Source organism: Pollachius pollachius (assembly GCF_949987615.1).
Source record: "Pollachius pollachius genome assembly, contig: scaffold_60, whole genome shotgun sequence".
Lineage (NCBI taxonomy): Eukaryota > Metazoa > Chordata > Actinopteri > Gadiformes > Gadidae > Pollachius > Pollachius pollachius.
In genome coordinates, this window is record NW_027641286.1 from 25,001 (window position 1) to 162,000 (window position 137,000).

General features: G+C 47.2%; 5 protein-coding genes across 8 annotated transcripts; 3 read left to right on the forward strand and 2 right to left on the reverse strand.

Annotated features, from left to right (window-relative positions):
- Positions 1 to 367: 367 nt before the first annotated feature.
- LOC307091679 (regulator of G-protein signaling 5-like) lies at positions 368 to 1,882 on the reverse strand (the record flags this gene model as incomplete). The annotated part of the gene is made up of 5 exons (XM_079759328.1): positions 1,749 to 1,882; positions 1,427 to 1,519; positions 1,244 to 1,305; positions 958 to 1,121; positions 368 to 544 (listed from the first exon to the last, which is right to left on the reverse strand). Exons 1-5 carry the CDS (start codon positions 1,790 to 1,792, stop codon positions 368 to 370), a joined length of 540 nt encoding a protein of 179 aa, XP_079615454.1. The 5' UTR covers positions 1,793 to 1,882.
- A 19,087-nt stretch (positions 1,883 to 20,969) lies between these two features.
- LOC307091681 (DIS3-like exonuclease 2) lies at positions 20,970 to 44,859 on the forward strand. 2 transcript variants are annotated; one of them, XM_079759332.1, is made up of 22 exons: positions 20,970 to 21,035; positions 21,542 to 22,310; positions 22,626 to 22,750; positions 22,973 to 23,026; positions 23,206 to 23,307; positions 23,882 to 24,077; positions 25,559 to 25,629; positions 30,015 to 30,244; positions 31,863 to 32,036; positions 32,155 to 32,234; positions 32,536 to 32,648; positions 33,148 to 33,255; positions 33,851 to 34,084; positions 35,006 to 35,085; positions 35,545 to 35,728; positions 36,907 to 36,993; positions 37,854 to 38,001; positions 38,409 to 38,539; positions 38,764 to 38,868; positions 39,923 to 40,027; positions 42,951 to 43,067; positions 43,935 to 44,859. In XM_079759332.1, the coding sequence occupies exons 2-21, from the start codon at positions 21,563 to 21,565 to the stop codon at positions 43,050 to 43,052; spliced, it is 3,177 nt and encodes a 1,058-aa protein (XP_079615458.1). In that variant the 5' UTR covers positions 20,970 to 21,035; positions 21,542 to 21,562; the 3' UTR covers positions 43,053 to 43,067; positions 43,935 to 44,859. The 2 variants fall into 2 exon arrangements, with proteins under 2 accessions (XP_079615458.1, XP_079615457.1); XM_079759331.1 differs by having other exon boundaries at positions 42,951 to 44,859.
- Positions 44,860 to 47,092: 2,233 nt separating this feature from the next.
- On the forward strand, positions 47,093 to 78,806 carry LOC307091678 (unconventional myosin-VIIb-like; the record flags this gene model as incomplete). Its single annotated transcript, XM_079759327.1, has 49 exons — positions 47,093 to 47,104; positions 47,412 to 47,513; positions 49,338 to 49,493; positions 49,855 to 49,923; positions 50,330 to 50,445; positions 50,926 to 51,047; positions 52,396 to 52,538; positions 52,864 to 52,977; positions 53,271 to 53,424; positions 53,905 to 53,981; positions 54,563 to 54,682; positions 54,795 to 54,937; positions 55,411 to 55,621; positions 55,921 to 56,056; positions 56,145 to 56,314; positions 56,686 to 56,823; positions 57,305 to 57,463; positions 58,672 to 58,764; positions 59,137 to 59,231; positions 59,604 to 59,688; positions 59,985 to 60,086; positions 60,415 to 60,474; positions 60,945 to 61,175; positions 61,533 to 61,838; positions 62,162 to 62,329; positions 62,439 to 62,507; positions 62,624 to 62,745; positions 63,246 to 63,372; positions 63,753 to 63,872; positions 64,173 to 64,346; positions 65,202 to 65,429; positions 66,878 to 67,045; positions 68,438 to 68,543; positions 68,710 to 68,836; positions 69,234 to 69,400; positions 71,057 to 71,238; positions 71,557 to 71,672; positions 72,018 to 72,189; positions 73,167 to 73,309; positions 74,253 to 74,408; positions 75,216 to 75,321; positions 75,521 to 75,634; positions 75,879 to 75,966; positions 76,409 to 76,509; positions 76,967 to 77,152; positions 77,554 to 77,670; positions 77,780 to 77,863; positions 78,437 to 78,553; positions 78,695 to 78,806. 49 exons carry the CDS (start codon positions 47,093 to 47,095, stop codon positions 78,785 to 78,787), a joined length of 6,465 nt encoding a protein of 2,154 aa, XP_079615453.1. The 3' UTR covers positions 78,788 to 78,806.
- A 2,417-nt stretch (positions 78,807 to 81,223) lies between these two features.
- On the forward strand, positions 81,224 to 98,384 carry LOC307091677 (serine/threonine-protein kinase tousled-like 1-B). 2 transcript variants are annotated; one of them, XM_079759325.1, is made up of 22 exons: positions 81,224 to 81,651; positions 83,906 to 84,027; positions 85,230 to 85,298; positions 85,713 to 85,751; positions 85,874 to 85,949; positions 86,070 to 86,113; positions 86,467 to 86,556; positions 86,757 to 86,843; positions 87,147 to 87,239; positions 87,564 to 87,674; positions 89,052 to 89,188; positions 90,061 to 90,252; positions 90,998 to 91,064; positions 92,121 to 92,218; positions 92,725 to 92,806; positions 93,003 to 93,094; positions 93,268 to 93,357; positions 94,641 to 94,810; positions 95,436 to 95,571; positions 95,988 to 96,099; positions 97,013 to 97,120; positions 98,129 to 98,384. In XM_079759325.1, exons 1-22 carry the CDS (start codon positions 81,528 to 81,530, stop codon positions 98,282 to 98,284), a joined length of 2,295 nt encoding a protein of 764 aa, XP_079615451.1. In that variant the 5' UTR covers positions 81,224 to 81,527; the 3' UTR covers positions 98,285 to 98,384. The 2 variants fall into 2 exon arrangements, with proteins under 2 accessions (XP_079615451.1, XP_079615452.1); XM_079759326.1 differs by lacking the exon at positions 85,713 to 85,751.
- Positions 98,385 to 100,954: 2,570 nt separating this feature from the next.
- On the reverse strand, positions 100,955 to 107,112 carry LOC307091680 (Golgi reassembly-stacking protein 2-like). 2 transcript variants are annotated; one of them, XM_079759329.1, is made up of 10 exons: positions 106,960 to 107,112; positions 106,295 to 106,375; positions 106,004 to 106,207; positions 105,815 to 105,901; positions 104,829 to 104,959; positions 104,414 to 104,546; positions 103,652 to 103,775; positions 102,836 to 102,958; positions 102,647 to 102,757; positions 100,955 to 102,191 (listed from the first exon to the last, which is right to left on the reverse strand). In XM_079759329.1, exons 1-10 carry the CDS (start codon positions 107,020 to 107,022, stop codon positions 101,962 to 101,964), a joined length of 1,287 nt encoding a protein of 428 aa, XP_079615455.1. In that variant the 5' UTR covers positions 107,023 to 107,112; the 3' UTR covers positions 100,955 to 101,961. The 2 variants fall into 2 exon arrangements, with proteins under 2 accessions (XP_079615455.1, XP_079615456.1); XM_079759330.1 differs by lacking the exon at positions 102,836 to 102,958.
- Between the last annotated feature and the right edge of the window lie 29,888 nt (positions 107,113 to 137,000).

The following is a 137,000-nucleotide window of genomic DNA, read 5'->3' on the forward strand; positions in this document are numbered from 1 at the left end:
ATTCAACTCATATTGAATGAGTTCACTGTATACTTTAATAAATAAATTCAGTTCAGTTGTAAATCGTCCAAAAGTAAACTGGGCCAACGCTTCACTTCGACTGAAATGGCATTGGTACACAGTCCTTCATACACGCGCGGCTCATATCGAATGAGTTCACTGTATACCTAAATAAATAAACAGTTCAGTAGTAACGTTGTTCTAGAACTGGGGTTCCTCCAGAGTTGTAAGAGTCACATGGCATGTGTCATGAGTGGGGCGAGGGTAGACCCTCAGAGTGTGCGTCTCAGGCCGACGGCCGGACGGTCGGCCCCCAGCCAGCTCTCGTAGGGCTTCAGTTTGTTTGGTTGTATTAGTGGTGGCCTCTTTAGCGGCTCTTGGCGGTCCCGAGCAGCTCCAGGTAGGCGGGGCTCTTGAGGAAACGGGGGTAGGAGTCCTTCTGCATCAGGCCCTGGATCTTGGCCTGGGCCAGGTCGAAGGTCGCGGCCCCCGCCTGCTCCAGGCCCTCCCGGGTCAGCGCCTTGGTCGCGTGGTCCAGGTTCACCTGCCAGGGGAAAGACAGACATTGTTGTTATTACAACGGGTTCGGCATGACGCTTTAGGGGAGAAATAGACAGATGAGAGGATGTGTATCACAGCCTCACGTTGGATGTTACGTTGACATTGAGTCGTTTGGCAGATGCCGTTTATCCGAGCTAACTGTCGAGTTAGGTTGCAAGACCAAGTTTATGAAACCAAACAACTTGAGTGGAGAGTAGCTATAGGCTTCTTTAAAACTCTTTACAACTCTAAAAATAATCCCCAAAAAAATGTAACCCACACACAAAAAGTCATGATGTGATAATTCAATATTTGCATTATGTACTTATGTCCACACAAGAATTTTATCCAATTTTATCATCCGGTCACCTGATGGTCACTGACTCACTCACTCATTCACGCCCTTGTGCTGTTTACCTCTCTGGGTGCGTCGGGGCTGATGAACTCCTGGTAGATTTTCTGGGCCTTAGCTGGGAGCTGGGAGGTCTTGGTGGCTCGGTAGTCCTCACAGGCCAGGTAGAAAGCTATGTTCTCCTCACTGAACTCTGAGTGCAGGAAGGCTCTGAACAAACACAGTCCATCTGGAGCGAGAGAGAGGAGGGGTGAGAATAGAGGATTAGGATTTTGGCAGCTTTGAGAGATTAAAGTGAAAAGTTTGAAACACTGCGTCTAAACTCTGCCTGTCAGGGAGAGATGTACTTACTTGGGCTGGACAGAAGGTCCTCGAAGCACCGGCTCCAATCCAAGGGCTCGTTCCTGTTCAGCCTGCGACAGGTGAACAAAGCAAGGTAAGAAACATGGACGGAGACAGATGGCTAACCTGTATCAGACGTGGTGGTGGTGGAGTAGCAGCTCAGTGTTTTCCTCCTTGTCTTTTTATTCGTACCTTTGCGTGTCGGCTTTGTTCGAGTGTCCCATGATGCCGCTGTGATCCTGCCTGAGCCTCAGGCTGCTGAACAGAGCTCTCAGTTGCTTCCCCCTGGAGGAGCGAAAGGTAAAGAAAGAGAATCTGTTTAGAATTGGCTGAACCCAGAAGTCCTTTGGGTGCATTCCCACATCAACTTCCCCTTGAAACCACAATAAAAATCTGTGTTTCACTACAGCATGGTTTCATTACTGCTTATGCAGAACGAGAGAGAGAGAACTTACTGATAACAACTAACGCAAAAACTCACACACTGAAAACTAGCAGAAAAAACAAAACATACCTTTCAAGACAGGTGAGGGGCAGTGAATCTAGTCCTCTGCACATGATCAGGGGAGCAATGTTATCCAGTGTGCTGGTGGTATCTCCACAGAGCCGGCAGAGGAGAGGAGAGGAGAGGAGGAGAGGAGATGTTGCCAGCTGTGGTTGTGCTGGAGCTCTGCTTGCTGGGTGTGATGAACAGCCTTTTATAAGGCCGTCTCCTCCGTGACATCACGCATCTCGGCCAATGGGGCGAGGGAATGCGTTAGGATAAGAACACTGAGAGCTCTTTAACCCTAGGCTGCCTCCTTTGGATGTAGCGTGTGTGTGTGTGTGTGTGAGACACCGAGTGAATGTGTTCAACAAGGTGTTCTTCTGTGCGTGGGAATATATAATATGAATAGTTATAAATCGAGATATAGTTGAATATTATTTGCATCAAGTTTTGTGTGTGTATGTATGTGAGTGTGGTCGTTTGTGTGTGTGATATTGTATGTAAGCCTGTATGTGTGTGTGTTTGTGTTTTTTTGCTTGCGCAATATGGGTTTGTCGGTAATTGGGTATATGTGTTTGTGTGTGTGGGAGTGAGTGAGTGTGTGTGTATTTAAGGTTTTGTGTGAGTGTGTGCGTGTTTCACTGTCATATTATTAAATGTTATGGTTGCATTAAACCCCTAAGTCGCCCAGACAATCAGTCACACTTCCAGTAAGCAGTCGCCAACCAATAAGCTGATGGTGTGTTTGTGCGCTGGCGTGTGCGTATGTGTGTCTCTGTGCGTGTGCGTACAGTGCGTGCATGAGCCTGAGTGTGTGTGCATGTGTGGGTGTGGGTGTGTGTGGGTGTGGGTGTGTGTGCGCATGCGTGTGTGTCCGCTGTGTGATGTGTGATTTTTCCCGTTAGACAGAGACACTCCTGGGCCCGGGTTACCACACCGCGTGTGTGTGTGTTTGTGTGTGTTCGGGAAGAGGTCCTACTGGGAATGATGGGAGACTGCCGCTTCCAGAGAAAGTCTCGACAATAGTGGGGGGATCAGGGAGGGGCGGTCACTTCCAAGTGAAATAGCAGTTAGAAAGTAGTTCCACTTCCTATTGTCTGTGTTGGTCCCTGAGGGGGCCCAGCGACAGACCCCCGGACAGGGGGGTCGTCAGCGGGACTACGCTTCCCCAGACAGGAAGACCACGTGACTTTCTGTCTGGAGGGTTGGACAATGGGGTTTCCAACTGGTGGGTGTTGGAGAGGTTTCTGAGTGAAACCAGTTGCTTCGTATTGGTGAAGAACAGGCAAGCCTACTTATAAGCCAACAGATATGTTTCGGATCTGTGCTAATTGCCTTTTACTTCTGTGGTAGCATTGCTCTCTATAAACTTCGGACCTTTAACATACACTTGACCTTTTGAAATATCACAATTTCTTTATTTAAATTTGAATATCTACTATTATTTAAAATTAAAACAGAATTATTTCCCTGTTTTATAAGGTAAAGATGTCAAGCAGCCTAACAGCTGGAAGGGTTGTCACCACAATTCATCCAATATTCACGAATCTTTTTAATACCCATCAAGCTTCTGGGTACATTACTATGGATGTATAGATAGTGACTGGGTACATCTACTATCTACTATCTGTTATCTATATTGTTTTTTCGAACCAATGCTAACCGCTTGAGTCTCATTCAAATTAAGTTTACCTCGCCAAATAAACCCTACCATAATCATTACCATAATCATTACCATAATCATTACCATAATCACCGTGGCCTTTGGGTAGCCTCCAGCTTGTTCACATTAATACTGATAAGCTAAGAAGACCAAATTGTTGTCCATGTTACACAACCTTCTCTTTCAAGGTAATGGTCCATATTTAACAGCCTTATCAGCTGAATGGGAACGCATTACCAATTGTGATGTGTGTTGTGTGTTGTACCTGCTAAACATTGCTGTTGTAATCATCATCATTTAGCCATCATGCTTATGGTCTTTACAAAAGGCTTGGGTGTGTGGATGCCAGTTTGCAACATAGGCAAACTAGGTCAGTTATACAAGAAATGGTCATTCAGTGGTCAAATTTAATCAATAGATAGTTATATACCCTTCCTCATTGCTTATAAAACACGCCTGGACACTGATATTTGTCTCTTATGTAATTTTGGGATGAGATTGAAGCACTGCTTTTTACTCTAAATGACCGCTGTTTGGCATCGGGCCAATGCTAGGTCAATGTAGCACAACTGCTGAATGCTAAGATCCAATAATGTCTTAAGTTCAGTCTAAAACAGGCAGAGCAAAAGTGTTTTCATTGGCTTATCTTAGCTTTTTTGACATTACATATATATATATATATATTGTTTAATTATTGTGATTTTAATTTAATATTTATTTATTTGTATTTATTTGATTGTTTATTTATAAATTAGCATAGACAGCATTCTATTCTCTTTCATTTTTTAAAACTCAAATTCAATTCTATTAAATATCGCTGCTAATAATAGAAATCATTCATCTGAACAATGACAGATATTAGCTCAACCAACAGTTACAGAGAAGTCCCTGAGTCCCATGCTCAGCGATGATAAAAAGATGAGGGGCCTCACTTCAGAGCACTTCACTTGCCGGAAAGCCGTCCAGTCTCCTGGGAACAGCAGAGACCTCCGACAGATTCCCAAAGCCCTTGACTCATACATGGCAGGCCTCCAGGAAAGACTTCCTCCCTCTCCCCTCCTATCGCTGCATCCCATCTACCCCTAGCTCCTCGCTTTAAATGGAGTCCCATAATCCCACTGAAAGCATCCAGTCCATCATAGCCATGATCCATGGCTTTTCTGATCACCTTCTGTGCATTGTTAGGACGAGGAACAATAATTCTTCTACAGATAAAGAGGAAACACGAAGAAGAAGATGTCTTTATGAATCCCCATGGAAAACTCCGGTCTGCATTTGACCCTTCCTACACCAGGAGCAGGGGGCGGCCACACAGTAGGACCGGAAATCCCGCTCCAGATGTCAGCGCCCTAGTGCCCGGCGCTCCCTGAATCCGTCCTTCTTTTGCATGTTCTTTGGGGTTGGAGAGTTTGCAAGTCTAAGAAGACCAGGTACCTGTTGTCCTGCATATTTGACCGGCTATGTACCATTCTGGCAGAGCAAAGAGGGAACGCGCGGTACAAGCTTTAACGACAACGGCCTGCAGACGTCCGTCCCTCCACCAGCGAAACACATGCCTGGTACGCACTCTCAGGTTCCCAGCATGCCCCTGGGAACCATTCACAGCCCCCCAAGGAGCCCTAACGACCCTATCAATGTTAACCACGTCTGGTAAATCCAATCCTGTTTCTGATCCGGGCAGGTGCTCACGGTGATATCCACAAAGTCAGGTGTCAGGAGATAAGATACCTCAAGGGAATGAACCTGAAGCCATCTCATTTCTTCATAATGTTCCGGTGCTCCTACAGATGCATAGGCAGTACGACAGCTGCTGGTTTTTAATGTAGTCAGACCATCTTTAAATTCATGGTTTGTGTTTCAGTGGCCGTAGATTCTCTATATTTTCATATATATACTTTAATCATAATTAAAGTAGAAAAGCAAAAGAAAATGATGACATATTTGATGATTTAATGTATCCATAAACCCATTCACCTCTCGAGTCTGGCCCCTGATGGGAACACAGGAGGCTAATTTACATGGTTGGAGACCCTAGGTGTCTTCCTAGAATAATATTATGCAGTATTAATTAGGGACAGCCAACGAATAACAATTTGAGCTTCTCTTTTTCAGAGAAGACTCAGTGGGAGGGTTAATGAGAATGCCCTCGCTAACATTCCCAACAGATAGTGCTGCGGATGGGCTAGCACTGAGCTGCTGATTGGGTACATTGTCTGTGACCTATCCTGACTAAAGAACATTTAAAGGAATTGATTAGAGAGCCCAGTTGCTGGAGTTGCTGGCGTTGGCGGTGGTGGTGGCGAAAGTATACACATTCTTTACTCAAGTAGAAGTAGAGATACTTATGTAAAAACACTTTATTTAAGTGAAAGTGGAAAGAATAGCAGGCTTTGAAATTAAAAAGTATCCCTCTGACATTTCTACGGGCAGTTTCTGTGGAAAGCTAAATCTAAAAAGACAAACTCTCAGGTCATATTAATATTATAGTCTCCATCTCGGCTCCATCTGATTTGTTGATTTTAGGTCTTTCGTGCCTGATATGCACTGATGCACTCAATAGGGGATTGTCCTTTCTAAATGTGTAACGTGAGCGTTTGGCTGAACCCAAGTGCACAGACTGGCGATGAGCGTGGAACAGTGTCAATCGTTTATTCGGATTCAGGATCGGCAGGCAGAATAGTCAGACAGGCGGGGATCAGGAGCAGGCAGGATAGTCAGACAGGCGGGGATCAGAGAGCAGGCAGGATCGGTGGTAGGTCAGGATTTGAATTGCAGGAAAGCACTGTGAAACACAAGAGACAATCTGGCAGGGAATGTTTGGGAGGAAAGGACTGATATAGGGGAAGCACAGGTGAAGGTGGTTGGGTTAATTGGGAGTGATCAGGGTGGCAGGCAGGTGAATGAGAAATCAGGGGCGGATCATGACAGTACCCCCCCCCGGCAAGGGACGGCTCCAGACGTCCTAAATCAAACAGGGAGGGTGGAGGGGGCCCGGAGGAGGGTTAGAATTCCTCCGAGGCCTCAGAGATTGCGTCCTCCGACGAGGAGGAGGACGCGACATCGGAGTCCCTTCTCCCTGGCAGGTCAGAGGAACCACTCGCCGGTGGAACTGTAGCGGGCGGGCGGGAGGGCGGGGCAGGTTGGTCAGGCCGGGATCGGTGGAAGAGATAAGGCGGGGATCCATGATGAAGCGAGCTGGGATCCAGGAGCGCTCCTCCGGACCGTACCCCTCCCAGTCCACCAGATACTGGACCCCATGTCCACGACGGCGGGAGCAGAGGAGACGCCGGACGGTGAACACCGGACCCCCGTCGACGAGCTGAGGGGGAGGAGGGGGCGGAACGGGGGGAGCCAGAGGGCTCTCCTGGACAGGTTTGACCTTGGAGACATGGAAGGTGGGATGGATCCTCATGGAACGAGGGAGCTGAAGGCGTACCGCCACAGGGTTTATGACGCGGATTATGGGGAATGGTCCAATGAACTTGGGAGCCAGCTTGCGATTCTCCACCTTGAGAGGTAGGTCACGGGTGGAGAGCCAGACCTTCTGGCCAAGTCGGTAGGCAGGAGCCGGCGTGCGGTTCTTGTTGGCAGCAGAAGCGTGGCAATCTGCAGCCTTGGAGAGAGCAGTGCGCGCCCGGGTCCAGGTGCGTCGACAACGACGGATCAGGGCTTGGGCCGAGGGGCAGGAAGACTCCTTCTCCAGGTCGGGGAATAGGGGTGGAAGGTACCCGTAGGCACACTGCAAAGGAGAGAGACCGGTGGATGAACAGGTGAGGGTGTTATGCGCATATTCTACCCATACCAGTTGGTCAGACCAGGAGGGCGGGTTGCGGTTCACCAGGCATCGAAGGGTGGTCTCCAGATCCTGATTAACCCTCTCGGCCTGTCCATTTGACTGGGGATGGAAGCCAGAAGATAGACTGACGGTAGCCCCGACTAGGCTGCAGAACTCCCTCCAGAAGGCAGAGGTGAACTGGGGCCCCCGGTCAGAGACGACATCGGTGGGTAACCCATGGAGGCGGAGGACGTGGTGGAGGAGCAGGTCCGCAGTCTCTCTGGCAGAGGGGAGTTTAGTAAGGGGGATGAAATGGGCCAGCTTACTAAACCGATCCACAAGGGTGAGGACGACAGTGTGGCCCTTGGACGCGGGAAGACCGGTCACGAAGTCAAGAGAGATGTGCGACCAGGGACGATGGGGAATGGGCAGGAGATGCAGGAAGCCGGCAGGGGGGCGGTGAGAGGTCTTACTCTGGTTACACACGGGGCATGCGTTGATGAAGCCCCGGACATCCTCCTCCAGTGACGACCACCAGAAGCGCCGTCGCAGGAAGTCCTGGGTCCGCTGGATGCCGGGATGGCAAGTGAGTCGGGAAGCGGGACCCCACTGGAGCACGTCGGAGCGGAGGGAGGCTGAAACAAACAGGCGGTCAGGGGGACAGGAACTGGGGGCTGGCAGATTAAGGGAGGCGGCCCTTACCTTCTCCTCAATCTCCCAGGTGACAACAGCGACAAGGCAGGAGGCTGGGACAATGGTGGAGGATTCAGCCGTCTCATCAGGGAACTCGGGGAACTGTCGAGAAAGGGCATCTGGTTTAGTGTTCCGAGAGCCAGGGCGATAGGACAGGGTGAAGTTAAACCGGTCGAAAAACAATGACCAGCGGGCCTGTCTGGAGTTTAGTCTCTTGGCGGTTCGGATATACTCCAGCGGCCGTATTCACAAAGGATCTTAGGGCTAAAAGTAGGTCCTAACTGGCGAATTTAGGAGTAACTCCTAAAAATAATGGGCGGGTCACTCTTAAATTTAGGACTCCTAACTTTTTTCACTAAGAGCAATTCACAAAGTATTTTAGGCCTAAAAGTAGCACCTAAGTCTAGGAGAGCTTAAAAGTCCTCAAGAGGACTCCTAACTCACTAAGACCTATTCACAAAGAATCGTAAAATGGCTGCGAGACGAAATGTTTTGGAGACAATGGAAGACTGTGAGTTAATGAAGAGATATATGCTAAATCGTGAGAGTATTAAACTTGTTGTGGAGTTAGTGCGGGATGCAATAACATCCCCGACTAACAGGAATAATCCGATTAGTTCCGAAATAAAATGTTTGGCAACACTACGTTATTTAGCAACAGGGAAAATGCAACTTTGCAATGCAGACGACTTCGGAATATCGCAACCATCAGTCAGCCGTGCCATAAACCAAACTATCAATGCGCTCTCTAGACCACATATCATCCAACAGTTTATCCGGTTACCTTTGGACAGTCAACAATTACACAGGATCAAAGCCAACTTCATGGCAATTGCAGGTATGCCCGGTGTGGTCGGTGCTATTGACGGGACGCATATAAAAATAATTGCGCCATCAAAAGATGAGGACGTGTTTGTCAATAGGAAGAAAGTGCATTCCATCAACACACAGGTTGTTTTTGATGCAAATTTTAACATACTGGATGTTGTTGCAAAGTGGCCTGGAGTTACCCATGATTCGCGCATTTTAATGGAGAGCGGTCTGAGGCAGCTTTTTGAGAGGCACCATGTACCAGTTGGGTGTCACTTGCTGGGTGACAGTGGCTATCCCTGCAAGACGTGGCTCTTGACACCCTACCTCAATCCACAACTGGGAGCACAGTTAAAGTATAACATGTAAGTGATTACGCAGATTACGCTTAGTCCTATGTGTAAAACACATCGTATTGGCTCTTTGACGCCTTTTATTTGTTGAATCCATATTTATTATTGTTAACTGTTTTCCTCCATGTATGTTAGAGCACACAAACATACACGAAATGTTGTGGAGAGAGGAATTGGGCCGATGAAACGTCGGTTTCATGTCCTCCACGGCGAAATACGCCTCACCCCAGAGAGGGCAAGCACATTCATCACTGTATGTGCCATTCTACACAACCTCTGCAAGCGGAGGAACATTCCACAGCCAGATGATGATGATGATGACGATGAAGAGGACGATGACCACGATGATGATGATGATGGCGATCAACATGACAATGAATTTGGCCGTGTGGAACTGAGTGGACTGGCATTTAGGGATCACTTTGTGAATACACATTTTAGGTAAACACCTTGGCACAAATCAGTCAACACACATTTGTGTAGTTCATAACATTTATTTTCTTTCAATTTTTCTATCTTAAGACTGTAATATTCTGTCTTCATTTTTATTAGCCACTCTTTCGCTTTGAGGACCTTTCTTTGCCTTTTAAAACCCTCATTTCCATCCTCAATTTCTTCTCCAAAAGTGAACTGGCACCAGCAGCAGGAGGGAGAGGAGAGGCAGTGGGTGCACCAAGAGGGAGAGTTGGAAGAGGAAGAGCAGGGAGAGGAAGAGCTGTGAGAGGAGGTGCAGCTGGAAGAGGAAGAGCTGGCAGAGGAGGTGCAGCTGGAAGAGGAAGAGCTGTGAGAGGAGGTGCAGCTGGAAGAGGAAGAGCTGGCAGAGGAAGGGCTAGGAGGGGGAGAAGAGGAAGAGCTGTGTGATGTGATGCTGCAGCTGCAGCTGGACTTTGATCTTCATTTCTCCTGTGGGGAATATATATATATATATATAATTTGTAACACAATTTTGGGAAGTGGGTTGACCAGTTGCACATTGTAATTCTTCTGTAAATATTAAACAGAAAGGTTTTTCATGTAGCCTATTGCAATCATTGCATGCATACCCCTCAATCTCCTTTAGCAACTCGACTGCAGGATCAGCTGCACCCTCAAGGCCAGTTATGCTTGTGTCCGAGCCTAGGACGCCGTACACCACCGATGCGGCCGGGGACAACGGCTTTGGTGCAGATCCTCCTCCAACAAATTAAATTTCAGTTTCATTCATGTTTCATATCACTGTAGCCTTTGTTAATTGTAAATTTAAGACATGCAAATGCATTTCCCAAATGAATGCAAGCAATGTTAATAATGGACTTACCTGTAGCTGCGACAGCTCTTTTATAGTCGGCAATCTCCAACCTACACTGTGACTGCAGGGCATACCAACGTTTTTCGCAATCGTCGGTAGAGCGACACACAGCAGGGAAGGAAGCATTTAGGTTCACGCATATTTCTAAGTAGTAACAATTGGTCCTGGGACCAATTGGCCTTTCGCTTGCGTTTCACGTTTTCATCATCCATCATGATAAGGGGACTTGAACAGCGGTATGGGCTGTTATCTAAAGTGTTTAAGTGCTGAAATATGCTCATTGGATAATAGTTTGCAGGGTGTTTTTTTTTTTTTATTGCCTCCTTGATTTAATGCAATTTACGTATTTTTATTGTTTGCTCTCTCTCTCGAACGTGCAGGCTACAACGTCATTATCGTGGTCTGCACAAACTTGTCAACATGCGTGTATTCTGCTAACTGCACTGTCCATAACTACTTAATAGGAATTCATTTCTAGCCTAGGCTATTTCCTTGTTTTTCGGTGATTTAGTGGGCTCGTCTGAACAACCAATCACCGCACTGACCCCTTCTAAACTCGTGCACGAGAATCGACGTAATCCATAGCAACGGCGCGTCACTCTTAGTTCCCTCTTAGTGTATCATCCTTAGTAAGAGTAGGTCTCAGCGGCTTTGTGAATAACTTTTAAGAAAAAACTCCTGCGTAAAATATTTTAGCGCGAGTTAGGAGCACTCCTAGCGGCAAGATAAAATGCTTTGTGAATACGGCCCCAGGTTTCGGTGATCAGTCCAAACCAGGAACGGAACCCTGGTTCCCTCTAGCCAGTGCCGCCACTCCTCCAGGGCCCGCTTCACCGCCAGAAGCTCCCTGTTTCCAATATCATAATTTCTCTCCGGGGGGGTTAGGCGACGACAGAAAAAAGCACACGGGTGGACCTTCTGGTCGGAGGATGAACGCTGGGAGAGGATCCCCCCTACTCCCACACCAGATGCGTCCACCTCCACAATGAACTGGCGTTCGGGTTCGGGGATCTGGAGGATGGGGGAGGTGGTGAAGCGGGTCTTGAGGGCTTCGAAGGACTCTTGAGCAGCGTCAAACCAACGGAAAGGAACCTTGGGTGAGGTGAGGGCCGAGAGGGGGGAGGCGATGGAGCTGAACCCTCGGATGAAACGCCGATAAAAGTTGGCGAACCCCAGGAAACGCTTCAGCTGCTTGCGTGTCTCCGGGGTAGCCCAGGATGTCACAGCAGAGACCTTGGCTGGATCCATCTGAAGGCTGTCCTTAGCAATAATATATCCTAGGAAGGTGACAGAGGGAGCATGGAACTCGCACTTCTCCGCTTTGACGAACAAGGAGTTGTCCAGGAGGCGACGGAGAACTGAGCGGACTTGGGTGACGTGTTCCACGAGATTGCGGGAGAAAATCAGGATATCATCCAGATAAACAAAGACAAACTTGTCAATCATGTCCCGCAGCAGGTCGTTGACTAGCGCTTGAAAGACTGCTGGGGCATTGGTCAAGCCGAAGGGCATGACGAGGTACTCGTAATGCTCCGTTGGGGTGTTGAAGGCCGTCTTCCACTCGTCTCCCTCTCTGATACGGACCAGGTGGTAGGCGTTCCTCAGGTCGAGTTTGGTGAAGACCGTTGCCCCCTGGAGCAGCTCGAAGGCGGAGGAGAGTAGTGGAAGGGGGTAGCGGTTCTTCACTGTGATGTTGTTCAGACCTCGATAATCGATACAGGGTCTCAGGGACTTGTCCTTCTTGCCCACGAAGAAGAACCCGGCCCCAAAGTGACGAGGAGGGTAGGATGATCCAAGCGGCTAGGGAACTCTGGATATAGTCCACCATGGCCCCCCGCTCAGGGATAGAGAGGGAGTACAAGCGTCCCTTGGGGGGTGAAGTGCCCGGAAGTAGGTCGATGGCACAGTCATAGGGACGGTGAGGGGCAAGGAGTTTGCCCTGGCCTTATTGAAGACCTCTCTGAGGTCATGGTGAATGGCAGGGACCCCGGAGACGTCCGAGGCTGGAGCACGAGCGAGAGCAACAGGGTACGGTGAAGAGATCCTGAGACAGGATTGCTGACAGGTGACTCCCCATTCTCGGATGGAGCAGGTGGACCAGTCGATGTTGGGGTTGTGTGAGTGACCCAAGATGACCGGCTGGTTGGGTGTGGGCAGGAGCATGAACTGAATGGTCTCCCTGTGGCCTCCAGGCAGGAGCATGTACACAGGCTTTGTCCGGGAAGTTACCCTCCCCAGCACGTGTCCATCCAGGGCTCTGGCGGAGATCGGCACTGGCTGTCTCTCTGGATGGAGTCCCAGCCGAAGAGCGAGGGACTGATCCATGATGCTCTCGTCTGGCCCTGAGTCGACAAGTGCGGTTATGGGGTGGGAACCGGAGGGCAACAGGAGCTCACTGGAGAGAGTGGGTCTTGTGGAAGAGGCAGAGTCTGAGATGGAGCTCACCAGTATCCCTCTGGTTACTGGTGAGCTCTGGCTTTTACCGGGCAATGATCGGCGATGTGTCCAGGCTGACCACAGTACAGGCAGCGGTTCAGCCTCCGTCTTCTCTCTTTCTCCTCCGGGGAAAGATGGGTGCGACCCAGCTGCATTGGCTCCGGATTCCCCATTCTCAGGGAAGCGGTTGGGGTCTGCGGCAGGAAGGCGGGGGTTGCCGGGAACCATGGACAAACAGGGCTGCGTGGCGGAACCTCAGAACACCTCTCCCTCCTGCGAGCCTGGATTCGGAGGTCGAGGCGGGTAGCAAGCTCGATCAGAGCTTCCAGTGATGATGGCGGGTCGTAGGCAACCAGCTCATCCTTGATGTACCCAGCCAGCCCTTGTAGGAAGACATCGCGGAGAGTGACCGGGTTCCAATCACACCTGGGGGCCCTGGTGCGGAAGTCGATGGCGTAGTCCAAAACTGAACGACGTCCCTGGGACAGGGCTAACAACTCCCGCCCGGCTTCGGCTCCCAGAGAACCGGTTCCGAAGACTCTCCTGAGCTCTTCGGCAAAGGAGTGGAAGGAGCGGCAGGCGGAGGTGCCTCTCTGCCATTCAGCGGTGCCCCAAAGACGCGCCCGTCCGGAGAGATGATTTACGGCGTAAGCCACCCGGGCTTCTTCGGAGGCGAAAGTGAGTGGCTGAAGAGAGAAGAGAATTGTGCAATTGCACAGGAAGGCGTTGCAGGTGGTAGGATCACCATCGTAGCATTCGGGAACTCCTACACTAGGCTCACGGAGTAGAGGAGCCGGAGTCTCGGTCGCAACTGGAGCAGGAGGTGAAGCTGTGGCGCCGGTCTGGACGTTCGCCAATTCCTGGCGGATTCGCATCAGGTCTTGCTGTCCCTGAGTCGTGACGTCCATCGCCTGCTGTAGCGCGCTCTCCATCCGGGAGATGCGGTCGTCCATCTGGACTGGGTCCATTGTTGGCCAGATTGTTCTGTAACGTGAGCGTTTGGCTGAACCCAAGTGCACAGACTGGCGATGAGCGTGGAACAGTGTCAATCGTTTATTCGGATTCAGGATCGGCAGGAAGAATAGTCAGACAGGCGGGTATCAGGAGCAGGCAGGATAGTCAGACAGGCGGGGATCAGGAACCGGCAGAAGAGTCAGACAGGCAGGGCTCAGAGAGCAGGCAGGATAGTCAAACAGGCGAGGATCAGGAACCGGCAGAAGAGTCAGGCAGGCAGGGATCAGAGAGCAGGCAGGATCGGTGGTAGGTCAGGATTTGAATCGCGGGAAAGCACTGTGAAACACAAGAGACAATCTGGCAGAGAATGTTTGGGAGGAAAGGACTGATATAGGGGAAGCACAGGTGAAGGTGGTTGGATTAATTGGGAGTGATCAGGGTGGCAGGCAGGTGAATGAGAAAACCAGGGGCGGATCATGACAAAATGTTATTGACCTAATCAGTTAGGTTGAAATTGGTCTTGATGTTGGGAAAGCGCGTAATGATAATTCCCCTCAAAGGCATTTGCCTGTACTTGCCATGTAGAAAGTATTTGTACTTCATTACTTCCCACCCCTACTGCTAATATATCGGCTGATATTCGGTCACGTGGTCACCTAGGAAAAAGACTCACAGGGCGAGCAGGAACAAAGACTTAGTTTCGGTAAACGAGTCCAGAGTGATTAATAAGGAAGGTAAAGGTGATTTGTAGCTGGATTGATGTCACTACCAGTATGATATTGATGATCAGCAGAAATACATACATAACATACATAACAGTGCTTTGCTTGTAATAATAACGTGAAACCTGTCTTATAAAGTAAGGGGTAAGGGAAGCATAGTTGCAAGGGTGTTGTACTCCAACCAAAATTGTTGCTGCGTTTGATTCCCATGTCCATGGCCTAGCTGTGAACATCATTGACCCAAATGCCCCTCTCCTCAATAACCTACATTAATTTGTATACGTTTTAGCAAAGTATATATTTTTTTATAAAAGGTCTCAGAGACATCCTGTATCTAAAAACTGACAACTGACTGCCTAAACGAGCGAATCACAATTATTGAGTCGTGGAGTATTTGGATTAAGTTCATCGGTACATTGATATTACCGGCAGATAATGATTGGGTAAAAACAATCTATGTGGAAACGGATGCAGAAATGTCAAAGTTGTGGTCGTAAACATATTCAGAGCTAGAAATGGGGTCAGGGGCCAAATCTGGTTGGGAACCAATGCATTACAATAATAATATTATTACGGCTGTGTGAACCACAGGGAAAATAGGACTCAATAGCACAACTCAGAGGCAAATGTCTCGATAGCAAGAATAGTCTTTGCTAGAAGATATAAGGCTAAGTACACGGTTCACATTTAAAAAACAAAATTTCCCATTTAAAATAAAATACAAGACACAAAACACGTGGAAGGTGGGATGAGCCCTCGTGGAACTGGGGGGCCTGAGATGCACAGCGGCTGGACCGAGGACCTTAGAGATAAGGAAGGGCCCAACACACCGGGGAGCCGGCCTGCTGCACCCCCCTGGGGGGGTCCCAGGGGGGGGCAGCCCCTCTGGGGGGGGGCTGGGGGGTCCCAGTGGACCCCAGACCCTCTGGGGGGGGGCCGGTTGGGGGGTCCCAGTGGACCCCAGACCCTCTGGGGGGAGCCGGTTGGGGGGTCCCAGTGGACCCCAGACCCTCTGGGGGGGGGCTGGTTGGGGGGTCCCAGTGGACCCCAGACCCTCTGGGGGGGGGCTGGGGGGTCCCAGTGGACCCCAGCCCCTCTGGGGGGGGGGCTGGGGGGTCCCAGTGGACCCCAGACCCTCTGGGGGGGGGCTGGTTGGGGGGTCCCAGTGGACCCCAGACCCTGCAGCGGGGCCGCTAGTTGGGAGCTGTGGTTCGCTGGCGGTCAGCGATCTTGTTTTTTCCGGACCGAGCTCCAGGTGCGGCAACAACGACGAATGAATGCCTGGGCAGAGGGGACGCTGACCTCCAGATCAGCCAATAGCAGGGGCTGGTAACGGTCAACACACTGAAAGGGGGAGGGACCAGAAGCAGAGCAAGGCGAGGGGTACGTATTTTTCGTATTCTACCCAAATGAGCTGTTTGCTCCAGGTGGCCGGGTTCTGGGATCAAGACAGCGCAGACCGGTCTCCAGCTTCTGGTTAGGCCGCTCTGACCGGCCGTTGAACTGGGGGTGATGCCAGAGGAGAGACTGGCCGTTGGACTGTGAATGATGCCAGAGGAGAGACTGGCCGTTGAACTGGGGGTGATGCCAGAGGAGAGACTGGCCGTTGAACTGGGGGTGATGCCAGAGGAGAGACTGGCAGTTGGACTGGGGGTGATGCCAGAGGAGAGACTGGCAGTTGGACTGGGGGTGATGCCAGAGGAGAGACTGGCCGTTGAACTGGGGGTGATGCCAGAGGAGAGACTGGCCGTTGAACTGGGGGTGATGCCAGAGGAGAGACTGGCAGTTGGACTGGGGGTGATGCCAGAGGAGAGACTGGCCGTTGAAGTGGAGGTGATGCCAGAGGAGAGACTGGCCGTTGAAGTGGAGGTGATGCCAGAGGAGAGATTGGCCGTTGAAGTGGAGGTGATGCCAGAGGAGAGACTGGCAGTTGGACTGGGGGTGATGCCAGAGGAGAGACTGGCCGTTGAACTGGGGGTGATGCCAGAGGAGAGACTTGCAGTTGGACTGGGGGTGATGCCAGAGGAGAGACTGGCCGTTGAAGTGGAGGTGATGCCAGAGGAGAGACTGGCCGTTGGACTGGGGGTGATGCCAGAGGAGAGACCGGCCATGGCGCAGAGAAGCAAACGAAAGCCCCAATGGATAACCTGTGCAGATGAGAAGCAGGAACCAACAACCGGTTTGGGGCAAAGCCCTCCGGTACTAAAACATTAACAGCTGCCTGTCCGACCCCTTCCTCAATGCCCTAAGGGACAGCCCCCACCATGCAGGAAGGGGCCTGGATGTTGTTGTGAGGCCTTGGAGCTTGGTTCAAAACTCTCTGAGTATGTCATTCCCCGGACCCTGAAACATAGCTGGAGAATGGGAGTGAGGTCGGGGTGATTGGATGGAACCCCGGAGAGGACCAGGAGAGGGTTAGGGTTAGGGTTAGAACCAGCAGAGCACCAGGAAAGGGGTTAGGGTTAGGGTTAGAACCAGCAGAGCACCAGGAGAGGGTTAGGGTTAGTACCAGCAGAAGAACAGGAGAGAGTTAGGGTTAGGGTTAGTACCAACAGAAGACCAGGAGAGGGTTAGGGTTAGGGTTAGGGTTAGTACCAGCAGAAGACCAGGAGAGGGTTAGGGTTGGGTTAGGGTTAGAACCAGCAGAGGACCAGGAGAGGGTTAGGGTTAGGGTTAGGACCAGCAGAGGACCAGGAGAGGGTTAGGGTTAGGACCAGCAGAGGACCAGGAGAGGGTAAGGGTTAGGGTTAGAACCAGCACAGGACCAGGAGAGGGTTAGGGTTGGGGTTAAGGTTAGAACCAGCAGAGGAGCAGGAGAGGGCGAGATGGGAAGAGGGCAAGGTGTGACCATTATGGGGTGGTTATTGGGGACAGCCAGGGAGTAGCAATATGAGCTTCTTCTTTTCAAAGAACACATTGGGGGGGTTAAGGAGAATGCCCTCGCTGGCCTCTCCACAAATATGGCTGCGGCATGGCTGGCAACGTAGCCGCACGGCGCTGCTAATTGGGAACATTGTCAGAAACCTATCCGTAGACGCTGACTAAAGGGTTTAAAGGAATTGATTATAAATTATAAATTAGTTGCTGCTAATATATCGGCTGATATTCTGTCATGTGGGGATAATCCCCAAGGTGAGCAGAAAGAAGACTAAGCAAAGTGTTGGTTTACGGCATCCATGGATTTTACTGGAGGAGTCCAGAGTGATTTATTAGGAACGCAAACTGTAACTGCTGCTGAAGAGATGTCCCTACCAGTGTCATATCGATGAAAAAGCTCCAGGCTTGACACACATCAACTGAAATACATACATAACATTGCTTGTAATAATAACGTTCAGCTTGTACTTTATTACGTAAGGGATAGGTATAGAGGCACGGGCGTCGTACCCCCACACTAATGAGCAAAATGCAGCCATCTACGCTCTTCGTAATGAGCTGTAATTTAACTCACTGGAGGTCCCTGTGGATAAAAGTGATATGAGCAAGACACTTAACCCTAACTGCTCCTGACGAGCTGGCTGTCGCCTTGCATGGTCAACTCTGCCGTCGGTGTGTCAATGTGTTTATTAACCCATGGATAAAAGCATCTGCTAAATGCCCTAATTGTAATTGTAATAATAAATAAATAATAAGACAGATGATTGAATTAAAATGACCAAACTATACAAAATATACACAACTATTTAATCAATTATAACACATAATATTATAACGAATCACAACTACATCCTCGAAGGCCTCATAGCGGGAAAAAACACATACATAGTCAGAAGGCAATGCCAACAGATCACAACCAGCTGGATCCGATATAAAGACATGTCAGAAGAATACTTTGGTAAAAGAGTGAGCATACAGATATTTGGTGGTTTTATGCAAAACTTCTTAAAGTCTTACATTCTTGCTCGTAGCAGCAGAGCCAGAGAGGAACGCCTGCGGAAAACATCAATCCAGCTTGAGCAACATATACAGGCATTGTTGAACCGTCATTTAAACATTTGTTCTGGACCACAAAAAAAGATCCCCCTCGCCAGCCCTGGAATTACTCAGAGGCAGGTTGTGAGGTTCTGAATCAAAACTGCTCAGATGTGTTCGTCATTGGTTGGGAAACACCTTCCACGGGGAGCATAGGCGGCCATGCCGAACAGAAAGGGAGAAACTCTCTCTCGCTGCAAACCATGGATGTATAGCAGGTAGGGCTGGCCATGGGAGTGACTAACCGCCACAGGTTCATCTCTGTACGCTGGGTGTTTTTCTGGCCACGTAACCATGGCACCGTGAAACGTCCGTCAAACGAAATGATGGTAAACCACGACTCTCAGTTTCATTCAAGTCTGAATGCTTTTCATTTTGAACCGTGTCCTCATGTTGCTGAACAGGTGCTCACGTGTTAAGTCGGCTCAGGTCCATTCGGTTTGTCTCACCCTGAATCACAGTTAAAGTCTCAAATGGCTTCACAGGTCTACATTACATGTTAACCACCTAACTCTAAGCCCTCTAAAGGGCCCTACCCTACCCTACATCCAAGGGAGGAATCATGATAACATATACAATAGAGGGATCCTCCCTCTTTTCAGTGCAGTAGGTGTTGAATGAAGTGGTATGGGTTACATCAATCAGAGCAGAAACGAAGGTCATAGGCCCAAAGGTTAGAATATCATTACCATCACTGTACGATAAAGTGTAGCAGAATCATCCTCTCAATCGGGTTTGAAGCACACTTGTGTTGACAGCCTTAAATCTGGCGTGCAAACACACACACATACACACACGCGCGCACAAACATATCGGACTCGCACACGAGTGCACACACACACCACTGCAGACGTGCGCGCAGACACATATCCACTTGCCTGCCAGGAAGGGCAGCTGGTCGTATTCTACTTTACAGTAAACGATGAGTCTTTGTCATCTTTCTGACACCCGTTATGTTTAAAAAATGTATAAATCTTTCCACTGTACATCGATAAAGACTTTTTGAAAAAGACTTTGGTTGGAAACCCCCGCCCTCTCCCTCCCACTACCCACTACCCCCCAGGGACTGGAACCACAAGCCACAGCGATGTCCGGGAATGTGCTGTCGTCCTCCCGCTGGAATTTAAAGACCAGTACTTTGGAACCGATATCCTTTACTATATGATGTGATGCATACATGATACCGGCCAGTTGGAAGATAGGGGTTAGAATACATCCGGTTGGCAACAAAATATCAACGATGGATATTGGTGATCTGGAGCTTCTAGAGCTTCATTCATTGTGAAAAGGCCCAGACAGCATCAGTAGTCCCTTGATATAGTATTTCTATGGTTGAACAATCTAATTGATGAATCAGTTCCTTCTGGCTTGGTGAATACGTGCTGAGGAGAACACAGGGATTCTAACACTAAGAAGAAGAAGACATACTAAGACAGAAGCCTCGCCCCCTCTTCTTTTCCTCTCTCTTTCTCTTCCTCTCTTCCACTTGTCTCTCTCCCTCTCCTCAGAAGCTCTGCTTGTCTCTTCCACTGTGTGTGTCTCAATTCCTTGCTCCCGAGTTTTCTCTCCACATTCACCCTCCCTCTCTTTCTCTCTCCCCACTCTGATTAACCCTGTCTCTCTCTCTGTCTAGATCGATAGATATAAAAAATGTAATTGCCGGTGCTGGAGGGAAGCCCAGGGGCGTAGCCACATGAGGTCCAGGGGGTGCCACAACCCCCCCTGGTCAGAGGTTGGCCCCCCCGCTGGCCCCCCGAGTATGAAAAAAATATATATATCCTGAACGGAAACGGTCTAAAATGAAATATATGGACTATTAGTTTGATATAACTTTGACCTATTGTTCTTATTAAAAGTGTCATATTTTGACGTTATGAATAAATATTGCACTTAAAATACCCCCCGTCGACAATCAAGCGCACCCCAAATATAAGACTGGCCCGAGCTGTCCACCACAGTAATATATCCTGGCTACGACCCATTATGTGGTAAAACTGATCATCGAATCGATACAGCGGTGTGATGGGTTCATAATCTTGTGACGTCAGCGCCATAATGAAAATACTCTGTACACACTATTCAGTGGTCTGCCATTCTAAAGGACAATGAACAGCATACGTTAAGGCTGCGGAGAGGAAGCTGTGCGTGGGCCGGAACAGACTCGCGCACATGCCAATCAGTGCTTCAAGGTCCATAGGGTGCAGAAGCTGCACGGTAAAGCCGACCGGAACCTGCACAAAGGTTCCTGCCGCTCAGATTTTTGTCCTCATTTGGTCTATTTTTGACGTTTCCGCTTGTGTTGAAATGTATCGAAATAAAGCAACACAGAAAGGAAAATATCGCTGATATAATAATAAAGAAACATTTAAATAAATCAACTGAGAGATTTTTTTCGTCGTTTAAAAAAATCACTCATAGAGTGGGAGTTACATATCGTATTAAAAACGTCACATTAGTAAAAACATACACGCATGTGTTTATTTTATCATGTAAATCCAAACGGTTCCACTCTCTGCCAGCAGATGGCAGTAATGCAACACTGTCGTTGTTGTTCGACGCTTCAAAGCAAGCAAGAAGAACATTTTCGCCAGCAGTTACCAGTGCACATTTGACCATTTAAATCTGCATCCAGTTCTTCCCAGTGAAAGGTAATAAACAAATCACGTGTATGAACAATATCTCACCTTGAGCCAGATTCGTCTATATTTCTATACTTTTAAAATGAAAAAGATGTTGTGTTTTCGTCCCGCAGCATCTTGTGTCTAATTTTAACCCGTCACCGAACTGGTGGTTCTAAATAACCAGTGCATTTAGTAAAACCACCATAAGTACTGACAGATTTGGACCTTTTGTTTACAATGCGGGATGTGTGACAATGTTTACGAAGCTACTAAAACCATGACACGGAGACTAGGTCATCTACCGCCAGGGTTTATTTCATGGCCTAGCACTTTGAAGCCGCAGTTTGTTTTTAACAAGTGCGCAGCCAACCTTTTGTGTAGCCTATTTGAAATATTGAGATGAATCATTGGGTTCATTATATTTTCACCTTGTTATAACTAGGATGGAACTCTGTTTAATTGTGTATGTGTCTTATGTCATTCATCTTATTGTTATCCTGTTATGTGACTTGGTTACAATGGTATTTTTTCAGATATAATCCAAGGACTGCCCCATGGATTCTCCCCTCCAATCCAAGAGGGTTGACCGGCGACGCAAGCCCTCGAAGCGCAGCCCTAATCAGTCGAGCACCCCCCCTCAGAAAGACGCCTACGCGCGCCTCCTGGGTCAACACCAGAGCAGCAAGTTCAGGACCTATCTGGAGCAGTACGTTCAGGAGTCCCCCACGCAGGCGGACGACAACGGCCCCGCCCCGCCCTTCACGCAGACCCACAGCGAGCGCGTGGACATTCCACACGCACCCAAAGGCCGCACCCAGGCCGCCGCCGTCGACTTCTCGGACTCCAGCGACTTCTCCCCCTGCTCCGCTAAGGGCAGGTGTGAGGACAGCGCGCTGTCTCTGTACATGGAGAAGCTGAACGGGCGAGGCGTTGGCGGCGGGGCACTGCCGCCGCAGGACGTGGACAGGAAGCAGGGGGTGGGCGAGCGGCGCGGGCGGCGGCGGGACACGGCCACCAGCCACGACGGGGACGTGGACTCAGCTGAGGAGTCCTCCCACAAACCCTCGGACGCCAAGCCGCAGCAGCAGCAGAGGCAGCCAAAGAGAAACAAAGGCCCCCACAGAGACTCTCCCCACCAGCTGGACGCCCACTCCCCCCTCCTCCAGCCCAACGCGGTCGCTCAGGATCAGGAGAAGAGGAAGAGGCAGCAGCAGAAGAATTTGGTGGAGGACAACCGGGGCGCTGCGGTCTCGAGCCCCAAGACCCCTCTGGGTAAAGCCAAACACGTGCAGAAACCTCAAGGTAAACTCAAGGCTAGATATCCACCTGATTCTGGATCCAGTCAGCCCATAAACACAACTCATCATGCGTTTAGGGTTACATTTGAGTTGTTTTATCGAAGGCGACGCACAGTGAGATGTTTTTTTATTAGGGGTTACATGAATGATGCTGGCAGGTTCACAGCAGAAATGGCGAATACAACCCAGTATTTATTAATTAAATTATTTAGGATGGTAATTAAATCCCCTTAGCCGCTAGACTAACCTGATTTATGTCTTGTTTGTCTTCTGTCTGGACAGCAATGGTAGTTTTTGTTTTACTCTTCCTCCACTCCAGGGAACTCCCCCAGCGATAAGAACATGAAGAACCGAGGAGGCAGGGGCTTCAAGAAGCAGGTGTTTGAGGCCTACATGAGCCACGAGGTCGTCTCCCAAGGGCTGAAGAGAGGAGAGCTGCTCCAGGTAAGGTTGGAAGAACACCGTCCTGGCTGTGGCTTTGTTGGAAAACCAGCATCCGTCCAGCATGGGTTGAGTAAACTAAACGTGTGTGGTAGGTTTTGCTGTAATCTGTACATTCCAGTTAAACTTTGAGACTACACAGCTGTTGCATGGGTTTGTCATGTATTGGTCTAAAAAGATGTACTAAGTGTACAAAGGTAATATTTTATATTCTTTGCCCCCCAGGGCCCACTGAGAATCAACCCGAAGAATTACAATGATGCCTTCATCCCCTCTCCCGTGAGTTCCTGCCTTCTAATTACCTTCTCATTTACTAATGAGTAAATTACTATTAGATTGTTCATTTCTTACACCTAGAGATATTGATAACTATTATAAATGTCTCACATTACACAACAAAACGTTTTGTTTCATGTCAAAAACGACCTAAGCTGAAAATAATAACTTGCGTTCTACAGGACGGATTGAGAGACATATTCCTGGACGGCATCGTGTCCCGGAACCGGGCCCTGAACGGAGACGTGGTGGTGGTGCAGCTCCTCCCCCGAGAGCAGTGGAAGGTACGGCCCTGGGGGCCCCAGCAGAGAACAGGCCCTGGGGGGCCACAAAGTACAGGCCCTGGGGGGCCACAGAATACAGACCCTGGGGGCCCCAGCAGAGAACAGGGCCTGGGGGGCCACAGAGAACAGGCCCTGGGGCCCCAGCAGAGAACAGGCCCTGGGGGGCCCCAGCTGTGGGGTTACGGGGTCCCAGCAGACATGTTTATGGTATAGTTACGTATAGTAGGTATTAATCTGTCGTTGAAGCGTCAGTTCATGGCATGACTTGGTTTCATATGCTTTGGATGTGGTGTTAATTGCAACACATTTTTTTAATAGTTCATAGTTTTGTACCTTGAGCAGAAGTGAAGTAATCTCAAACGTTGATGTGATTTCCGTGCTGCGCTACAAAGAGGGACGGGGAACAATGTTGAGCAGATTCTGTGAACTCAGACACACATCCTTCAGCAGCGGGGGGGGGATCTCGTAGGTAGACTGTGGACATTGGGCATCAAACCCCGACCCTTTTGGGCTGGAACACCCTAACTCCTACACTACCCCCCTCACCCCACGCCCCGTTCCGGTCCGCCTGCAGGTGGTGAAGTCGGACACGGACTGTGAGGTGAGCAGTGAGTCAGAGCCCCAGGCGGGAAAGGCCCTGCAGCGCAGGAAGTCACCACAGCAGAAGAGGGTCGCTCCCCCCCCCGGGTCCGACGTGGTCGTGGAGGACCAGTACAGCGACGGGGACGACCTGCCCGCCAGGGTGGAGGCGCTCGGCCTCGGGGCCACAGGTACAGGCGGGGGGGCAGCTTCAGGTACCGGTTGAATCCTCCGCCATTTTGGATCTATGACACAAAAGGAGGCAGCCCATTGGTAAATGTATTGGTTGTTGTTGTTCAGTATGGGGTCAGAACAGTCTCATTAATAATGAATGCACAGAAGGATTCACAAATGCATTTTGTGATTTATATATAAATGACTCTTCTCACAAATACATTTCAATGCACACACAAATGGATATTGGTATGTATAAATGTAAAATAAACCCATAATCAAAAATAAGTTTCACAAACACATTTCTGATCCACACACAAATGTGTCTTATTTTAAATAAATGTAATATTAATCCATAAATATATTAATTACATTTTTTTTTTTGCAATTTTCATAAAAAATGTATTTTGATGTTACATTTATATACAAACTGTTAAACTTGAATTAACAAGACGCTTTTCAATTGTAAACTTGTTTGCATTTGTGTGTGAACTGGTCTGTATTTATATGTGGATTTTTGAGACTCTCCTGACGTGGCTGGATTCACAAATGCATTTTTTCAACAAGGAACTCTCTGTAGCCAATCAGATGCCTCCCTTGTTTTCAGCCAATCACATGACTGCAGTCCCGACCTCTGAAGAATAAGTCCAGCCTCCGAGCCTCCCGGTTCCCTCGGTCAAATGTCTATGGGAAATAACGAGGCTTTTGAATGATCGTACATAATAATCTCTATGTGGCGAAGAAGTCAAAGCTGCGTCACGTTTTGAACTTCACACTTTTTCCATCTAGTTCCGACTGGGTTTGGGATTGTCGGTGCCGTTAAAGTAGTAAACGGCACCGACAATCTAAAGACCCAGTCACTGTAGTCATGTGATTGGCTACAGAGAGTTCCTTGTTGAAAAAAATGCATTTGTGAATCCAGCCACGTCAGGAGAGTCTCAAAAATCCACATATAAATACAGATCAGTTCACACACAAATGCAAACAAGTTTACAAATGAAAAGCGTCTTGTTAATTCAAGTTTAACAGTTTGTATATAAATGTAACAACATCCAAACACATTTTGAGAAAATTGCAAATATCTTTTAAATTAATATATTTATGGATTTATATTACATTTATTTAAAACAAGACACATTTGTGTGTGGATCAGAAATGTGTTTGTGAAACTTATTTTTGTTTATGGATTTATTTTACATTTATACATACCGATATCCATTTGTGTGCGCATTGAAATGTATTTGTGAGAAGAGTCATTTATATATAAATCACAAAATGCATTTGTGAATCCTTCTCTGTGCAATCATTATTAATGAGACTGTTCTGACCACATATTCAGTGCCCACTCAGTCTGGGTTGCAATTGGCTGACATTGTTCTTTCTTTTTGTCCGCTTTTCTGTTCTTTGGTTCCCGTTCGCTATCGATGGGTTCCCGTTCCCTATCGTGTTATTTAGTTTGATCCCCTCGTTCTGGTTTGTGTTCTTCTTCTCCTCCCAGAGAATGGCAAGCGGGCCAGAGCACTGGAGGACCTGAGCTCTGACGGGGAAGTCCTCCAACGGACGGCCAAAGTAGGCATAACTATAGATGGATCTTTCTGTTGGTAATTCCCATGATGCATTGGGAGCCATAAAGTTGTTATGTTCTAGATCCAGGATGGTCAAGCGCGGCTATATAGTAACATAGGTTCCAGGTTGGAGATGTTATTGGGTTTGAAATAGTTGACGTTGAGGCAAAGTGTTTGAAGTTTAGGGAATCATAGGGATCTTTAAAAAACAATTGGTGGAACCGCCACCACCAGATCCCTCTTGCTGTATGCACTTTCCTTCGCCTTCGGTTGGCTTTCCTCTCCATCCAAATAGACAACCCCATTAGTGTTCATTAGCCTAACTAATACCCTAATTACTAACCCTAACCCTAACCCCATTACTGTTGATTAGCCTAACTAAAACCCTAATTACCTAACCCTAACCCCATTAGTGTTCATTAGCCTAACTAATGCCCTAATTACCTAACCCTAACCCCATTAGTGTTCATTAGCCTAACTAATACCCTAATTACCTAACCCTAACCCCATTAGTGTTCATTAGCCTAACTAATACCCTAACCCTAACCCCATTAGTGTTCATTAGCCTAACTAATACCCTAACCCTAACCCCATTAGTGTTCATTAGCCTAACTAATACCCTAACCCTAACCCCATTAGTGTTCATTAGCCTAACTAATACCCTAACCCTAACTGTGCGTTCTCACCAAAAGCGAATTGAGCTGCCAAATCACCGGAAGTCATTCACTTTCTATGTGCAAGAGCAACCAAAGTAACACAAGCGTCTAACGCTACCAGCGGCAAAGGGTGAGCGAGCGAAAAAAGTTGAAGACGGCTGAACTTTATGCAAATTACTATGACGCGTTTCAGCGGCAAAACACTGACAGCCAATCGGGATGTAGACGCTCTTTGCTTGCGTGGATCCCAGGGAACACCGAACACCGGCACTTTGGTTCCTAACTACTTTTTTGGTTCCTACTGACTGTACAAAATGCCGACTGAACAAAATTATCGCGGCTGTAACTGGGCAGCCGGTGTTGTGCGATCCGAGCCTTTTTCATTTCAGAGATCGCAACAAAAAGGCTCTGGCCTGGGCGGAGGTGTCGCGTGGTTGGTTGGTTGGTCTGGTGTGTGAGTTAATGAAACGTTTGAGATTATTGTAAAATATGCGCGATTTACCGAGATCCTAGCATACTAATCTTCCTTGCTCTGAATGGGACGATATCGTTTTCAAATATCGAAAATACATACGTTGTGCAAAGGAATAATAGGATAGAGAGAGGATAGACAGCTGACAAATGACCATTTAGCAGACGCTTTTATCCAAAGCGACTTACAATAAGTACATTTGTCATAAGAAGTGAAACACTATATCAGTGACAGCTGTGTTTTCTGTTTTGTGTTCAATAGTTAATGAGTGCAACATCCATAGTGATTTTGATACAAAGTGATGATAAGCGGGAGTATTTATAGAAAATAATTGCGATCTAGAACGTTCGTATTTAAGCGGGAATCATTTTCATTTGCTCTCCATACCACCAATCTAACCAACCAATCGCGTGTAGTCATGCTTTAAACAAAACACGTTTTCGAAATCGTCACATACACAAACTAATCGACAAGACGAGGGATGAGTGACAAGGGATATATCTCTTGTCTTTTATCCCTCTATTCCCGCTATACCCCACTATTCACGGAGCCTGAGGTGAATCATTTTTAATTAAATAGTCTAGATAGATAGATAGCCTAGTCAAGTCTTTATTAATACCAAACAACACAAATCGTCAGTAATTCATTTAGGTGATTCGGCTCACACTGGACAGTAGCCTACAAGACCACACAGAACAAGGGAGACAGGTCTGACTGGACATACACAAAATACATCACATTAAAACTAGACACGTATTGATAGATAGATAGATAGATAGATAGATAGATAGATAGATAGATAGATAGATATGTTCCATTATTTGCCTTGCGGAGCCAGCCAGTCCTGTGCACGTATGCAAATTAGCCTTGTGCGCCAATGTCAATTTGTTTGACGAATGAGTGCAGATCATGATTTGCACATGCAGATCAGTGAAACATTTTAACTAGCCTACTACAGCACGCAATGTTTTTTTGTTCTCGGTTGTAATTACATTTTAGGAGTTTTTTTATATATATATATATATATATATATTGGAGGGGAATCACTGTCCTTTAACTAATACCCTAACCCTAACCCCATTAGTGTTCATTAGCCTAGCTAATACCCTAACCCTAACCCCATTAGTGTTCATTAGCCTAACTAATACCCTAACCCCATTAGTGTTTATTAGCCTAACTAATACCCTAACCATAACCCCATTAGTGTTCATTAGCCTAGCTAATACCCTAACCCTAACCCCATTAGTGTTCATTAGCCTAACTAATGCCCTAACCCCATTAGTGTTTATTAGCCTAACTAATACCCTAACCCCATTAGTGTTCATTAGCCTAACTAATTCCCTAACCCTAACCCCATTAGTGTTCATTAGCCTAACTAATGCCCTAACCCCATTAGTGTTTATTAGCCTAACTAATACCCTAACCCCATTAGTGTTCATTAGCCTAACTAATTCCCTAACCCTAATCCCATTAGTGTTCATTAGCCTAACTAATACCCTAACCCTAACCCCATTAGTGTTCATTAGCCTAACTAATACCCTAACCCCATTAGTGTTTATTAGCCTAACTAATACCCTAACCCTAACCCCATTAGTGTTTAATAGCCTAACTAATACCCTAACCCTAACCTTATTAGTGTTCGTTAGCCTAACTAATACCCTAACCCCATTAGTGTTTATTAGCCTAACTAATACCCTAACCATAACCCCATTAGTGTTCATTAGCCTAGCTAATACCCTAACCCTAACCCCATTAGTGTTCATTAGCCTAACTAATGCCCTAACCCCATTAGTGTTTATTAGCCTAACTAATACCCTAACCCCATTAGTGTTCATTAGCCTAACTAATTCCCTAACCCTAATCCCATTAGTGTTCATTAGCCTAACTAATACCCTAACCCTAACCCCATTAGTGTTCATTAGCCTAACTAATACCCTAACCCCATTAGTGTTTATTAGCCTAACTAATACCCTAACCCTAACCCCATTAGTGTTTAATAGCCTAACTAATACCCTAACCCTAACCTTATTAGTGTTCGTTAGCCTAACTAATACCCTAACCCCATTAGTGTTCATTAGCCTAACTAATACCCTAACCCTAACCCCATTAGTGTTCGTTAGCCTAACTTATACCCTAACCCTAACCCCATTAGTGTTCGTTAGCCTAACTAATACCCTAACCCTAACCCCATTAGTGTTCGTTAGCCTAACTAATACCCTAACCCTAACCCCATTAGTGTTCGTTAGCCTAACTAATACCCTAACCCTAACCCCATTAGTGTTCGTTAGCCTAACTAATACCCTAACCCTAACCCCATTAGTGTTTAATAGCCTAACTAATACCCTAACCCTAACCTTATTAGTGTTCGTTAGCCTAACTAATACCCTAACCCCATTAGTGTTCATTAGCCTAACTAATACCCTAACCCTAACCCCATTAGTGTTCGTTAGCCTAACTAATACCCTAACCCTAACCCCATTAGTGTTCGTTAGCCTAACTAATACCCTAACCCTAACCCCATTAGTGTTCATTAGCCTAACTAATACCCTAACCCCATTAGTGTTTATTAGCCTAACTAATACCCTAACCCTAACCCCATTAGTGTTTAATAGCCTAACTAATACCCTAACCCTAACCTTATTAGTGTTCGTTAGCCTAACTAATACCCTAACCCCATTAGTGTTCATTAGCCTAACTAATACCCTAACCCTAACCCCATTAGTGTTCGTTAGCCTAACTTATACCCTAACCCTAACCCCATTAGTGTTCGTTAGCCTAACTAATACCCTAACCCCATTAGTGTTCGTTAGCCTAACTAATACCCTAACCCTAACCCCATTAGTGTTCGTTAGCCTAACTAATACCCTAACCCTAACCCCATTAGTGTTCGTTAGCCTAACTAATACCCTAACCCTAACCCCATTAGTGTTTAATAGCCTAACTAATACCCTAACCCTAACCTTATTAGTGTTCGTTAGCCTAACTAATACCCTAACCCCATTAGTGTTCATTAGCCTAACTAATACCCTAACCCTAACCCCATTAGTGTTCGTTAGCCTAACTAATACCCTAACCCTAACCCCATTAGTGTTCGTTAGCCTAACTAATACCCTAACCCCATTAGTGTTCATTCCAATACACTGGGCCTTGTTCCCTTAGCGGCCAAGATGGAACCCCGATGGCCGCCCTGTGCTGGCCCAGAGGAGGTCCGCCCTCAGGGCGGTGCTCTGACCTCTGACCTCTGTCCTCCCGCGGCGGCAGGTGGTGTACATCGTGGAGCGGAAGCACTCCCGGGCCGTCACCGGGTTCCTCAAGTTCCTGCCAGACCTGCCCTTCGCCAAGTTCTCCCCGGTGGACCACCGCGTGCCGCGCATCAACGTCCCGCTGGCCGACTGCCCCCCTGACTTCAGCTCGCGGCCCGCCGACTACGACAACATCCTGTTCATCTGCCGCATCACCAGCTGGGCCGAGGACAGCAGCTTCGCCGAAGGGTGGGTGGAGGAGGGGGGAGGGTGGAGGAGGAGGGGAGGGGGGGTGGAGGAGGAGGGGGTGGAGGAGGAGAGGAGGGTGGAGAGGGGGGTGGAGGAGGAGAGGAGGGTGGAGAGGGGGGTGGAGGAGGAGAGGGTGGAGGAGGGGAGGGTGGAGAGGGGGGGTGGAGGAGGAGGAGGGGGGGAGGGGGAGGGGAGGAGGAGAGGGTGGAGGAGGAGGAGGGGGTGGAGGAGGAGAGGGTGGAGGGGAGGGTGGAGGAGGGGGGGAGGGTGGAGGGGAGGAGGAGAGGGTGGAGGAGGAGGAGAGGGTGGAGGAGGAGGAGGGGGTGGAGGAGGAGAGGAGGGTGGAGGAGGAGGAGGAGGGGGTGGAGGAGGGGAGGAGGAGGGGAGGGGGGAGAGGGGGGTGGAGGAGGAGAGGGTGGAGGAGGAGGGGAGGAGGAGGGGAGGGGGGAGAGGGGGGTGGAGGAGGGGAGGGGGGAGAGGGGGGTGGAGGAGGAGGAGGGGGTGGAGGAGGAGAGGAGGGTGGAGAGGGAGGAGAGGAGGGTGGAGAGGGGGGTGGAGGAGGAGAGGGGGGGGAGGGTGGAGGAGGGGGGGAGAGGGGGGGGAGGGTGGAGGAGGGGGGGTGGAGGAGGGGGGGAGAGGGGGGGGAGGGTGGAGGAGGGGGGGTGGAGGAGGAGGGGAGGGTGGAGGAGGAGAGGGTGGAGGAGGAGGGGAGGGGGGGTGGAGGAGGAGAGGGTGGAGGAGGAGGAGGGGGTGGAGGAGGAGAGGAGGGTGGAGAGGGGGGTGGAGGAGGAGGGTTAACCCCGACCCTGACCTTGACCCTGACCTTGACCCTGACCCTGACCCTGACCCTTTCTGTTAAGGGGTTGGTTTTGTTACCTTAGTTATTGGTTTTATTTAGCATGGCTGTGTTTGAATGTGTTTGTGGGTTTGTGGCTTAGAGACCAAAAATAAACCCATTGCCATTGAGATGAAAGAGTTGGGTGCCAAGGCAATTTTCAACTGATGAATTTGGTAGATAACTAATTGATAATAATATAAATAAGTCTGGATATCAGCACCAAAACATACCAGGATCACATTTAGGCCTGGGTATCGTGGCCAATTTCCTAAATCGATTCGATTTCGGAAGGTTCTGAATCGATTAATCACGATTTGATTCAATATGCTCTTAAGGTTTTCTCAGGTTTTAAGTGCAAACTTGTTAATTGGACAGTTTAAAGTTGAGCTGTAAAAAAAAAAAAAAACTGTCTCAAGTCTCAAAAGTTCAATTTTGAAATTAGAAAGGAATTACAAGTGAAACTGTACTTGAACTACAACTTTCCGTCACTGCAATTTGCATTAAGGCATTGTTTATTAAAGTGCAATAATAATAATAATGGTAACAAAACAAAAAAAAATAAAAAATCTATCTCATGCCCTATGAATCGATATTGCACAATTTAAATGAAATTGATCCAAAATCGAGTAAATTGATTTTTTTACCCAGCCCTAATCAAATTGCATTTGGCAAGACAGGAAGAACCTTCTGCTTAATTTAGATCATCCAACAAGCTAGTGAAGGCTCTCTGTCTGTCTCTCTGTGTGTCTCTCTCTCCTTATCTGTCTCTCTCCCTCCCAGCTGTCTGGCTAAGAGCCTGGGCCAGGCCGGAGAGATCGAGCCCGAGACGGAGGGCATCCTGATAGAGTACGACGTGGACTTCTCCGAGTTCCCCGACGTGGTCCTGGACTGCCTGCCAAAGGCCCTGCCCTGGAGCATCCCCCCCGAGGAGCTGAGCCGGAGGAAGGACCTGCGGTGAGACCCCTCTGGAGGTCCACACTCCACGCTTCACTCAACCCGTCTATTAGCATGGACCCATACCAGGCCTCCCAGTAAAGGTCCCCTCTGGGTTCACTCTGTTGATGGTCTGTAGGGAGGAGTGCATCTTCACCATCGACCCCGCCACCGCCAGAGACCTGGACGACGCCCTGTCCTGCAAACAGCTGCCGGACGGTGAGCCGCTGGGCCGCTCGCCTGCTTCGGTTGGACGCTACTTTGCGTTCCCGCCATGGAACTTGGATGTTATTTGGCTGATCATGGATGGGGTTACTTGGATGTCACTTAGATGTTTTTTGGATGCTACTTGGGTGTTTCATGGATATGACCTGGCTCTGACTTTGCTGTGCCTTGGATGTTACCTGGCCATTATTTCCCGGTTAACTGACTGTTGCTATTATTTGGGCTTTTCTTTTATCTCAGTATCTGTGTTTTCTGCGTGAGTATTTTTGTTAAATGGTTAACTGTGCGACCGCAGGTAACTTCGAGGTGGGCGTGCACATCGCAGACGTCAGCTACTTCGTGGAGGAGGGGAACGCGCTGGACGCCGTCGCCAGCCAGAGAGCCACCAGCGTGTACATGGTCCAGAAGGTGAGTCTCCCTGTACCAGCGTGTGCATGGTCCAGAAGGTGAGTCTCCCTGTACCAGCGTGTACATGGTCCAGAAGGTGAGTCTCCTGTACCAGCGTGCACATGGTCCAGAAGGTTAGTCTCCTGTACCAGCGTGTGCATGGTCCAGAAGGTGAGTCTCCTGTACCAGCGTGCACATGGTCCAGAAGGTTAGTCTCCTGTACCAGCGTGTGCATGGTCCAGAAGGTGAGTCTCCTGTACCAGCGTGTGCATGGTCCAGAAGGTTAGTCTCCTGTACCAGCGTGTACATGGTCCAGAAGGTTCCTTTCGGTACAGGTTCGCCCCTGTACCGTCCCAATGAAACTTCACCGGTCATACCACCTGTACCTTAATAACCGGGGGGGTGAAACCATTAGGAGCCCGAGTGGCTCCAGGGAAGTGGTGCCTTGAGGCCTGCCTCAAGGCACCACTGCCCCCCCAGGGAGGAGTGGTTCACTGAGGGGGGGTGCTGTGTGCTCCAGGTGATCCCCATGCTGCCCCGGCTGCTGTGTGAGGAGCTGTGCAGTTTGAACCCGCTCACCGACCGCCTCACCTTCTCTGTGGTCTGGACCCTCAGCCCCCAGGGCAAGGTGAGAACCCCCTCACACCGCCATCCCATAATAAGCATTTATGTTCATGTTCTCGGTCTCTTGCTTCTATATTATAGTACAAAGAAGCAGTTGCTTTGCTTATGAAATGTCTGTGCTCTAAGGATTCTCACACCTGTTAGGGTTGTCTCCTCCCGGTCGGATGCACATTGACTCGTGAGTCACTGTAGAGGCTGGTCATGTGACGCCTTATCGTGAGTCACTGTAGAGGCTGGTCATGTGACGCCTTATCGTGAGTCACTGTAGAGGCTGGTCATGTGACGCCTTATCGTGAGTCACTGTAGAGGCTGGTCATGTGACGCCTTATCGTGAGTCACTGTAGAGGCTGGTCATGTGACGCCTTATCGTGAGTCACTGTAGAGGCTGGTCATGTGACGCCTTATCGTGAGTCACTGTAGAGGCTGGTCATGTGACGCCTTATCGTGAGTCACTGTAGAGGCTGGTCATGTGACGCCTTATCGTGAGTCACTGTAGAGGCTGGTCATGTGACGCCTTATCGTGAGTCACTGTAGAGGCTGGTCATGTGACGCCTTATCGTGAGTCACTGTAGAGGCTGCTCATGTGGCGTCCTCCCCAGATCCTCAGCGAATGGTTCGGCCGCTCGGTGATCCGCTCCTGCGTGAAGCTGAGCTACGACCACGCCCAGAGCATGATCGACGCCCCCGACAGGCTGTTCTCCCCCGGGGAGCTGCCCCCCACGGACCCCCACCACCCCCTGGACGAGGTCCACCAGGCCGTGCTGCGCCTGCACGCCCTCGCCCAGCAGCTCCGCCAGCAGCGCTTCGACGGCGGCGCCCTGCGGCTGGACCAGGTGGGCGGGGCTGGAGGGGAGGGGCTGGAGGGGAGGGGAGGGGCTGGAGGGGAGGGGAGGGGCTGGAGGGGAGGGGCTGGAGGGGAGGGGAGGGGCTGGAGGGGAGGGGCTGGAGGGGAGGGGCTGGAGGGGAGGGGAGGGGCTGGAGGGGAGGGGAGGGGCTGGAGGGGAGGGGCTGGAGGGGAGGGGCTGGAGGGGAGGGGCTGGAGGGGCGGGGCTGGAGGGGAGGGGCTGGAGGGGAGGGGCGGGGCTGGAGGGGAGGGGAGGGGCTGGAGGGGAGGGGCTGGAGGGGAGGGGCTGGAGGGGAGGGGAGGGGCTGGAGGGGAGGGGCTGGAGGGGCGGGGCTGGAGGGGAGGGGCTGGAGGGGAGGGGAGGGGCTGGAGGGGAGGGGAGGGGCTGGAGGGGAGGGGCTGGAGGGGAGGGGAGGGGCTGGAGGGGAGGGGAGGGGCTGGAGGGGAGGGGCTGGAGGGGCTGGAGGGGAGGGGCTGGAGGGGAGGGGCTGGAGGGGCGGGGCGGGGCTGGAGGGGCGGGGCCTCATAACGTCAGCTGCGGCTGAGTGGGTATTAGTTAGTTAGTTAATAAGCTAACATTACGTAAGGTAACATTGCTTGCTGCGTTTTTGTAAGAATGAAATCACGTAACGTGACTAAACGTCACGAGTAAAACTTTTATTCATTACTTTGTGAAGTGACCTGAACTGAGTCAGATAGTTTTAGATAGTTTTACCAGCCATGGTGGTGAAGACGACTAACTCACAATGTCCCCAAACTACTCTTTTGTTCTCATTTTGATTGAGAGACCCTAGCGGTGGATATTACACATTCAACCTTTTTAAATCCTTTTTGGTGCAGAGAAGTTATTTCAGCATGCAGTATGAATAGTCTCTGCCTCTGGTGAGTAATGCTCTGTTCCCAACCCCAGCTGAAGCTGTCCTTCACCCTGGACAAGGAGAGCATGATGCCCCAGGGCTGCTACGTCTACCAGTACCGAGACAGCAACAAGTGAGTCAGCATCTCCCCAGGCTCGTCCAATCACGTCTCTGGATTTAAAAAAACAAACAGATTTGATCTTTTCCTCAAAACAGGAACCACCGCTTTATCACGACCATGAGAGACCCTGCTGTGATAGACTAAAGGGTTAGGGTTAGGGTAAACCCTAACCCTAACCTAGTTAGGGTAAACCCTAACCCTAACCCTTTATCACGACCATGAGAGACCCTGCTGTGATCTGCTCCTCCTCCTGCTCCTCCTCCTCCTCCTCCTCCTCCTCCTCCTCCCTGCGCTACAGTACAGGCTCTGACCTCCTTCCTCTTCCTGCTCCTCCTCCTCCTCCTCCTCCTCCTCCCTGCGCTACAGTACAGGCTCTGTTCTCCTCCTCCTCCTCCTCCTCCTCCTCCTCCTCCTCCTCCTCCTCCTCCTCCACAGTACAGGCTCTGACCTCCTCCCTCCTCCCGTCTCCAGGCTGGTGGAGGAGTTCATGCTGCTGGCCAACATGGCGGTGGCCCACCAGGTGTACCGCTCCTTCCCCCAGGAGGCCCTGCTGCGCCGCCACCCCCCCCCCCAAACCAAGATGGTGGACGAGCTGCAGGAGTTCTGTGACCAGATGGGTGTGGCCGTGGACCTGTCCTCCGCCGGGGCACTGCACGTCAGTACTGAGCTTTATAGCGTAGCATCACAGGGTTAGCCCTACGCTAACTCTCATTACTGCACGTCAGTACTGAGCTTTATAGCGTAGCATCACAGGGTTAGCCCTACGCTAACTCTTATTACTGCACGTCAGTGCTGAGCTTTATAGGGTTAGGGTTAGGGTTAGCCCTACGCTAACTCTTATTACTGCACGTCAGTGCTGAGCTTTATAGGGTTAGGGTTAGGGTTAGCCCTACGCTAACTCTTATTACTGCACGTCAGTGCTGAGCTTTATAGCGTAGCATCACAGGGTTAGCCCTACGCTAACTCTTATTACTGCACGTCAGTGCTGAGCTTTATAGCGTAGCATCACAGGGTTAGCCCTACGCTAACTCTCATTACTGCACGTCAGTGCTGAGCTTTATGGCGTAGCATCACAGGGTTAGCCCTACGCTAACTCTCATTACTGCACGTCAGTGCTGAGCTTTATGGCGTAGCATCACAGGGTTAGCCCTACGCTAACTCGTATTACTGCACGTCAGTGCCGAGCTTTATAGCGTAGCATCACAGGGTTAGCCCTACGCTAACTCTTATTACTGCACGTCAGTGCTGAGCTTTATAGCGTAGCATCACAGGGTTAGCCCTACGCTAACTCTTATTACTGCACGTCAGTGCTGAGCTTTATAGCGTAGCATCACAGGGTTAGCCCTACGCTAACTCTTATTACTGCACGTCAGTACTGAGCTTTATAGCGTAGCATCACAGGGTTAGACCTACGCTAACTCTTATTACTGCACGTCAGTACTGAGCTTTATAGCGTAGCATCACAGGGTTAGCCCTACGCTAACTCTTATTACTGCATTAACTGATGCAAAGTAATGGTTACTAGACAGTAGTTGACTGTTAATTAACCATAGGTTCGTTGGAGTTAGAATTTTTTTTAATACTGCATTAAGTAATGTGTTAATCATGATTTTAATGTCCTGATGTCTTTGATCATAAGAGGATGTGCATCTGTGTAATCTTTTAAGATAAAGGTTTTTGGTTTCAATGAAAATCAGTTTTTATTACGGCAATTCCAAAGTAGAAGATGAATTATTCCCGAAACCCGCAATCAAAAGTTTGTCTTGGCCCAGAATGTTGAGGGACAATGATCCACGGTGTGCTTATGTTATTGTCTTAACTACCCCCCCACAGACCAGTCTGCAGAGCACCCTGGGGGACGATGAGTACGCAGGCGCCAGGAAGGAGGTGCTCACCAAGATGTGCTCCAAACCCATGCAGGTCAGAGGTCGACCACACCCACCCCCAGTCTACCCCCCAGTCTACCCCCCAGTCTAACCCCCAGTCTAACCCCCAGTCTAACCCCCAGTCTAACCCCAGTCTAACCCCAGTCTAACCCCCAGTCTACCCCCCAGTCTACCCCCCAGTCTAACCCCCAGTCTAACCCCCCAGTCTAACCCCCAGTCTAACCCCCAGTCTAACCCCCAGTCTAACCCCCCAGTCTAACCCCCAGTCTACCCCCCAGTCTACCCCCCAGTCTACCCCCCAGTCTACCCCCCAGTCTAACCCCCAGTCTAACCCCCAGTCTAACCCCCAGTCTAACCCCCCAGTCTAACCCCCCAGTCTAACCCCCAGTCTAACCCCCAGTCTAACCCCCAGTCTAACCCCCAGTCTAACCCCAGTCTACCCCCCAGTCTAACCCCCCAGTCTAACCCCCAGTCTACCCCCAGTCTAACCCCAGTCTACCCCCCAGTCTAACCCCCAGTCTAACCCCCAGTCTAACCCCCAGTCTAACCCCCAGTCTAACCCCAGTCTAACCCCAGTCTAACCCCCAGTCTAACCCCCCAGTCTAACCCCCAGTCTACCCCCAGTCTAACCCCAGTCTACCCCCCAGTCTAACCCCCAGTCTAACCCCCAGTCTAACCCCCCAGTCTAACCCCCAGTCTAACCCCCAGTCTAACCCCCAGTCTAACCCCCAGTCTAACCCCCAGTCTAACCCCCAGTCTAACCCCCAGTCTAACCCCCAGTCTAACCCCCAGTCTAACCCCAGTCTACCCCCAGTCTAACCCCAGTAGCCTCTCCTTGGAACTGTGACGTCTGTTTGTTATTTGAGCTGAGTGTCCCGGTGCCCCCCCCACCAGATGGCGCTGTACTTCTGCACGGGGGCCCTGAAGGACGAGGTTCTGTTCCAGCACTACGCCCTCAACGTGCCGCTCTACACGCACTTCACCTCCCCCATCCGCCGCTACCCCGACCTGGTGGTGCACCGGCTGCTGGCCGCCTCTCTAGGTACCCCCCACTGTGGTGTGTGTGTGTGTGTGTGCTGGTACTCAGTGTGTGTGTAGTGTGTGTGTGTGTGTGCTGGTACTCAGTGTGTGTGTAGTGTGTGTGTGTGCTGGTACTCAGTGTGTGTGTAGTGTGTAGTGTGTGTGTGTGCTGGTACTCAGTGTGTGTGTAGTGTGTGTGTGTGTGTGCTGGTACTCAGTGTGTGTGTAGTGTGTGTGTGTGTGTGTGCTGGTACTCAGTGTGTGTGTAGTGTGTGTGTGCTGGTACTCAGTGTGTGTGTAGTGTGTGTGTGTGTGTTTGCTGGTACTCTGTGCGTGTGTAGTGTGTGTGTGTGTGTGTGTGTGTGTGTGTGCTGGTACTCAGTGTGTGTGTAGTGTGTGTGTGTGCTGGTACTCAGTGTGTGTGTCCAGGCTGTGGCCCTGCCCTCACCCTGGGCGGGGAGGCGGTCCAGAAGCAGGCCTCTCACTGCAACGACAGGAAGACGGCCTCCAAGAGAGTCCAGGAGCTCAGCAGCGAGCTCTTCTTCGGGGTGTTCGTCAGGGTGAGGGAAACGTTGCCATGGTTATCACATGTGTCGTCATGGGGATTATAGCACTTTATTATATTCACTGAAGTTGGGATTAGGATAACAGTATTAGGGTTGTTGGGATCAGGATAATGGTGGCAGTTCTATGGAGGTCTCTTACTGAAGTTGTTCTCAATGAGCTGAATCGTGTGTGTGTGTGTGTGTGTGTGTGTGTGTGTGTGTGTGTGTGTGTGTTCTAGGAGTGTGGGCCCCTGGACTCGGAGGCCATGGTGTCGGGGGTTCTGGACGAGTCCTTTGACGTGCTGGTCCTCCGCTACGGCGTGCAGAAACGTATCTACTGCAAGGTGAGCTCCTGGTGACACCTCCTGGTGACACCTCCTGGTAACACCTCCTGGTCCCCCTAGTGACACCTCCTGGTGACACCTCCTGGTCCCCCTGGTGACACCTCCTGGTGACACCTCCTGGTGACACCTCCTGGTCCCCCTGGTGACACCTCCTGGTCCCCCTGGTGACACCTCCTGGTGACACCTCCTGGTCCCCCTGGTGACACCTCCTGGTCCCCCTGGTGACACCTCCTGGTGACACCTCCTGGTGACACCTCCTGGTGACACCTCCTGCTCCTCCTAGTAACACCTCCTGCTCCCCCTAATTGCTCCTCCTGGTAACACCTCCTGCGCCCCCTGGTAACACCTCCTAACCCTAACCCTAACCCTCCTCCTGGTCCCCCAGCTGCGCCCCCTGGTGGTAACATGGGGCAGTGTGTTCATCATTTCATGCCAGGCAGGAAGCTGTATTGTTGGTTCAAACCGTAATGTCGGCCCTCTCCCCATAGGCAAAGAACATTGGACAGAGTTCACTACTCGTGTCCCATTGGCTAGAATCATCTCCTCAATAATGTATATCAATTCATCTATCGGTCTGTCTGTCCCTGTGTCTATGTCTGTCCCTGTGTCTCTGTCGGTCTTTCCCTGTGTCTCTGTGTGTCCCTGTGTCTCTGTCGGTCTGTCCCTGTGTCTCTGTCTGTCCCTGTGTCTCTGTCGGTCTGTCCCTGTCGGTCTGTCACTGTGTCTCTGTCGGTCTGTCATTGTGTCTCGATCTGTCTGTCTCTGTCGGTCTGCCCCTGTGTCTCTGTCGGTCTGTCCCTGTGTCTCTGTCTGTCCCTGTGTCTCTGTCGGTCTGTCCCTGTGTCTCTGTCGGTCTGTCCCTGTGTCTCTGTCGGTCTGTCCCTGTGTCTCTGTCGGTCTGTCCCTGTGTCTCTGTCTGTCCCTGTGTCTCTGTCGGTCTGTCCCTGTGTCTCTGTCGGTCTGTCCCTGTGTCCCTGTGAGGTAATGCTATGTATGTGATGTTGGAGGTTTGGCTGTGCTCATTCTAGCGGTTGTGTGTCTGTCTGTGTTCCAGTCCACGGTGGGGCTGGAGTCCTTCCAGCACCACAGGGTGGGGAAGAGGGGAGAGATCACCCTGGTCTGGGCCTCGGAGGGCCCGGGACAACCTGCCGTACGACAGGTGAGGGGGACGCCTGGAGGGATGGGGGGTCCTTTCATACATGCAGTGTTTACCTGCACTGGACTGTCCCTCGGCCATCTACGGCAGCATTGCTCTGCCAAGTGTGAAAGGGTGGCAGACGGATATCTTGCGAAACGTGTCTGCATGTGTGAAAAGTGAAAATCACTAGCGGTGCCTGAAAGGTTATCCCAGTAAAATACGGGGATCTATGCCGGAAAGGCGCTCTAGAGGGCGTTAGAGAGTCTAATACAGAGAGGATGGATGGAGAGAGAGCTCTAGAGACGTTAGAGAGTCTAATACAGAGGATGGATGGAGAGAGAGCTCTAGAGACGTTAGAGAGTCTAATACAGAGGATGGATGGAGAGAGAGCTCTAGAGACGTTAGAGAGACTAATACAGAGGATGGATGGAGAGAGAGCTCTAGAGACGTTAGTCTAGTACAGAGGATGGATGGAGAGAGAGCTCTAGAGACGTTAGAGAGTCTAATACAGAGGATGGATGGAGAGAGAGCTCTAGAGCAGTGTTTCTCTAACTTTTTCAGACCAAGGACCACTCAACCCATAAAAAAACACTCAAGGACCACCTAACTCAAAATAGCCCCAAAACATTATGCCAACTTCAGTTCACAAATTACAACATAAAATGACAGTTTTACCAAAGATACAGGTACTTTATTTTTGTCACACAGCTTGTACAGTGACATTCTTTGTATTTAACCCATCCCTCAAGGAAGCAATATCTTACTTAATGAGAAGAATGGTGCTGCTTTTTTTTCTGGGCCATGAGTGAAGCAATGTCTTGCTCCAAACTGGACAGTTTAAGTCTCATATCATAGTCCACATTAATCCGGTTGCGCTGCTTTGTTTTCAGACCAACAAGGGATGAAAATCCAACTTCAGTCATAGGTGGTTGGAAATGGCATCAACAATTTCAGAGCGGAGTCAGCCAGCTCGGTCAATCCACACACACACACACACCAAAAGTGGGTCAATCGTTTCTCCCTGAAAGTTGTTCTCAGTGTCCCATCTGATGCAATGTCCACAAGGCTGTCAACCTCTTTTGGTGAAGGTTTGTAACTGACTTGCTCAATGTGCGTTTTGTCCCCAAATGGATTTCTGATCCACTCAAAGCTTGTGTCTAATTCTGGGAAATATATTCCCAGCTGCGAGCGGAGGTCTTGCAGATGTTGCTTGAAGGTTGCAACTGTGCTCCTATCCATGTCCTCTTCAGCAGTGAGGAGAAAATCAGCAAGTGTGGGAAAACTGTTGAATTCTCCGCGATCGAGACGGCCACGCCATAATTCCATTTTGCATAGGTGTGGCTTTAATTTTGTCTTGGACATTGAAGATGGTGACGGTCTTCCCTTGCAGCGCCACATTCAAAGTATTGAGAGCGCTGGAAACATCAGGCAAGTATGCCAACTTTGCGAGCCACTGCAAATCATGCATTCTGTCATGCAGTTCATCGCTGCTTTCCTGTCATTGCAGTTGCACCGTCGGTGCAAATGCCGACACATCTTGACCAGTCCAGATTATTCGTCATAATGAAATCATTGAGTGAGTGAAAAACTGCTTCACCTGTGGTGTGGGTCGACAGGGAACGGCAGAAAAGAAAGTCATCATGCACTTCACCGGCATAAATGTATCTCACAAAACACAGCAGATTTGCCTCGTTCCCAATGTCGGTGGATTCATCCAGCTCTAGTGAGAAGAACTGGCTTTGGCGCCAACGTGTCACCAACTGATCTTCCACGCTTTCAGCCATAGATTTGATGCGCCGCTGGACGGTGTCATTGGAAAGAGGAATCCTGTTAATTTCGTCGCTGGCTTTTCCCCCAAACAATATGTTTGGTCATCACCTTTGCAGCTGGTTTAACTAAATGTTCACCTATTGAATGAGGTTTTCCAGCTTTAGCGATCAAGAGGGATACCTTGTATGAAGCCTCAGTAGCCTTAGCATTTTCTCCGGGTGCAAAAAACTGTGCAGCCTCTTTCATCATATGCTGCGTGAGTTTGTCGCATTTCCGTTCAAAAAATCCAGTAGGTTTCCCCATGTACTCCTTGTGTTTGATTTCCATGTGTCGCTTCAACTTTGCAGGTTTTATTCCCTCGTTAGCTAACGTTTCATAGCACAACACACAGTGTGGTTTAGGATCCTCCTCGTCGCCAGTCCAAAAAAACCCAAACTGTATGTAGTCGCTGTGGTACCTCCGTTTCACCTTAGCGGTGGATTTTTCACTTTCATGAAGATCTGCTTGGCGACGTCGCGGGCGTTGGACCAACATCCTGGGACTCAACAACTTTTCCTGTCCAGTCAGAATTTTTATCTGCTTTTCTTTTGCATGACCCGGTCCTAATCCACTGATCCATTTGTAACTTGTTTGCACCATACATCCAGGCTTGACACCGCTTTGCACAGTCACATTCCCACAGTTACGGCAGCACGGTCACACTTCATTTGACGTAAACCGGTTGGGGTGTCGCAAACTGGTCCACTGCACGACTCAAGTCAGACAATGCCACAAAAAATTACATAAATGTCAGACAGTTTGAGAAACACTGAAATGAAAACACTGAAATTGTACATTTTAAAATTTATTATTTTTTCTTTTAATTTAATTTAATTAATTTTTTTTAAATTTTTCACCTGTCACCTCGCGGACCACTAGGGGTCGCTCACGGACCACCAGTGGTCCGGGGGCCACACTTTGAGAAAGTTTGCTCTAGAGGGCGTTAGAGAGTCTAATACAGAGGATGGATGGAGAGAGAGCTCTAGAGACGTTAGAGAGTCTAATACAGAGGATGGATGGAGAGAGAGAGTGCTTCCTGCTGGTTCGGCCTTCAGAATACTGTTGGTATTTCGGGGTGCTTCTGTCGACCAGTAACATCTCCTATCCAACCAATCTTCCCTGGTCCTCTTTGCAGGTGATCTCTGTGTTCTCCTTGGTGGAGGTGCAGCTCCGAGCGGACGAGGCTGCCCTTAAGTACAGTGCCTTGCTCAAGAGGCCCCTGGACAAGGAAGCCTAAAGAACAAACGACCAAGTAACCTCATCACTGACATCCCATGGACACATCTAGTGCAGCATACAAAGAAAATAATAGGAGTGCTTTTACCTTGCTCCGTTGAATTGCACATGTTTTTATGTTGTGATTTAGATGTTAGCAACAGTAGGATAGGAGGGATGAAAATGTGATGGTTTGATAAGGGAGATGTTTAGTTGCAGTTAAAGGTAAAGTAAACTACTGTTTAACTTGCTGGCAGTTAAATCAACCTATCTGCCTTCTTTCCAAATGGGCCTTAGTATCATTAATGTCTGATAAATGTTTTGCATGCAAGCTTCTATACACCGTATAAAGGCAACTCAAACATTTATTCAAACAAACCAGAAAAAGCGTTAATTAACACATTATCTTGGCCTGTTTTAACCAAAGTGACTTTTTTTGGTCATAATCCTTTTTAAAATCCTTGTTGGGTTTTTATGTGATCTGGTCTTATGTTTGAAGACCCTAACATTTGGGGATTTGGACTTGATTTTGATTAATGTTTAGACATTTAAATTTTAAACAGAAAACACAGCTGTCAGAGAAAGTTTGCATTTTGAGAATCATATTTTAAATCCCAGCTTTTTGGATATTTGTCCGTGCCAATTTAAAGTCTGTGTAATCGGGAAACCAAAAATCCTTTTAATTTGAAAGTTGATGTTTTGGATTTATTTGCTTGTCAAAGTTCAGATTTCTTTCTTGTACATTGAGGTCCAGGCTGTTCTCAATAAGCTTCTTATGTTTCTAAAAGGACTCGTACTCAACATGTTCAAGTTACCCCGCCACCTAATGTAAAAATGATTTCTTTAAATAATGAATGTATTGACTTTTTTTCACTCTACCTTATTTTTCGTGTGTCAAATGTAGTTCATCTGTTGGATCCTGCTGGGAGTCTGACGACGGCTAGAGAGACTTGCACGAGTATAAAGACATTTCTTTTAATTCTTTAAAAGTTAAGTGTCTATTGTGGAGGAAATGCCTTGGACAAATGTTAACTGTCATTTTAAGTTGTAAAGAGGCCTTGAGATTCATGGTATTTAATGTGTACCGGAGTTCCTTGTACTGCCTTTTTTCTAATTTATTTTGGGGAGGAGGGGGTTGCTCTTAGCTCAGTGTGTGGTAGCGCTACAGCTTAATATAATTAGCTGTTAATGTTCTGTCTGTGATGACGTATTCATCTACGCAACACGCTAAACTTAACCATCAGTTACGATTTAGGCTTTGTCTGATGCGCTTGAACGTAAAGTCAGGCCGTTCCAACCGCACAATATACTTCTACTGGTTCCGTTTTTTTGTTGTTCATCTCCTTAAATACGTTCGCCGTCAAAGATGAATGGCATTTTAACCGCTTTTTTTTATCTTTGTTTTTAAATTTGAACAAGGTTTGGGTTGATTCCCTTTCACATTTGTAGTATTGTTATGTTCATTGACTGTGGTAAAGACTGGATATTTTATATATTACAAACATAGTTACAGTTCATCGCACCTTTTTCCGTTATTTTAAAGTACAGTATTTTAAAATATTTTTTTAAGGCTAAAGAGAAATGTTTATGTGTATTGATAGATCTTCAAAGCTTCAAATATATTTTCATCTGTTTCATTTACATTTTTAGGTTTCCTTGGTTTTCAAATGTGTGAAATTGTTTCTCTTGAGTTATGCAAAAACAAACTGATTATTTACCCATCAGAATCATTTCACGCAGCGCCAGTCTTCATTAATTGTTCAATAAATCCATGGACACTAGCTGTCCTTTGCGGACAAGAACTCTGTCTCTTCACTTATGTATTATCTTATTTATGTATTTTATTTATTCATTGTTAAGACTGAAGCAATCCTTTTTTTTTCGACTGGCAATGTTAACTTAATTGATTCGTAATCCTGTGACGTACATGTTGACATCACAGTTTTAAAATTATTAATTGCTTCCTCTGCGTCTTCGGGAGGGTATATTTAAGATAATGGGCAAATGACGAATCTCATGTGTTCTTGATTATCATCCGGGTGTGTCTGTTTATGAAATGAAACCCTGATCCCCATGGCACCCGGTGTCTGTTTGTAGGTGCGTCTACTTCCTGGGATTTAATATTAAAGTCAACATTGACCCCGGTCCACCTTTTGGTATTTAAATTGGAAACTCCTTTACTTTTATTAATGCTGGTAGTACTCTTAATTATAAATCTTAATTATAACATAATCGGCATCAACCGTTTAGGTAAATGCATTATTTTAAGATCTTAATTTGTTGGTTGACTCATTTTTGACTAACGTTGGAGGTATCACTTGAATTTACCAGCGAGCATTCCTACATTAAGTAGAATTGTAGAATTTTAAGTTAAATAATAAAAGATCACCATAAATAAACAACGTATTGTGAATTGCACAGCAATCTCTTCAGGAACTCCCCCAGACTGCTGTAGGCTGCATCGCTCTTCAAGGAGTCCTGCCATCTCGAGCGACCCTGACGTCTTCCGCTGATCGATGGATATCCGCAGGTCAGGCTTCTGTGTAAACTAAACTCTGCTTCCACGTCCGCACAGGAGGGCGTCCACCCTCCAAATGAGGCGAACAATACTGTGGCTGGGCCCGGGTTTACGGCGGCCATAAATACATGCTGAATGATAATAAAAATAAATGCAGCAACCAGTTAATTTAGTTCATCTATATTATATATAGAATGACCAGATGAACTGGTTGCTGTATGTTTTACAGGCCGCCTGGTGAAAAGTCTGTCCTGGCATTATCGATGCACACGTGTATGTTTGAGTACACAACACCAGATAATACAAAGATGATAGGAAATAGTTTGATCACACTAATTGTTCACTCTGACCTACAGGTTTGCCCGTGCTCTGACTTGAGGCTCCAGTAGCAAAGCTTATTTAAGTTATGTTTTTCTTTCGCCTTAGGTTTCTAGTACCTTCCCCGCCCTAGACTCACCCTTATCCATCAGCATACCGCATAACACGCTTTGGAGTTTGTCCCAGAGAAGCCGGGAAGACTCACCCCTCAATTACTGGATCTTCATTTATAGACGCCTTTATGGTTTTATTACGGAGCCAGGCGTCGGTGTCACCAGGGTCACAGCCAAGGTCCAACAGCGCTCTCTTGCTTTCTACCTTATTATGTTTATACGGTTTGTGTACAGTACATGGTTCTCATATTTGTAAGAATATTTTGTATTTCAAGGATAAAATATGTCCAACGTTCATTGTTTGTAAGTGTTCTGTAGCAGTGATATATATACTGTGTATGTATATATATATATAGTGATTTTCACATTTCTATATGTTTATATGTGAATTCCTTTCTCAGGTGTTTTAAGTTGGAATCCAAGGCCTGCCCCTAAGCCAGCCCTTAACTCTAGTCTACCTGTAGTGGACCCAGAGGAAAAGGACCCCAACCAGGGGGTCCCCACTGGGCCAGGGGGTCCCCAATGGGCCAGGGGCTCGCCACCCCACCCCATGACCCGCTGGTTTACTGTAGAGTCAGAGGGTTCTTCTCTTTTCCAACTCCTGCCTCCCTCTTCGTGCAGCTTGAGAAAGTTCAAAGTCAAAGAGCCATAAATGATCAGAATCTGTGGGTGCTATCAGCTGTGCTGTGCCTTTGCCCTCTCACTCTCCTGCCAGACGGGAAGCAGACCACAGCTCGGCTCCTGGAGGTACCATCTGAGATTCATTTAAATTCAAAGGATTGTCAGGTAAAACCGTCTTCTATCATGGCGTGGTGATTATGTGCCAATAATCATTCTTGCATCGTTTCCCGACCATCGATTAATGGAAACTTGGGAAGTTAAACTTGATTATTTGAACATTAATTTTAGAGTCGACATTGGCAGGAGAAGCGTTTTATCTTCCTGGGTTCTTTTCATCGGTCTACATGTTTACATTCACTGCCAGGAGTGTATATTGTATATGTATATCGATGTGTTTCTGGAACGATGTCATTCACTCCCTGCACATCTCTGACAGACCGACTATGCCACCGAGCCAACCTCTGCTTTGTATGAAATAAGAAAAGCTGGGCGATGCTGAGAAAGGTAAGTCCTGACAACGTATGAGTGAATTGAACCGTTAAACACGACTACTGGGTGCTCTGTGATCAGTATTGGTGATCACAGATCAGGAAGCAGCATCGGTGTTGCTCAATATTTTCTCCTGCAGCGGTGTCCTTTAAAAAGTCAGTTATTCAGTTATGGAATAACCATAAGCCGCCAGGAAGGAAATTGTTGATCAGTGGTTTATCTTGAAGGCTTCATGACGCCAACAGGTTGACGTCATATTTATATTATATGTGATATTCAACATAATGTAACTGATGTTCATGCTTTGTGTGTCTTTCTGAAGGGGGAATGGGTGTGGGTGGACTCCAAAATAGGGGTACCCATTGGGGCCAGGGTGAAGAAGGCAGACTCTAATCAATGTCTGTTGGTGGACGATGAGGGGAAGGTAACTACACACACCATCTTAGTGTGTGTGTGTGTGTGTGTGTGTGTGTGTGTGTGTGTGTGTGTGTGTGTGTGTGTGTGTGTGTGTGTGTGTGTGTGTGTGTGTGTGTGTGTGTGTGTGTCAGAGATTGTGTGTGCCAGTGTGTCTATATGTGTGTGCCAGTTTGACTGTCTCTATGTGTGGTGGTTTGAGATACCAAAACAGCAAAATAACTCCTTGTAAATACAGTGTCTCTCTTGAATACTGCTTTGACCCAGTTCTCTGTGAAGAAGTAAATTTACATGTATATATTTCCAGTACATACTGCGTTACCTGCAGGTTGGTGGAAGCTTGGTCATACGGTTGAACAGTTTTCAGCTTGTTGGTTATTTGGTTAGCTTCTTGGTTATTTGGTTAGCTTGTTGGTTGGTTATTTGGTTAACTTGTTGGTTATTTGGTTAGCTTGTTGGTTATTTGGTTAGCTTGTTGGTTGTTTGGTTAGCTTGTTGGTTGGTTATTTGGTTAGCTTGTTGGTTGGTTATTTGGTTAGCTTGTTGGTTATTTGGTTAGCTTGTTGGTTGGTTATTTGGTTAGCTTGTTGGTTATTTGGTTAGCTTGTTGGTTGGTTATTTGGTTAGCTTGTTGGTTATTTGGTTAGCTTGTTGGTTTGTTATTTGGTTCGCTTGTTGGTTATTTGGTTAGCTTGTTGGTTATTTGGTTAGTTTGTTGGTTATTTGGTTAGCTTGTTGGTTGGTTGGTTGGTTGGTTGGTTGGTTAGTTTGTTGGTTCGTTATTTGGTTAGCTTGTTGGTTGCTTATCTTTATGGGGTCAGCCCTATGTTCACACATTTCTAAATCTTTTCTTATTTCTAATATTATTCACAAAATGAAACCCTATGGTCCAACATTTCGAGGACATTTTCAAAATTAGCACTTGTGTTCCTTATATTTCCCTTCAATTTATACCCTATCCCACAATCATTTTTGGAAGCACTTTATAGTAAATTAATGAGTAATCTTTTTCCACAATATTTGATGAAAAGCATAGCAGACAGCATTAGGGTTGGGGCTAACCCTAGCTCAATTCCGACAAGATGTTCGGGCCCAAGTGAGGCAGGATCCGACGGTGCCAGTGAAATGTGGGAACATAGGGCTGGGTTAGGGTTAGGGTTAGGGTTATTTCCCAGTGAAATGTGGGAGCATAGGGCTGGGTTAGGGTTGGGGTTAGGGTTGGGGTTAGGGTTGGGGTTAGGGGTTAGTGGTTAAGGCTAAGGGTTAGGGTTAGGGTTAGGGTTATTTCCCAGTGAAATGTGGGAGCATAGGGCTGGGTTAGGGTTGGGGTTAGGGGTTAGTGGTTAAGGCTAAGGGTTAGGGTTAGGGTTAGGGTTATTTCCCAGTGAAATGTGGGAGCATAGGGCTGGGTTAGGGTTGGGGTTAGGGGTTAGTGGTTAAGGCTAAGGGTTAGGGTTAGGGTTGGGGTTAGGGGTTAGTGGTTAAGGCTAAGGGTTAGGGTTAGGGTTGGGGTTAGGGGTTAGTGGTTAAGGCTAAGGGTTAGGGTTAGGGTTAGGGTTATTTCCCAGTGAAATGTGGGAGCATAGGGCTGGGTTAGGGTTGGGGTTAGGGGTTAGTGGTTAAGGCTAAGGGTTAGGGTTAGGGTTAGGGTTATTTCCCAGTGAAATGTGGGAGCATAGGGCTGGGTTAGGGTTGGGGTTAGGGGTTAGTGGTTAAGGCTAAGGGTTAGGGTTAGGGTTGGGGTTAGGGGTTAGTGGTTAAGGCTAAGGGTTAGGGTTAGGGTTGGGGTTAGGGGTTAGTGGTTAAGGCTAAGCGCGTGTGTCTGGTCGCCCAGGAGCACGTGCTGAAGGCCGATCAGCAGGCCTCCTCCGCCCGGCCAATGCACGACACTTCGGTGGAGGGCGTGGACGACATGATCCAGCTGGGAGACCTGTCGGAGGCCGGCCTGCTCAGGAACCTGCTGGTCCGACACAGGAAGGGCCTCATCTACGTAGGTCCTCACACACACACAGAGGGTGGTGGAGAAACCCACCATCCCTCGTTGGCCATGGTTCTTCTTATTCTGTTCGGTTTGAGTTTGTGTTTGAAATCATGAAATCGTCTTTAACTGTTCGAGCTATGAATATATCAAGCTATATATATATACAAATAAGCCATGTTGGATAATAACATCTGCTCTAAAGTCAATCTATGGCAAAAGAATGATAAAGTGACATAATGGATTCATAGGGAAGAGATGAGAAGGGGAACCACATGTTATTGTCTTGCCAAAGCTGGGCGAATGCCACCTTTGTGTTTCTATGTGGGCTGATCGTCACGGTGACATGTACATCTGCTCTGCACCACCACAGACGTACACAGGATCTGTTCTGGTGGCGGTGAACCCGTACAAAGACCTGCCCCTCTACACCGAAGAACAGGTGAGGCTTTAGGGACTAGAATATGAATATGGATCATCTTTATTTATACAGCGCCTTTCAAAACAAAGTGGGCGTTAAAAGCTGATTCACAATGAAATGTTTTTTGTCTATGTTTTCATGCTGAACCTAAAGTAACTAAGGATAAATAGCTTCCTTGTAGACCTTGTTTGTGAATGCCCATTCAGTTCCCATTCCCTTCTGACCAACCCTGGTGAAATGGGATCCTTTATCCCCTCTTCTTATGCTTCCTTCTGAAGGTTTCCTTTCTCCGGTTGAGGGTTTTCCATTCCTTACTCAATAGGATTCAGGGTGGCCTCAGACAGCCCTCTGAGACTGGGGGTGAGAGCCATCCCAGTGGGATAGCGTGGCCTGACACAGTGTGCGTGTGTTGTTGTCCCACCCCCAGGTGAAGCTGTACCACGGACAGAAGCTGGGCAAGCTTCCCCCTCACGTGTTCGCCATCGCCGACACCTGCTACTACAACCTGAAGCGCTACGACACCGACCAGTGCTGCATCATCAGGTCACACACACACACACACACACACACACACACACACACACACACACACACACACACACAAATAACCAACGTTATGGCAGGGCTCATACACACACACACACCTTTAACCCCAGTATAAGGGAAGGGTTTACGTACACACACCTACCCACGTACACACACTTAATGAGGGTGTCAGGGGATACACTTTATTACGGTTTTAATGGTTTTTCTTCTGGTTTCCTTGAAAGAACAACCAGAGTTACTTATTCACTGATAACTCACTTTCTTGTCTATATCTATTTCTTCAATCCTGTTTCTCTGTCTCTCTCTCTCTCACTCACTCACTCACTCACTCACTCACTCACTCACTCACTCACTCACTCACTCACTCACTCACTCACTCACTCACTCACTCACTCTGTCTGTCTGTCTCTCTGTCTGTGTCTCTCTGTCTGTCTGTCTGTCTGTTTGTGTCTCTCTCTCTCTCTGTCTCTCTCTCAGTGGTGAGTCTGGAGCGGGGAAGACAGAGAGCTCCAAACTGATCCTCCAGTACCTCGCCGCCATCAGCGGCCGGCGGTCCAACCTGGAGCAGCAGATCCTGGAGTCCAACCCCATCCTAGAGGGTATTAACACAGCAGAACCACCGCAGTACTGACAGACACACTGAACCCCATCCTAGAGGGTATTAACACAGCAGAACCACCGCAGTACTGACAGACACACTGAACCCCATCCTAGAGGGTATTAACACAGCAGAACCACCGCAGTACTGACAGACACACTGAACCCCATCCTAGAGGGTATTAACACAGCAGAACCACCGCAGTACTGAGAGACACACTGAACCCCATCCTAGAGGGTATTAACACAGCAGAACCACCGCAGTACTGTCAGCAACACGCTGCAGTACTGTCAGTACTGTCAGTACTGTCAGTACTGTCAGTACTGTCAGTACTGTCAGCAACACGCTGCAGTACTGTCAGTACTGTCAGTACTGTCAGCAACACGCTGCAGTACTGTCAGTACTGTCAGCAACACGCTGCAGTACTGTCAGTACTGTCAGTACTGTCAGCAACACGCTGCAGTACTGTCAGTACTGTCAGTACTGTCAGCAACACGCTGCAGTACTGTCAGTACTGTCAGTACTGTCAGCAACACGCTGCAGTACTGTCAGTACTGTCAGTACTGTCAGTACTGTCAGTACTGTCAGCAACACGCTGCAGTACTGTCAGTACTGTCAGCAACACGCTGCAGTACTGTCAGTACTGTCAGTACTGTCAGCAACACGCTGCAGTACTGTCAGTACTGTCAGTACTGTCAGTACTGTCAGTACTGTCAGCAACACGCTGCAGTACTGTCAGTACTGTCAGCAACACGCTGCAGTACTGTCAGTACTGTCAGTACTGTCAGCAACACGCTGCAGTACTGTCAGTACTGTCAGTACTGTCAGCAACACGCTGCAGTACTGTCAGTACTGTCAGTACTGTCAGTACTGTCAGCAACACGCTGCAGTACTGTCAGTACTGTCAGTACTGTCAGCAACACGCTGCAGTACTGTCAGTACTGTCAGTACTGTCAGCAACACGCTGCAGTACTGTCAGTACTGTCAGTACTGTCAGCAACACGCTGCAGTACTGACAGCACCGTCAGACACACTCAGTACATCACAGAGAGGCAGGAGGAGTGCATGCAAGGGGAGGGGTGATGCATGGAGTTTTAGGATAGAGTGAGTGAATCGTTTGGGAGTGAGTGAGTGAAGGAGGGAGGGATGAGTTTGAGTATGAGTGGGTGATTGAGTATGGGTGTGTTTTGTTAGTTAGGGAGTGAGTTAGCGTGTGAGTGAGTGAGGGCGGGATGGAGTGAAGAAGTGAATTTGTGCGTTAATGAGTAAGTAAGTATATTAAAGACTAAACGGGGCGTTACGTCATAGAGCTAGTGAGTTGGGATCCATGACGCCTCCCTCCCCCCCAGCCTTTGGGAACGCTAAAACCATCCGCAATGACAACTCCAGCCGCTTCGGGAAGTACCTGGAGATCTCCTTTAACCAGGACGGGGCCATCGAGGGGGCACGGGTGGAGCAGTACCTTCTGGAGAAGTGCCGTGTCTGTCACCAGGTGGGACCCCCCCCCCCTCAATACGCCAGCAAGATGGAGGATCCATAACACATACCATACCTTTACCAGTCACATCCGTTACATGTATTTAAACTCAAGACCTCCGGGTTAAACCCCCCATCAGAGCAAAACTAAACTCTAATATTTGGTCGATATTTACTTTTATTTTATTTTACTCTGCTTTTCAAAACCTTGTCTATTAAAAACACATTTTTCTTTGGTGCCGTCAAAGAAACGTCATAATGAGTGAAATTAAACATTCTTCCTGTTATTTAACTATATTGTTTTGGTAAACATGTGGGCTGAATGCTAATGACCCCTCCAGGCTGAGGCAGAGAGGAACTTCCACATCTTCTACTGTATGCTGGCCGGGCTGACGGCCGAGCAGAGGGAGAAGCTGGGTCTGAAAGATGCCAAAGCGTACAATTTCCTCACTCGGGTATGGAACTCTCCTTTGGATGTTTGATTGCTTGTGTCCTGTCAGGTGTTATTGTGTATTGAGATTTTGTGAATTATAACCGAATCTCATACATACTGAAAATACTTCCCTATAAATACTTAAACTGTAGCTCTTACTCATAGTCACAGGGCAAACAGTTGGTAAATGTACATTTGTTAGTGTACATCTTCGATGGTTAACCCTCTGACCTATGAACCGTCTCCCCGGTCCGCCAGGGTTAGGGTTAGCTAACCCTAACCCTAACCCTATGAACCGTCTCCCCGGTCCACCAGGGGGGCAGCATCGTGTGCGACGGTCGGGACGACGCCAAAGACTTCGGCCGCATCGGCGGCGCCCTGAAGGTCCTGACCTTCAGGGAGAGCCAGAGCTGGGAGATCTACAAGCTGCTGGCGGCCATCTTGCATCTGGGAAACATCAGCTTTGAAGGCAAGGCCTTCCTGATGGAGGTTCAGTTAGAGTTAGGGATGGGTTAGCTAACCCTAACACTAACCCTAAAACAGTATTAGGGTTGTTGGGTTAGGGTTAGGGTTAGGGTTAGCTAACCCTAACCCTAACCCATAACATCAGCTTTGAAGGCAAGGCTTTCCTGCTGGAGGTTCAGTTAGGGTTAGGGTTAGCTAACCCTAACCCTAACCCTTAACATCAGCTTTGAAGGCAAGGCCTTCCTTCTGGAGGTGCTTCTGGAACGGTTCAGCTCTGGAAGCGAAAGCAGGCCATTACTGTTTTAAAGTATCTCTGAAGAAACAAGAATCCTTTTTTTAACTATTTAGACTGAAATAGAGTATCACAAATTCAGTCCAGATAATTAATATGGACCTACCCAAGTTTATAAAATGTATATTTTAAACTACGTTTATTACATAAAAATGGTCTAGAAAATGTGATTTGATGTATCTGCCCCTACAGAAACGTCCCAGAACAACATGGACAGCAGTAATGTCTGCAGCTCAGAACACTTCTCCCTGGCCTCCAGCATGCTGGATGTAAGCTGTTATTACCCCTGCTCACCCTCGCTCCTTCACAGGCAGGAAGCACAGGGACGCACTAACGACAACTAAACTCTCTACATGGGAATAACTCAAATTTGAAAAGAATGACTATAAATAAAAACCTAGAAAATACAGTGTAAAGCACACTACACAGGGAGGGTTACAGAAGGATCACAGCAATCGCTGATGGCTGCCCTTAAGAAAAATACAGTAAGTGGTCCTTGATAATTGTCCAATCACAATTTCTGAATTGGCCTGCATCATGCACAATTTCATTTGTTGGCTTATTTAAGTGATTGTGTTTCTTTCAGTATCGTCTATTGTGGCCCATCTTATATAGAGGTTTATTTTAGGTTCATGTTATGCCCAATGTTTGACCTAGTCCCATCTGGGAGGAAGAGATGCATACACACAAAGCTCTGCCATCCGCCTCTGCATGCATCTATCCATGGTACTAATTGAGGACATAACATGGAGATGAGGAGCAATGTGGGGGTGTTAGGTGATGTTACACCGCCTACTCTCCACCTGAATACAGGTGTGCTGAACGTGGGTGCGTTTGTTTTACCCTCCAGGTGCCAGGGGACACGCTGGAGAAGAGCATGACCCAGCGCTCCTTCCTGACCAACAGAGAGACCGTGACCAAGCCCCTCAACAAAGAGCAGGCTGCAGACTGCAGGGACGCCCTGGTCAAGGTATCAAATGCACCCCTCAATCTCCGTCAATGGACAGTGATGGTGAAAACAGGTGGTGAGGTCCTGTGTGCACCTGACAGTGGGAACGTTGTGTGTGTGTGGAACGTTCCAGGCCGTCTACAACAAGATGTTCCTGTGGATCGTGGGGAAGATCAATGGCATTATCGGAAAGGTGGTGAGAGAGGACTCTGGCTCCTGCCATCGTTCCATTGGCCTGCTGGACATATTCGGCTTTGAGAACTTCGTAATCAACAGGTAAAGACAGTTTCTGACCGCAGCCCGCGGGCATCTATTTGACGATCTCATCAAAACTGTTGGTTTATGAGAGGGTGAGTTAATCCCCTGTTCTACCAGGAGCACCTCCGCATTAAAGTGTTGGTTTATGAGAGGGTGAGTTAACCCCCCATTCTACCAGAACCTCTGCATTAGGCTACATGAGAGCGAGTGAGAGGGGCGTGGTCAAACGTTGTCAAACCCCACGTCCCTCTAGCACGAGCTAGGGGGAAAACCGCCTCTCTGGAAAAAAGCGATCTCGCCGAAAAGTAGAAGACTTTTTGTGTTTACAGAGAATTTCCACCAACATTAATTACCACTTTTTATGAGCAACAGTAATAGATGTGAGTGTGCCTACCCTTTGACGTCAGCTGATGCTTTATTGCGGAGGGACAGTAATAGATATGAGTGTGCCTACCCTTTAACGTCAGCTGATGCTTTATTGCGGGGGATAGTTTCGAGCAGCTGTGCATCAACCTGGCCAATGAGAAGCTCCAGCAGTTCTTCGTGGTGAACATCTTCGAGCTGGAGCAGCAGGAGTACCTCCGGCAGGGCGTGGTGTGGGACAACATCAAGTTCAGCGACAACAAGGCCACCCTGGACCTCCTGGTGTCGAAGCCCTGCAACCTGCTGGCCATGATCGACGAGGAGAGCCAGTTCCCCAAGGTAGGGCCTGGGAACCTCGGAGACGGAGCGCTGGATACCGCACCTGGACCACTGTTTGGAGATGGTGGGACGGACTAGTGGAAGGATGGATGGTGGATGAATGAATGATTGGGTATATGGACGGATGAATTGGAAGTTTGATCTATGTATTGTTGGGAGGGTGGAGGATGGAGGGATGAATGGATGAATGGACAGATGGTAGGACAGATGATTGATGGGTGGATGAATGGATGGATTGATTGTTTTGTCTGAATTAACCAGCATGGATTGATCTCGTCGTGTTTCTCGTCGTGTTTCAGGGCACGGATAGCACTATGCTGTACAAGATGAACAAACAGCACAAGGAGAACAAAGGCTATGTCTCATCAAAGAATGAACACGACAGCAAATTTGGCATCCAACACTTTGCCGGAAAAGTTTTCTATGACTCTAATGGTATCCAACACATTACCAGTCTAAACGGATAGTTCAAAACATTGTTCAACATGATTGGTGTAGTTAAGGAGCTTTATTCTCTTTTCAGGATTCTTGGAGAAAAACCGAGATGCCATCAGCTCCAACATCATCATGATGATCAGCATATCCAAGAATAAGTTGCTTCATGACATATTTAAAAGTGAACTTCAAAACAAGGCCGTGAAGAAGTCTGCGAACAACAAGGTCACCATAATAACTCCCTCGCATTCCCTACGGGTATGTAAATTGTGTGGAAAACTTTGGGGATTTGATCAAAGGCAGTTCAGAGTGAACACAGATAGTGGTCTATGAGTAGCAGGTCAGAGTCAGGCATCTTAACTTGGACGTTGATTGAAGGGGATTGAACCCAGGACCTTCTGGCTCAAGTTAAGTTAAGTTTAAACTCTTTTGGTCACATGCATGAGAAAACCAGTACATTAACAAGCCTTTCATAAACATGAAATGTTCAAAGTCCAGACATCCTAAACCGTGCCCACAAGTAAAGAAATGAAGTATTTAAGATCAAAATAAAAGTAAAAATAATAAAAACGAGAGAGAGAGAGTGATAAAACAAGAAAAATGGATTTCCCCCCCACTCCGCCCTACAGGCCATGGGGGACAAGAAGCAGATGCCCACGCTGAGCGGTCAGTTCCGCAGGTCACTGGAGTCCCTGATGAAGGCCCTGGACGCCTGCCAGCCGTTCTTCATCCGCTGCTTCAAGCCCAACAGGGACAAGAACTCTGAGGTGAGGGCAGCACACACTGGGGGTTAGGGTTATCATGCATGTACGGTGTCCGCAACGTCTGAGGATTGAAGTTTCCCGATATAGGAAATAAATAATAATACTTGCTCAAGATTTTTTCAAAAGTACGTAAGTGTTTTTACAATAAAGTTACACATTTACACAAGTTCAGTCAGTTCATCAAAAAAATTATAGTTGGAGTTATTTAACATCTCAACAACATTTTCTCTTGAACAACTGCACTTGAACGCAACTCCATGAGTCTCTAAATCTAAAACTAAAATGTACAGTGCAGACCAAACTCTGTTTGGGCTCCCACCACCGCTGAGTTGACCGGTGACTCCCTGACTCCCCACCGGTGACTCCCTGACTCCCCACCGGTGACTCCCTGACTCCCCACCGGTGACTCCCTGACTCCCCTTCACCGCTGACTTGACCGGTGCCCCCCCATCACGTTGAGTTGACCGGTGCCTCTCTCCTCCAGGGCTTCGACAGAGAGCTGTGCATGGTGCAGCTGCGCTACTCTGGTATGATGGACACCGTGCGCATCAGGAAGTTGGGGTTCCCTATCCGCCACACCTTCAAAGACTTCATGTTCCGCTACAGAGTGCTGCTGAACACCGCTCTGTGTGACCCCAAAACGGTGAGTCAAGGCGCGCTGGTTAGTCAGGGCGCTGGTTAGTCAGGGCGCTGGTTAGTCAGGGCGCTCTGGTTAGTCAGGGCGCTGGTTAGTCAGGGCACTGGTTAGTCAGGGTTAGGGTTAGTCAGGGCGCTGGTTAGTCAGGGTGCTCTGGTTAGTCAGGGCACTGGTTAGTCAGGGCACTGGTTAGTCAGGGCGCTCTGGTTAGTCAGGGTTAGGGTTAGTCAGGGCGCTCTGGTTAGTCAGGGCGCTCTGGTTAGTCAGGGCGCTCTGGTTAGTCAGGGTTAGGGTTAGTCAGGGCGTGCTGGTTAGTCAGGGCGCTCTGGTTAGTCAGGGCGCGCTGGTTAGTCAGGGCGCTCTGGTTAGTCAGGGCGCTGGTTAGTCAGGGCGCTGGTTAGTCAGGGCGTGCTGGTTAGTCAGGGCGCTGGTTAGTCAGGGCGCTCTGGTTAGTCAGGGCGCTGGTTAGTCAGGGCGCTGGTTAGTCAGGGCGCACTGGTTAGTCAGTGTTAGGGTTAGTCAGGGCGCTCTGGTTAGTCAGGGTTAGGGTTAGTCAGGGCGCTCTGGTTAGTCAGGGTTAGGGTTAGTCAGGGCACTGGTTAGTCAGGGCGCTCTGGTTAGTCAGGGCACTGGTTAGTCAGGGCGCACTGGTTAGTCAGGGTTAGGGTTAGTCAGGGTTAGGGTTAGTCAGGGCGCTCTGGTTAGGCAGGGGGTTAGTCAGGGCGCTCTGGTTAGTCAGGGTTAGGGTTAGTCAGGGCACTGGTTAGTCAGGGCGCTCTGGTTAGTCAGGGCGCTCGGGTTAGTCAGGGCGCTCTGGTTAGTCAGGGCGCTCGGGTTAGTCAGGGCGCTCTGGTTAGTCAGGGCGCTCTGGTTAGTGAGGGCGCTCGGGTTAGTCAGGGCGCTCTGGTTAGTCAGGGCGCTCGGGTTAGTCAGGGCGCTCTGGTTAGTCAGGGCGCTCGGGTTAGTCAGGGCGCTCTGGTTAGTCAGGGCGCTCTGGTTAGTGAGGGCGCTCGGGTTAGTCAGGGCACTGGTGCAGAGAGGAATAGATTGTGTTGTTCAGGGGTTAGTATGTCATTGGATATAACGGTATCATCAGTGTTAAAATATGGTATTATTGACAGAGCTAGAGGCAGACAGACTCAAATACAAAGGGATGGACAGACAGTCAGTGTGGTCAGATAAACGTGGATTACATTCGTGTTCTGTCCCAGCAGGAATCAGACGGGGCCTGTTGCCAAGCCATCTGCACAGCTGTGATCCGTGGGAAGGATCAGTGGAAAGTGGGCAAGAGCAAGATCTTCCTGAAGGTACGGCAACCACACACAGCTCCTCCATCATAACGGCCTCTGGTCTCCTCAGATCATTGGTCTGATCTAAACACACAACCAAGGAACTGATGTTTATATTGTGTGCTACTATTGAGCTACTTATCAGAGGCTTCATCCAAAGCCACTTGCCTTCAAGTCAGATACAAGTCTTTAGGGAGAGAAGGTGCTGAAGGATGCCTATAGGTTAAGCTGGGGACATTGGGAAACCCAGAACCTTTAAAAAAATAATAATTAATGGGTGTCACAATAACATCTCAACATTCATCTTTCAATACACAACCTAATCTCTACTCATTCTAAAACTGTCGTTGTTTGACCTTCAAACCCATGTCCTCACATGTGTTGTTTCAGGACGCACATGACTCCATCCTGGAGCAAGCCCGGGAACTGGCCCTGGCCAAGGTGGTACTGATCATCCAGAGAGTCATGTTTGGATTGCACGACAGGTACTGTATACTGGAACACACACACACAGCGAGAGAGAGCGAACAATCATCATATAGATGGCAAATAACGATGGGGGATTTAGTCTGTGAGGGAGCCAGGGATCGAGTTAGTGGCTGAATGTTTGTGAGAGTTGGTGCGTGTGTCAGTTGGGGACATTGGAGCTCAAGTGCCAGTGAGTGAGTGAGGCAGTGATATAATGAGTCTGTCAGCTGGTGTGTGTATCGACTCAGACACACTGAACGCCGCTCATCAGGCCTACTATCATGTAGTCCAGGTCACGTCTGCCGCAGACGCCAGGATGGCGGCCTGGTCACGGCCATTACTCACAGTCTTGTTATTAATCACAAGGGTTGTCTCTCCTCGTCTCGTAGGAGGAGCTACCTGAAGAAGAAGGCGGCGGTGAGGGTCCTTCAGACCAACTGGAGGGCCTACAAGAAGCGTGAGCGAGGCCGAAAGGTAGGCCTCCATCCCCGTCCAGTAACGGCCCCATCACAGCTATGTCACAACACCAGCCCACTGCCGTTATGCTACGAGCACAGAACCATGTCGGACACACGCATGGCGTTATCACAGTGTGGCATCAGTCCCAATGCCGTTTATCATAGCAGTATCAAAGTTCAGAGGAGGTTTCCTTTCCAGCACTCCTTAGTATCGTTAAGATAAACGTCAGCATAGTTTAGCAGAGCCCCACACCCGCTCACTTAGCTGGGATTAGCTTCTGTGGCGAACTGATTTCCTGTGTTCCGGTTCAGCTCCGTCTCGGCTACGCGCGTCTCTCAGCTCGGGTACGCGGCCGCCGACTCCAGCTGCTCTACGAGAAGCAACGCAGCGCTGCCGTTGTCCTGCAGACACAGGTACTTTGATTATACTAAGAATGTACTGCGATTATACTGACATTATAGCAGAGTTATCCTAGTGCTATAGCTGTCTGTCTGTATTCAGGAGCCTTGTGTTGGGCTGTGTTTTATTACATCTTGTGTACTGGGTCTATGAACTGTGTTTAACTCTGAGCCCCATTTTCTGTGTCAATTAGTATCCTCTCTAAGGACAATAAAGGACTATCTATATCGCTATGTAAACAGTGGATTAAAAACAAGTAGATATGGTGTGAGAAACGTTTCCCTGTGTGGCCTACCTGTTAGATGAGGGGGTGATAACACCTGTCTACCTTTCCATCCCAAGGTTCGGGGCTACTTGGCCAGGAAGAGCTGGAAACAGCAGAAGGAAGACGCCTGCAATGCGGTAAGACGGCCCTCGTCTTCCTCACAGCTCACCAGGCTCAGAGGAAAGAGAATAATCCCTGTCATTAATAGTAATATTGATGTTCAATGTTTTGAATTGCAGTGGGCATAATTGACATCTTAACCCATTATTTTGCATGCTCATTCTCTCTCTCTCTCTGACTCTCTCTCTCTCCCACCCTCCCTCCCCCTCCCTCTCTCCCTCCCTCCCTCCCCCTCCCTCTCTCCCTCCCTCCCTCCCCCTCCCTCTCTCCCACCCTCCCTCCCCCTCCCTTTCTCCCTCCCTCCCCCTCCCTCTCTCCCTCCCTCCTCTCCCTCCCTCCCCCTCCCTCTCTCCCACCCTCCCTCCACCTCCTCCCTCCCTCTCTCCCTCCCTCTCCCTCCCTCTCTCCCTCCCTCCCTCCACCTCCTCCCTCCCTCTCCCCCTCCTTCCCTCCCTCCCCCTCCCTCCCCCTCTGTCTCCCTCTCTAGGCCCGGGAGCAGGAGCTTCTGGCCCGGGCGCTTGAGGAGCAGACTCTGGCGCTGGCAGCCATTGAGCTCCAGAAACTGGCTGATGCCGCTGCCGAATCACAGCGTGCCTCCCAGGAGCCTGAGCCAATCAGTGATGACGAGGACAGTGATGTGGGAGGCGACAACAAACCGGCTCCCCAGCTTGTGTCTGTGGCAGAGAGGGCGGCACCGAAGAACGTCAACAACAACCCGGTAACGAACGTCAACAACTACCCGGTAACGAAGTTAGAAAACATACGTTGGTTATTCACCTCTTTCACAGTAATGGGTTTAACATGTGGAAGAAGGTGACATCATGGGAAGAGAGTGAGGGATGGGGGAGATACGCGCTCATTAGGAAAATAAACTTTAAATTAAAAGTTCAGAAAGTAAAACCTCCTTTTGCCCCATCCTGCTTGCGGAGTTGTGCCTCAGATGCTTATTAGCCAATAAAAACGCTCCCCTCACACGTTTAAATCCTCTTCCTCTTGTTAACCCCTCCTTTAACCCGCCCATACATGGAGTTCCTGACCAACACGCCGGTTCTGTCCGTGTGTTTGGTTTCTGAAGGTGGTGGAGATCGGTTACAAACCGTTAACTTACATCATAGAGGAGAGCTCCTCCTCCTCAGACACGGAGGAAGACCTCCCAAAGACCGCCAAGACCCCGCCCTCTGCCGGCCCCGCCCCCCCGTCCCTCGAGAAGAAGAAGAAGAAGGAGGAGGAAGAGGAGGAGGAGGAACCCTTTAAGGAGGACAAGGAGCTCTCCTTCCAGAAGTTCTGCTCGCTGCACTTCCAGGGCGACGCGTCGCACACACACATCTCCCAGAGGCTGCGGCAGCCACTGCTGGCCCACCAGGACGAGAGGGACAGCCTGGTGAGCTTCAGAAGACTGTCCTTCCTTCTCTACCCTTTGTTGAGAGGGATTCCCTTAGCTCTGCCCTTTGTTTTAAGTTTGCAATGGCCCTTCATCTCAATGCTTTTAATTTGAAAAGACGACCTAACTTTCTAAATACAATAATAACATATTTTACAATACAGTCACTTTCTCAAAAGCAATCCACTGTGAGTGCAGAAACTCATCGGTTGTCTGAGGACGACATTGGGGATCGAACCCGGAACCCAGGGCCCCTCCAGCCTTCCATCCATGCCTCTCTGTGATGTGTGCGTCCTCACCGGCCCCCTGCTCTCTGTGTCCAGGCCTGTCTGACCGTGTGGTGGATCATCCTGCGCTTCATGGGAGACATCGCGGAGCCGCGCGCCCCGGACCCGTCCAACCCCCAGCCCCGCCGCACCTCCTCGGCCTACCACCCCTCCATGGTGCAGCGGCAAGGCCGCCGGCTCAGCAGCATGGTGGGACTAGACCAGGTACCGTGGAGAACATCCCCCTCTTCCTCCTCATCTTGAGGAGGGCCAAGCACATCCATTTAGTGCACGTTTGAGGCGTGTACTTTAACGTGTGCCTGTGGATCACTAGAAAATCCTGAGGAAGAACAAGAAGAAGTACGGAGGAGGAAACAGAAGGGCGTCCACCATTCCAGAGGAGGTAGAGATAGACCACGCTTCCTCTTGGTTTCACAATTAGAGTTCCTGCCAACCCTTATTGTGAGGGAGTTACTGGGTGAACTTGACACAATGAGAGATTTTAAATGGATATTTCAGCCAGAGGACGACAGAAACGAGGACGTCCTCATTGGGGAGGGGCCCACTCTGGACCGACCACTTACCCCCCTCGAGAAGCTGCACATCATCGTGGGCTACGGTCTGTCCCGACCAGGCATAAGGTAAACCACCACAGTCTTCATCAGTCTCCCACCCAGAGATCTGACACCAGGAAGAGGTTGCTCTGTATTTGACTGAAATATGAAATATGAATTCATAACCCTAACCCTTACATTCATCTTGAGCCGTTAGTCACTCATAAAGCAACGCAACAAATAAAATAGAGAACTGACATTCTTTAAGTGATCTTTCTTTTTCAGAGTTCATTTTCACAGCTTTATCTCGTTATTATGAAGACGATGAAGTAGCAACCCCATTGAGTGTTCAGGATGCTTTGTTCTCACTGTGTGTGTGTGCGTGTGCGTTTGTGTGTGTGTGTGTGTGTGTGTGTGTGTGTGTGTGTGTGTGTGTGTGGGTGTGGGAGGGGTTTCGTTGGCTCAATCTAGCATTGAGAGAAAAGGTACCTAATCATTCACATCACATGGGTCAGTGTGATTGATGTGTGTGTGTGTGTGTGTGTGTGTGTGTGTGCGTTTGTGCATGCGCTTGTCCGTGTTCCCAGGGATGAGATCTTCTGCCAGATCCTGAAGCAGCTGATGGGTAACGGGGACAAGGAGGTGTGTCTGCGAGGATGGATTCTGCTCTCCATGTGTCTCAGCAGCTTCCCGCCATCACAGATGCTCACCAAGGTCCGATAACCGTAGTCTGACCTACTTTCTCCCTGCTTGTGTTTCAATGCGTTCCTGTCCCAATACCTCAACCCTCTTGGACAGGAACGATAACTAGCTTTTTAAAGCAGTGAAATCTGTGTGTGTGTGTAGTGGATTATATAGCCTCGAGGTTCTGCTAATGCCACCAACACTGACACGCATTCTATTGTATCATTTATCTTCGGCCCTGTTCTATTCTATTCTATTCTGCTGCGTTCAATTATAATCTGTTCTATTCTATATTGTATGATATTCTATATTATTTTCTGCATGCTATTGCATGCTGTTCTATTCTATAATCCCCGTTCTATGTTCTACACTCGATGACCTGTATGCTTGTTCTACGTTGTGCCCCCCAGTATTTGGAGAACTTCCTGCGTCGAGGCCCTAAAGGTTACGGGGCGTACTGTGCTGAGCGCCTCCGACGCACCGTAGCCAATGGGGAGCGAGAAGAGGTCCCCTGTGAGATGGAACTGCAGGTACGCTGTGGCATGATGGGAAATCTGGAGGTTTCAAAGTGAAATCGAACAACACAGATCTGGATGAAATGTAATTTGTTAGTTATGATGCATAGCCTTTAGGTTTGTACTTGATAAATATATGATGTTAGATAGATCTTATCCACTATGGAGACAACTGAAGGGTATAATAACCAAGGTTTTTGTAAAAGAGTATTCATCAAGTGAGCACTATGCCTGCAGTGATCTGATCTGTGATCATAAAATCGATGTAATCTGTAGTAATCCCTGTAATCCCTGTGGTCTGTAATCCACGGCCAGGCCACCGAGTCCAAGAAGCCCATGGACGTGACGGTGTCTCTGTTGGACCGCCGCGAGTTCACCCTGCAGGTGGACTCGGCCTGCACCTCCGGGGAGGTTCTCCGGGAGGTCGCCCAGAAGATCAACCTCACAGACACCTACGGCTTCTCCCTGTACATCAGCATCATGGAGAAGGTGATCCTAGGGACCTCTCTGGGTCCTAGGGTTAGGGTTAGGACCAGAAGGTGGTCCTAGGGACCTCTCTGGGTCCTAGTTGGTCTTAAGGACCAGAAGGTGGTCCTAGGGACCTCTCTGGGTCCTAGGGACCTCTCTGGGTCCTAGTTGGTCTTAAGGACCAGAAGGTGGTCCTAGGGACCTCTCTGGGTCCTAGGGTTAGTGTTAGGACCAGAAGGTGGTCCTAGGGACCTCTCTGGGTCCTAGTTGGTCTTAAGGACCAGAAGGTGGTCCTAGGGACCCCTCTGGGTCCTAGTTGGTCTTAAGGACCAGAAGGTGGTCCTAGGGACCTCTCTGGGTCCTAGGGACCTCTCTGGGTCCAAGTTGGTCCTAAGGACCAGAAGGTGGAAACATTGAGTTATGTGAGGGCTTCCTTTGGAACTGTCTGAGTCCTCATAAATCATAACTGACCAAAAGGTTTGAACATTGAGTTGTTGAGGGAGGGGTTCTCAACCTACAGGCCAAAGAGATTTAGAAATACCTAACCCTACAAATAATTATTTTCTTACTTATTTACCTAACCCTAGAATTCAAATGAGGTCCGTCCCAACAATCCCAACCCCAATTCTCTAGCATGCTTGATTCTTCATGCCACTATTGCCACTATTCCTAATAACGGTCCCACAGTATCTGTGTTCATTAGTTTAGATGAGGCAGTAATACAGCAGACCATGAGGAGTCTGTTAAACCCCATTCATTCCCACGCCTCTGTTCTATAATCCTCTGTTCTACGCGTCGTTCCTGTGTGTAGATGTGTGTCTTCACACTCAGGGTTAGTGTTAGGGTCAGTTAACCCTAACCCTGTGTCTCCCCCAGCGGTGGTCCCTGGGCAGCAGTGGGAAGCACGTGATGGACTCGGTGTCCCAGTGCGAGCACGCCGCGCGCCAGCAGGGCTCTGAGGAGAGCCGCGCCCCGTGGCAGCTCTTGGTCCGCAAGGAGATGTTCACCCCGTGGCACGACTGTGCCGACGACCCGGTGAGCACGGATCTCATCTACCGCCAGGTCCTGCTGGGCCTGAAGGCGGAGGAGTACGTCTGCGACAAGGTAAAGAAATGAGTTGGCTAATGAATCGCCATGCGCTACCTCACCTTGTTGTGTCTAAACTTGTCTTAACATACCCTACCTATGATTTCTTAAAGATTTATTTTTGCATTTTCATGCTTTATTATAGAGTGAGTTAGTTAGGGAGGTATGGGAGATAGAGGGGAGGTTAGGGCCACGGGGGGCAGGAATCGACCCGGTCGCTGGGTCAGGACCCTTAATGGTACGCTCTACATGGTGGACCCCCGGATCCTAAGATAAGATACGGTTATAAAAATAGTTCATTCATCATTCAGAGGAAATGAAGCGTGTTCAGTGTTCAGTGTTCAGTGTTCAGTGTTTAGTGTTCAGTGTTCAGTGTTCAGTGTTTAGTGTTTAGTGTTTAGTGTTCAGTGTTTAGTGTTCAGTGTTCAGTGTTCAGTGTTCAGTGTTCAGTGTTCAGTGTTTAGTGTTTAGTGTTCAGTGTTCAGTGTTCAGTGTTCAGTGTTTAGTGTTTAGTGTTTAGTGTTCAGTGTTTAGTGTTTAGTGTTTAGTTTTCAGTGTTCAGTGTTCAGTGTTCAGTGTTCAGTGTTCAGTGTTTAGTGTTTAGTGTTCAGTGTTCAGTGTTCAGTGTTCAGTGTTCAGTGTTCAGTGTTCAGTGTTCAGTGTTCAGTGTTTAGTTTTCAGTGTTCAGTGTTTAGTGTTTAGTGTTCAGTGTTCAGTGTTCAGTGTTTAGTGTTCAGTGTTCAGTGTTCAGTGTTCAGTGTTCAGTGTTCAGTGTTCAGTGTTCAGTGTTTAGTGTTTAGTGTTCAGTGTTCAGTGTTCAGTGTTTAGTGTTTAGTGTTCAGTGTTGAGCCTGGGACCCCTAAGACCCTCAGCAAACACAGAGAGCCCTCACTGGTGGGGTACTGGTGGGGTACTGATGGGGTCCTGATGGGGTCCTGATGGGGTCCTGGTGGGGTACTGATGGGGTCCTGATGGGGTACTGATGGGGTCCTGGTGGGGTCCTGGTGGGGTCCTGGGGGGTACTGATGGGGTCCTGGTGGGGTCCTGGTGGGGTCCTGGTGGGGTCCTGGTGGGGTACTGATGGGGTACTGATGGGGTACTGATGGGGTACTGACGGGGTCCTGATGGGGTACTGATGGGGTACTGATGGGGTACTGACGGGGTCCTGATGGGGTACTGATGGGGTACTGACGGGGTCCTGATGGGGTACTGATGGGGTACTGACGGGGTCCTGATGGGGTCCTGATGGGGTACTGACGGGGTCCTGATGGGGTCCTGATGGGGTACTGACGGGGTCCTGATGGGGTCCTGACGGGGTACTGACGGGGTCCTGATGGGGTCCTGATGGGGTACTGACGGGGTCCTGATGGGGTACTGATGGGGTACTGACGGGGTCCTGATGGGGTACTGATGGGGTACTGACGGGGTCCTGATGGGGTACTGATGGGGTCCTGGTGGGTCTGCAGGAGGATGAGTATGCCCAGCTGGCTGCCAAGCACTACTTCGTCCAGTTCGGCGAGGAGAGCACCCCTCAGAACACCCGCAGGGTGGTGGAGGACATCATCACCAGCTCTCTCATAGACGCCAAGTCCCGGGCCAAGTGGAACCAGCTGGTCGGCTCCATACACGCCCAGGTAAACTCTCCCCGTCGCCATGACGACCCCCAACGCTCCGACCACGCGTCTCCTCTTGAAAGAACGGTTAAGGTCTTTGCAAACCAAGTCCGTGATTGACAGGTGTCAATCAACTATTTGATTGGACTGCAACGGGTGGTCATTGAGTTGAGTTGAAGTCTGGTCAGATCTACGTTTGGAGGATCTGTTGACGTTCTGTAGGCTCTGGATCTGTTATACGTTCTGTAGGCTCTGGATCTGTTAGACGTTCTGTAGGCTCTGGATCTGTTAGACGTTCTGTAGGCTCTGGATCTGTTATACGTTCTGTAGGCTCTGGATCTGTTAGACGTTCTGTAGGCTTTGGATCTGTTAGACGTTCTGTAGGCTCTGGATCTGTTAGATGTTCTGTAGGCTCTGGATCTGGTAGACGTTCTGTAGGCTCTGGATCTGTTATACGTTCTGTAGGCTGTGGATCTGTTAGACGTTCCGTAGGCTCTGGATCTGTTAGACGTTCTGTAGGCTCTGGATCTGGTAGACGTTCTGTAGGCTCTGGATCTGTTAGACGTTCTGTAGGCTCTGGATCTGGTAGACGTTCTGTAGGCTCTGGATCTGTTAGACGTTCTGTAGGCTCTGGATCTGTTAGACGTTCTGTAGGTTCTGGATCTGTTAGACGTTCTGTAGGCTGTGGATCTATTAGAAGTTCTGTAGGCTCTGGATCTGTTAGACGTTCTGTAGGCTCTGGATCTGGTAGACGTTCTGTAGGCTCTGGATCTGGCAGACGTTCTGTAGGCTCTGGATCTGTTAGACGTTCTGTAGGCTCTGGATCTGTTAGACGTTCTGTAGGCTCTGGATCTGGTAGACGTTCTGTAGGCTCTGGATCTGGTAGAAGTTCTGTAGGCTCTAGATCTATTAGACGTTCTGTAGGCTCTGGATCTGGTAGACGTTCTGTAGGCTCTGGATCTGTTAGACGTTCTGTAGGCTATGGACGGCCGCTGGTAGACGTTCTGTAGGCTCTGGATCTGGTAGACGTTCTGTAGGCTGTGGACGGCCGCTGGTAGACGTTCTGTAGGCTGTGGACGGCCGCTGGTAGACGTTCTGTAGGCTCTGGACGGCCGCTGGTAGACGTTCTGTAGGTTCTGGATCTGGTAGACGTTCTGTAGGCTCTGGATCTGTTGACGTTCTGTAGGCTCTGGATCTGGTAGACGTTCTGTAGGCTGTGGACGGCCGCTGGTAGATGCTCTGTAGGCTCTGGACGGCCGCTGGTAGATGCTCTGTAGGCTATGGACGGCCACGTGCCGCTGTTTATGTGACGTAAACATGTGGCAGCCTGCCCTACTGGTCCTGTGCTCATTTGAACAGGACTTGATCTGGAATTGGCCTCAGGTTGGATAACCTCTGCCCTCGGTTCTACAGGGGCAATATCGCAGCAGGGACGTCGCAAAAGCCGACCTCGTCAACTACGCCCGCCAAAAGTGGTCGCTGTTCTTCTCCAAGTTTTACGCTGTAACAATGCAGTCAGGTGAGCTTTTAAGCAAAGTCCTTTTTCTATTCAAATCATGTGTCAGCCGTTTTATTAAATTTTTATTGAAAAAAAAACCAATGGAGCAAAACGTAATCTCCATCATAGCGCCACAGTAAAAATAACTTAAATCCTGTAGCTTAAAGTGAAGCCTCCTTGTCCCCAGGAGCCCCGCTGCCTCTAAGCAGGTTTGCTTTGGCCATCAACTCCACTGGAGTGTCCTTCATGGACGGCAAAGACACAAAGCTGCTGGAGATCCCCAACGTGGAGCTGACCGGAGCTACTGTGACCAGGTGAGGAGGCACCGAACCCCCATCTCATTGAGATGGGCCGGCCCGCATTACACAGGCCTGCCTCATAATGGTGGTTATCAACAATTGTGATATATTTCCACCGTAGCGAATGTATAAATACTCCCTTTTATATAATTTAGTAAAATGGTAACAACCTCAGTTCATCTTTCCAATAAGAGCCCATCACTTTGACTTCAAAGGAGTGCTTGGCTGAAATATGATATATTTTACATATCTTTGTTCATCCAAGCACCCCTTTAGAGTTAAGGTGAAGCTCCTATTGGACGGTTTACCGACTCTTTGACGTGAAGTAAAGAATCCTCTGAGCTAGCTGACCAGTAACCAGTGGATCAGTGGTACCGTGCCATGGCAGTAACCTTAGGGTGCCCCCCCCCAGTGACTCCCGGCCCGTGGGGGGGTGCCTGAGGCTCTCCACCTTCCAGGACGAGTTTGTGCTGCGCTGCGCGGAGGCGGTGGAGGCAGCCAAGATGATCCAGACCAACCTGGAAGGGCTCCGGCAGCGCTCCCCGTACGCCGTGGCCATGCAGGAACTGGGGAGGCCAGGTGGGGAGCGCACACACTCCACACGCACACACTCCACACGCACACACTCACGACGCACACACACTCCACACGCACACACTCCACACGCACACACACACTCCACACGCACACACTCACGCACGCACACACGCAGCCACAAAGACACACACGCACGCACGCACGCACGCACGCAGCCACAAAGACACACACGCACGCACGCACGCACGCACACACGCACGCAGGCACAAAGACACACACGCACGCACGCACGCACGCACACACGCACGCACGCAGCCACAAAGACACACACGCACGCACGCACGCACACACGCACGCAGGCACACACGCACGCACGCACGCACACACGCACGCAGCCACAAAGACACACACGCACGCACACACGCACGCAGGCACACATGCACGCACGCACACACGCACGCAGCCACAAAGACACACACGCACGCACGCACGCACGCACGCACACACGCACGCAGGCACACACGCACGCACGCACGCACACACGCACACAGCCACAAAGACACACGCACGCACGCACACACACACACTCACACACAGCCACAAAGACATACACACACACAGACAGCCACACACAAACACAGCCACAAAGACTCACACACACAGCCACAAAGACACACACACACACACACACACACATACACACACAGCCACAAAGACATACACACACATTCTTTAGTGTGTGTTATGTGTGTTATGGTCTTATTTTTAAGATTGTTATATTGTGAATCACTTTGTGACCTTACCCTGTGAAAGCTGCTATGCTGAATATACTTTACTTACTTATTAACTCACTGACACTCAAGGAAACACACACACACACACACACACACACACTATACACTTACCATTCAGTCTTTACTGTGTTATGGTCTAAGCTTTAACAATGTTATTTTTGTGAAGCACTATGGGACCTTGCTCTGTGAAAGGTACTTTACTTGCTGACTTATTTACAGTTATAAGAACACACACACACATTTTATAATTGTAGTGTGTGTTTTCTGTGACACGCATGTTAACTAAGCAGTTTAGCACATTACCTCTCTGTAATCGGGTCAGATTAGATAACGTATCAGCCACCCTGCTCTGTGAATGATTGTGTGTGTCTCCGTGGACGTCCCCTGTCCAACCCCCATAAACGGCAGGTTAGGGCCCGGATCCAAGCACCGCGTTGGGCTTGGACCACCGCGGTGTGGCCGGGGTATCACTATGCTAGGGTTATGACAGCACTATGTTATTATATAGGGTTAGGGTTAGGGTTAGGGTTAACCCTAACCCTAACCCTAGCAGCACTATGTTATTATATAGGGTTAGGGTTAGGGTTAACCCTAACCCTAACCCTAGCAGCACTATGTTATTATATAGGGTTAGGGTTAGGGTTAGGGTTAACCCTAACCCTAACCATAGCAGCACTATGTTATTATATAGGGTTAGGGTTAGGGTTAGGGTTAACCCTAACCCTAACCCTAGCAGCACTATGTTATTATATAGGGTTAGGGTTAACCCTAACCCTAACCCTAACACTAACCCTAGCAGCTCTGTGTTATTATATAGGGTTAGGGTTAGGGTTATGTGTTATTATATAGTGTACTTGTTGTTGTGAGTGTACCGGGGTGGATGACCTCTAACCCGCCCTGGCAGATGACCCCAGCGTCCTGGTGTGCAAGCGGGGTGAACTGTTGGTGGTGGCGAGGGACAGGGACTTCTCCGCCACACGCCGATGGAACACGGCCACCAACAACAACAGCGGCCTCAGTGGCACCGTCCAGATGAACACCATCCAGTTCCTGTCCACCCTGGACATGCCCAGCGAGGCCACCCTGGTACCTCCCGCCGCTTATCTCCTCCTTAAATACTTGTTGTTTTATTTGATTTATCCTAGTTCTGTTCATTTAAAAAAAAAATGGGAGATATGGGGTTTAATTGTTATGTATTGTCCCGCTATGTATGGATGTTTTAATATTATTATTATTATTTTAAATTTTAGAAGTTTACTTTATTATATACATATCTATACATATTATATATATATATCATATGTTTTGTTTTTCTTATCGAATGGATGCAACGTTGAATCGATGTACCGGATACAATACTGCCCCCGTGTGGTCATACTGATGAATTGCACGTTGTCATTGAAGAATCTGCTGAATCCTGGTTACAACCAGCCGAGGGCGTTCGCTGGCCAGGGCCCCACACAGAGAGAGGAGGCCGTAGCCCCCGTCTCCATCAAAGAGTTTGCACTGGAGAACTTTGGGTAATCAAACAACCAAGAATCGGTGTTGTAATATAAATTGTTTACGGTGCTGTAATCCAACAACAACAACCACGTCAGTTGGAAGTTTGTGGACCGTTTAATATTATTTATCAATATAAATATCATAATTGATTACTATCATGAATGATCACAAGTGCGTATCGCTGTGTGACCAAATAATAAATAAAAAATTCGAAAAAATGTTTTGTTAAAAAATCACCATCATTGATCTAAGACCGTTTTGTAATATATTTTCTGATTGGCTCAAAGTCGTGGCTGGTGACATCACTGATACTAATATGAGCGCTAATATTATCAACCTGGCCCACTCTCTCTTCCTCACAGTACCAGAATGGCAGGTAAGGACTTGAATCGGGTAGGAGCAACCCAACTGGCGTTCAGAGAGAGGCTGTGGGTCAGCTCCAAGGAACCCCTCAAACAACCGCTGCTCAGAACTCTGACAAACAACTCGGAACTCAGCACGATGGCCTGCAACGCCTTCGTGGATATCCTTTCAATCACTTCAGTCGACTGCAGCGACAGCAACCCCTGTTGGTAGTCATTGGGTTCTATATAGCAATGTGTTTGGGCTCATCCTTTGTGGGTTCACAGTTTAGTGCTCTTAGCTAATGGAAGCCAACAGAGAGGGGAGGTATGAATTTGTCAAACCTGCATTTCATTGAAAAGATGAATTTAGACCTTTTTTTTTAACTGTTGACATATGGTACCTTCTTCACCTAGTTCAAAGCAACTAGTATGTGCTTGCTAGTAGATATTTGTATGATAGATGTACATATAGAGAATAAGTGAGGGTGCTTTATTCTTGAATGGGCAGTAAAGGAGTGATTATACGACGGTCCTTGACCTTTGCCCCTGGCCCTCACCCATCCTGAAGTACAGGGCTAGGGTTAGGGTTAGCCTAACCCTAACCCTAGACCCAACGGCCCTTGACCTTTGGCCCTCACCCATCCTGAAGTACAGGGTTAGGGTTAGGGTTAGCCTAACTCTAGCCTAACCCTAGACCCAACGGTCCTTGACCTTTGGCCCTCACCCATCCTGAAGTACAGGGTTAGGGTTAGCCTAACCCTAACCCTAGACCCAACGGTCCTTGACCTTTGGCCCTCACCCATCCTGAAGTACAGGGTTAGGGTAAGGGTTAGCCTAACCCTAGCCTAACCCTACCCTAACCCTAGACCCAACGCTCCTTGACCTTTGACCCTCACACATCCTGAAGTACAGGGTTAGGGTTAGGGTTAGCCTAACCCTAGCCTAACCCTAACCCTAACCCTAGACCCAACGGTCCTTGACCTTTGGCCCTCACCCATCCTGAAGTACAGGGTTAGGGTTAGCCTAAACCTAACCCTAACCCTATACCCAACGCTCCTTGACCTTTGGCCCTCACCCATCCTGAAGTACAGGGTTAGGGTTAGCCTAACCCTAACCCTAACCCTAGACCCAATGCTCCTTGACCTTTGGCCCTCACCCATCCTGAAGTACATGGGCGACTACCCCATCAAGCACGCCAGGAGCCCTATGGAGCTGACGGACCAGATCTTCGGGCCGGCCACGCAACATCCCGCCCTGCAGGACGAGATCTACTGCCAGATCATGAAGCAGATGACCAACAACCGCAACAGGTGTGTGTTTGTGTGGGTAGGCTGGTGTTTGAATTGTGTGTGTGTAAAGTGTGTGTGTTTGTAGGGTTTCTGTTTGCTCGTGTTTGGATCAGTATGAGCGTGTGGTGGTGTATGTGTGGGGAATGCGTGTAGGGCTTTAAGTGTGCTTGTGTTTGGATCACTGTGAGTGTGTTTGTGCAGGTGTGTGTTTGTGTCTGTCTGTGCAAGTGTGTGTTTGTGTCTCCATGGTTTATGTACGGATTCAAGTGTGCCAGCGTTTGGATGGGAACCGGTGTGTGCGCGTGTGTGTGCGGGTATGTTAATGTGTTCTAGTGTTCTGATTGGTGTGAGTGTGTGTATCTTTGTGCACATGCCCGGTTTCTCCCACACACGGCCAGCGTCTCCAGTAGACTACTGTTGGATTCTTCCATTGTGTTGTATTTAGGGACTGCAGTCGTCTCTAGATGTTTACCACCCGCTATACCAGAGCATTGACACTGACGACAGCACCAGGTCTGATCAATCCCAACATGATCAGGAACATGCCCTGTCCACTCATCCCTCGCTCTATTATCTCTCGCTCAATGCAAATCTCATTCGCTCTGTTTCTCTCTCTTCCCACCACTCTCTTTCCTTCTCCCCCTCCCCTCATCTCTCCACTTCTTCACTTCTCTCCTCTCTTTCTCTGTTCGCCTCCCCTCTCTCTAAAATTCTCTCTCTCCATCCACCCCATCTCTCTCTCTCTCTCTCTCTCTCTCTCCCTCTTTCCTTCCCCCTCACTCTCCCTCCCCTCTCTCTCCCTCTCTCCCTCTCTCTCTCTCTCTCTCTCTCTCTCTCTCTCTCTCTCTCTCTCTCTCTCTCTCTCTCTCTCTCTCTCTCTCCTCTCTCTCTCGCCCTCTCCCTCCCCCTCCCTCCCTCCCCTCCCTCCCTCCCTCTCCTCACTCTCTCTCCCTCTCCCTCCCAGGGTGAGCATGGAGTTGGGCTGGCAGCTGATGTGGCTGTGTACCGGTCTGTTCCCACCCAGCAATAGTTTGGCCAAACACGCCCACCGCTTCCTGAAGTCTCGGCCCCGGGACCCGCTGGCCCCTGACTGCCTGAAGAGGCTCCAGAACATTCTGAGGTCAGTCATCAGATTAGTACCGGATAACATTTGATCAGATTACTCCTGGATTACATGTTATCAGATTACTACTGGATTACATGTTATCAGATTACTACTGGATTACATGTTATCAGATTACTACTGGATTACATGTTATCAGATTACTACTGGATTACATTTAGTCCGATTACTCTTGGATTACATGTTATCAGATTACTCCCAGATTACATGTTATCAAATTACTACTGGATAACATGTCAGGGTTACTAAGGGTTACAATAAATCAGGTTTCTAATGGAATCAGATACTAATGGAAACATGGAATCAGATTACTCATGGAATCAGATGACATTATTCAAGGCATCCTGAAGCATCTGCCTTGGTCCACCAGTATTGTTAGATGCCAATACTGGTGGATCTAAAGGTTCTCTGAAGGTTCTCTGTATAAAGGTGTTAAACAGTATGAAGCTATTCCTACGGTTCTTGTTTTGGTGGATCTAAAGGTTCCCTGAAGGTTCTCTGAAGGTTCTCTCTGTATAAAGGTGTTAATCAGTCTGAAGCTATTCCTACGGTTCTTGTTTTGGTGGACCTGAAGGTTCTCTGAAGGTTCTCTGAAGGTTCTCTCTGTATAAAGGTGTTAAACAGTATGAAGCTATTCCTACGGTTCTTGTTTTGGTGGACCTGAAGGTTCTCTGAAGGTTCTCTGAAGAAGCTATTCCTACGGTCCTTGTCTTGTCACTAGCTTGGAGCCCAGGGTGAGGGTTAGGGTAACCCTAACCCTGACCCTAACCCTGACCCTAACCCTGACCCTAACCCTGACCCTAGCTTGGAGCCGAGGCAGCACCCACCACACTACGCAGAGGTGGACGCCATCCACAGGAACAGCACCCAGATCTACCACAAGGTCATCTTCCCAAACGAGGAAGATGAAGTGAGACCCGACAATGCCACATCTTCTTCTTCTTCGTCTTCTTCTTTGTCTTCGTCGTCTTCTTCTTCATCTTCATCTTCTTTCTCGTCTTCTTCTGTTGTATGACTGGAGCCCTACTTTGATCACCTTCAATGTGGGGGAGCGCTGTGTTATATAGAACATAATAAACATGATACTGCTTCCTTCCTGATCTCCTCAGCTGTTCGAGGTCACGTCCACGACCATGATCAGAGACCTCTGCTCCACCATCGCCACTCAGCTCAACCTCAGCTCCCCAGACGGCTACGGCCTCTTCATGAAGACAGCCGTCAAGGTGAGGCCCGCCAAAGGTTGCACCCCGATGTTGGCGGTCCTAACTGTGGGTGTCCCGACCTGCTACCTAATGAAATGTATCCGAACAAGTATCCATGTTCTGGGGACCTAACTGCTTTCCAATTGCGACTTGGGACAGGAAATCAATTCTCCTCGCTGGTTCAGATTCAGTTCAAATAGTGTGAGTTAGTTAGGGTTAGTTAGTTAGGTTACCCTAACCCTGTGTTTTGTTCTTCTGTGTTCAGGTCTCTAATCTGGACGATGAGATGTATTTCTTTGACAGCCTACGACAGAATGCGGAACCCCCGAAGAAAATAAAGAAAGCCAAAGAGGGTAATGCCCTCCTCTTTGATTCACATGCTAGGGAGTTATGTTGGCTAATCGGTTAGCTCTGGCGCTGAATAGCAACACAGTTAGCAGGGGATTCATACCCGATTGTGGTCCTAGTATGTTTTTTCCACATTCCTGTCCACCGGGTTTCTCCTCATCGTGCCAACAGAGGTTTGGATGATTGAGCATGTTATGGTACTAAGCATTCACTTAGCATGTAAGTGCACTCAGGGTTATGGCGTATTAGCATGTTGAGGTACTAAGCATGTACGTTTACTCAGAGTTGTAGCATATTAGCATTTGGGGGTAGGCCTGCTTAGCATGCTAGGGTCCCTCACATGTCTGTTAGCTTAGCGTTGTAGAGTATTACCATGTAAGGCTACTTAAAGTGTCAGGGCACTGAGCATGGTACTTGGCTACATCCTTTAACACGTTGATTTCCCAGCAACACCTTCTGCATTCCTGGTGTTCTTCATGAGGAAGCTTTGGTTCAACGTCATCCCTGGTAGAGATCTTATAGCTGACCTCATCTTCCATTACCCACAGGTATGGAGGTCTCACATTCAACACTGATGTTTTTGAATTTCACTTTTGTATAGAAGTCTCACAATTAACTGATATGCTTTTTACCTTTACTTTCACTATTGTTCAGGTCTTACAATTAACATTTTTCGACATATACATTTCAAACCGCAGATGGAGGGAAATTTCTGCTCAGACGTTAAGACTGATTATTTAACTTAGAAGTAGTTCTGGTTTCAAGTTTGATTGCATTATGTCAAAGTATACTAATAAAATTATAAGTTAAAATGAACTTTATTAATCACAGATGGGACATAGGAGGAAACAGATTATGTCATTGGCTTAGGAAAGCTTACTACATTTTCTTGAACATCAAATAAATGGTACAACAAAAGGGACGCTGAAGGGAAGGGGGAGAAGCTGGGCCACGAGGTTCAGAGTGTGTGAGCCGGACCTGACCGAGGTTCTCTGACGTCCCCAGGAGATGCCCCGGTATCTGAGAGGCTACCACAACTGCTCAAGGGAGGACATGATCGATCTGGCCGCGCTGCTCTTCAGGATCCAGACGGACTCGGACCGCTCCCAGTTCGTCATGATCCCCAGGATTTTGAAGGAGCTTGTCCCAGAGGACCAGATAGACCTCATGACCAGCGAGGAGTGGAAGAAGGTAAGGTCAGAGGAGAGTGGACCAGAGGAGTTGGAAAGAGTTCAAAAGGCTTTCCCCCAAACTGCCAGTGTAGAATAAGATGAATTCAGATATTCTGCCTATTTATTTCATCCTGAAGGAAGTACTTCTCACAATCGCTCTGCTCAAGATAGAAAAATAATAATAAAAATTGAGACCATAAGTAAAACAATTTATAAGTCATCCCAGGTGGGAAACAGCTGAAGTGCACAACAGCAATAACGACGACCCATTTTTACCAAGTAGCTGGTAGTGTGTATATATATATATATATATATATATAGTATATACAGTAGCATATCCATCCCCCCCAGAAATGGATCTATACTCAAGTGAAGTAAACATATATTCAAAGGTGTGCGCTGTGTCTTCCTCCTCCGTAGAACATCATCTCATCCTACAACAAGCAGATGGGCATCACGGCCGACGAGGCGCGAATCAAGTTCCTGAAGACCATCTCCTCCTGGCCCACGTTCGGCTGCACCTTCTTCGAAGTGAAGGTGAGCCATCGGTGTGCATTGTCCAGAATGGCGAAGAATAACCCTAGGGTGAACCTGGAGGGCCATGCAGACGCTGAAGCACCATGGTGAACTGTGATTTACTCCGCAGCAAACGTGTGAGCCCAGCTACCCGACCAACATGAGGATTGCCATCAGCAAAGTGGGCGTCAGCTTCATAGACCCAAAGACTAAGGTACCGTGTCGGGTGTGGACAGCGTTTACGTTTAGTCCGTCAGCGCACGCTTTCATCCAAAGCACATTACAAGAGAGGCTGAGGATAATGCAATTGCATGCACTAAATGTCAAAGTAACTACAAAAAGCTCTGCATGAGCAAGTTTTAGAAAACGACTGGACAGAGTGCAGAGAAACTCTAGCAGTCAGATGCTCTGTATTCAATATGACCGGGGTGTGTGAATGCCCCTCCTAATTTGTTAAGCGAACAGACAATGTATTCAGATTGTATACGTATTTGTCACACTTTGCTTGTTTTGTTTTTTCGATCCTGTTTTTAGTTTTTTTAATAACGTATCAAGTAATGTTGGGCAGGATAATGAATTGGCTTTGACTCCCAGCCAAACGTTACCAGGTTCAATCCCCAACATCCATATCCTGCCAGCAGACATCCTTGAGCAAGCCTTACACCTTACCTGCTCCTTAATGACATGTATCTGAAATAAGTGAAGGAGGTTTCTAACCGCCTGCCCGCTAGTTGCCTTAACAGTAAATAGCAGTAGTAATGTGTTTTCTATAATGTCCACCTTTCAGGAGCTACTGGTCATGCACCCCTTTGGCAAAATCACTGACTGGCAGACCGGCAACAACCACTTCCACATGACCATTGGGGGCTTGGTCAAAGGAACGTTCTCCTGTGAAACCCCTCTGGTAAATACTGGTGCTGATCTTTTTCCAAAGAATTGCAGCTAGCAAAAGTATTGGAGGCTAAATCATGTTTTGATAAAATCCAAAAGCTGACGTCAATGATATTGTACATTTAACCTGGTTTCTCTCTTTCTGTGCCCCCAGGGTTATAAAATGGAGGACCTTCTAATGTCCTACATCAGCATGTATGAGAAGGAACGGCTGTCTGTCTTACCAAGGAACCAGATGTTCTCCTGAGGAGAGCACAAAGACATGCTTAGGATTTTTTTTTTTGGGGGATTTTATTTGGATCCCCATTAGCTGATGCAGAAGACATCAACTACTCTTCCTAGGGTCCACACATAACATATAACAAGACAAGAATTCAACATACAAGACAAAAGATTAAAAAAAAACAGGAAAAGAATGGATAACTAAACCATCAGCACGCAAAACAAACAACAAAAAAATGACTTACTATTAACAATAATAACATAGCATGTAGCTTAACATACCATGGAACAATACTTTTCACACCACTGATAGATGTTTGAAGGTTCAACTGGATAAAATTGATTTTTTTTGTTTTTAGTGAACAATCTCTTTTTTAAATTTCTACAATTCCAATTCAATATATGTAATTTTCATGTAATCGTGCAACAATGTAAAAGGGATTGTTTGTTTAGTGTTTTATCTTAAATCTGCCATGCATTTATTTATATACCAGTAATTTGTAATTTGTCATTTAATTAATTCCTGTGTTATTTTCATTATATTTCAATATCTGTAACAAGTAGTAGCTATGTACATATAAATACAATACCATAAAATATAACCTAAATGGTCCCTAAATGTTATATAATAGTAAACAATAGTAGTTATTTGGTTCATTTTTACTGATGTGTTTAAAACTATCTAACAAACAAATAAGCAATGAGTATGAAAAAAATAAAAATGCACATTTAAATTGCCAACACTACCTCTCTATGCTTGGTTTTATTGAAGAAACCGGATAAATCAGAATATTATAATTCAAGGTGTATTTATATACATGGATTGATCATATTTAACCAAATGTATTTGGGTTTCAAGAAGAAATAAACTATACTATTTTCAATGTACGATTCTTGGAGAGCTTCAGGTTGGTGTGTTTCCATACAAGCACGTCTTTTTATAAAGGGCAGCCAACTCTTGCTTTCCACTGGACATCTTCAGCTCTGCAGGAACACACGGGTACCTACACAGCCACACACACATGCACACTCTAGCCTGCATTGCATGCTGATAATGGAATTCCAATTTCAATCCTGAAGTGGCATGATAAACGTGTGTGTGTGTGTGTGTGTGTGTACAGTCGACCACACTCCGTGGGGCATGGCCTGCTTATACACTCCCTCATTGCCTGTCAAGACGATTGCTCTGTTACTATGGAAACCGAGCACCCCCGCCCCCCCAAAAAAACCATCCAGGTTACTATGGGCAGGTGCACATGGGGTGCAGCCTGATTGCACCTCAATCTGCACCCTGATGCAACACGGCTGCAAGTGGAATAACGGGCTGATCAAACCCTCCCATGCATTTGACGCCCATTGTTCAAACGCACCGCTAGGCACTGTTCACAGACGCCGAAATGTAGTTTTACGCGTGAATTAGCTTCATGAAAAAATGAATTAAGCTTGACACAATCCAGCTGGGCCCAGTATACTACTAGCCTATATAATGCTACTGTTTATTGCTTTAGATGAGTAGGTTTATTTCTACTCCTTAGATAGCAGTATCTATTATTACGGTTAGTATTAACTTATTAGTATATTCTTCTTTGGCCGTTTTGGATGAAAACATTTTAATCTGCGAGCAACTAGTTTGTTAAAACGTGAGTGAATCTGCAAAACGTCGAAGTCCAAACACGCATATCCATACTAGTTTGTTTGAATGCATGTGAAACGAGAGTAGGTGAATATGTAGCAGTAGGCTCGACACCAAGTGAAAATTGTGGTCACCTTTCCCCAGATGAATGTAAAAGGCTGCACTGCACCAAATTTGGAACAAAAGACCTTCCATCGCCAGGCACACCACTGTCCCACCTGCGCCGTGCACTTTTTCAACAACTTGCCTCCCAGCCCGCGACAATAGCATACCTACCAAGGCAAGACCATAGCCCCACCTCAAGAAAATGGCACTCGTGCGCATGTACGCGGCCGCGCAGGCGCACACACACACACACACACACACACACACACACACACACACACACACACACACACACACACTTACAAATATATAAATTCGTTGAATGTAGGACCTGCCACTATGTTATATAACTATTTTTTATATTGGTTCATCAATCATCTATATGCGAACTTTCATGAAATTCGTTTGCTATAAAAAGAAAATAACTATCCGACTATAGTGCAAAAAACATGTTCTACTTTATATTTACTCATAGGCTTGAAAGCCTTCAAACTGTATAAACCAATACATGTCTGATATAAACATTAACTTCCGGCCATTTTCTGAGCCGTTTGTTGTTTTCGCTGAGGAGAAGCTGTTCTCGGGTCAACGTTGAGTTTGGTCTGCCAATAAACATAATCCGAATTTCGGAAGTGAGCAAAATGATCCTGGATCAGCGTGTGTGTGTGTCTGTGCGTTTGTGTGTCGGTGTCATGCCATCCCCCTCGCGCCTGCTAGGTGCGCCCCAGCCTCGCGATAGCCTCTTCCAGAATCAAAGCTCCCCTCGCGAACTGGATGCTGACAGACGCGCGGTCATCATGCAAAGGTTACATTGTATCCATTTCAGCGAATCTTACGTACGCGAAGAAGGCACTCTGCAGGACCGACACGTTATCAAAACGCGAGGCGGATAAACAAACATGCACTGAACACATTGGCCGCGGTTTTTTACTACACGAAGTGTTGAACGATGCACGCAAGTTTGGGATTTTGGATTTGATCGGATGGCGTTGTGTGTGCTGGCTCCGCTCGGCAGCAAAGTGGCTTCATGAGTGTCCAAAGTAACAGTGGAAGTGGTGGAAGTTTGGAGGCGACGCCATCTTGGTCACAGCTCTCCTCGTCCCCAACGATTACTCAACAACATATAACGGCGACCGCCAAGACCAAGGAAGGTATATCGCGTACAAATGCACGGATAACATCAATCCCTTGACGTCGCCTCTTCCGCGATCATTTTTTTCGTTGTAGTTTTTGTGGGTGGCCATGATGACATGTCGACCAGCTGTTGGTGGAAGTAAAAATGGATGTCAAGTTCACTGATGCCGTGAATCGGAACCCAAACGTCAGCTGTCAGTTGGGTGGATGGCCGGCGTAGGAGCAGCAGCGAACTACCGTGTTCCCTCACAAAGACACGGCTAGCCTCGCTGTGGTTCGGGTGGTTGTTTTGGATTTCGCCGTTTCCTCGTACTTATGATCGAAATCGATCTATATTGCGCAGCACTTTTTGCTCCATTGTGTGTCTCCCTACACAAACACCCGAGTGGAGATAGAGACACCGTGTGTATGAATGTAACGCAAAGCACTCCCCCGGTGCTCTCAACTTAACACAAGGCCTTGGCTTTTACTTGTAGACATTGTAGACATGGTGTGGTAGCCTACGTTTTGGTGTACTTTGCATATCGCCGACTGCAAAACTTTTAATCAAAACGAGCTACAAACTATGACCTCACCGGTGTACTAGAACTGTAATGTTAAAGGGATCCAGCTTTGGACTATTTTCTCTTCGCTTTATTCCTCCACGGACGATCAATCGGACAAAGTTTAGGTAGTAAGCTGGCCTCATTCGGGGTGTTGTTTGACTAGGTAAAAAATTGAAGCTATTTCCCACAATTAGGGTTCCCTAAGACAACCTTATTGTATACAGTGACCATTACTGTTTAACAGTGTAAGGCTGTTGTGTTATAAGAGCCATTCTTCCGTATAGAGCTGGGTAAAATATGATCGAAAATGGCTATATATCTAACCAAGAAAACACCCACCCTCGTTTCAACGTTGGTTATGAGCAGCGATTCATCGTCAGCCGAAAACACAACTACATATGTGTCATAGTTTCTGCATTCTGATTCTGCTTCACCCCCCATACGTGTTCAGGAGAAGGCAGATTTTCTTATCATTAAGTACATTGACGTACATGTGTAGCCCAATGCCCTTTACTACAGAGCCCTAATCTATTTGTATTGATACTAAGTGACCTGTTCAGAACCTGATCAAACATCTTTAGACATGTCTCGCTCAATGTGCTTATTATCCTCCATCCTGTTGCTTTCCACCCAGACCCTTGGGAGGGGAAGAAGTGTTCGCTTGCTGCCAGGCAAACAATTCATGGTTGTTGTTATTCTAAAATGGTAGGTAGGTGAAAGCCTGCTCAGTGTTGGAAGGAGCTTCTGTGTAGAGACTGATTTATTGATGCCCTCTGTCCGACACATCGTGCTAGTCTTGGGCCCTCAGTAGGACTGTTTTCCCTGATGTATGCCTGCTATTGAGGCCAGCAATACCAAACCTGAGTCTCTCTTGTTGTCGGGTAGCCAGGTCAAAGACCCCCAGCGTTGCCCTTTTAGCGTCTCTTCTTAAGCATCACTGCCTGAGCCGTGTCCGCCTTACCAGGAATCCTGATCAAGCTAGTATGGAATGCAGAACAATCCTGGTCCAGGATTGTTCTGCATTCCATACTAGCTTGATTATAATACTGACTTGCCCACTACACCTGTAAGCTGTTCTGGTTAGGTGAAGGGGTAGACCCCAGGCACTAGCTAACCTGTTATCCACTGTTATTGTTTAAACCTAACCTGGTTATGATACACACTATGGAGACCAACCTATTTGATGTCCACTCTGTATTGGAGAGGATTTGTTATAGGGGTACCTGTCTTTATACTTTAGCCTATGGCATATTCAGTGTCCTCAACCAGTAGTGGTTTGGGGGTACACCAGGAATGGACTATCCTATTGGATGTCCCCTCTGTCTCTAAGTTATACTAGTTAAGGGTACCGTAGCTCGCTGCATAGGATATCCGCTGATTTAAAGCAGTCCTGGTTAAGGTGTACACCTTCCTGGTTTAGGGGTACACTGTCCTGGTTTAGGGGTACACCGTCCTGGTTTAGGGGTACATGTCCTAGTTTAGGGGTACACTGTCCTGGTTTAGGGGTACACGTCCTAGTTTAGGGGTACACTGTACTGGTGTAGGGGTACACGTCCTGGTTTAGGGGTACACCGTCCTGGTTTAGGGGTACCCTTCCTAGTTTAGGGGTACACTGTACTGGTTTAGGGGTACACCGTCCTGGTTTAGGGGTACACGTCCTAGTTTAGGGGTACACTGTACTGGTTTAGGGGTACACCGGCTAACCTGTCAACCGTCCCAACGTCAGGGCCCATGGAGGAGCTGCACAGCCTGGACCCCCGTAGGCAGGAGCTGCTGGAGGCCAGGTTCATGGGAGCGGTCAGCGGGAACACGGGCGGAAGCACCGGGAGCACCAGCGGGGGGGCCAAGGTAATGTGGGGTTACCGTGCGGTCGCCCACAGGCGGTGTGTTGAGCAGGGTGTAGGAGGACGGGGATACTGTAGCCCATGTAAGGACTTGATTGTTCCGTTATCACTTATTTTGAGCTAAAAGGTGGCATTCTGTTAGCATTTGATGTTGTATTAGCGCTTGAGGAATTGAGATGGATGAAGAGCATTTAAAATGAACATCAGCCCATTTGTTGTCTGACAACAAACAAGGCTCTTTGTTGTGGAGACATCCTGCTGCCCCTTTGTATGATGGAGGCATATATAAGGTTACCCCCTGATGGAGAGGACACAACTCAAAGATAGAACAACACAAAGGTCTGCCTGCTACCTCCGTCTGTCGGCCTGTAGCATCATCAACCCAGTCAGGGAGCTGGCCCCAAGCTAAGAGATGAATGTGACCTGGCATAAACAAGGGACAGAGAACCTTTCAAAGTGGCCGTCTTGTTTTTCTTAGCTTGGCTGTTTACAGTCCTTGAGTGATGCCAGACAAGTCTTTCAAGAAAAGGGTATTTGTAGTTTTTGCTACGGCTGCCGGAAGGTACTTTAGTGTCGGATGCCATTTCCTGATTAATTTCTATTTACTTTAGTTGTCAGGATATTGTTGTGACCACAGTTACATTTCGTCTGTTTGCTATGAACCTACAGGTACGTACGCTAGAGAATAGATAGATTAAACAAATACATGTGTGATTGAATAGCTGTGGCTTCATCCTTCAGGGGGACTTTTATGCATATTGAGTTGGGCTTAGTTGATAAAATGGAGCAGAGAATCATTCATTGATACAAGTTGATACATGGTTTGAGAAGGGACATCTGAGCAATCTTTTTCCCCAGGTAGTTGTCTTGTTTAACATTGTCTATCGGCTATCTTCTTTTCACCCAACCGTTGAGCAATATTAGCCCTACTCAAATCGGTACATCTTTGTTATTACATCAGCAAGCTAATCAACATAACTGACCCAGTCTTCATCTGTATTGATGGTGCTTGGTTTATCACTTATCTGTTGTTGAATATATATTCAAAGGAAAATTGTTCTAGTCAGGAGTACCTGTAAAATATCTGTAATATATGTAAAATAAAGTATGTTTACCTTAACAATACTCAGATGGGTTGCTCATTCCAGCATTGAAGAAGAAGCCTGAGTAGCTTAACGTTAACAGGGCCCTGCTGGCTGTTCTCAGGGTCTGGCCAACGAGTGCTCCAACCACAGTTATGGCAGCCTGGGCTCCTCCAGTGACAAAGAGTCGGAGGTAAGTGGAAAACACTCCCATTCACATAGCTGCACACACACTCTCTACTACCACCCTCCCGCCTAATGCACACCACTCCAACACACAGAGTCCACATCAAGAGATAGTGTTTGACACTCACACGAGCACGAGCAGACAGCCCTTAGTAGGGTTAGAAGAGGCCTGCTGCCCCAGCCACAATGACACGGACATTAATGCTTCCAATGCATGGACAAGTTATGAGTTATCCTGTTATCCGTTCACAGTATCCTGAAGGGATGATCGTGATGAGTGAATGTTTTATTGGCCTTCGACAGCAGGAGGGAGGAAAGGGTGGGGGGGCGGCGTCTCTCTCTCTCATTTCTAAATGACTGAGTATTAAATGGCTCCGTCCTGCTGTGTGTCTGTCCTTCCCACTGTCTCCCCTCTCTCCAGAACTCTGATATGAAGAGGGGCAGCTCCCCTGCCTACTCGGTACGTACGCTGCCCCCCCCAGGATGTCCTTTACCTGCCTGTTCACACTGTTAGCGTAGCTCTTATCCCCCGTGTTGTCTTAACCTCCCGGTTCTTTTGTTGTTGTTTTCCTCGCCGTCCAGACCCCGGAGAAGAAGCACTCAGAGTCTTCCCGGGGGAGGAAGAGGAAAGCCGACACCCATTCAGACAGCAGCCAGGGTATGAAGGACACTCCTCGTAGCCAATCGCAGCACTCCGCCTGCGTTAGTCGTGGCAGTGCGCGGCTCTTTTTTTCTTCCATAATCATGTTAAAGTTGTTTATTTATTTCTCTACTGCAGGGAAGACCTCTACGCGCGGGCCCAAAATCAGTGACTACTTTGACGTGAGTGTCTTTTCAAAAACAACAACAAACGCAGCTCTTCTTCGCATTAGGGTTAGGGTTTAGGGTTAGGGTTAGCCCTAACCGTGACCCTAACCCTAACCCAACTAAGGCAGCTCTTCTTGGCATTAGGGTTAGGGTTTAGGGTTAGGGTTAGCCCTAACCGTGACCCTAACCCTAACCCAACTAAGGCAGCTCTTCTTGGCGTTAGGGTTAGGGTTTAGGGTTAGGGTTAGCCCTAACCGTGACCCTAACCCTAACCCAACTAAGGCAGCTCTTCTTGGCGTTAGGGTTAGCGTTCATCCTGGGGTGGTTCACCCTCCCAATGTCCATCTGTTTCTCCCCCCCTCCTTTAGTTCCAGGGGGGGAATGGTTCCAGTCCTGGCAGGGGTGTCCCACCAGCCCTCCGCTCCCCACAGAACTCCCACTCAGCTCCAGGCTCCATCGTAAGAACCCAGACATGGAAACGAGCCGTATCGTTAAAACGGCGGCGTCGTTGTTGTGTTTTGTTTGTTGTGGTTCTCTCCGTCTGGGGATCAGAGGATGGGTCGTCAAGGGGGGTTGGGGGGTGGGCGGGGTAGGTGTCTTGAACTATCTTGACATTTAAAGTCGTAAAGGGACGTTAATTGTATTATTTTTCCTTCAGGTGCGACAGAACAGCTCCTCTCCTACCAGCCTGTGTTTCGGAGAACAGCTGATGAATCCTAAGGCTTTGTCCAGCAAGTGTGTCCAGGTGAGAAAGTCTGTCCCTCTGACCCTGTCCCTCTGTCCAGGTGAGACACGCGGAATAAAGAGGGGAAGAGTCATGTGACCTCTCAGGAGGCAGTTGGACAGCGAGCCCAGCTAACCATTAGAGGATTCCCATGCACTCATAAACATGGCGGATGGAGGGGATTCATTATATCCATAGTATTATAGTTGGTCTGAACTATAGTTTCACTGGTTTTAGAAGTTTAATCTTATCAGGCTGTTTCCCTTGTGTCCAGTCCTGCCTCTGAAGTCCAATCCCACTCTGCTCTCCGTCCTCTCCTCTCAGACGGAGCTGACGGGCCTTAAACTGGCCGCACTGGAGAGCAACAAGAGTCTGGACCTGGAGAAGAAGGAGGGCCGCATCGACGACCTGCTCAGGGTACTTTCTTTACTTCCTTTGTGGTCACTGAGGCGACTGTGAAGGTACGTGATTCCAGCGATTGTGCTGTTTAAAACGAACCATAGCACTGTGTCAAAGACCAACTGCCTCTGATTGGTTCCACATTAGAGCCCGGTGATTTGTTCTTCAGGTCAGTCCCTGTTTGTAGGGCAAGTGACGTCACCTGACACCAATTTGAGCCAATCACCAACTGCGTTTGAAACAACCTGTGTGTATTACCAAATCATGCGCTTTTCAGTGGGGTCTGACTTCTGAAGTGCAGACCTTGTTTTTAAAGAGTTGTGTTCCTGTTTCTCTCGACAGGCCAACTGTGACCTACGGCGTCAGATAGACGAGCAACAGAAGCTTCTGGAGAAGTACAAGGAGAGGCTGAACAAGTGTATTACCATGAGCAAGAAGCTGCTCATAGAGAAGGTAACCTGTGCGTGTGTGTGCGTGTGTGTGCGTGTGTGTGTGTGTGTGTGTGCGTGTGCGCGTGTGTGAGGGTTCTGTTTGCTTTACCCGTGTTTTGCGATGTTGATTTCAAATGAAAACACGGAACGTGTAACAAGATATTTTTCTAAAACAAAACGATAGTCGAGTGTTTGTAGTTTGTTGCTGTGGTAGAAAATGATACAAACCATGACGTGTGTCAAGGGCCTGGCTGTAGGGGTTAGGGTTAGCCTTAGTTACCCTAACCCTAACCCTGGCTGTAGGGGTTAGGGTTAGCCTTAGTTACCCTAACCCTAACCCTGGCTGTAGGGGTTAGGGTTAGCCTTAGTTACCCTAACCCTAACCCTGGCTGTAGGGGTTAGGGTTAGCCTTAGTTACCCTAACCCTAACCCTGGCTGTAGGGGTTAGGGTTAGCCTTAGTTACCCTAACCCTAACCCTGGCTGTAGGGGTTAGGGTTAGCCTTAGTTACCCTAACCCTAACCCTGGCTGTAGGGGCCTGGCTGTAGGGGCCTGGCTGTAGGGGCCTGGCTGTAGAGGTTAGGGTTAGCCTTAGTTACCCTAACCCTAACCCTGGCTGTAGGGGCCTGGCTGTAGAGGTTAGGGTTAGCCTTAGTTACCCTAACCCTAACCCTGGCTGTAGGGGCCTGGCTGTAGGGGTTAGGGTTAGCCTTAGTTACCCTAACCCTGGCTGTAGGGGCCTGGCTGTCGGGGTTAGGGTTAGGGTTAGCCTTAGTTACCCTAACCCTAACCCTAACCCTGACTGTAGGGGCCTGGCTGTAGGGGTTAGGGTTAGGGTTAGCCTTAGTTACCCTAACCCTGACTGTAGGGGCCTGGCTGTAGGGGCCTGGCTGTAGGGGTTAGGGTTAGCCTTAGTTACCCTAACCCTAACCCTGGCTGTAGGGGTTAGGGTTAGCCTTAGTTACCCTAACCCTAACCCTGGCTGTAGGGGCCTGGCTGTAGGGGCCTGGCTGTAGAGGTTAGGGTTAGCCTTAGTTACCCTAACCCTAACCCTGGCTGTAGGGGCCTGGCTGTAGGGGTTAGGGTTAGCCTTAGTTACCCTAACCCTGGCTGTAGGGGCCTGGCTGTCGGGGTTAGGGTTAGGGTTAGCCTTAGTTACCCTAACCCTAACCCTAACCCTGACTGTAGGGGCCTGGCTGTAGGGGTTAGGGTTAGGGTTAGCCTTAGTTACCCTAACCCTGACTGTAGGGGCCTGGCTGTAGGGGCCTGGCTGTAGGGGTTAGGGTTAGGGTTAGCCTTAGTTACCCTAACCCTGACTGTAGGGGCCTGGCTGTAGGGGCCTGTGATCCACGTCTTGTATTGGGATCACAGTCTGGGTGTGCTGTGTTGTCTGTGTGCAGAGCACCCAGGAGAAGCAGTCGTGCCGGGAGAAGAGCATGCAGGACCGCCTGCGCCTTGGCCACTTCACTACGGTGAGGCATGGAGCCTCCTACACGGAGCAGTGGACGGACGGATACGCATTCCAGAACCTGGTCAAGTACGGACACACACACACACACACACACACACACACACACACACACACACACACACACACACACACACACACACACACACACACACACACACACACACACACACACACACACACACACACACACACACACACACACTGTGTGTGTGTGTTGAGTACGGACGGACACACACAGTACAGAACCTAGTCGAGTAGGGACGGACGGACGGACGGACGGACACACAGTTCAGAATTGAGTAAAGTACGGACACACAAGCATGCCTTAACACAGTCCCGTAGGCCTTTACTATTTGATGGAATATTTGATATAAGTTAATGTGGACTGTGAGGGTTGACCGCAGTGGGACGTGACTGGGCAGGTTTCAGGCTTCTTCTGAGTCATGTGGATGACTGACGTCAGCCTACTCAGGAACTGGAGGCAGCGTCTGATAATGGAGAAGCCATCTCAGCCCAAGGAGTTATTATCGGCTAATAAAGAATCCTCATTTTTCAATAAATGGCATCGCTTTAAGTCACTAATGGGAGTAGAAGGCAAATCCGAAAGTAAATTTTTTTTTTACCTTCTGTTTAGTTTGGACTAATAAAGCCACACCCCTTGCAATGCCAAAGCCATCTACACAGGGCTTCAGGTATCTGATCTGTGAGAACCCCAGGGCCCTGACCTCCGTCTGATCACTACTATTGGAAAGTAAAGAAACATGGAAATGATACCCAACGTTTATTGATGATAACCCAATGAGGACAGACTTTGCACGTTTACTTTATAACCTCTGTTCCCGCAAAGCCCTAAAATGGCTGCCCACCGACGCACTGAGCCCAACCTCACCGCTAGGCACCAGCTCTTAAAAGGACACATTGTGTGTGTGTGTGTGTAGGCAGCAGGAGGCCATCAACCAGCAGCGGGAGGACATTGAGCGCCAGAGGAAGCTGCTGGCCAAGCGCAAGCCGCCCAACCCGGCCTCGCCCTCGCTGGCCGTCGCCGCCACCTCTGAGCTCAAGCAGCGCAAGACCAAGGTCGTCAACGGCAACGACCCCGACCCCTTCCTCAAGCCCTCTCTGCCCCAGCTGTGAGTTCAAACCTCCATTCTGATCACAGCGGACAGGGATCCACCCGGTGCCAATCACTGCCCTTGATATCCTGCTAATGAGCCAATCACTGCCCTTGATATCCTGCTAATGAGCCAATCACTGCCTTAGTCTTTGAAGCAGACGCTTGTATCCAAGGTGAAAGGGAACTGGACCAATGAGCAGCTGGGGGCGGTGTTAGAGCGTCCTGCCCTCTGGGGGCGGGGTCAGGGCCTCCACAGTCCGACATTATTTCCAGGTTCTACAAAGTGTTCCCAAACACATTTTGTTCATGACTGGTTTGGTGTCAAATCAAATGGAGCTGTAAGCATGCTAATCCACCACAAGCCCACTGTACGAAAAGGTTCTTTGTACTTCCACATATTCAGTCCATGTATTTCCGTAGCTATTGGATACTTTAGATCTATTTTGACTTGACACTGGGAAACAAATTGCAGTGGTATGCATGACTGATGCATGAGCTGTCCCAGATAGATGACTGATACTAGAGCAACCTCCCAGTTGGTACAGTCCACTGGGTAGGCTGATCCATCCATACATCAGAGTGGACCCTTCCATCTTTGATGTCGCTAAAGGGTCGATGTTGAAGGGGCTTGCGATGATGATTCAAACTCTGACCTGGTGTTAGATGGAGGCCCTTTCAGACCAGGCCTGTCCTGCCATGGCTGCTTTCAATGTGCTGCTGTTGTGGTCGACGTTGAAGAGCTAACGCTGTTGTGTTAACAGGCTGACCCTGGCCGAGTACCACGAACAGGAGGAGATCTTCAAGCTTCGCCTCGGCCATCTCAAGAAGGTAGGTCACGTCGTGAAAGACAAGCAGAGGAATTGCGGTGATGCAAAGATAGAATGGTGTACTATAATATACGTCACACTCAATTAGGCCTAATCAGATGCATGCCGGAGTCCCAAGTTCTGGTTCAATCCAGCCTACCTTGAGGTGGCTAGGAGGAGGAGGAACGGACTGACTGTTTAGGAGGAGGAACGGACGGACTGTTTAGGAGGAGGAGGAATGGACTGACTGTTTAGGAGGAGGAACGGATGGACTGACTGTTTAGGAGGAGGAATGGACTGACTGTTTAAGAGGAGGAACGGACTGACTGTTTAGGAGGAGGAACGGATGGACTGACTGTTTAGGAGGAGGAACGGACTGACTGACTGTTTAGGAGGAGGAGGAGGAATGGACTGACTGTTCAGGAGGAGGAACGGACGGACTGACTGTTTAGGAGGAGGAGGAGGAACGGACTGACTGTTTAGGAGGAGGAGGAGGAACGGACTGACTGTTTAGGAGGAGGAGGAGGAACGGACTGACTGTTCAGGAGGAGGAGGAGGAACGGACTGACTGTTCAGGAGGAGGAGCAGGAACGGACTGATTGTTCAGGAGGAGGAGGAGGAACGGACTGACTGTTCAGGAGGAGGAGGAGGAACGGACTGACTGTTCAGGAGGAGGAGGAACGGACTGACTGTTCAGGAGGAGGAACGGACTGACTGTTCAGGAGGAGGAACGGACTGACTGACTGTGTTCAGGAGGAGGGACGGACTCACTGACTGTGTGTGTTCAGGAGGAGGAACGGACGGACTGACTGTGTGTGTTCAGGAGGAGGAACGGACGGACTGACTGTGTGTGTTCAGGAGGAGGAACGGACGGACTGACTGACTGTGTGTGTTCAGGAGGAGGAACGGACGGACTGACTGTGTGTGTTCAGGAGGAGGAACGGACGGACTGACTGACTGTGTGTGTTCAGGAGGAGGAACGGACGGACTGACTGACTGTGTGTGTTCAGGAGGAGGAACGGACGGACTGTGTGTTCAGGAGGAGGAACGGACGGACTGACTGACTGTGTGTGTTCAGGAGGAGGCAGAGATCCAGGCGGAGCTGGAGAGGTTAGAGCGGGTGAGGAACCTCCACATCAGAGAGCTGAAGAGGATCAACAACGAGGACAGCTCCTCGTGAGTCCCGCCCCCAACACACCACACGCACACACACCTCTGGACGGTGTCTACTGGCTTTGGAGCCAGACGAATGGAACAGACTGTTCATTGGACAAAGTTATTATTGGAGCAAATGTCCATGAACATTTTCGACAACTTAAGTTTTATTTAATTAGCCTTGAGCAAAAAAATGTTTGAATTCTAAAGCAAAATTAAAAGGTCTTCTTCAGCAAAATGAAAACAACTTCTTAAGCAACATTTCAACAACTTTAAGGACGGGACGCAACCCAATATGTGTATATGTGAGGCCATTAATGGCACTTAATGTTTATACGAGGAAAAAGAAATATGTGGGTACGAATGTTTACTCAACGTTTTTACTATTTTTTACTATATCCAGCAATTTAATTGAATCATTGCGATGAAGTTGTTTAAAAATGTAATCCATGGATGTGCTGACTCTGCTTATCTTTTTTATTGTATAGATCTTTAACCATCAGTGTTCCTTGTGGTCTTTCTCCCAGGTTTAAAGACCACCCTACTCTGAATGAGAGGTACCTGCTGTTACACCTCCTTGGGAGGGGCGGCTTCAGTGAAGTCTACAAGGTACATGGCCGCGCGCTTTGGGCCTGCGTTCATCTAGCGGCCATCTCGGTTCCATCTTGGTTCTAAAAGCTAGCAGGAGTTCAGGACCAAGATGGACACCAGCTAAATGGGGCCCAGTTTCTCATCTTTTCTGTGTTTATACAGTTGCTCTCTTTCATGGTTTTTAAAAAGTGTTTTTTCCTGGGGCGACTTGTAGGCTTTTGACCTGTTTGAGCAGCGCTACGCTGCGGTCAAAATCCACCAGCTCAACAAGAACTGGAGAGAGGAGAAGAAGGAGAACTACCACAAGTAGGGACTGCCCTTATTTCACTCTGTTGTCCGATTCCATTGCTTCTGTCCACTTTGGGTTTTGAGATTCATTAGGTATTACTTTAATTGACTTTGCTGTTGTGTTTAAGTCTAAATGCTCTCCAACACGTTTCCTGTTGAATCACCACGGTAACGGCTGTTCTCCTCTGCAGACATGCATGCCGAGAGTACCGGATACACAAGCAGCTGGACCATCCCAGAATAGTCAAACTCTACGACTATTTCTCCCTGGATACCGACACGTGAGTTCCTATGTGAACACTTATGGGTTTGCCTCAGTCGGTAGGGTGCATTCCAAAATGTTTGCCTACATCCTCTTGCCTATTCACTATGCCGTAGCAGAAACAAGCAGTAGCAATCAGTGATCCTTAGACATTCGACTAGTCTAATGACGCAGTCTAAGGGTGTATTCACACAAGGAAAGTCCGTTTGTTAGCTCTCTTTGGTCCAGACCAAAATACAATGTTTATTTTTTGGTTTGGTTCGGTTCCTTTTCACATTTAAATTTTCGCAACAGTCCCAGAGTTTGACAACAAACCCACATGTGTGCAATGATCGTTCAATCATTGGACAAAAAGGTCTGGGCCGGGGTCACGCGTTAAATAAAAAAGGGGGGGGAAAGTGCCGGTGAAGTAAACAGTCATGGATATCCAGCTATATGTATGATATACATTGAGCTGCGGACCGGTCCATCTCCTTCTCCCTCATCCTGGTGCTGAATGTGTTAAATGCATCGGCGTTTTCATGTGTGTTTTCCAGCATACGTTTTACGTGCTTCGTCAGACCGTCTGAGAAAATGAGTCTTGGCTCAACATGGAGCAAAGAGGAGATGTAACGTCCATTGGATATCAGACCCAAATACCCAATAGACGTTCCGTCTCCTCTTTGCTCCATGTTGAGCCAAGACTCATTTTCACCCGACGGTCCGACAACGTGCTGCTAGTCTCGGAGTTACCGCTTATCAAACAATAATTCCCATAATGCACACGGGTGTCTGTTACGTCCAAAGCGTCGCATGATTTTGAGAACTGGATCGGACCGAGCGCGGTCGCTTTCACATCTCAAGCGAACCGCTCCAGTGTTCGTTTGGAAGCGAACAGAGACCACCTCTCAGGCTGGGTCATGGACCGGCTGTTTGGTCCGCCCCAGAGTTCGATGGTTTGTATTCACACCAGCCCAAAAGGTCCGCACCAGCGATTTTTGTTTTGTTTTGGTTCGAACCAAACAAGGCAGGTGTGAAAGCTCCCTAAGAATCCACATTCTGCACATTATACATGTGGTCCCTCGGCCAAAAGCTGGTTCGGAGGCCGCGTTAGTATGCTTCTGTAGCTCTCCTTATTCTGGGTAGACCTCGATTCTGTCGATCGAGGAGAACAACTGAAGGTTTAGGACGCCAGGGCGTGCAGAGAGCTCATTGGAATGCAGCCCTAGTGATGTCTTTATCTAGGTCACCGCTGCCCTAGCCGTGGTGCCAAGTAGTACTGGGCTAGGGTTGCACTGGTATTATCTCTCTGATGGTGGCCAGGTTCTGCACGGTGCTGGAGTTCTGCGAGGGCAACGACCTGGACTTCTACCTGAAGCAGAACAAGCTGATGTCGGAGAAGGAGGCTCGCTCCATCGTCATGCAGATCGTCAACGCCCTACGCTACCTCAACGAGATCAAACCCCCCATCATCCACTACGACCTCAAACCTGGTGGGTCTCAACCCCCCCGCCTGACGGCATACAAATCACCCCCACCCACCGCACCATACACCTTCACTCACTACACCCTCATGACCTTCAACCCACAAACCTTTACACCAATCGCCTTCACCTAACTATACACAAATCCTCTCAATCTGCCTACTTAAACACCCGTCACCTCCACCCGTCTAGCTGCCCCCCCCTCCAGCCACAGACCTTAATGCACCAATCATTCTGGATCATCTGCTTCTAGCGAGTAGAAAGGAGTTGCACTACTTGGTCTTTGAGGAGAGGCTGTTATTCCAGGTGTATCAGAGTGCATTTGGATACAGGGTTAGGGTTAGGGTTAGGGATGCATTTGGATACAGGGCGTTGAGGAGCTGCTAGGCTGTCCCAACACCATAACCGGGTTAGGGCTAGGGTTAGGGTCACCTGTAGTGGCTGAGGAAATAATCAGACTGTGACATGTAATGTGTCTGATTCACATCCACCAAAAACCATCAGGACACACGCGTCTCCCAGTAGGGACAGAGACACATTGGGAACTGACACAGGACTGTAATGGGATGGAATCTTCTGCTGGGTCTAATGGGAACGTGACTATATACTAAAGTGTGTGTGTGTGTGTGTCTAGGTAACATCCTACTGGTAGACGGCACGGCCTGCGGCGAGATCAAGATCACTGACTTCGGCCTCTCCAAGATCATGGACGACGACAACTACGGCGCGGACGGCATGGACCTCACCTCTCAGGGGGCCGGCACCTACTGGTGAGATGGGGCGCTGACTGTGTTCAGTGCACGCACGCCGGGTTCCCCTGGTAACCGGGTTGCCATGGCGACCTGTTGGAGATTTTTTTTACTAACACTACGCCATCTTCTGACTTTGGGTCGGAGGGCGACCCGGGTCGGAGGGCGACCCGATAAGTAACTAAAGGATGAACACTAAACGCGTCGTGGTTCACTCTGAGTGCCATGCTTCTGTCAATAGCTACTTGTGAATAATTCAGACACAGTCCGTTCAGCAGCAGGCTGAGCCCTAACCCCACTGCGTTGGGGTTCAAACCCGGCGCCATTCAGCCGGAAGTCAAGCCCCTTAGCGCTGCACTATTCTGCCTCTGTGGCTGACTGGTCCTGAGGCATTGACACGGTGTGTGTGTGTGTGTGTGTGTGTGTGTGTGTGTTAGGTACCTGCCCCCAGAGTGCTTCGTGGTGGGGAAGGAGCCTCCTAAGATCTCCAACAAGGTGGACGTCTGGTCTGTAGGAGTCATCTTCTTCCAGTGCCTCTACGGACGCAAGGTACGGACCGGGGGCTGTCAGCCACCCTAACCCTAACCCTGTATGTCCCGTCTTGCTTTCCACACGTTATTCACATCATGGCTCCAGATAGACATGCAGTCCTTATGCATGGATCCTGGAGAGGATCCATGCATAAGGACGTTAAGAAGGGGAGGAGAGCAGATCATCAGTTATTATTGTCGGACGATCGACGAATCGATGGCATTTAACCGGAACACTTCTCACAACACACATATTCTGTAGATGCATAGAAACCTTTTTTGGAGAAATTAAATCATTTAAGAAATGGTACCGGGCAAAAGGTCAACAAATGACCACCCGCCCAGACAACCATAAGTTTTAGTTTCTATCTCCCTGGTGATTCAACCTTCAGGTCACGGTACTAACCCTAACCCTAACCCACCGCTAATGACAGAGTGGGATTGGTCTGTGACATGTCATTAAGACATGAGCAGATCCTCCACTAGGCCTATGGGAGTGTGGTCCTGAGAGGTGGTGTCTGTCTCTCTGTCCCTGTCTCTCTGACCCTGTCCCTCTGACCCTGTCCCTCTGACCCTGTCTCTCTGACCCTGTCCCTGTCCCTCTGACCCTGTCCCTCTGACCCTGTCCCTCTGACCCTGTCTCTCTGACCCTGTCCCTCTGACCCTGTCCCTCTGACCCTGTCTCTCTGACCCTGTCCCTCTGACCCTGTCCCTCTGACCCTGTCTCTCTGACCCTGTCCCTGTCCCTCTGACCCTGTCCCTCTGACCCTGTCCCTCTGACCCTGTCCCTCTGTCTCTGTCCCTCTGTCTCTGTCCCTCTGACCCTGTCCCTCTGTCCCTGTCTCTGTCCCTCTGACCCTGTCCCTCTGTCCCTGTCTCTGTCTCTCTGTCCCTCTGACCCTGTCCCTCTGTCCCTGTCCCTCTGTCCCCAGCCCTTTGGACACAACCAGTCCCAGCAGGACATTCTCCAGGAGAACACCATCCTGAAGGCCACAGAGGTCCAGTTCCCCGCTAAACCGCAGGCCAGTACGGAGGCTAAGGTACTGACTCTCTCTCACTCACTCACTCACTCACTCACTCACTCACTCACTCACTCACTCACTCACTCACTCACTCGTCATATATAAACCACAAGTGAGATTTCCTCTTCCTAAAACTGTATAATTTAGTGGCATCTAGTGGAACGGACTTGGCAGTAGAATATAATGTTCATAGATGTTTTTAATTACTTTATAAACCCATGAATGGTTGGTTGTTTTCTTGACCTTCCAATGACCTCTTCCAGTGAGCCCACTGTGGGCTTTGACCAGTAGCCCAGGCGGATAACCAACAATGGAGACATGTTTTCAATTAATAATTTAAATTGCTTTGCACCTTGTAAGCTACGACACATAGTTGTACAGACTGAACAACTACACACAAGGTTAGGGTTAGGGCTAACCCTGTGTGTAGTTGTTAGGGTTAGGGCTAACCCTAACAACTACACATTTCCAGTGGTTGCAATCTGCAACCTCACCGCTAAAGGCCACTGAATCCCACACACTGCACCTCTAAAACTATTGGTCAAAAAACAAGTTTTATCAAGCACGATTTCTTTTGAATTATTTTCTAAATCCTTTGAACCCAGCAGTGGGGAATGCCCGGCCACGCCCTTATTGTCACCTGTTTGTGGCCTGTTTGTCGTCCGGTCACATTGCTCCAGCGATGGGACTGGACGCGTGTTCTGGAACAGGAACACTGTAGTCCACAGTCTGAACCTGCTAGTCCACAGTCTGAACCTGCTAGTCCACAGTCTGAACCTGCTAGTCCACAGTCTGAACCTGCTAGTCCACAGTCTGAACCTGCTAGTCCACAGTCTGAACCTGCTAGTCCACAGTCTGAACCTGCTAGTCCACAGTCTGAACCTGCTAGTCCACAGTCTGAACCTGCTAGTCCACAGTCTGAACCTGCTAGTCCACAGTCTGAACCTGCTAGTCCACAGTCTGAACCTGCTAGTCCACAGTCTGAACCTGCTAGTCCAGTATATCAACATGCCTCCCCCCCTCCAGGCGTTCATCCGACGCTGTCTGGCGTACCGCAAGGAGGACCGCTTCGACGTCCACCAGCTGGGGGCGGACCCCTACCTGCTGCCCCACATGAGACGCTCCAACTCCTCCGGCTCCCTCCAGCCCCCCTCTTCCTCCTCCTCGCTCTCCACATACTGATTGGCTCCCCCTGGTCATGACTGACAACGCGCTCCGGCCAATCCGGCTATGCCTGTGACGGGTTGGTGGATGAAACGGGTGGGGCTAGAGAGAGGGGGCGTTGGGGGGTGGAGGGTAGTGCAGGGGGAAGGGGGAGTGCCCCCCCCCCTCAGAGAGTAGATAGACTGGAGCAGAGTAGGGATGGACAGGGTGAGGTGGTCCTAGGGCCCGGCCAACTGGGTGAGGGGGGCAGGGGGCAGAGGGCAGAGGGCAGAGGGCAGAGGGCAGAGGGCAGGGGGCAGGGGGCAGGGGGCAGAGGGCAGGGGGCAGGGGGCAGAGGGCAGAGGGCAGGGGGCGCTGGAGAAGGGACTGGGTTTGCTGCCGAATGGGCCATGGGGTGCGAGGTCACTCTGGCCTTGAACCTCGCCGCCGATGTTTTTTCAAACTTCTATCCTCCCCACCACCACCAGCCCCACCCTTTTCTCCTCGTTAAACCCCAGCAGAAACACATGTAACGCAGCCGTGGCAGCGACCTGATAACCTTTAGCCCCGCCCCCTCCTCTTTGAAACTCCAGCCAATGGCGGTCTTTCTTCCTGTGTGGATGGAAGAGAAGAGGAAGCAAGACTGCTTCAGGCAGTTGACCCCCCCACCCCTTCCCCCCCCACACATGAAATGTTTCCATAGAAACTCACTGTTGAAGGAACAGGCCAAAAGTCCCACGGGACAAGCAACATGGCCGAGTCTACGGAAGACGAAGGAGTGGTTTCATCTCAGACTTGACCTTCTTCACGGAATGCATGTGGCTTGGCTTGGGGGGGGGGGGAGGAGGATTCTAGTTCATTTTGGTGGGAATGTGGTGTAAGTCTTCCCCCCCCCCCCCCCTCCCCTCCACACTTGGCGAATTGAGATCCATGGCTGTTAGGGTTAGGGTTAGGGTTAGTTCCATGGCTGTTTCTAGGGCTCTCTGTGGCGGCAGTGGAGACTCTGACACAAACCAGTGGCCCCCACAAAACCAACCCCCCCCACCCGTTTTGTTTTAGTTTTTCCTTCTGTTCACCTGTTGTGGAGCGCGGGGCGGAGTCTCAGCAGGGAGTCTGTGCGTTTGTCTTAAAACGTCCCGCTGGTACAGATAGAGGTACTCGAGGCGTTGGCCCAGGCTGTAAACAAGCTACCGCGTTGCCGTCACAGTAAAAGAAAATGTAAACGAGAAAAAAAGCCCGCTCTCCGATTACCGTCATCGATGACGCCATCCCCAGATGGACTTCCACCGAAGGATTGGATCAAGTGTTACTGATTTTTACACATTTTTCTTTTGCATCACAGGATTATTTCAAGGACAGGAGTGGGGCCAGGGGGGGGGGGGGCGCGTGGATGTACATTTCATGAGTAGGAGCCGAGCGGTTGCAGAACCCGATGAGTCCCACTCTAACCGTGTGTTCCTCCGGCTCTGGGGGGCGCTTGTCATTTTTGCTGCTACAAAATGTTTGCTTTTAGTTGTGTGACGTGTGGACGCCTTCCGCCTAGAAACATACATACTTGAAATGCGTTAAGAGAGAACTTTTATTTGGCTCTTTTTTTTATTTCCACACAAATATAGACTTTCACTGGCAGTCCCAGAAAGCATTTGTCATTGGTGTCAATTGTTCGGGCTTCGTGTAGAAGTTTCAACGATCATTGTTAGGTAGCAAGCCCCCCCCCCCCCCACCTGGTGTGTTGTGCGCTGATGCTAAAAGGGGATGATGATACGTTTCAGTTTAAGAAACCAAATGAAGAGACAACAGGATAAGGGTTGTGCTTTTAAGATGCTAGTCTCGATGCCAACATATGCTAACCTTCCCTAAAAAATAAAACAGAAGAAAAGCATTATGTGGGAGTGCGGGTGGATGTGCATGTGTTGTGTGGTGCCCCTTGGAGCTTGAGACCCCCTGGATCATGACCTGAATGAGGGTTATACCGTGGTGGAAGTTAAGATCCTACAGATAAAATGGTGCACTTTGCTGACCGATGCTACATTGAAGTCTTAATTGCTGTTTAGTGCTGAAGCCCGTGCAGACGTCAAAAGAAAAGGATTTACAACGCGTTGACTGCAGTCTACAGCCCTGCATCAGGATAACGTTGTTGGATCTCTTCAGGTTATGTAGAAGGGATTCCGCTTGCTGCCGCTCAGTAATGGGACATGGCGACACGCAACGGGTCAAATGAATCAATCTACTTTGTACTCACTATGGATTCCAATTTAATTTACCTCTGCTTACCGTGAGTTCAGGCTCTCTGTCTCCTTTGCTGTCAAACACACCCTTCCCCTCTGATTCTGTTTTACCCCTTCCTCCTTACTTTGAGGACACCTGTATGAAGTGTGTGTTGGCATCGGGCACATCCCTGACTGTTGGTGACATCACAAGGCAGGAAGTACTGCATAAAGGCAAAGGCAAGTCATGTCATTCATATGCAATAAAGATTGCCTTACAAGTCCTACAACATGTGTTTTGTGTGTGGATAGCATGTTATTGTTTATAGTGTAATGTGTCAACTATACAGGAGACCTTCCGTCATTGGTTTGCATTCGATCGCTCACCCACAGGTTAAATGCATGCAAACCCATATCTGGCTTTTAAAGGCAGGTTTGGGTTCTCCTTTTATCATGGATCTTCTGTTTGGAAGATTAAGAAATACCTTGCAGAGTACCCAGATGCAGGACATAGAAAAAGTTTGTTTTATTTGTACAAACAGTGCTACCATTTTCAAATATGGCCTGTCAAAGTGGTGAGTAAAAAAAACAAAAAGGGGAAAAACACAAAATTAAATTGTTTATTTCTCACGCTGTACAATATTTTCAGAAAGTTGTGCCACACTGACAAAATGGCTCGTGAGATTTAATTGCAACTCTGGTATTCTATAGATTTTTGGCCCTGGCCAGGAATAGTGACGTTTTGAACCCAAACAAACATTTTTGTAACCACACACCCATGTTCTGCTTCATCTTTAATCTATGACCACGCACGCCAGCATATACAGTAGAATATGGAGGCACTAGTGTAACCTGCCTCCGCTCCTTCGTTCTAACTGCTGCTTTTTTTTTGGCAGTTACTCTCAGGCTTCAGAAGGCTACGATAGCCTTCTCAAAGTTTACAAAGACATCAACAAAAATAAGAATGGACAGACGTTCGATGTCTTAACAATTTCATACATATGCGGTGCAAAATAATGCAGAATCATTCATGGTGTGGAAAGATCACACAAAAAAAAAATCGAAGAAAAATAGGTTAATAAATGCCAGAATCTAATGGTCAACGGTCTACCCACTAGTGGTGAATCTAAACATTTGTCAAAATAAAAAAAAGCCCAGATGAAACCAAAGGATTGCCATACGAGAAAATGGGATTCCTCGCTACCTTGGAGAAGCCATGTCCTTTACTCCTTGCATTAGCGCTAGCTAAAGTTAGCTCCAGGGGGAAGGGAGGCCCCGGATGGAACCAGGCGTCCGCCTGCCTGCTCCCCCCACACGCCCTGCCACCTTGGAGGGGGGGGCTCTGTGGCTACGTTAGCCGTTAGCACATGTGACACCGAGCTGCACTCAGTCACCCCCTTAACCAAATAAATAGAGAGAGATTAGGTTAAAGAAAGAGAGGTCCACTGAAGACAGAAACTGGGGTGTGTTTTGGTTCCAAGTTGAGCACTATTTCCTTCTCCTTCACCGTTACGACGATGGCGTTCCGGCGTGCTCCGGCGTTTCCCTGCTGTCTGTCGGTAGCGTTTCCCTGGCGACCGCCGAGCAATTCTCGGAAGGCGAAGAGACGGCGGTGGGGGGCGTGGGGGTGAACATGGGGGGTCCGGTGACCCCCTGGGGCAGGAGCGGGCCGAGCTGGGACGGAAGCATCGGGAGGGGGGGCAGCGGGGGCAGGCCCGGGAAGCTCAGGGGAGGGAATGCTGGGATTGGACGAGATAACAGAGACAAAACCTTATTTATAAACCGACCAATAGGATAATGAACCCATAAACTATGAAAAAGATATGCACGTTGTTTTACAGAGGAGCCTCAAGTGAGGGCGATATATCCAAATGTTCCTTTAACTTTACGACCCTTTGTGTTCTTCTGCATATTTCATATATACACCTTTAAGCTTCTTACGTTATTTCATACCTCGTCAAAGGACTCTCCCCCTGAACAGAATGACCGTGAGACCCCTGACGGACCCTAACCCTAATGACCGTGAGACCCCTGACGGACCCTAACCCTAATGACCGTGAGACCCCTGACAGACCCTAACCCTAACCCTAATGACCGTGAGACCCCTGACGGACCCTAACCCTAACCCTAATGACCGTGAGACCCCTGACGGACCCTAACCCTAACCCTAATGACCGTGAGACCCGGGACTGACCTAGCGCTCCAGACGGGGGCGGGAGGGCTCCCAGCCCGGCCAGGGACATGGTGCTGAGGTCCGGGAACGCCAGGTTGAGGTTGGCCAGGTTAGCCGGCAGCGGCATCAAACCTGCGACACAAAACCACCATGAGAAACCCTGGCTGGTGTGAGATGGAGTAGCCTGTGGCGTGTGTGCGTGCGAGCTACCTGGCAGCGTGGTGGCGGGGGGGTTAAACGCCGGCAGGGGGGCGAGGGCAGGGCCAGCCGAGGAGCTGGGGTTAGGGTTAGGAGGATACGAGGAGCTGGGGAGGAGGGGGGCAGTGGGGGGCCCTGCCAGAGGAAACACACGTTAGTATTATGAATAACAGGGAAACCCTGGAGTCTAGGGTTAGGGTTAACTCTAACCAGGGTTAGGGTTAACCCTAACCCTGCCAGAGGAAACACACGTTAGTATTATGAATAACAGGGAAACCCTGGAGTCTAGGGTTAGGGTTAACTCTAACCAGGGTTAGGGTTAACCCTAACCCTGCCAGAGGAAACACACGTTAGTATTATGAATAACAGGGAAACCCTGGAGTCTAGGGTTAGGGTTAACTCTAACCAGGGTTAGGGTTAACCCTAACCCTGGTTAGAGGAAACAAACGTTAGTATTATGAATAACAGGGAAACCCTGGAGTCTAGGGTTAGGGTTAACTCTAACCAGGGTTAGGGTTAACCCTAACCCTGGTTAGAGGAAACACACGTTAGTATTATGAATAACAGGGAAACCCTGGAGTCTAGGGTTAGGGTTAACTCTAACCAGGGTTAGGGTTAACCCTAACCCTGCCAGAGGAAACACACGTTAGTATTATGAATAACAGGGAAACCCTGGAGTCTAGGGTTAGGGTTAACTCTAACCAGGGTTAGGGTTTACTCTAACCAGGGTTAGGGTTAACTCTAACCCTGCCAGAGGGAACACACATCAGTATTATGAATAACAGGGAAACACTGGAGCCTAGGAGAGAGAACGAGGAGACATGATACCGGTCTGGAGCTCTGAGGGGAGGGTGGGCGGGGCCGAGCTGATGGACAGGCCTGCCAGCGAATCCTGTAGCCCGGCAGGGAGGGCTGCTGAGACGGGCGGGGGCAAGACCGCAGAGAGCTGCACCTGGAGCAGAGGGGAGGTAATGAGGTCATAAGAGGAGAGGGGAGGTAATGAGGTCATAAGAGGAGAGGGGAGGTAATGAGGTCATAAGAGGAGAGGGGAGGTAATGAGGTCATAAGAGGAGAGGGGAGGTAATGAGGTCATAAGAGGAGAGGGGAGGTAATGAGGTCATAAGAGGAGAGGGGAGGTAATGAGGTCATAAGAGGAGAGGGGAGGTAATGAGGTCATAAGAGGAGAGGGGAGGTAATGAGGTCATTAAAGGAGAGGGGAGGTAATGAGGTCATTAAAGGAGAGGGGAGGTAATGAGATCTTTAAAGGAGAGGGGAGGTAATGAGATCTTTAAAGGAGAGGGGAGGTAATGAGATCTTTAAAGGAGAGGGGAGGTAATGAGACCTTTAAAGGAGAGGGGAGGTAATGAGATCTTTAAAGGAGAGGGGAGGTAATGAGATCTTTAAAGGAGAGGGGAGGTAATGAGGTCATTAAAGTGATGATGCTGAGCAGGTAGGCTCAACTACGGTCAAACAGTTAAACACATCCACTGTGTGTGTGTGTGTGTGTGTGTGTGTGTGTGTGTGTGTGTGTGTGTGTGTGTGTGTGTGTGTGTGTGTGTGTGTGTGTGTGTGTGTGTGTGTTGCGAGTACCTCCGTGAACCCATCCTTCAGCGGACTGGAGGGCTCGCTGGGAGTGTTGCCGTGGAAACTGATCTTCTTGCCCTCCTCGAAGGGCCGGGTTGGGATCCTGTGGAGATATCCGTAGCCAATCCCACAGCCAAGGCTGGAAGCAAACAAGACAGGAATGTCGGCGTTCCGAGTGGAAATCAAGCCAAAACTGAGCTCTACTACATCAAAGCTAGAATGTTCTGTTCCCTCTCCGATCTACAAAAATTGTGTTGACAAATAAAGAATGCTGTGTGCAGCCAGGCACATTAACAGATCACTAGCTAGTGAGGAATTCCAATTAAACAATTTTACTTGCAATTTGACATGCAATCAAGACACATAAGGGCTCAGTCCTTGATGTAGGCTGTCATGGTCCCGTGTGTCAGACATGCGTTACCTGCCCTCTCCTCCCCAGGCACCGTTGGGAGTGATGACCACCTCCCTGCAGTTGTCCGTGTCGGTGTTGTAAACATACAGCTTCAGGCCCTTCCCCTCGTGGGTTTCGATCAGAGAGAACAGGTCCTCTGACTGACATGGGGCAAGAGGATACCGAGAGAATCGACAGAGTTCCAATAGAGAGCTAATGGAGTTCTAATGGAGTTTCACTACATTTCTAATGGACATGTACATTAGCTGGCTAAAGCTGCCCAACTGGGCTCATTCAATCTGGCCCCCTAATCATCCTCCTGTATAATTGGCTGACTCATTAATTCCCTCACTCTCCATCTCAAGCTGGTGTGTGGTGAGCGTTCTGGCGCCGATTGGCTGCCGTGCATCACCCGAGTGGGGGCATCACCCCAGTGGGGGCATCACCCCAGTGGGTGCATCACCCCAGTGGGTGCATCACCCCAGTGGGGGCTACCCACTGGTGGTGGTTAGTGAGGTCCCCCCTTCAATGTAAAGCGTCTTTGAGTGTCTAGAAAAGTGCTATATAAATTCAATCCATTATTATTATTATCATTAGGCCTCATTAGCTCACCTCCACTTTCATTGGTTCTTCGTCCACCTGTTTTTGGTGATGTCACTGATTCTGTGTGAATCTTGTGCAAAACATTCCAACTGTTGTATCTATATTGATCCATACGGCTGTTCACTGGCACTCTGACCGTCATACATCAGTATCCCGAAGGACCAATCCCTCCCAAATCCCTTTAACGTTTAGTCAAGCGCTGGTTTCCTGTTTTACTAAGAAAGCCGTTGAGGCCGTCACACCCATTTCTCCCATCGTCTTTTAATACAGAATCATAACAGCAAACTGTATGACTAATGGATGGCACCACTTTAGAATGGACGCGTGAGTCAGTAAGAGAGTCAGTCAGTGAGATGAGGCTGAGAGATAGCGAAAAGTCATCAATATTGCTGACCTCTGACCCCATCACCTACCTCATTCATGACCGTGTCGGCCCCGATGATGTAGTCTGTGTGCGGCCGCAGGCCGGCCAGCGCCGCCGGAGAGTTTGGCTCAACATCCTGTGGACCAAAAAGTCAAAAGGTTCAGCCAATGCAAATTCCTAATAATTCAAAAAGGATAATTAATTTATTATACATTTCAGTTGTATATCAGTTACTCACCAGCACGTGCCAGACATTTTCATTGGCTCCCTCGAAGCTGCAGAATCTAATCGAGACCCCCAGCAAGCCCTGGCCCCCCCACATGTTGCTAGGGGTGACGGTGGCTTCCCTCAGCTCCAGTGTCTTGGAGGAGTAGACCAGCATTCGCACAGGCTTCTCCACGCTGGCCTTCAACAGGTCCTTCAGCGTGTCGTTGTCCTTATTCTGATGTGGCGGCCAAGGTACATGTAGATCTTTAGGATATTATTATTTTTAGTTTTGTGTCTACTCCCTCCACGGCCAGCAACTTACCAGTCTTGTGGTGTTTATTGACACGATGAAGTCGAAGAACGGCTCCAGCCCCGCCCGGTGCCCCGGCGAGTTCTCCTGAACCTGCAGGAGGGAAGACGGACTTTTAGCTTCAGCTGACCGAGTTGTTACATCGCTGTGATTTCATTTCTAACAATGATCATTATCCTCAATAGGGTTAGGGTAACGTTAAATGTCATCCAACGGGATATGTCTCGTTTCAATACTGTTATAGCCCTCATACAATCATGTTTTCAAATTTCTAAGCTTGGGAAGAATTGACCAGACAGCTGTCTAAAAGGAACCCGATGGCAGACAGGTTGTTCCAATGGACTTCCAGCCGAGCGGACCTAACCTCTTCGCTCACCTGAACTGTCATTCAAGTTAGCCGACTAGCATAGTGAAGGAGTCTGGTACTCATTGACAACATTTTCTGCTACGGGTTTCAAGAGTAACATTGTCATTAGTGGGAGCAAAATGAACATGCATAACTCGAAAATAATCAACAAGGCGAGAATTAAATCCCAAGAATGAATGCACAATTCTATGCATCCTCATTGAGGCCACAGATGACATCTCGGGCCTCAAATCCACATCCGTAGCGTCGAATGCTCCACCGATGCTAAGCTAGAGGCTAACTTCAGGGGTAAATAGATCCAGAAACTCACTCGAAGAACATGGTAGCCCTCAGAACCACCACCCGGTATCTCCACGCTCTGCGATCCTCCCATGCTTCTGTGGTGAAAGGTTTGATAAGGGTTCAATGTGTTTATTTTTCTCCAGGAAAGGTGAGATGGTTTGCACAGACAAACCGGTACACGTCGCCAAGTAACTAGCCGGCGATGCGCATGCGCCATTACGTGGCAGGAAATATGTTTTTTTCATTTTTTCCAATTATCATACATTCCTGGAATGATGATTATGAAGTAATAACTATTCCTTGTAGTGCATTTACCCTTCTTTTGTTTATGTTGTACATACTTGCACTGTTCATTCAATTGGTTAGTTATTGTTTTAAAGAAGGCTATGCTTCTTTACACGGGGAATGGGTTTGCCTAGCGATTGTAATACTTGTACTTGGTTCTATGAACATCTTTACTGTACCGACAGCGATATATTGTTTCACTTCTTATGACAAATGTACTTATTGTAACAAATGCACTTATTGTATGTCGCTTTGGATAAAAGCGTAAGCCCTAAATGTTTACTGACCTAAACTTATAAATAAATAAGACGTGTGCCCGTATACACACACACACGCACACACACACACACACACACACACACACACACACACACACACACACACACACACACACACACACACACACACACACACACACACACACACACACACACACACACACACACACAATGCTGTGGAGACCTATCCCATTTGACAAGAGGGTACACTGAGGCTGATTGATTTTGGACAGCTTCTATGTTGTGCTTTTTGTTGTTTTTATGATCTTAATGTTTGTGGTACTTTAGGCGTAGTTTTCATATTTATTTCAAATAATATACCGTGATTAACTGTAGCTATATATATATATATATATATATATATATATATATATATATATGTTACTATCAATCTACTCTGCTATGGGTGCCTGAACATAGTGATGGCAGTCCGACACTGATCAACAGTATCCAGCTGCAGCCCCGGAGAACAACACCCTGGCGTGATAACAACAACCCTGGCGCGACGGAAGTACTCTGGTGTGACGGAATTGATTAATTTGTCAGACTGCCAATATGCTTAATATATTGAGTAATATTCATGTTAACTGTCAATTACTTCCATGAACGAAGTGCAGCACATTTTTCAATATGGGCACAGTATTATTATATTCGAATTTGGCGAAAAGTAAATAAACCACGGCACGGCTTTAACATGAATATTACTCAATAGTTTAAGCATATTGAGTCTCACTTCCATGGTTGATCTTGGTTTCTGATAGCGGTGTGTAAAAAAGGTTTAAAAAATAAATCACTTTCGTCACACCAGAGTACTTCCGTCGCGCCTGGGTTGATGTCACGCCAGGGTGTTGTTCTCCGGGGCTGCAGCTGGACCCTACTCACACTGATGCCGCCTTCAAAACAGCTCGGAGGTTCGGAAGCTCTTGCGGCGTCTTTAAGTAAACCTTCCCTTCTTCGGAAATAGTGGCGAAATCACGCCTCTTCCGGTAGAGCCCACAGGACCTATGAGATCAAAAATTTGAATGGGTTTCAATGGAGAGAAAGTAATTATTTTCTGGTCCCAGTCTTTATATGCCCTGGATAACACATGTTGTTTGTGGATTTAAATGATAATTTTTCATATCAAGAGTTTGGCCGTTTATTGTGCAATTGTTCAGTTATAGGCTGTAAAGAAAACACAATGAGAAAGACTACATGTCTCGTATGTGACGTCACGCTCCCTGCGACTGGCGTGGACAAGACCGACAATCTCCCCATCGGCATAACTGAAACTCTCCACATGGCCCGACTTATAATGGTTTTCACCTCTTTCGATGCTTTTATTCTCCCCTTGGAAAAAAGCGGTGAAGTGGAGCAGAGAGATCGCCATGTCTGTACCAGAGTGGTGGTGACGTATAGCATTCGCGTCGAGAGCAGCAAGGGGCTGTAGTTCACAAAGTGGCCTGACACAAACCTATTATCAAACTTCTTCGCGAAATTTGTTAGTTTTCTTTGCATGAAAAATGATCATTTAAATCCAAAAACAACATATGTGTAATCCAGGGCATATAAAGACTGAGACCAGAAAATAATTACTTTCTCTCCATTGAAACCCATTCATATTTTTCGATCTCATAGGTCCCATGGGCTCTACCGGAAGGGGTGTGACTTTGCCACTCTATAAGAGCGTTCAGGTAACGCCCCTGGGAAGTTCGTAGGCAATGACATAAACCGGAAAACAGATCGTTCTGGAGAATAATATGTCCTGGACTGGACTTCACAACGCCGTGTTCATTTGGAAAAAGTTTGCCAAGTCAAGATTGCTTATAACTCACTTTATTTGGTAAAGGTTCGCTATGATATCTATGAAGCAAAAGGAGTATTTTGCACGCGTGGAGATACGCTTAGTAGGGCATCTGATGGATGCGGAGCGTTCTGGCCCTGCCCTGGGCTATGTGTTGTGACTTTAATACTGGGCAGGCGGGGACTCAATTATGTGCTCTGATTGGCTAAGCATGGTGCTGAACTGCCACCTCCTGGATGCCCGTATGTGTACTCTGTGCTGATGCCTTGCGACTATGTGTTGGCATTGCAACTTGGTTTGGTGCTGACCTCTTGTGGCTATGTGCTGGAATTACACTTGTTTTTGTGCCTTGAGCGTCTGGGTTTCTCGTACACATGGGCCGCTCGTATCTCTGGAATTGGTACATCAATGAATGGCTTCCTGTATGAGCCGGACGCCTCCCTAGGATGAGGCAGAAGCCTCTCTAGTCGCCAAGGACATATGTGGCCTGTTGGTATGAATGTGTGAATTATGTCACAACTACAAGTATGGATGCCCGCAGGGACCTCTTTGCGCTTCTTTGCTTAATCAGATGAATCAATTATTAGAACTGCTTGCGATGGTGGAACATTTTATATGAGATTTAATCAGGTGTTTATAATTGTATTGTGGCGAGCAGCACGGGAAGGACGAGACGGGAGCCCAGGTTCAGTAGTCATACAACTCTCGCGCCCCTTACGCCTCTTGCCCACTGCATCCGTCCGTTGACTGATCCCCATTGACTTTGAATGGGGACGGACGCGCAATGCATTGTGGATCCGTGCGCTCCGTTGGAGGCTTCGGCGCGTGGGCATGAGGCGTAACACCGTACGATTACGAGAGTTGCCTTTATTTGGCTCACACACGACACACTAAAACACACTCGACATAACCAACCAACGTAAACGTCGGTGACGGTGTCGGGAACAACAACTAAATAACAGCAACGCTAACCCACCCATAGCGATAAACAAACCCCACACAATGTCTCCGCGGAATAGGACCTAGGAGGGCGCCAGAGGTCCAACTCGCGATGGTCCGAACAACCCCCCCAGGATCCCTTGTGGTACCCTGAACACCACGGTCGCCCCAGTATGCTATGATGTATCGTAATGCAAATGTTAGAATGGGTGTTAAGTTCACCTCTTAGTGCTTGCTGCAAGTTAACTTTTGTCAATCAATGAACTGGGCAGCTATTGTTGTGACATGATCTCGGGGGAATCGACCACATTTTGGGAGAGGTGGAGGAGCGAGTATTTCCCTACACTCCAGAGTCGTACCAAGACCTACTCCTCCCATTACTGAGGTGGTGGTCCTCAGATCCCATTAGCATTACATGGACTCATAATCAACCCCCATGGCGTTAGTCCTTAGTGGTATCGTGTTCAATGCCAGGCGGGTAGTGTAATGTTACATGCGTTCTGTTTAAGGGTCCTAGAGCCTCCTGTAGGCCACTGAGTAGAATGCAGCTTTTTCGTGTGGTTTTAGAGGTTTGCATTCTCATTGGTTGTTCAAGTCAAATGTTAATTACTCTCTTCATTGGTTAAGATGTTGCCAGCCTTTTACTTGTCAAGCCAGCCATGTTCAGGATCTATGTTAATTTGGCTCTATCTGTCCACATAAGCTTTGGATAAGCTTTGTTTGTAAGTACATAAGTTCATCAACTGTTTCTGCTTATATTTCATCATCATCTATTTGTATTATTTCATAGTATTTTTTTCATTTTTTCATTATTTACAGTTTCACACTATCAAACAACCTGGACACAAGGAAATGCTACAACCTCAATAAATGGACATGCAAATGCACGTTCACAACATACATTGTGCTGCCCCATCATTGAAGCTTCCTAGCTGTACTTCATTCAAGTTAAGAGTGTTTAGGTATCTGATGATGGGCGCCTCCCTACGCGCTCAGGTGCCGGAATAGTCGTCGTCCATTAACACGTAAGGGGTAACAGTGTCGTTTTCATCGGTCGTCGTCCATTAACACGTAAGGGGTAACAGTGTCGTTTTCATCGGTCGTCATCCATTAAAACGTAAGGGGTAACAGTGTCGTTTTCATCGGTCGTCGTCCATTGACACGTAAGGGGTAACAGTGTCGTTTTTATCGGTCGTCGTCCATTAACACGTAAGGGGTAACAGTGTCGTTTTCATCGGTCGTCGTCCATTAACACGTGTCACTTCTCCCGGTGGTTGTGGCCCCGGGCCCCGGGCCCCGGTCTGCCCCAGTACGTGGACCTGAAGTCCAGGACCTTAGACTTCATGGAGCGGGTCCAGGAAGACCAGCCGGAGCAGGACCGAGACGAGCTGTTCAGGAGGTTGGGGTCTGCCTGTCTGTCTCTGTGTCTGCCTGTCTACTTGTCTGTCTCTGTATCTGTCTGTCTGCCGTTCTGTCTGTCTGCCTGACACTCTTTTGAAAACAAAATGTCGTCGTCCTCCTCCTCCTCCTCCCCAGGCAGCGGAGGAGTCACCTCCAGGAGCTGTCCCGGGCGTTCCTGATCCCGTGTGAGTGGGAGCACCGGGCGGTCCTGGAGCTGCTGGGTCTGGAGGCCTTCTGCCAGGACCCGGACCTCTGCACCCTGAGGAGCCTCCGTCAGCGCAGGGCTGCCCCTGCGCTGACGGAGGCTCCTCAGGGTGCAGAGGTCCACCACTGCTGCACCGAGACGACTCTACACCCAAGTGAGGTGGCCCTTTACAAAGTGTGCCTGCAGTATCTACCTGAAACCCTGTACTTTACAAAGTGTACCTGCAGTATCTTTCTGAAACCCTGTACTTTACAAACTGTACGAACAGTATCTATCTGAGACCCTGTACTTTACAAACTGTACTTACAGTATCAGAAGAGATAAATAGATAGATAGATCTATATATGACCAGGGTTCTGCCCCCCCCCCCCCGCCTGTCTCCCAGGCTGTGGCTCGCCAATGCATCATCCAGGCCATGCTGCCGGCCTTCACGACCGTTGAGGCTTCTGACTACACAGGTCAAAGGTCATGGTGCTGAACCCTTCTCACTGGTAGGAAGTCAGAGGTCATGGCTTCACTAAAACAAAATCAAGCTGTCATCTGCATCCGCTTTCTAATGAGTCTGTGGTCGGATAGAAGTAGTTTGAACCACGAGACTCATCTATTTCTAACTAGGAGGTGTGACCCCTCGCTGGCTCCTAACAGAGGCTCTGTTTCTGTTTCAGAGGACCCCAAGGTGGGCGTCGGAGCCGTGATCTGGGCCCAGGCGGAGTCGGTGATTAAAGACTCACCAAGTTATTAAAACCTCACCATGTATGAGATCCAGATGGTCAATTCTGATGTCAGATGGACATAGGGGGTTCTGGAGGTGATCATCCATCGGGGCACTTAAGTCCTGATGAGTCATTCTAAAGATGTCTTGGTTTAAGTCCTGGTGACTGAAGTCTGTCTAAAGATATCTTGGTTTAAGTCCTGATGAGTCATTCTAAAGATGTCTTGGTTTAAATCCTGATGAGTCCTTTTAAAGATGTCTTTGTTTAAGTCCTGGTGACTTAGGTCCTTTGAAAGATGTCTTGGTTTAAGTCCTAATGAATGAAGTCCTTTGAAAGATGTCTTGGGTTAAGTCCTGATGACTTAAGTCCTTTTGAAGATGTCTTGGTTCTAAACGTCCTGCTCCCCCCCAGGACGTTGGGGACGGGACTGGCCGACTCTATCTGGTGGGCGGTGGCTACAACGCCTACCCAGTGGGGTCCCAGTACGCCCAGTACTGGGACACCAAACATCAGAAACACACACCAAACATCCTGGACACCAAACAATCCGAACCGTGGGAGGACCAAGCACTGATACATCATCCACTGAGCAGAACGCCCTAACCTTCAGGTCAGAACAACGCTTAGACCTCACCCACTGAGCAGAACGCCCTAACCTTCAGGTCAGAACAACGTTTAGACGTCATCCACTGAGCAGAACGCCCTAACCTTCAGGTCAGAACAACGTTTAGACCTCATCTACTGACCAGAACGCCCTAACCTTCAGGTCAGAACAACGTTTAGACGTCATCCACTGAGCAGAACGCCTCTCCCTCAGAAGATCCCTCAAAATGCACAATTCATTTATTCCACTATAAAAAAAAATAAAGACAGGCAGCAGGCTCTTAGCTATGAACCCCAGCATGGCTTAACTTTCTTACATTTACATTTACATTTAGGGCATTTAGCAGACGCTTTTATCCAAAGCGACTTACAATAAGTGCATTTGTTACAATAAGTACATTTGTCATAAGTAGTGAAACAATATATCGCTGTCCGTACAGTAAAGATGTTCATAGAACCAAGTGCAAGTATTACAATCGCTAGGCTAACCCATACCCGTGTAAAGCAATGATAGCAGCTACTGTAGATGCTACACAATTAAGTACCTTGAATAAGTGCAATGTACAAGTGCCAGGACGTACAACATTCAATGGTGGCTGTGCATTGGTTTCTATGCAGAGTCGAGGTGAACTCTGAACAGGTGAGTTTTGAGTCTTTTGCGGAAGCTGGTGAGCGACTCTGCGATCCTGACATCGGTAGGGAGCTCGTTCCACCACTGAGGTCCCAAAACAGAGAAAAGTTGTGACTTCGCCGATCGACCTTTGCTTGCTCTTAGCGATGGCGGTACCAGACGTCCAGCTGAGGTAGTTGAGCGGAGGTATCGAGCTGGGGTGTGTGGCTTTACTAATGCTTGGAGGTAGGCAGGGGCAGTTCCATCGACTGCCTTGTATGCTAGTACCATCATCTTGAATCTGATGCGAGCTATTACAGGGAGCCAGTGGAGGTCTCGGAAGAGGGGGGTTACATGTGAGAACTTTGGTAGGTTGAACACGAGGCGCGCTGCCGCATTCTGGATGCGCTGCAAGGGTTTAATCGCAGAGGCAGGGAGTCCAGCCAGGAGCGAGTTGCAGTAGTCGAGGCGGGAGATGACCAGTGATTGGACTAGAAGCTGAGCTGCTTCCCTTGTGAGGAAGGGCTGGATCCTGCGGATGTTGTAAAGTGCAAATCTGAAGGATCGGGCCACCACAGTGATGTTTGCGGTGCAGCATAACTGATTGTCCAACACTACACCAAGGTTGCTACACCACTTTCTCTATGTGTCAGGAGTCCAGGATGAGCCACATGGGGACAAATGAATGCAGGAAGCTGTGGCTAATACCACACACACACACACACACACACACACACACACACACACACACACACACACACACACACACACACACACACACACACACACACACACACACACACACACACACACACACACACACACACACACCCCTCAAACCCCCCCACTCACAAAGACCCCGTCCTCATGGTTCTAGACCGGAAACGGTAGTCCTCTGAAATGGGCCATGTGGGGTGTCCTTATCTACTACTCCTGTGTGGGCTATCACACAGGAGGTCTCTCTTCTCCAAGGGATGCTAGGAGGCCAGGAGGTGCAGGTGGAGCACACATGAGTAATAACACATCGACAAGGAGGCTAACACAGTCCCACATGAGGACTCATGTCCCGATCAATAATAAACAGTAAAAATTGTCATTGGATTCATCAGAACCGAAAGCAATAAGAAATAATAAAACATTCTGCACAAAATACGACAAAGCAGTAAAAGCCAATCTCTTTGTAGTATTTTAAACCCCATTGCATGAATTGTTAATGCTCATACAAATTAAAAACAGTGTTTTTGTGTGTGTGTGTGTGTGTGTGTGTGTGTGTGTGTGTGTGTGTGTGTGTGTGTGTGTGTGTGTGTGTGTGGTGCCTTTCGGAATGCCTGTCTAAAGGCTGCATCAAGATGAGGAAGTAAAAAACACTGCTGGTGTTTATAACCTTTAATGCTATCAAACCATCAACAGCTGCAGTCATGTAGAACATTTTCCATTGACATCAGATTCATCAGAATGTGGTGACCCACAACAACATAATAAAGACATTCACCAAGGGACTGTTCCTTTAAGGAAAAGGCTTTTGGGATAACAGTTCGGGTTTACGACAGTTCGGGTAAAAGGGTGTTCTGGTTTACGGCTGTTACGTTTTGAACTCATGCTGGAGTAACTTGTTTAGTTTTAAGTGGAGAGTAAAGCTGACTCGACCCATCTCCGTCTCTTGTCTCGTCATTTACCGCACTCCACAAGAACATATTAAAGCACGCTGGGAAACAGCCAACAATACAGAAAACAATAGTAAAAATAAGAGTATAAAACAAAACACTGATGTAGGCCTCCGTGCGTAGTACTCTCAAACCTAATGTCAGTAGTCCTGTTTACTACGACTACTTGTTCATTTTTTTTTTCTGCACAAAATACACCAAAGAGGTAAAAAGAAAACGATTATTTTTAAACCCCATTACATGAGTCGTTGTACATTTGCAGGCTTTAAAATTCAGAACTGTCTCTGACATTGCCTATATAGTGTGTGTGTGTGTGTGTGTGTGCCACCTTGCCGTGGCTCCTTTCTGAATAGCTGCCTGTAAAGGGTGTAGCAGGATCAGGAAGGAAGAAACACGAGAAAAATCCAAGCCAACAAGATGATTGATAGGGTAAACATGCTGTTGTGTATCAAAGTCAATTCCAAGAAGTAAGAATTCAGTTGACGTAGTTCATTATTTGAATGATGACATTTTTACTGTAACGTATCATGGACAGTCTTTATATTTACTGTTTAATTGCAGGCTTTTGTGGGACTACTGTGTGTTTCTAAAAAACGCCTCTTATATCGCTTTAATTGTGCTGTGTGTGTGCGTGTGTGTGGGACACCTTGTGTTGGCAGCTTTCTTAATACCTGCATGTAAAGGGTGTAACAAGATAAGAAGGAAGAATCCAACCTTATGTAACCCAGGTAGTAAATCTTCCAGGCTATTACCTCCATTATTTTGGAAAATTAAGCTCCATTCCATGTGATTTGTTGTTAAATTTTGTTTTTTTAAAGAAATAACCTATTCCCAATTTGGTCACAAGGTGGCAGCAGAGGCGCAGTCAATACACTCTTTTAGTTGCGAAGAAAAAACGCTACGAGTCATCATCTTACTCGCACATGAGTTTTTTGTTCTTCCTATTGGCTGCTACGCAGTTCGTGTGGATGTTGGAGAAACAACATAGCTGTATCTTGATAAAACTGAGTCAGAAAGTTGTTAACTGAAATAGAAAGTAAATATTGATAAACATTGAGACGAATGAGAAGCTGTGGACATCGTGTAGAACTCTGTTGAACTATTGATTGATATTCCGGCTGTTTTTTTTTTGTGGAGCCCTTCAGAGGACCGTCATCTGTCCATATCTCCATCCTGGTTGCTTTCCATCTTCTGCCAGGGGATCATCATTCACATTGCCATTCCATCCTGCAATACTCTTCCTGGATTGCCTCCTCTGACATCCATTGGGGTGGTAGGACTCCCGGGGGTGGACTCAAATTTTTATTTTTTTAAATAATTTTTTATTATTTCTTTTTCCTGAGATCTCAGAGGTTTTTTGGTACAATTTCATTTAAGAAAACCACTTGTGGCTCACCAGAACTCAATGAAAAAAAGAAATTGAAGGTTTAAGGTTCTTTGTGAATTTAACTATATTACTGTGTTATCATACTAAATTGTTTATTACTATTACTAGAAGTGTGGTACTTTCGTGCATTAGCAGTATTTTGTTCTTCATTCCATCATATTTCTAGTGATATCTGCATTGTGGAATACTGACTCCATAAGTTTGGTTTCAATATATATATTTTCTTCAAACTAAATCGCCAGTCGGTTGTCGTGTGAGTTATTTGGGGTGGATATTACAGGTATAACCTTACAGTATACCAGGAAAGATAACAACCAATCTCCTCATCGAATCTAAAATAGATAATGACCCCTGCCTCTTGGTTTTATAAACACACTAGCTTAAAGATTTAGGTGCATGAGGGGTTACACTTACAAGATGACTTATTGACGAGAAATGAATGAAGAAAATAACTGTATTATATAATCACACACCAGTACAAACACGCTTAACCTTAGTCTGAGTATTGTGAGGACACTGTACTAGACCAGTTCGATCCCCGCTCAGAACCTAGCTGATCGTCGAGTGTCCCTGATTTTTGTAATAATGTAAGGTTTATTGGAATGTTGAAGAAAGGAAAATGCAAAAAAATGCCAAACGACAATATCAAATGTGTTATACAATAATGCTATAATCAATATTCTGTTTGTATAAATGTGTAATTCTTAATTGTTTTATATTAATTGGAGAAGTAAAGCAAGAAATGCAGCCGTTATCCATTTATCCACTTGTGAATTGTACTGCTCAGTTATTAGCAGATATATTATTATGCAGAGCGGAGGAGCAACTAAGAAGAATAATGAAAGATGTTGTAAAGATGACAACGGAGGGAGGCAGATTTCCGTCTTGTGGTTTACTGAGAAGCACCCGAATAAGTATCCCATGTGCTGTGCGCTTTATCATACACACAACAGGCATATTGTGTGTATATGACAGGTGTGATTGTAGATGTTGATAAAGACGGAGGATTGAAGAAAAGAGCAAAACAGCAGATCCTCTAGAAGCCCGTAGGTCGCATAGAAAGAATAATAATGAAAAAAAAGTCTTTACTTTTTGCAGTTTTTTTTGTATTTCATTGTATGCGGCATTGATAACTAGCCTAAGTGATAAAGTGAGGTTGTTGAGAAAACGGGCATTGTTTTAATAAATTGTAAATAGAACGGGCATTGCCATTGGCTCCTGGTGACCAATCGGATGTAGCAACACGTGTGCAAGCTGTGTTGCAATGATTTGTGACTTTGAAGTGAAAAGGCTATACTTGGAGCAAAAAGTATACTCTGTGGCTCGTATGACACAGAAAGTGTAAACAGGTAACTGTCTCGGTCCCGAATAGGATTATTTTTGTCTGTCATTTGGACTCGGTGTCGACCAGCCCTCGTCTTGGATTCGACAAACGTGGTGTTGACTGCAGCTGTGCAAGAAGGTAAGAGCCATGCTGCCTCCCAGAGGCTAATTTAGCGCTTTGCATGAACCAATGGGCTATCGCCCGGTGTAACCAAAGCATGTAAGCATCCCGACTGAGCGATGGCGATACAACGTTAATTGGTAGTGAACGCAGTGTACGTGCATGTCTGTGCACGTGAAGTACTTAACGGACGTGTAGACTTTACGCTCGTGCATGTTACAGTGCCCGGTGTCCCACTTTATGATGGGTAGCAGAATACGTTTAAAGGAAGTTATTTGGTGTGATCAGTAAGGGGGCCTCACATCAATGGTAGCTTAAGGGCCAATGAGCCTAACCCTCGGGGTCATTGACCGCCTTAATCCGTAGGCTACTACTACTGCTACTACAATACAGTCAGTAGGCCTAATACATTAGTACTACATCAGTATTAATAATACATATTTTTGACATCGCAAGCTTATCATTATTTAGGCCACTGTGGGCCAGACTTGGGAATATGTTACCATGTTGGACACATGCTTGATTTGTTGTAACATGTAACATGGTAACATGTTACTTGGAACAGGGTAAGGATGTCACTTAGATGGACTGAACGGACTACAAGTTTTTACCCAACTATGAAAAGCCTGCCTGATTTACCTCGATTTGACATTTCTATGGAAGGACTACATCGGGTGAGTACAGACAACATGTTTTAAGTTTTTACTGGAAATGTTTGACCTCATATTTGAACAACAATTAAACCAATTAGCCTCATGCTCATTGCAACTGAGTAAAGTATTACATTTTTTATTTAATGCACGTTATTTTTGTCTTCAATGGCAACTTTGAAACACCTTGCTCAGTATGGTATTTCTGTGTGGTTGTATAATATGTGTTTACTCAGGTATAAAAGTCCAATTGCGCCATCTAGTGCAAAAACAAAGACAGTAAATCAATTAGATTTCTAATGTAATATAAAAAAAACAACTTGACATTCAAAATAAAATAAGACCTAGTTCATATACACTGTTTATAAATCGATAGAGAACGATATATTGAGTTTGTTTACATAGGATGAAAAATATTGAATGGTGAATAAAAAATTGCCCTAATTAATTACGCAGTAGTTTACAATATTATAGTATGTGAGATATTCCCCTGGTGGCAGAGGAAAGGCAAAGTGTCTTCAATTAATTGGGAACAGGGTTTGGAAAAACGGTTATTATTGTTATTATTATTTTTTTTTTTCATGCTGCCGCCATCTGGTGGCGACTTACGGTTATTGCTTTTTCTGAATACTGCTGCCGCCATCTGGTGGCAAGTTACGGTTATTGCTTTTTCTGAATACTGCAACCGCCATCTGATGGCGAGTTAGGGTTAATGCTTTTTCTTTTTCTTCCAAATCCACAGATGTTCAATGGTGACACTTCCAACTTCCAACTTCCAAATCCACACATGTTCAATGGTGACACTTCCAACTTCGAAATCTACACATGTTCAATAGTTGCACTTCCAACTTCCAAATCCACACATGTTCAATGGTGACACTTCCAACTTCCAAATCCACACATGTTCAATGGTGACACTTCCAACTTCCAAATCTACACATGTTCAATGGTGACACTGACAAATTACAACTTCCAAATCCGCACATGTTCAATGGTGACACTTCCAACTTCCAACTTCCAAATCTACACATGTTCAATGGTGACACTTTCAACTTCCAAATCCACACATGTTCAATGGTGACACTTCCAACTTCCAAATCTACACATGTTCAATGGTGACACTGACAAATTACAACTTCCAACTTCCAAATCCACACATGTTCAATGGTGACACTTCCAACTTCCAAATCCACACATGTTCAATGGTGACACTTCCAACTTCCAACTTCCAAATGTACACATGTTCAATGGTGACACTGACAAATTACAACTTCCAAATGTACACATTTTCAATGGTGACACTGACAAATTACAACCTCCAAATCCACACATGTTCAATGGTGACACTTCCAACTTCCAACTTCCAAATCCACACATGTTCAATGGTGACACTTCCAACTTCCAACTTCCAAATCTACACATGTTCAATGGTGACACTGACAAATTACAACTTCCAAATCCGCACATGTTCAATGGTGACACTTCAAACTTCCAACTTCCAAATCCACACATGTTCAATAGTGACACTTCCAACTTTCAAATCTGCACATGTTCAATAGTGGCACTTCCAACTTCCACTTTCCAAATCCACACATGTTCAATGGTGACACTTCCAACTTCCAAATCTACACATGTTCAATGGTAACACTTCCAACTTCCAAATCCACACATGTTCAATGGTGACCCTTCCAACTTCCAAATCTACACATATTCAAAGGTGACACTTCCAACTTCCAAATCTACACATGTTCAATGGTGACACTTCCAATTTCCAAATCCACACATGTTCAATGGTGACACTTCCAACTTCCAAATCTACTCATGTTCAATGGTGACACTGACAAATTACAACTTCCAACTTCCAAATCCACACATGTTCAATGGTGACACTTCCAACTTCCAACTTCCAAATCCACACATGTTCAATGGTGACACTTCCAACTTCCAAATCCACACATGTTCAATGGTGACACTTCCAACTTCCAACTCCACACATGTTCAATGGTGACACTTCCAACTTCCAAATCTACACATGTTCAATGGTGACACTTGCAACTTCCAACTTCCAAATCCACACATGTTCAATGGTGACACTTCCAACTTCCAACTTCCAAATGTACACATGTTCAATGTTGACACTTCCAACTTCCAAATGCACACATGTTCAATGGTGACACTTCCAACTTCCAATTCCACAAATGTTCAATGGTGGCACTTCCAACTTCCAACTTCCAAATCCACACATGTTCAATGGTGACACTTCCAACTTCCAACTTCCAAATCTACACATGTTCAATGGTGACACTGGCAAATTAAAACTTCCAACTTCCAAATCCACACATGTTCAATGGTGACACTTCCAACTCCACACATGTTCAATGGTGACACTTCCAACTTCCAAATCTACACATGTTCAATGGTGACACTTCCAACTTCCAACTTCCAAATCCACACATGTTCAATGGTGACACTTCCAACTTCCAACTTCCAAATGAACACATGTTCAATGTTGACACTTCCAACTTCCAACTTCCAAATCCACACATGTTCAATGGTGACACTTCCAACTTCCAACTCCACAAATGTTCAATGGTGACACTTCCAACTTCCAACTTCCAAATCCACACATGTTCAATGGTGACACTTCCAACTTCCAACTTCCAAATCCACACATGTTCAATGGTGACACTTCCAACTTCCAAATCTACACATGTTCAATAGTTGCACTTCCAACTTCCACCTTCCAAATCCACACATGTTCAATGGTGACACTTCCAACTTCCAAATCCACACATGTTCAATGGTGACCCTTCCAACTTCCAACTTCCAAATCTACACATGTTCAATGGTGACACTTCCAACTTCCAAATCCACACATGTTCAATGGTGACACTTCCAACTTCCAAATGTAGACATGTTCAATGGTGACACTGACAAATTACAACTTCCAAATCCACACATGTTCAATGGTGACACTTCCAACTTCCAACTTCCAAATCCGCACATGTTCAATGGTGACACTTCCAACTTCCAACTTCCAAATCTACACATGTTCAATGGTGACACTGACAAATTACAACTTCCAAATCCGCACATGTTCAATGGTGACACTTCCAACTTCCAACTTCCAAATCCACACATGTTCAATGGTGACACTTACAACTTCCAAATCTGCACATGTTCAATAGTGGCACTTCCAACTTCCACCTTCCAAATCCACACATGTTCAATGGTGACACTTCCAACTTCCAACTTCCAAATCTACACATGTTCAATGGTAACACTTCCAACTTCCAAATCCACACATGTTCAATGGTGACCCTTCCAACTTCCAACTTCCAAATCTACACATGTTCAATGGTGACACTTCCAACTTCCAACTTCCAAATCTACACATGTTCAATGGTGACACTTCCAACTTCCAAATCCACACATGTTCAATGGTGACACTTCTGACTTCCAACTTCCAAATCTACACATGTTCAATGGTGACACTGACAAATTACAACTTCCAACTTCCAAATCCACACATGTTCAATGGTGACACTTCCAACTTCCAAATCCACACATGTTCAATGGTGACACTTCCAACTTCCAAATCTACACATGTTCAATGGTGACACTGGTAAATTAAAACTTCCAACTTCCAAATCCACACATGTTCAATGGTGACACTTCCAACTTCCAAATCCACACATGTTCAATGGTGACACTTCCAACTTCCAAATCTACACATGTTCAATGGTGACACTTCCAACTTCCAACTTCCAAATCCACACATGTTCAATGGTGACACTTCCAACTTCCAACTTCCAAATGTACACATGTTCAATGTTGACACTTCCAACTTCCAAATCCACAAATGTTCAATGGTGACACTTCCAACTTCCGACTTCCAATTCCACAAATGTTCAATGGTGACACTTCCAACTTCCAACTTCCAAATCCACACATGTTCAATGGTGACACTTCCAACTTCCAAATCTACACATGTTCAATGGTGACACTGGCAAATTAAAACTTCCAACTTCCAAATCCACACATGTTCAATGGTGACACTTCCAACTTCCAACTTCCAAATCCACACATGTTCAATGGTGACACTTCCAACTTCCAAATCTACACATGTTCAATGGTGACACTTCCAACTTCCAAATCCACACATGTTCAATGGTGACACTTCCAACTTCCAACTTCCAAATGTACACATGTTCAATGTTGACACTTCCAACTTCCAACTTCCAAATCCACACATGTTCAATGGTGACACTTCCAACTCCAACTTCCAATTCCACAAATGTTCAATGGTGACACTTCCAACTTCCAAATCCACACATGTTCAATGGTGACACTTCCAACTTCCAAATCCACACATGTTCAATGGTGACACTTCCAACTTCCAAATCTACACATGTTCAATAGTTGCACTTCCAACTTCCACCTTCCAAATCCACACATGTTCAATGGTGACACTTCCAACTTCCAAATCTACACATGTTCAATGGTGACACTTCCAACTTCCAAATCCGCACATGTTCAATGGTGACCCTTCCAACTTCCAACTTCCAAATATACACATGTTCAATGGTGACACTTCCAACTTCCAAATCCACACATGTTCAATGGTGACACTTCCAACTTCCAACTTCCAAATGTAGACATGTTCAATGGTGACACTGACAAATTACAACTTCCAAATCCACACATGTTCAATGGTGACACTTCCAACTTCCAACTTCCAAATCCACACATGTTCAATGGTGACACTTCTAACTTCCAACTTCCAAATCTACACATGTTCAATGGTGACACTGACAAATTACAACTTCCAAATCCGCACATGTTCAATGGTGACACTTCCAACTTCCAACTTCCAAATCCACACATGTTCAATGATGACACTTCCAACTTCCAAATCTGCACTTGTTCAATAGTGGCACTTCCAACTTCCACCTTCCAAATCCACACATGTTCAATGGTGACACTTCCAACTTCCAACTTCCAAATCTACACATGTTCAATGGTAACACTTCCAACTTCTAAATCCACACATGTTCAATGGTGACCCTTCCAACTTCCAACTTCCAAATCTACACCTGTTCAATGGTGACACTTCCAACTTCCAACTTCCAAATCTCCACATGTTCAATGGTGACACTTCCAACTTCCAAATCCACACATGTTCAATGGTGACACTTCCAACTTCCAACTTCCAAATCTACACATGTTCAATGGTGACACTGACAAATTACAACTTCCAACTTCCAAATCCACACATGTTCAATGGTGACACTTCCAACTTCCAAATCCACACATGTTCAATGGTGACACTTCCAACTTCCAACTTCCAAATCCACACATGTTCAATGGTGATACTTCCAACTTCCAAATCTACACATGTTCAATGGTGACACTTCCAACTTCCAACTTCCAAATCCACACATGTTCAATGGTGACACTTCCAACTTCCAAATGTACACATGTTCAATGTTGACACTTCCAACTTCCAACTTCCAAATCCACACATGTTCAATGGTGACACTTCCAACTTCCAATTCCACAAATGTTCAATGGTGACACTTCCAACTTCCAACTTCAAAATCCACACATGTTCAATGGTGACATTTCCAACTTCCAACTTCCAAATCTACACATGTTCAATGGTGACACTGGCAAATTAAAACTTCCAACTTCCAAATCCACACATGTTCAATGGTGACACTTCCAACTTCCAACTTCCAAATCCACACATGTTCAATGGTGACACTTCCAACTTCCAAATGTACACATGTTCAATGTTGACACTTCCAACTTCCAACTTCCAAATCCACATATGTTCAATGGTGACACTTCCAACTTCCAACTTCCAATTCCACAAATGTTCAATGGTGACACTTCCAACTTCCAAATCCACACATGTTCAATGGTGACACTTCCAACTTCCAAATCCACACATGTTCAATGGTGACACTTCCAACTTCCACCTTCCAAATCCACACATGTTCAATGGTGACACTTCCAACTTCCAAATCTACACATGTTCAATGGTGACACTTCCAACTTCCAAATCCACACATGTTCAATGGTGACCCTTCCAACTTCCAAATCTACACATGTTCAATGGTGACACATCCAACTTCCAAATCTACACATGTTCAATGGTGACACTTCCAACTTCCAAATCCACACATGTTCAATGGTGACACTTCCAACTTCCAAATCCACACATGTTCAATGGTGACACTTCCAACTTCCAACTTCCAAATGTACACATGTTCAATGTTGACACTTCCAACTTCCAACTTCCAAATCCACACATGTTCAATGGTGACACTTCCAACTCCAACTTCCAATTCCACAAATGTTCAATGGTGACACTTCCAACTTCCAAATCCACACATGTTCAATGGTGACACTTCCAACTTCCAAATCCACACATGTTCAATGGTGACCCTTCCAACTTCCAAATCTACACATGTTCAATAGTTGCACTTCCAACTTCCACCTTCCAAATCCACACATGTTCAATGGTGACACTTCCAACTTCCAAATCTACACATGTTCAATGGTGCCACTTCCAACTTCCAAATCCGCACATGTTCAATGGTGACCCTTCCAACTTCCAACTTCCAAATATACACATGTTCAATGGTGACACTTCCAACTTCCAAATCCACACATGTTCAATGGTGACACTTCCAACTTCCAAATGTAGACATGTTCAATGGTGACACTGACAAATTACAACTTCCAAATCCACACATGTTCAATGGTGACACTTCCAACTTCCAACTTCCAAATCCACACATGTTCAATGGTGACACTTCTAACTTCCAACTTCCAAATCTACACATGTTCAATGGTGACACTGACAAATTACAACTTCCAAATCCGCACATGTTCAATGGTGACACTTCCAACTTCCAACTTCCAAATCCACACATGTTCAATGGTGACACTTCCAACTTCCAAATCTGCACTTGTTCAATAGTGGCACTTCCAACTTCCACCTTCCAAATCCACACATGTTCAATGGTGACACTTCCAACTTCCAACTTCCAAATCTACACATGTTCAATGGTAACACTTCCAACTTCTAAATCCACACATGTTCAATGGTGACCCTTCCAACTTCCAACTTCCAAATCTACACCTGTTCAATGGTGACACTTCCAACTTCCAACTTCCAAATCTCCACATGTTCAATGGTGACACTTCCAACTTCCAAATCCACACATGTTCAATGGTGACACTTCCAACTTCCAACTTCCAAATCTACACATGTTCAATGGTGACACTGACAAATTACAACTTCCAACTTCCAAATCCACACATGTTCAATGGTGACACTTCCAACTTCCAAATCCACACATGTTCAATGGTGACACTTCCAACTTCCAACTTCCAAATCCACACATGTTCAATGGTGATACTTCCAACTTCCAAATCTACACATGTTCAATGGTGACACTTCCAACTTCCAACTTCCAAATCCACACATGTTCAATGGTGACACTTCCAACTTCCAAATGTACACATGTTCAATGTTGACACTTCCAACTTCCAACTTCCAAATCCACACATGTTCAATGGTGACACTTCCAACTTCCAATTCCACAAATGTTCAATGGTGACACTTCCAACTTCCAACTTCAAAATCCACACATGTTCAATGGTGACATTTCCAACTTCCAACTTCCAAATCTACACATGTTCAATGTTGACACTGGCAAATTAAAACTTCCAACTTCCAAATCCACACATGTTCAATTGTGACACTTCCAACTTCCAACTTCCAAATCCACACATGTTCAATGGTGACACTTCCAACTTCCAAATGTACACATGTTCAATGTTGACACTTCCAACTTCCAACTTCCAAATCCACATATGTTCAATGGTGACACTTCCAACTTCCAACTTCCAATTCCACAAATGTTCAATGGTGACACTTCCAACTTCCAAATCCACACATGTTCAATGGTGACACTTCCAACTTCCAAATCCACACATGTTCAATGGTGACACTTCCAACTTCCACCTTCCAAATCCACACATGTTCAATGGTGACACTTCCAACTTCCAAATCTACACATGTTCAATGGTGACACTTCCAACTTCCAAATCCACACATGTTCAATGGTGACCCTTCCAACTTCCAAATCTACACATGTTCAATGGTGACACATCCAACTTCCAAATCTACACATGTTCAATGGTGACACTTCCAACTTCCAAATCCACACATGTTCAATGGTGAAACTTCCAACTTCCAAATGTACACATGTGCAATGGTGACACTGACAAATTACAACTTCCAAATCCACACATGTTCAATGGTGACACTTCCAACTTCCAACTTCCAAATCCACACATGTTCAATGGTGACACTTCCAACTTCCAACTTCCAAATCTACACATGTTCAATGGTGACACTTCCAACTTCCAACTTCCAAATCCACACATGTTCAATGGTGACACTTCCAACTTCCAAATCTGCACATGTTCAATAGTGGCACTTCCAACTTCCACCTTCCAAATCCACACATGTTCAATGGTGACACTTCCAACTTCCAACTTCCAAATCTACACATGTTCAATGGTAACACTTCCAACTTCCAAATCCACACATGTTCAATGGTGACACTTCCAACTTCCAACTTCCAATTCCACACATGTTCAATGGTGACACTTCCAACTTCCAACTTCCAAATCCACACATGTTCAATGGTGACACTTCCAACTTCCAAATCCACACATGTTCAATGGTGACACTTCCAACTTCCAAATGTACACATGTTCAATAGTGGCACTTCCAACTTCCACCTTCCAAATCCACACATGTTCAATGGTGACACTTCCAACTTCCAAATCTACACATGTTCAATGGTGACACTTCCAACTTCCAACTTCCAAATCCACACATGTTCAATGGTGACACTTCCAACTTCCAAATGTACACATGTTCAATGTTGACACTTCCAACTTCCAACTTCCAAATCCACATATGTTCAATGGTGACACTTCCAACTTCCAACTTCCAAATCCACACATGTTCAATGGTGACACTTCCAACTTCCAAATCCACACATGTTCAATGGTGACACTTCCAACTTCCAAATCCACACATGTTCAATGGTGACACTTCCAACTTCCAAATCTACACATGTTCAATGGTGACACTGGCAAATTAAAACTTCCAACTTCCAAATCCACACATGTTCAATGGTGACACTTCCAACTTCCAACTTCCAAATCCACACATGTTCAATGGTGACACTTCCAACTTCCAAATCTACACATGTTCAATGGTGACACTTCCAACTTCCAACTTCCAAATCCACACATGTTCAATGGTGACACTTCCAACTTCCAACTTCCAAATGTACACATGTTCAATGTTGACACTTCCAACTTCCAAATCCACAAATGTTCAATGGTGACACTTCCAACTTCCGACTTCCAATTCCACAAATGTTCAATGGTGACACTTCCAACTTCCAAATCCACACATGTTCAATGGTGACACTTCCAACTTCCAAATCTACACATGTTCAATGGTGACACTGGCAAATTAAAACTTCCAACTTCCAAATCCACACATGTTCAATGGTGACACTTCCAACTTCCAAATCTACACATGTTCAATGGTGACACTTCCAACTTCCAAATCCACACATGTTCAATGGTGACACTTCCAACTTCCAACTTCCAAATGTACACATGTTCAATGTTGACACTTCCAACTTCCAACTTCCAAATCCACACATGTTCAATGGTGACACTTCCAACTCCAACTTCCAATTCCACAAATGTTCAATGGTGACACTTCCAACTTCCAAATCCACACATGTTCAATGGTGACACTTCCAACTTCCAACTTCCAAATCCACACATGTTCAATGGTGACACTTCCAACTTCCAACTTCCAAATCTACACATGTTCAATGGTGACACTTCCAACTTCCAAATCCACACATGTTCAATGGTGACACTTCCAACTTCCAACTTCCAAATGTAGACATGTTCAATGGTGACACTGACAAATTACAACTTCCAAATCCACACATTTTCAATGGTGACACTTCCAACTTCCAACTTCCAAATCCGCACATGTTCAATGGTGACACTTCCAACTTCCAACTTCCAAATCCACACATGTTCAATGGTGACACTTCCAACTTCCAAATCTGCACATGTTCAATAGTGGCACTTCCAACTTCCACCTTCCAAATCCACACATGTTCAATGGTGACACTTCCAACTTCCAACTTCTAAATCCACACATGTTCAATGGTGACCCTTCCAACTTCCAACTTCCAAATCTACACCTGTTCAATGGTGACACTTCTAACTTCCAACTTCCAAATCTCCACATGTTCAATGGTGACACTTCCAACTTCCAACTTCCAAATCTCCACATGTTCAATGGTGACACTTCCAACTTCCAAATCCACACATGTTCAATGGTGACACTTCCAACTTCCAACTTCCAAATCCACACATGTTCAATGGTGACACTTCCAACTTCAAATCCACACATGTTCAATGGTGACACTTCCAACTTCCAAATCCACACATGTTCAATGGTGATACTTCCAAATCTACACATTTTCAATGGTGACACTTCCAACTTCCAACTCCACACATGTTCAATGGTGACACTTCCAACTTCCAAATCCACACATGTTCAATGGTGATACTTCCAACTTCCAAATCTACACATGTTCAATTTTGACACTTCCAACTTCCAACTTCCAAATCCACACATGTTCAATGGTGACACTTCCAACTTCCAAATGTACACATGTTCAATGTTGACACTTCCAACTTCCAACTTCCAAATCCACACATGTTCAATGGTGACACTTCCAACTTCCAACTTCCAATTCCACAAATGTTCAATGGTGACACTTCCAACTTCCAACTTCCAAATCCACACATGTTCAATGGTGACATTTCCAACTTCCAACTTCCAAATCTACACATGTTCAATGGTGACACTGGCAAATTAAAACTTCCAACTTCCAAATCCACACATGTTCAATGGTGACACTTCCAACTTCCAACTTCCAAATCCACACATGTTCAATGGTGACACTTCCAACTTCCAAATCTACACATGTTAAATGGTGACACTTCCAACTTCCAAATCCACACATGTTCAATGGTGACACTTCCAACTTCCAAATGTACACATGTTCAATGTTGACACTTCCAACTTCCAACTTCCAAATCCACATATGTTCAATGGTGACACTTCCAACTTCCAACTTCCAATTCCACAAATGTTCAATGGTGACACTTCCAACTTCCAACTTCCAAATCCACACATGTTCAATGGTGACACTTCCAACTTCCAACTTCCAAATCCACACATGTTCAATGGTGACACTTCCAACTTCCAAATCCACAAATGTTCAATGGTGACACTTCCAACTTCCAACTTCCAAATCCACACATGTTCAATGGTGACACTTCTAACTTCCAACTTCCAAATCTACACATGTTCAATGGTGACACTGACAAATTACAACTTCCAAATCCGCACATGTTCAATGGTGACACTTCCAACTTCCAACTTCCAAATCCACACATGTTCAATGGTGACACTTCCAACTTCCAAATCCGCACATGTTCAATGGTGACCCTTCCAACTTCCAACTTCCAAATATACACATGTTCAATGGTGACACTTCCAACTTCCAAATCCACACATGTTCAATGGTGACACTTCCAACTTCCAACTTCCAAATGTAGACATGTTCAATGGTGACACTGACAAATTACAACTTCCAAATCCACACATGTTCAATGGTGACACTTCCGACTTCCAACTTCCAAATCCACACATGTTCAATGGTGACACTTCTAACTTCCAACTTCCAAATCTACACATGTTCAATGGTGACACTGACAAATTACAACTTCCAAATCCGCACATGTTCAATGGTGACACTTCCAACTTCCAACTTCCAAATCCACACATGTTCAATGGTGACACTTCCAACTTCCAAATCTGCACTTGTTCAATAGTGGCACTTCCAACTTCCACCTTCCAAATCCACACATGTTCAATGGTGACACTTCCAACTTCCAACTTCCAAATCTACACATGTTCAATGGTAACATTTCCAACTTCTAAATCCACACATGTTCAATGGTGACCCTTCCAACTTCCAACTTCCAAATCTACACCTGTTCAATGGTGACACTTCCAACTTCCAACTTCCAAATCTCCACATGTTCAATGGTGACACTTCCAACTTCCAAATCCACACATGTTCAATGGTGACACTTCCAACTTCCAACTTCCAAATCTACACATGTTCAATGGTGACACTGACAAATTACAACTTCCAACTTCCAAATCCACACATGTTCAATGGTGACACTTCCAACTTCCAAATCCACACATGTTCAATGGTGACACTTCCAACTTCCAACTTCCAAATCCACACATGTTCAATGGTGATACTTCCAACTTCCAAATCTACACATGTTCAATGGTGACACTTCCAACTTCCAACTTCCAAATCCACACATGTTCAATGGTGACACTTCCAACTTCCAAATGTACACATGTTCAATGTTGACACTTCCAACTTCCAACTTCCAAATCCACACATGTTCAATGGTGACACTTCCAACTTCCAATTCCACAAATGTTCAATGGTGACACTTCCAACTTCCAACTTCAAAATCCACACATGTTCAATGGTGACATTTCCAACTTCCAACTTCCAAATCTACACATGTTCAATGGTGACACTGGCAAATTAAAACTTCCAACTTCCAAATCCACACATGTTCAATGGTGACACTTCCAACTTCCAACTTCCAAATCCACACATGTTCAATGGTGACACTTCCAACTTCCAAATGTACACATGTTCAATGTTGACACTTCCAACTTCCAACTTCCAAATCCACATATGTTCAATGGTGACACTTCCAACTTCCAATTCCACAAATGTTCAATGGTGACACTTCCAACTTCCAAATCCACACATGTTCAATGGTGACACTTCCAACTTCCAAATCCACACATGTTCAATGGTGACACTTCCAACTTCCACCTTCCAAATCCACACATGTTCAATGGTGACACTTCCAACTTCCAAATCTACACATGTTCAATGGTGACACTTCCAACTTCCAAATCCACACATGTTCAATGGTGACCCTTCCAACTTCCAAATCTACACATGTTCAATGGTGACACATCCAACTTCCAAATCTACACATGTTCAATGGTGACACTTCCAACTTCCAAATCCACACATGTTCAATGGTGAAACTTCCAACTTCCAAATGTACACATGTGCAATGGTGACACTGACAAATTACAACTTCCAAATCCACACATGTTCAATGGTGACACTTCCAACTTCCAACTTCCAAATCCACACATGTTCAATGGTGACACTTCCAACTTCCAAATCTACACATGTTCAATGGTGACACTTCCAACTTCCAACTTCCAAATCTACACATGTTCAATGGTAACACTTCCAACTTCCAAATCCACACATGTTCAATGGTGACACTTCCAACTTCCAAATCTGCACATGTTCAATAGTGGCACTTCCAACTTCCACCTTCCAAATCCACACATGTTCAATGGTGACACTTCCAACTTCCAACTTCCAAATCTACACATGTTCAATGGTAACACTTCCAACTTCCAAATCCACACATGTTCAATGGTGACACTTCCAACTTCCAACTTCCAATTCCACACATGTTCAATGGTGACACTTCCAACTTCCAACTTCCAAATCCACACATGTTCAATGGTGACACTTCCAACTTCCAAATCCACACATGTTCAATGGTGACACTTCCAACTTCCAAATGTACACATGTTCAATAGTGGCACTTCCAACTTCCACCTTCCAAATCCACACATGTTCAATGGTGACACTTCCAACTTCCAAATCTACACATGTTCAATGGTGACACTTCCAACTTCCAACTTCCAAATCCACACATGTTCAATGGTGACACTTCCAACTTCCAAATGTACACATGTTCAATGTTGACACTTCCAACTTCCAACTTCCAAATCCACATATGTTCAATGGTGACACTTCCAACTTCCAACTTCCAAATCCACACATGTTCAATGGTGACACTTCCAACTTCCAAATCCACACATGTTCAATGGTGACACTTCCAACTTCCAAATCCACACATGTTCAATGGTGACACTTCCAACTTCCAAATCTACACATGTTCAATGGTGACACTGGCAAATTAAAACTTCCAACTTCCAAATCCACACATGTTCAATGGTGACACTTCCAACTTCCAACTTCCAAATCCACACATGTTCAATGGTGACACTTCCAACTTCCAAATCTACACATGTTCAATGGTGACACTTCCAACTTCCAACTTCCAAATCCACACATGTTCAATGGTGACACTTCCAACTTCCAACTTCCAAATGTACACATGTTCAATGTTGACACTTCCAACTTCCAAATCCACAAATGTTCAATGGTGACACTTCCAACTTCCGACTTCCAATTCCACAAATGTTCAATGGTGACACTTCCAACTTCCAAATCCACACATGTTCAATGGTGACACTTCCAACTTCCAAATCCACACATGTTCAATGGTGACACTTCCAACTTCCAAATCTACACATGTTCAATGGTGACACTGGCAAATTAAAACTTCCAACTTCCAAATCCACACATGTTCAATGGTGACACTTCCAACTTCCAAATCTACACATGTTCAATGGTGACACTTCCAACTTCCAAATCCACACATGTTCAATGGTGACACTTCCAACTTCCAACTTCCAAATGTACACATGTTCAATGTTGACACTTCCAACTTCCAACTTCCAAATCCACACATGTTCAATGGTGACACTTCCAACTCCAACTTCCAATTCCACAAATGTTCAATGGTGACACTTCCAACTTCCAAATCCACACATGTTCAATGGTGACACTTCCAACTTCCAACTTCCAAATCCACACATGTTCAATGGTGACACTTCCAACTTCCAAATCTACACATGTTCAATGGTGACACTTCCAACTTCCAAATCCACACATGTTCAATGGTGACACTTCCAACTTCCAACTTCCAAATGTAGACATGTTCAATGGTGACACTGACAAATTACAACTTCCAAATCCACACATTTTCAATGGTGACACTTCCAACTTCCAACTTCCAAATCCGCACATGTTCAATGGTGACACTTCCAACTTCCAACTTCCAAATCCACACATGTTCAATGGTGACACTTCCAACTTCCAAATCTGCACATGTTCAATAGTGGCACTTCCAACTTCCACCTTCCAAATCCACACATGTTCAATGGTGACACTTCCAACTTCCAACTTCTAAATCCACACATGTTCAATGGTGACCCTTCCAACTTCCAACTTCCAAATCTACACCTGTTCAATGGTGACACTTCTAACTTCCAACTTCCAAATCTCCACATGTTCAATGGTGACACTTCCAACTTCCAACTTCCAAATCTCCACATGTTCAATGGTGACACTTCCAACTTCCAAATCCACACATGTTCAATGGTGACACTTCCAACTTCCAACTTCCAAATCCACACATGTTCAATGGTGACACTTCCAACTTCAAATCCACACATGTTCAATGGTGACACTTCAACTTCCAACTTCCAAATCCACACATGTTCAATGGTGATACTTCCAAATCTACACATGTTCAATGGTGACACTTCCAACTTCCAACTTCCAAATCCACACATGTTCAATGGTGACACTTCCAACTTCCAAATCCACACATGTTCAATGGTGATACTTCCAACTTCCAAATCTACACATGTTCAATTTTGACACTTCCAACTTCCAACTTCCAAATCCACACATGTTCAATGGTGACACTTCCAACTTCCAAATGTACACATGTTCAATGTTGACACTTCCAACTTCCAACTTCCAAATCCACACATGTTCAATGGTGACACTTCCAACTTCCAACTTCCAATTCCACAAATGTTCAATGGTGACACTTCCAACTTCCAACTTCCAAATCCACACATGTTCAATGGTGACATTTCCAACTTCCAACTTCCAAATCTACACATGTTCAATGGTGACACTGGCAAATTAAAACTTCCAACTTCCAAATCCACACATGTTCAATGGTGACACTTCCAACTTCCAAATCTACACATGTTCAATGGTGACACTTCCAACTTCCAAATCCACACATGTTCAATGGTGACACTTCCAACTTCCAAATGTACACATGTTCAATGTTGACACTTCCAACTTCCAACTTCCAAATCCACATATGTTCAATGGTGACACTTCCAACTTCCAACTTCCAATTCCACAAATGTTCAATGGTGACACTTCCAACTTCCAACTTCCAAATCCACACATGTTCAATGGTGACACTTCCAACTTCCAACTTCCAAATCCACACATGTTCAATGGTGACACTTCCAACTTCCAAATCCACAAATGTTCAATGGTGACACTTCCAACTTCCAACTTCCAAATCCACACATGTTCAATGGTGACACTTCCAACTTCCACCTTCCAAATCCACACATGTTCAATGGTGACACTTCCAACTTCTAAATCCACACATGTTCAATGGTGACCCTTCCAACTTCCAAATCTACACATGTTCAATGGTGACACATCCAACTTCCAACTTCCAAATCTACACATGTTCAATGGTGACACTTCCAACTTCCAAATCCACACATGTTCAATGGTGACACTTCCAACTTCCAAATGTACACATGTGCAATGGTGACACTGACAAATTACAACTTCCAAATCCACACATGTTCAATGGTGACACTTCCAACTTCCAACTTCCAAATCCACACATGTTCAATGGTGACACTTCCAACTTCCAACTTCCAAATCTACACATGTTCAATGGTGACACTTCCAACTTCCAACTTCCAAATCTACACATGTTCAATGGTGACACTTCCAACTTCCAACTTCCAAATCCACACATGTTCAATGGTGACACTTCCAACTTCCAAATCTGCACATGTTCAATAGTGGCACTTCCAACTTCCACCTTCCAAATCCACACATGTTCAATGGTGACACTTCCAACTTCCAACTTCCAAATCTACACATGTTCAATGGTAACACTTCCAACTTCCAAATCCACACATGTTCAATGGTGACACTTCCAACTTCCAACTTCCAATTCCACACATGTTCAATGGTGACACTTCCAACTTCCAACTTCCAAATCCACACATGTTCAATGGTGACACTTCCAACTTCCAAATCCACACATGTTCAATGGTGACACTTCCAACTTCCAAATGTACACATGTTCAATAGTGGCACTTCCAACTTCCACCTTCCAAATCCACACATGTTCAATGGTGACACTTCCAACTTCCAAATCTACACATGTTCAATGGTGACACTGACAAAGAGTAAAACTTCCAACTTCCAAATCCACACCTGTTCAATGGTGACACTTCCAACTTCCAAATCTACACATGTTCAATGGTGACACTGAAAAAGTACAACTTCCAACTTCCAAATCTACATTTGTTCAATGGTGACACTGGCAAATTACAACTTCCAAATCTCCACATGTTGAATGATGACACTGACAGAAAGCAAAACTTCCAACTTCCAAATCCACACATAATGGTGAAAATACAAACTTCCAACTTCAGCATATGACCCTTCTGCCCCCTGGTGGAAGTACAATTATTTGTAGAAATGACTTCCAACTTCCATCTTCAATCTTCCAAATTCAGCATATGACCCTTCTGCCCCCTGGTGGAAATATAATTATTTGTAGAATTTACTTCCAACTTCCATCTTCAATCTTCCAAATTCAGCATATGATCCTTCTGCCCCCTGGTGGTAATATAATTATTTGTAAAAATTACTTCCAAATTCCATCTTTAATCTTCCAAATTCAGCATATGATCCTTCTGCCCCCTGGTGGTAATATAATTATTTTTAAAAATTACTTCCAAATTCATCACTTCCAAATCCAGATTTGGACTAGTGCCCCCAAATTATGCATGGCCATATATAAAATTGCAACGTTTTTTAAAAAAATTATAACTCAGAGGAAACAAATGATAA

Bases quoted from the DNA above. Each gene is read 5' to 3' on its own strand.
- LOC307091681 (XM_079759331.1), top strand. From the start codon at position 21,563: ATGGATTCTCCCCTCCAATCCAAGAGGGTTGACCGGCGACGCAAGCCC. The intron at 38,869-39,922 runs GTGAGCTCCTGG...TCTGTGTTCCAG, and splicing joins AGAAACGTATCTACTGCAAG to TCCACGGTGGGGCTGGAGTC. The intron at 40,028-42,950 runs GTGAGGGGGACG...TCCTCTTTGCAG, and splicing joins GACAACCTGCCGTACGACAG to GTGATCTCTGTGTTCTCCTT.
- LOC307091677 (XM_079759325.1), top strand. From the start codon at position 81,528: ATGAGTGTCCAAAGTAACAGTGGAAGTGGTGGAAGTTTGGAGGCGACG. The intron at 85,299-85,712 runs GTAAGTGGAAAA...CCCTCTCTCCAG, and splicing joins CCAGTGACAAAGAGTCGGAG to AACTCTGATATGAAGAGGGG. The intron at 92,219-92,724 runs GTGAGTCCCGCC...TCTTTCTCCCAG, and splicing joins AACAACGAGGACAGCTCCTC to GTTTAAAGACCACCCTACTC.
- LOC307091680 (XM_079759329.1), bottom strand. From the start codon at position 107,022: ATGGGAGGATCGCAGAGCGTGGAGATACCGGGTGGTGGTTCTGAGGGC. The intron at 106,208-106,294 runs GTAAGTTGCTGG...CCGCCACATCAG, and splicing joins CAATAAACACCACAAGACTG to AATAAGGACAACGACACGCT. The intron at 103,776-104,413 runs GTACTCGCAACA...CCTCTGCTCCAG, and splicing joins TGAAGGATGGGTTCACGGAG to GTGCAGCTCTCTGCGGTCTT.